The sequence below is a fragment of the Delphinapterus leucas genome, chromosome 16 (assembly GCF_059928025.1).
Source record: "Delphinapterus leucas isolate spDelLeu-1000000601 "Yukka" chromosome 16, BTC_Dleu_Yukka2, whole genome shotgun sequence".
In the NCBI taxonomy this organism is placed as follows: Eukaryota; Metazoa; Chordata; class Mammalia; order Artiodactyla; family Monodontidae; genus Delphinapterus; species Delphinapterus leucas.
Genome location: NC_143144.1, coordinates 22,787,810 through 22,931,988, shown reverse-complemented (window position 1 = coordinate 22,931,988; position 144,179 = coordinate 22,787,810).

Below are 144,179 nucleotides of genomic sequence, written 5' to 3'. Positions count from 1 at the left end.
CTACCCAGGTACGTGGGGAGTTCTTGCTTTTTGGGAGGTCTGAGGTCTTCTGCCAGCGTTCAGTGGGTGTTCTGTAGGAGTTGTTCCACGTGTAGATGTATCTGTGGGGAGGAAGGTGATCTCCGCGTTTCACTCTTCCGCCATCTTCTCAAATCTCCTCTTTTTATTGTATCTGTATGAGATGATGAATGTTAGCTGAACCTACTGTGATAATTACTTCACAATATGTATAAATCAGACCATCATGCTGTATGCCTTAAACTTAAACAGTGATGTATGCCAATTATTTCTCAACAAAGCTGTAAAAAGAACTTACTAAAAAAAGGGGGGGCCTGGTAAAATAAGTTGTAATATATCAGTAAAAAGTAACTTTATTAAAGCATTAAAAAGAATGACAATAACAGCTAATTAAGTCTTTAAGTTCCAACTACTGCTCTCATTTAATCTTCATAAAAACTGTAGGTATTATTATTAGCTCCATTTACAGTGGAGAAAAATGAAACATAAAGAGGCTAAGTGGCTTCTGCCCACACTAAGTTCTTTGCTCTATTGCTTCGTGGCCATCTGTATCCCAATGTGAAAAGAAAATAAATTGATAAGTGAAAAGAACAGATTGTTGAAAGTTTTTAGTATAATACTTTTTGTGAAAAGAATCTATATCTTCTATATGTTCCTTTTATAACATATAATACCTATTTATGTTTTCTTTTGACATAAAATCTTTCAAATATATGAATATATGTGAATATACTAATAAAACATAATATGAATTTATAAGTGTACATGTATACATATGCCCCCACATAATGCATACATTCATAGAAAAATTTCTGGATAGATATACAAGAACTTAGTGGATGTTTTTGGGATTAGTATGGAGACAAAAAAAATTGCACTCTATACTCTTTAGTTTGGTGAATTATTTAAAAGTAATGAGTCACATATTGCTTTCATAATAAAAGTAAGTTTAAATTGAAAAATTTTAAAAATAGTGGATGTGGTAAATCTTTAACAATGTTACTGGAGTGGGGTAAAGAGGGACGTTTTCTTGTCATTTTATGCCTTTCTGAACTGTGAACTTTGGAAAATAAATGAGTACCTGTTACTTTTATAATAAAACATTTTAAATGAAAAAAACCTTAAAAATAGTGACCATATTTCTGTAACAAGTACTATGAAATATTATTTCTGTGACTAAGTTTAGGGTATAGTTGTTCATTATATTGACATATTAGAATAAATCTGCCTATGTTAAACTTTTACCAGAGATCTGCTGTCTTACTGTCTTAAAGGCTAGCTCTTTTCTAGCATCCATTGAATTCAAAAGTAACTCAGTGAAGATTTACCTTATTTTTATAAACAAGGTTGTTTCCGATTGAAGTCTTAGTAATGAAACCTTTCACAGCAAATGACATTCAGTAAATGCAGAAGTTGACAGCAATTTTATTAGATGCTGCTAGTCAATTGAGCACAATTTTCTTGCGGGAAAATGGTATCCCGCTTCTTAAACTCCAGAGCGTTTATCAAAAACAAATGTCAGTTTGAAACTGCATTGTTTATTGAGAGACGATGTTCTAGTGTCGTGACAGTATTTTAATATTATCCTTAGTTATGGAATGTACTTGGAATTAGGTTGGATGATAAATGCTGCAACAGGCATGAGTGAAATTAAAGTATAACTTATTTGGGATTATGTGTTTCAGGTGAAGCTCTGAAAGTATCAGCTGAGAGATTTGCAGATGATCCCTGTTATCTCCCAAAAAGGGAGGCTGTGGTTCAAGCTGCCCGTGCCTTGTTGGCTGCAGTTACCAGACTCCTTATCCTCGCAGATATGATTGATGTCATGTGTCTCTTGCAGCATGTGTCAGCTGTAAGTAAAAGATGGCTTAGTTTACCTTGGCATTGTTCTCACTTATAATTCCATTTTCTGAACCTGGCATCAATCCGAGCGCATCCTGGCCTCACTCACGTTTCTTAATGTCACCCATCAGAAGATGACTGGATCGGGTTGTGAAACTAATGCATACTTGACAAGAATGAAGCCAGAAGTTAGTCTTAAAGCCAGTGGGAGGTTGAAAAACAGAAGATGACTTACTGATAAGGAAATGGCTAGGAGAAAGTTCTAGGCTTTTGACCATTTAAATGATTATGCCCTATATAAATATATAGTAACAATTATATAGATAATATAGAAAACAAATATGTAAATAAAAATAATTTGAGAACGAGAAACTTAAAACCTTAAGGCATGTGGAAGCTTATCCTAGTTTGTAAATGAAAACTACTTTGCCAGCTCCTCTTTTTTTTTTTTTTTTTTTTTTTGCAGTGCACGGGCCTCTCACTGTTGTGGCCTCTCCTGTTGTGGAGCACAGGCTCCAGACGCGCAGGCTCAGCGGCCATGGCTCACGGGCCCAGCCGCTCCGCGGCATGTGGGATCTTCCCGGACCGGGGCACAAACCCGTGTCCCCCGCATCGGCAGGCAGACTCTCAACCACTGCGCCACCAGGGAAGCCCTGCCAGCTCCTCTTGATCTAAGATAAACAGTGCATGTTTGCAGGTAGTCTGTAGTAATCCATTATGAAAATGTATAAATGGATTTAATAAGAGTAAAGAACATATTTTAACTAGGAGAGACTACAAAGGCAGCAAGATATCTTGCTTGCTTTATTTTGTTAGACAAAACCATTTAGCAGAAGCTTAGTAGAAGGGGAATTTTATTTCAGCCTTTTTCACTTTCTTAATTTATTTAGTTTGACCAAGTCATTAATAGTGTCTAGATGAAAAGGTTGCAAAGAACCCTTTGGAGTCGCTGCTGTTTCTCCTACTTTAAATAGGACCCTTGCTCTTCTGTTCATTAATACATCTGCATTTTCATAAAGGCGCTTGGTGACTGTAGTATCACTACGTTATTAGGCAAATGATGGCCTTGTCTGATTGACCTTGTCAAAATCATTTTCTCTAATTGCTAAGCTAAACCTTTTTTTTTTTAATCTTTCTCTTACTTACTAATGTTTGTTTTAACCCTAAAGTAGAGTGACCTTTCCTTTATACTTTCAGATTCCTTTTCTTTTGATAGTTTTATTACTGCAAAAAGGCAATTTGGCACCTTTTTGTTGTTGTAGCTGTTGTTTAAGTAGCTTTTCAGGAAAGGGATTAGTTTTCATCACTAGCAACTATCTACCAATAGATTTGTATGTGAGATATTTGAACAATGTTTTTTGTTACTTGGCTACTGGTTTGTTGGATACCTTAAACAAATCCCTGAAAATTTCTGAGCTTCATTTTTTATATGTGAATATAGACACTAATAAATGCTATAACCAGAAGTGAGCATGAAAGATTAAATGCCAGGTAATTCCTAGTTCCAATGACCCAGTATTTCCTGTTTTAACTCTAGATTTGTTGGGATAGGCAGAATGAAAGGCTTTGGTAAGGTGAAAATTACTGCCTTTAAAATCAATTAGGAGGTGGTAAATTGCGATAGTTTTTTATTGTTTCATCCTTATAAAAATTTATATTTGAATTGTATTATTCAACTCAATTCTTTCAAGGTTTCACATAGAATGAAGGCAAATTGAAAAATATTTTTGGAGATTAAGATTAGAATTATTTAGCCCAATATTCCCCTAAAAGTATTCTGCAGAACCTGTCTTATAAATATGCAACATGAAAAAAAGTTTTTATTATGGTCAATGCTGCACACTGAAATTCCCTTTGAATGTTTTTGATGCACATTAGCATTAAAGTTGGTGAGAAATATTGAAGGAAAGAAACTTGTTTAACTTTGCTTAACCCAGAGTTTCCCAAATTTCTTGACCCCAGAACTCTTCTATAATATATTAATCCTGGAACATTCTCAGACCATACATTGGAATATAGTGACTTAGAATATTTTTAATGTTTATGGTTCTATTAAATTTCTACTTAGAATGAAAAAATCGTAGTGGATAAGCTTCAGTGCCCTTCTACTCTAGTATCTTACTGAAGTAGATAGACTCTCCTACAATATGCGATACACACAACTGTCTAACAATATATGTGATCACTTACTGTGATAGCAAGACAGTGAAGCAGATATTGGATAATTCTAATTGCTGAAGACATTTTTCTCAAACTGAGCTTAAAGCTGCATCCCTGCTATTTCCATTCACTGTTTCTAGTTTACTTTCTGGAGAAACACAGAATCAAGGCAATAGGAAAATGCATTTTTCAAGTAACTGATGGTTACTCTTAGGACTTACATATGCCTTCTCTTATTTAAGCTAAAAATTTCTTGACCTTTGAACGTTCCTTATATGACAGTTTCAGACTACTCTCGATACTCTAGAATTTCCATGTCTTGTATGATCGTTTCAGTCTTTTTTTTTAACATCTATATTGGAGTATAATTGCTTTACAATGGTGTATTAGTTTCTGCTTTATAATGAAGTGAATCAGCTATACATATACATATGTTCCCATATCTCTTCCCTCTTGCGTCTCCCTCCCATCCTCCCTATCCCATCTCTCTAGGTGGTCACAAAGCACCAAGCTGATCTCCCTGTGCTATGCGGCTGCTTCCCACTAGCTATCTATTTTACATTTGGTAGTGTATATATATGTCCATGCCACTCTCTTACTTTGTCCCAGCTTACCCTTCCCCCTCCCCGTGTCCTCAAGTCCATTCTCTACGTCTGCATCTTTATTCCTGTCCTGCCCCTAGGTTCTTCAGAACCATTTTTCTTTTTTTTTTAGATTCCATGTATATATGTTAGCATACGGTATTTATTTTTCTCTTTCTGACTTACTTCACTCTGTATGACAGTCTCTAGGTCCATCCACCTCACTACAAATAACTCAATTTCGTTTCTTTTTATGGCTGAGTAATATTCCATTGTATATGTGTGCCACATCTTCTTTATGCATTCATCAGTCGATGGACACTTAGGTTGCTTCCATGTCCTGGCTGTTGTAAAGAGAGCTGCAGTGAACATTGTGGTACATGACTCTTTTTGAATTATGGTTTTCTCAGGGTATATGCCCAGTAGTGGGAATGCTGGGTTGTATGGCAGTTCTATTTTTAGTTTTTTAAGGACCCTCCGTACTGTTCTCCATAGTGGCTGTATCAAATTACATTCCCACCAACAATGCAAGAGGGTTCCCTTTTCTCCACACCCTTACCAGCATTTATTGTTTGTAGATTTTTTGATGATGGCCATTCTGACTGGTGTGAGATGATATCTCATTGTAGTTTTGATCTGCATTTTTCTAATGATTAGTGATGTTGAGCATCCTTTCTTGTGTTTGTTGGCAATCTGTATATCTTCTTTGGAGAAATGTCTATTTAGGTATTCTGCCCATTTTTGGATTGGGTTGTTTGTTTTTTTTGTTATTGAGCTGCATGAGCTGCTTGTAAATTTTGGAGATTAATCCTTTGTCAGTTGCTTCATTTGCAAATATTTTCTCCCATTCTGAGGGTTGTCTTTTCATCTTGTTTATATTTTCCTTTGCTGTGCAAAAGCTTTTAAGTTTTTTGATGTACTTTAACACTGTAAGCAGATTTGTTTTATGGTTAAAGTTTGAAAACTTCAGTGTCTGGACTCCCTGGGTGTCTGCTTGTGCTGCTGTCATTTTATTATGCTCATGGTGTCTTGTCTTCTCATGTGAATGGCTATCTTTGTATACTAAATGTTACCTCTTCTGGAACTTATATCAGGAAATTCTGCACTGTTTGTTAGCTTTTTGATGTTTTTAACATGAAGTATTTTATATTTCATCAAATTTTGTTAGTTTTCTTCAGCAGAGGGTTGAATTGTGACTTACTAATTTGCTAATATAAGAAACAAAAATCCCCCAAATCATCTCTGTAAATCCTTTCCTATGCATATTCTAGATAGGTAACTGCCATAAAATGTTGAAATCAAAACATCTTGAAATAAAAACAAATGCTTTCATGTGAACATTCCATATTATACTTGGACAGTTACCTCCCTGATTTAATGTCCAGTATTATCTTACCTATTATGATAGCCTTGTCATACTGTTGGTTCTTACTGATTTTGTGAGCAATTAAAACCTCCAAGTATCTGAACTCAGACTACTTTTATTCTAGATCTTCCTCCTGTGATACTAGTTTTATCTTTTTATATGTAAAGGTTGATGTTATATTTATATTCAATGCATTTTATCTTCTTAGTTGTCTTTTTGTTATATCCATCCAGATCTTTTTTTTTTTTTTTTTGCTGTATGCGGGCCTCTCACTGTTGTGGCCTCTCCCACTGCGGAGCACAGGCTCCGGACGCACAGGCTCAGCGGCCATGGCTCACGGGCCCAGCCGCTCCGTGGCATGTGGGATCTTCCCGGACCGGGGCACGAACCCGTGTCCCCTACATCGGCAGGCAGACTCTCAACCCCTGCTCCACCAGGGAAGCCCCATCCAGATCTTTTTGATGTTTGATTTGTTTTCCCCTCCCAAATTGGTGTCATTTTCAGATTTCTTTAACAATTTATTCATTAAAAATTGTTTAATGCTATAGCTTTCTTTTAGATAGCATCAATCAAATATTAACATGTTTTGAATAAAGTCGTTGAAATGAGCTTCAAACTCGCTTCATTTGAATGAATAAACCATGTTTCTTTATTTTATTCTCTAGTACTTTCTCAAAGGCCTTTCTGAAATCAAGATGTATTATCTGTGGCACCACAGATTTACCAGTCTCGTAGCCCCAATTTTAAGGGAAATGACGTTAGTTTGGCATGACTTACTTTTAATAACCCCATAAGAGCTCTAAGTGACCATTGCTTGCTTGCTTTTATTCCTTTTCTATTTTTTTTTGACCTTCATTTTTCAATTACTCACATCCTACTTACTTATGCTTATAAACCACTCATCTGCTAGCATCTCCTTGCCCTTAAGATCTAGATATAATTGGTTTGAACCCTCATTCCACGTCCTGTAAAGTACAATGTTCTCCCAAGATTTCTGCAAATTTTCTTAGGCTCATATTCTCATGGTCATCTCTGGCTCCAAGCTGTTGCTTCCACAGAATTACTTTAGGTTATGGATGGTCTTTCTACTGTTATTCTATGGTATGTTAATTAATACTTGGAAGATGACCCTTTTCCCCTTTAACACACACATACACATACAAATACTCCCGCACAAGGCATGTTCATGTATATGGCAAATCTATTAGAAACTTGGAAGGTGGAAGGGAGGGGGTTCTGTAGTGTAACAATATATTCTAAGTGGTTTCAATTTGTATATTAGAAATCTTCAAAATCCGTTGAAGCAACTTCCTCTCATTGTCCTTCTACCTCCTTTCTCCCTACCTACTCTCCTTTGTTTTCCCTCACACCCCTAAGGAGTAAGATACTCTGTCAAGCCACCGTTGACTTGGCTTCTGCTCATTTGTGTCCTCAGATATCACTATGTCTCTGAAATTACATCTGAAGGTATTTTCCTCAATATAAACTGTTTCTTTCCTAAGAACTCTGTAGTAAACTCTCTCTCTCTCTCTCTCTCTCTCTCTCTCTCTCTCTCTCACACTCACACACACACACACACACACACATACACACATATACACACACACACACACACCATCCTATTGTAAAATAATCTATGTTTTTTGCGGGGAGGGCATCAACTTTGAAGATATAGATTTCTTCTTCTGGACACACATTCTTCTTTCAAAAGCAGTGGCCTAATTTTTTATTTCTTTTCCTAGTTTTGAATATGATGGACAAAGACCTGCCTCTCCTCCAGTCTTATTATTTTATGCAAGCTTCTGCTCATTTTGGGCTTTCTCCCCCTAGTAACACTCACAAAAATCCCTGCTACATTTTTTTGGGTATTTATTCTTTATTACACAGTGTCAAAGAATTCCTCTGCTATCACAATGTTTTCTTAAGTGGCCTTACTCTTTTCTTCCTTATTATAATTTTTTTCTAAATAACAAAATTCTTCGTCCCTATTGAGGTATATTTCCTTTTATAAGTCAGGTAAATGAGATATTACTGTACTTTTGATTGATAGTCCGTACCTATATATTTCCTGATTCCTTATCTTTATTAAATTATTCTCTTTCCACTGAGACTATCCCAGAGATGCAATTATGATCAAACATTTATGAAGATGTAGACTGAGACCACCAACTCATGCAAACATGATTCACTGAGTAGCTCTCCATAGGATAAGTACTGCCAACCAATACAGAGTTAATATATAATTAAATATATCAAGGATTCCTGACTTGGCAATTTTAAATGTGTCTAGTTCCTTAAGGAAGTACATGTTTTCTTCTGGGGGGAAATAAGTCCAAATCAAAGGTAAGAGAGGACAGAGAAAAAAAGCGATGATATTTCAGTATGTAATTAATTGTAGAAACTTGGAAAGGCAGTTTGGCTTTATTACCACCACTGTTCATAATTTTCTATGGGAATTTAAGTTTAAAAATTTCTCTCTGGTACTGTTCAAGTTTTTTTTTTTAACATTTTTGTACTATTTATACATCTCGAGATTCCACATCCTATTTTATTGGCGTATAAATTTTATAAGGGTCGGTTTTCTTTGAGAGAATGTTGGCTTGCATATCTCTTGCTTTCTTTGGGGGTCAGGGCAAGATGGAGAGCAAAGATGGCTTTTGGCAGCAGGGAGACCTTGCTCGAATCCTGGTTCTGTTGTTGATTAGCTGGGCGACTTTGGGAAAATTAAAAATCTGTAAGCCTTAGTTTCTTCTTCTGAGCTATATGGATAATAAAACCTACTCTGAATACTTAGGGGCCTTGTGAAGATTAAATCACATAATATATAAAATACCTGGTAAGAACTGGTGCAAATTTTCTTTCACCTTCCTTCCTTTCCTTGTCCTACCTTTTTCCACTATGGTACCTTGCTCCCATTTTTCGACTCCTGCAGTGCAATATTATCCTTATTCCTAAAAATGAAGGGAAATAAATTTGACTCCTGAGTTGAACTAACTTCTCTGGCTTTTTCCGTTATCATACCATAGCCTGTTTTATTTTTTTTTAAATGGGAATATTTGTCCCTTTGGATTAAAAAATAGACCGATGTCATTATAGGAAATGGCACCTCTATTTAATAACTTTTTATGTCAAATACATATTTAATATTTGATACAAGCATTGCTAATTCTGAATATGAAGAATATTCATAACATTGACAGAAAATCACACATTACAATAATGGTAACTGAGACTTTTTGATGCCACCTTCTATTGTTAAAATGCAGATATGTACCAGCAAAAGGGTTTCTAAATCTTATTTTTAAAAATATCAGCAGTTTATAAGGAGAGAAATTACTATATAGTTAAATTGCTGTTAGAAGCCAAGTATATTCTACAGGAGATTCTTGGCAAAATATGTAGAGAGCTTTTAACGTTTAAAGAAAAAACCAAGTCACAGGAGTGGTATTAGATGGAATAGGAGAAATAAGAAATGGAGACAAATAGGACACAAATTGTTGGATTTGTGCTGAATTTCATACTGAAAACTTTAGAGACAAAGGAAATTTAAGCCATGTAAAAAAATTTAACTTTTAAAAAGGACTTGCATCATTCCAGGTAGCTCGAGTTTCATTAATTAGTCCATTCAGCAGACAGTTATTTTTTGTGTGCTTACTGTGTGCCAGTCACCATAATATGTGCTGGAGAGTCAGATTTAGAAAATAAACTACCATGGTCCTGTTCTCCTGGAATTATTGTGGAGGCATGATGGCAGTTATATCAAGGGAGTGTTTTGAATGAATAATGCAAGGCTAAGTTTGGAGAGTGAGTTAACTAGACAAAGAAAGTGGTGCGGGCAGAGAGCATTTTACCTGGAGGGAATAGTACATGCTTAAAGACCAGTAGTAGTTCTAAATGGCTGGGATGAAGGATGATTTTGTGGGAGGAACAAGAGTTGAAGCTGCAGAGGTAGGCATAGACCTACTTGTGACAGGCCTATGTGCTAAGTTAAAAAGTTTGAACTTTAGTCTGAAAGCTAAGGGGAAACTATTAAAGATTTTAAGCAGGGAAATGATACAAGCAGATTTGAATTTTAGGACTATTATTCTGGTAGCAGTGGGCAAGGGGGCCAGAGTGGAGGCAGAGATGCTAGTGATGAGGTGATGTAGTCATCTGGTTGTGAAATGATGGTGTGGGGTGGGGAATGAATGATAAAAATGAGGGAGGAACAGTCTGCAATTTGGAAAGTGATTGGAATCTGTTCAGAGGGAAAGGGAGGCATCAAGCAACCTTCGAGGAATCTAGTTGGGCTTTGAGGACATTGCTTTGCTGTTTACATAGAGGAGAAGCAGTTTATAGATTTTATACATGTTGGATTTGAGGCATGTATGAGAGAGACTAGACATTGAAAGGTACATTTGGAGCGAATAAGATTGGAAAGCCTCAAGAAGTAAGCATTAGGAGAAGCAATTGGTTTGTATGAGGTCACCTGGGGAAGGTTTCTAGAGTGAACTTAAACCTTTGTTCACAAATCTTTGAGACCTTGTGGTTTGGTGGAATGCTCACTGAATGATGAATCAGGTTTGTGTTCAGTCTTGCCTCAGTAGGGATATTTGGGATACCTTCTCACTGGAGTCCCTGCCCCTGGGGGTTGGTTCATAGTCCAGCACTCTAGCCTTTCTGAGGGGGCTCCCCAGAAAACTGGCTTTGTCTTGCCAGTCTTGGAGTTCTGATGGATCCACCAAAGTCTAGCCACCTGGTAGGGGGAAATGGAGGGGGTGGCTTAGACTGGTAAAACACCACAGCTCCCTGCCCCCTCTGGCTCAGCACAGAGTAAGTAGACAAAAACTGCAGCTGCCTGTTTCTCCATAGGGAGTGAGAGTTGGTAGAAGTCCAGCTGTTTGGTGGGAGGTCTTCTCTTGCATAAAGCCAGTCCACAAAGTCTAGGAAAGGTGCCTGCTTTGTCGAATATGTAGACAGCAACACAGAGAGCTAAGGAAAATGAAGAATCAGGCAAAGATGTTCCAAACAAAGGAATGAGATGAATCTCCAGAAACTGACCCTAATGAAACAGAGTTACATGATTTACCTGACAGTGAATTCAAAATAACAGTCATAAAGATGCTCACTGAGGCCAAGAGAACAATGCATGAACAAAGTGAGAATTTCAACAAAGAGATAAAAAATATAATAAGTACGAAACAGAAATCATGGAGCTAAAGAACACAACAATTGAACTGAAAAATTCAACAGCAGACTAGATCAAGCAGAAGAAAGGATCAGTGAACTTGAAGATAGGTCACTGGAAATAGTTTAGTCAGAGGAGCAAAAAGAAACAAATGAAGAGTGAAGATAGCTAAAGGATTTATTGAATACCATTAAACATTATGGGAGTATCAGCAGGAGAAAAGAGAGATAGAAAAAGGACCAGGCAGCTTATTCAAAGAAATAATGGCTGGTAATACCCTAAATCTGGGGAAAGAAATGGCAATCCAGATCTAAGTAGCCCAAAAGATACTGGAAAACATGTACCCAAAGAGATCTGTGCTGGACGCATTATACAGTAGTAGCCATTATCTGTAGTTTTGCTTTCCTTGGTTTCAGTTACCCATGGTCAACTGTGGTCCAAAAATATTAAATGGAAAATTCCAGAGATAAACAATTCATAAGTTTTAAATTGTATGCTGTTCTGTGTAGTGTGATGAAATCTCATGCCATCCTGCTCTGTCCTGTCTGGGACATGAATCATCTCTTTGTCTAGTGTATCCATGCTTTTTATGCTACCTGCCTGTTAGTATAAGAAAAAACAGTATGTATGTGGTTTGGTACTATGCATAGTTTCAGGTATCCCTGGGGGGTCTTGGAATGTATCCCTGCAATAAGGGCAGACTACTGTAATCAAATTGTCAAAAGTCAAAGACAAAAAGGGAGTGAAAAACAACAAACAAGAGAAAATCAACTTGTCACATACAAGGCAACCCCTATAAGGCTATCAGTGGATTTTTCAGCAGAAACTTTGCAGGCCAGAGGCAGTGCTGAAAGAAAAAAACTGCCATCTAAGAATACTATACCCAGCAAAACTTATCTTCAAAAATGGAGCAATAAAGAATTTCCAAGGTTGTCAGGGTGGTACTGGGAGGTGAGGGGGAGTACATGACAGGCGGCATCAGCCAGGGAGGCTTGGGAAGCTATGGTGTGGTCGCTGTGAGCCAAATAGAGCCATGGCAATTGCCATCCAGTCCCAGCTCCCTTGTGTAGTCCTGGCTGGTGGCTCAGCCCAGTGGGCCTCTTGGCACCACAGCCTGTGGAGCTCGAGAACATCATAGTGAACATGGTACTACTCAAGGCCAGGGAAGGTGGTTTTTTGTTTTTTTGTTTTTTTTTACTAAAAAAAGAGTTTACCATACAAAAGCTGATGGAGTTCATCACCACTAGACCTGGCCTACAAGAATAGCTAAAGGGAGTACTTCAAGTTGAAATGAAAAGATTTGAAATAGCAACACTACAGCATAAGGAAGTATGAAAACTCTGGTAATGGTAAATATATAGACAAATACAGAATACTGTATTACTGTAATGGTGGTAGGTAAATCACTTTTCATTCTCGTATAAAAGTTAAGAGAAAAAATATTTAAAATAGCTATGATTAAAAAATATGGTAAAATTATACAACATGAATAGATGTAAAATTTGAGAACAATAACATAAAGTGTGTGTGTGTGTGTGTGAGAGAGAGAGAAGTAAAAGTGCAGTTTTTGTATGCAACTGAACTTAAGTTGTTATCTGCTTAAAACAGACTGTTATATTTTATGTAAACCCCAAAGTAACCACAAAAAATACAGTAGAAGTTACACACACACACACACACACACACACACACACACAAAGAAATCAAAGTGTTTCAATATAAAAAACCCAGCAAAACATAAAGGAAGATAGCAAGAGAGGAAAAGACAGAAAAAAGAACTAAGAGATTAACAAAAGCAACTGTTGAAGTGGCAATAGTAAATCCTTCTCTATCAATAATTACTCTAAATGTAAGTGGATTAAACTCCTCAATCAAAGGACACAAAGTGGCTGACTGGATTAAAAAAAACAAGACCCAACTGTATGCTGTGCAAAAGAAACTTACTTTAGATTTAAGGATACATACAGGCTGCATGTAAAGGGATGGAAAAAGATATTCCATGCAAATGGTAACCAAAAGGGAGCAGGAGCTATATTTAGACAAAAGGAAGTTTAAGTCAAAAACTATCAAAAGAGACAAAGAAGGACATTATATAATGGTGAAAGTGTAAATTCACCAGGAAGATATAACAATTATAAATATATATGCATCCAACATTAGAGAACCTAAATGTATTAAGCAAACATTGACAGACTGAAGGGAGAAATAGATAGCAATACAATAGGTAGGAGTCTTCAATACCTCACTTTGAAAAATGGATAGAACATCTAGACAGAAGATCAATAGGGAAACAGAAGACCTGAACAATAATATAAACCAAATGGATCTAACAGACATATATGGAACATTTCACCCAACAGTAGCAGAAGGCACATTCTTCTCAAATGCACACGGCTCTTTCTCCAGGATAGATAACATGTTAGGTCACAAAAAAAGTCTTAACAAATCTAAGAAGATTACAATAATATCAAGGATCTTTTCTACCACAATGGAATGAAACTAGAAATTGACAGAGAAGGAAAACTGGAAAATTTACAAATATGTGGAAATTATATGACACACTTTTGAACCATTAGGTGAAAGTTGGAATCAGAAAGGAAATTAGGAAATTCCTTGAAACAAATGAAAATGAATATATACCAGAACTTATGGGATGCAGCAAAACTAGTGCTAAGAAGGAAGTTCACAGAGATAAATCCCTACATTAACACATTATTGACCAGAGACCTATTAATACATCTTTTGTTACCTGAACGTTATTGACCGGAGACATATCAATACGTTTTTAGAGAGTGATGCAATTAACATCACCATGCAAGTTGTTAGAGCTTAAAATTGATCAGGGGTTCATTATACAACTTAGGATTGTCATTATCATTCACATTTTGCTCTGTTAGGTTTTTGTTCCCACCTTGTATATATTATAAATGCAAGTTTATTACTGTAAAATTTTAAAAAATGACTCCATGAAATTTTGAGTGAAGAAGAATTTTTTGGTGAATTTTTTGCAGATACTTTCTCTGATTGTCCAGGTGACATATATACTAGTGTCTCTGAAGATTATAGTTCTTCAGAATATAGTTCTGATTCAGATGATATGAATATTAGACCAAGAAAAAGACAAAAAACCTTAGTGACTGATTCTGATACAGAAAGTGAAAATGAAACTCACAGTGCTAGAGAATGCTCCTTTGCTTCTACAGAAGAGTGGCTTGAAGACAACATTTCATGAAAATTTGAAGTCTTTACAGGTGTGTCAGGTGTAACTGTCGAATGTAATAACCCGCAAAGTGTTAGTGAAATAACAGAATTAATTTTTGGTAATGACTTTTTCGAGTTGGTCGCTTCTCAAACAAACTTGTATTACTAACAGAATGAAAAATCATATAAAAAGTATGATAAGGCTTTAAAATGGACTGATGTAACCAATAATGACATGAAGAAGTTTCTTGGATTAATAATTTTGATGGGACAAATAAGAAAGTCACACTGGAAAGAATATTGGTCGACTGATCCCTTACTTGAAACACCTATCTTTCCAAAGATTATGACAAGAAGAAGGTTTGAACAAATAATGACATTTGTTCACTTTAATGATAACTCAGAAACTCCACTTCCTGCAGACAGAATTTCAAAAGTTAAACCTCTTTTGGATTATTTTCTACCAAAATTTCAATCAATCTATATACCCAAATGAGAGCTATTACTTGATGAGGCAATGATAAAGTGGGGAGGACAACTCAGATTCAAAACCTATAACCCTGGAAAACTTACAAAATATGGAATTTTGGTCAGGATGGTTAGCAAAAGTGAAACTGGATATATATGCAACCTTGAGATTTACATGGGTGTAGGAAAGAAACTGCAAGAAACTATTATTGGTCGTACAACCTTATCTTGGTTCATGGTACCATCTTTACCAAGACAATTATTACAACAGTGTGTCCACATCTGAAATATTGTTGAAAAATAAAGCCAGAGTTTGTGGGACTATAAGAGGGAATTGTGGTCTACCAAACCAATTAAAGGAGAAATCTAAAAATCTACAGAGGGGAGAAGTGGCGTTCTTATGGAAGGGAGAAATGATTCTTCTTCTCTGGAAAGGCAAGAGGCTAGTCTGCATGCTGACAACTATTCATGATGCCTCCCCCCATAGCATCTACAGGAAAGGAAGATAGGAGGACTGTCCATCAGATAACTAAAGCCCACTTGTATATTAGAGTATAATAAATATATGAAAGGAGTTGATTGATCTGATCAATATCTGGAAAACTTCAATATCCTCCAGAAAACTCGAAAATGGTTTATTCAGTGCTTTAAAATTTATTGTAGCCTAAATGCACAGAATAAAATGACTTACAAGCAATTTTTGTTAGCAATACCTAGAGAATGGGTAACTGACCATTCTGGTGAATGTAGTGGCAGTCCTGCACCTGGTCCTTCTTGTGTTGTTTCTAAAAGAGCCCTGTGCAAAGATCCACCTTGTCGACTATCAGGTAAAATAAAAGAACATATTCTAGAGGAAATAATAACCACAAGGCTAAAAAGACAAGTGCAGCCAGAAAGTGTAGAGTCTGCTCTTCCAGGGTGAAGCACAGTGAAACACGGTATGTTTGTAATAGATGTTCTATTCCCCTGCACAGAGGTGCCTGCTATACTGCCTGTCACACTCTAATGAAATATTAGAATCCTTTAGCAAGACATGTACAAAGCTTCAAAGAAATACAGTAAGTGCAAAATAAGTTGTTGATATTTACTCAAACGTGGGTGTTTCAGTATTCACTTACATAACAAATTGCCAGCCAGAGGCGTTCGTTTCTGCAAGAATCCCCCAGTCAATAGTGTGTTAAAAAGAAGAAAGATCTCAAGCAAGAACTTAACTTTATACCTCAAAGAGCTAAAAAAGAAGAACTAAGCTCAGTTAGAAGAACGAAGAAGAAAGGAAATCACAAACATTAGAGCAGAAATAAATGAAATAGAAATTAGGAAAATGAGAAAAAAACCCAACAGAACCAAGAGTTGGTTTTTTAAAAAGAAACAAAATAGACAAACCTTAGCTAGACTAACTAAGAACAGAAGAGAGAAGACTCAAATAAAATCAGAAATGAAAGATGGGACATTACAACTGAGGCCACAGAAATAAAGAACGATCATAAAAACTGCTATGGGGCTTCCCTGGTGGCACAGTGGTTGAGAGTCCGCCTGCCGGTTCAGGGGACACGGGTTCGTGCCCCGGTCCGGGAAGATCCCACATGCCGCGGAGCGGCTAGGCCCGTGAGCCATGGCCGCTGAGCCTGTGCGTCCGGAGCCTGTGCTCCGCAACGGGAGAGGCCACAACAGTGAGAGGCCCGCGTACCGCAAAACAAAACAAGACAAAACAAAACAACTATGAATAATTATACACCAATGAACAATACCTAGAAGAAATGTATAAATTCCTAGAAACATACAACTTACCACCAAGACTAAATCATGAAGGAATAGAAAGTCTGAACAGACCTATAACAAGAAGGGAGATTGAATAAATAATCAAAACCTCCTAACAAAGAAAAACCCAGGACCAGATGGCTTCACTAGTGAATTCTGCTGAACATTTAAAGAAGAATTAATGTCAGTGTTTCTCAAACTCTTCCAAATGACTGAAGCAGAGGGAACACTCTCAAACTCATTTTAGGAGGCCAGATAAGAATACTACAAGAAAAGAAATTACAGGCTAATATCCCTAATGAATATAGATGCAAAAATATTCAAAAAAATACTAACACACTGAATTCAGTAGCATATTAAAGGATGATACACTGTGACCGAGTGGGCTTTACCTGGTATACAAGAATGGTTTAACATATGAAAATCAATCAATGTGATACAGCACATGAACAGAATAAAGGGTAAAAATCACATGATCATTTCAATAGATGCAGAAAAAAAGTTTGAAAAAAATTCAACATCATTTTTTTTTAAACATCTTTATTGGTGTATAATTGCTTTACAATGGTGTGTTAGTTTCTGCTTTATAACAAAGTGAATCAGTTATACATATACATATGTTCCCATATCTCTTCCCTCTTGTGTCTCCCTCCCTCCCACCCTCCCTATCCCACCCCTCCAGGCGGTCACAAAGCACCGAGCCGATATCCCTGTGCCATGCGGCTGCTTCCCACTAGCTATCTACCTTATGTTGAAAATTCTCAACAAACTAGGGATAGAAGGAAAGCACCTCAACATAATAAAGTCCATATATGACAAGCTCACAACTTACATCATACATAATGATGAAGAGCTGAAAACTTTTCCTCTAAGATCAGGAAAAAGACAAGGATGCCCACTCTCACCACTTTTATTCAACATTGTATTGGAAGTCCTAGTCATAGCAACTAGGCAATAAAAAGAAATAAAAGGCATCCAGATTGGAAAGGAGGAAGAAAAACTGTCACTAGTTTCAGATAAGATATTATATACAAAAAAACCCCTTAAGACTCCACCAAAAAAACTGGTAGAACTAATAAACAAATTCAGTAAAGTTGTAGGATATATAATCAGGATATAGAAGTCAGTTGCATTTCTATACACTTATGATGAACTATCTGAAGAGGATATTAGGAAAACAATGCCATTTACAGTAGCACCAAAAAGAATAAAATACCTAGGAATAAATGTAACTAAGGAGGTGAAAGATTTGTAATACTGAAAACTATACAACATTGATGAAAGAAATTAAAGAAGACCCAAATGGAAAGACATCCCATGTTCGTGGATTGATAGACTTAATATTGTTAAAATGTCAATACCCAAAGTGATCTACAGATTCAAAGCAATTCCTATTAAAATCCCAGTGACATTTTTACAACAGAAATTGAAAAACAACTCTACAATTCATATGGAACCACATAAAAACCACAAATAGTCAACTCAATTCTGAGAAAGAAGAACAAAGCTGGAGACATCACACTACTCTATTTCAAAAATATTACAAAGCTGCAGTAAACAAAACAGTATGGTACTGGCCTAAAGAGAGACATGTAGATCAGTGGAACAGAATGGAGGGCCCAGAAGTAAATCCATGTGTATACAGTCACTGATCTTCAATAAGGGTGCCAAGAACACACAAATGGGGAATTAGTGGGCACAAAGTTTCAGTTAAACTATGTGAATAAACTAGAGATCTCATATAGAACATTGTACCTGTAGACAACAACAATGTATTTTATACTTAAAAATTTAAGGAGCATGTATCTCATGTTAAGTATTCTGCCATAATAAAATAGAATTAATTAAATAAATAAAAATAAGTTTTGTAGTAATAGTGAAGAAAAAAATCTAAATAAGTGTATCTATTTCCCTCAAAAATCCCTTGCTCAGAGATGCTCAATAAATAATTATTGAATTACTCTTTTGTTCAGTCCTCATTCACTACTGAATGGAACTTTAAAATTTATAAAGCAGTAATCTGTAAAGCTAGATGATTTGCTTTTCTAGGGCAAGAGCTATTTCTCTTTTGTTTTCCTCCATTTCTTTCATGGCTGGCATGTTGCCAGGCCCATGTTAAAGATTTGTAGAATGGATGTGTTTCATTTTTCCTCAGCTGATTTCACAACAATCTTATAAAGCAGGCAGGCAAGGACAATTTCTCCCATTTTACAGGTAACACAATCAAGAATTGGAGTAGTAGTGACTTGTCCAAAGTTATGAAATTATTAAACGGCATAACAAGGACTCTAACCCAGACTTCAAGGCCAGTGTACTTTCAACTCCACAGGACTACTTCTAGTTTAGATTTCAAGCCCAATTTTGTTCTATGTTCTTAATTTAACTTTGGTTATCATTCCTTACAGTAAAAAATCATTTGAGATATATGTGTCCTTTAATTTTCAGCATTAGCTGTAAACTTCCTTTTCATGAGTGATATTATCATCTGGTAAGTTCATTTGGAAAATATGTATGAAAGTCAATGTATTGAGTTCAGAAAATGAAATAATTTTTTTTCTCAATATTACTTCATTTTGGTTGCTCTGTATTTGCCATATTTAAGTAGGGTGGATTAGCCATTTCTTATGCTTAAAACAATTTCTTTTTACTCTAAACATTAATATTTATAGAGCGTTAATATTTAGTCTTTGCTCATTACTTCCGTCTGCTTTAGTTTCCAGAATCTTTTGGCACTATTTCACTCTGACATTTTAGGGACACTAAGATCACACTTGGTGATTCAGTGCTTTCAATCAGGTACTTATAGGATACTCTTTTGTATATATAATGCTGTGAGTATGGAATTTTTTTTTATGTTATATGTAACATCTAGTACCTTGTACAAATGCATAAAATATTAAATAAGGAAAAATGACAACTGTTGAGCTGGCTATTCTTTTGGAGCAATGATACTCAATATTCTTTCATTATGGGAATTAGTAGGCTGCTGGAGCTGTGGAATTATTTGATTGTATTGATCTGACTACAAGAGGAAGCCAGGGCATTGGCCGTGAGTGCCAGGGAAACTTTACTTGCCAGAGCCCTGGCTGCATTTTTTCCTGCTGCTTCAGCTGGTTTCTTCTCGTCCTCTTTCTCAAATTACTCCATGAATCTACATAATTTTCATGAACTCATTGAATGTGTAGTTTGTATAGAACACTGGCTTAGATTTATTTCAAAACATGTTGTCAGGAAAAGGAGGAAAATGTATTTGGGAAGAGGGAATGCTGAGTCAAACTAGATATTTCCTTTTCTGCCTTACTCATGCTTCTCTTTTCTGCAAAGCAGATTTTCAGTTATTTTAATGGGAGATGAGCAGTCATGGTCTCTGTTGTATTATTTTGTGGATTACTATTATTACTATTTTGGGGACTTCCCTGGTGGTGCAGGGGTTAAGAAACCGCCTGCCAATGCAGGGGACACAGGTTCGAGCCCTAGTCTGGGAAGATCCCACATGTCATGAAGCAGCTAAGCCCGTGTGCCACAACTACTGAGCCTGTGCTCTAGAGCCTGCGAGCCACAGCTACTGAGCCTGCGTGCCACAACTACTGAAGCCCCCGTGCTCCGCAACAAGAGAAGCCACCGCAATGAGAAGCCCGCGCACCGCAACGAAGAGTAGCCCCCGCTCACCGCAACGAAGAGTAGCCCCCGCTCACCGCAACTAGAGAAAGCCCGAGTGCAGCAACAAAGACCCAATGCAGCCAAAAATAAACAAACAAACAAACAAAAAAACTCTGGGTGTGTTTACATTGCTTACTTTTATGGTATACAAGACTTACTGTTTGGGCTTAGAGATACTGTTTGCATCTTCTTATTCTCGTCTGTTGTGTGTGAAATTTGGTAAGGTAGTCAAATAGGACAGAATTTGGATTTCTTTCTCAGTACAGAGACCGTTTTAATATTAAGTTTTGACATTTTTAGAACATACCTAGGTTTGTTTTGGATTCAAATTTATTCATTGGGCTTTTCTTTTAAAGTTTGAATTTGGTTTGCAAGGAGTTAAAAATATTAACACAGGATAAACTCAATGTTTAACAAATTATTTTGGGGTTTTGGTTCATTTAAAATTCCCACTAAAAACTTTGAACAGGTAAAATCCAGAAATATTAAAATCTCTTAGATTGTGCTTCCTTTCCCAGCTTCAACTGAGAGGTCATTTATTTTGAGAAACAGTCAATATAATGAGACTACAGTGCACTAAACTAATGTAGAAAATCTCAAGAGGTCTGTTTCAATTATCAAGCACAGTGGCCTATTGGAACAAAAAATTTTCAAATCAAGGCAACATTAAATCTCTTTAAGTAAAATATAAATCTCACCTTAACCTTTGTCTTATTTTTGTCTTCTGTACTTCAGCTGTACCTGCAAGGTAAAATTATTGCTTTTACTCTGTAACATCTTTAAGTGTATATGTGAGCAGATGGGAATGGGATGTGTTTGATAGGGATCTAGCTTAAAGTTATATTATAGATTTTGTATTACCTCTTCTTGACAATTATTTGTTGTTTTAAGTGAAAAAATGTACTTAAATGAATGAATCATCATAGTTTGAGTACTTGGAACTATTTAGTATCAATAAATGGAGGATGTAAGTCCTGATAATGAAAGTTCAAGCTTAAATCTCCACATTATGCAAACTCTGATGTTTAATGAAAACATCTTGTGGGGATGTATCATTATTGGATTTTCCCCCTTTTTTCTTTGGCCATGGAAATATTACCTGGAAATATTGGTTTTCATGTTTCTTATTTTGAAGCCTTGAAAATATGTTTACCCTAAAATTCCTATTTGGAGTTATATAAAATTCACAGAGATAAATGTGAAGAAGAAATAGTTAAGAAATAGAGCTTATATTTCTTAGGGAAGAGAAGATGCAGGGGATGATGAATGCTTTAGAATTAAATAGATTGATTGGTAAAATAGCTTATGTTAATTTATATATAAAATTACTTAAATTGTTTAGAATCTCAGATCTGGTATTAGTTTGATTTGAACATAGTGCGAAGGGACCAAGAAGTGGGCAAGGCACGGAAATGATCATACAACATGATAAATAGTTTATATAAAGGTCATTAAAATTATGTTAAAAGAAAGTTGTTTACTATGCTACAAAAGGGGGAAAATGAACAGACTTTGGCTGTTTAAACTGATGGGTAGAACCAGTTCCCATTTAAGGCTCTGAAAACTCCTTTGAGGCCCACCTCAAATTCCCTCATGTCTTCCATATAACCTGAGTCTCTCTGTCAGTATCAATGTTTTTTTTTTTTAATATTTCACCATGTTACTTTTTGTTTTTGGTCATGCCTTGCGTCATTAAGGATCTTAGTTCCCCGACCAGGGATCAAACCCGTGCCCTCTGCATTGGAAGTGTGGCGTCTTAACCACTGGACGGCCAGGGAAGTCCCACCACATGTTACTTTCATCTCCTTTTTTGCACTCCTTTTACTACTTTGCCTTTTGTTAAAGTTAATGGTAGAGTAGAAAAAGCATAAACATTATAGTAAAAATCCAGTTCCATTTTGAAATGTATAGACATATCGAATCACTATGTTGTAAACCAGGAACTAACATAGGTCAGTTATACTTCAAAAACAAACAACTAAACAACCAAAAAAAAAAAACGCGTAGAAAGAGGGATCAGATTTGTGATTACCAGAGGCGGGGTGCGGTGGGAGAGGGAATTGGACAAAGGTAGTCAAAAGGTACAAACTTCCAGTTATAAGGTAAATAAGTACTAGAAATCTGATGTACAACATGATAAATATGTTTAACAATGTTGCATGTTATATTTGAAAGTTAAGAGTAAATTCAAAGTGTTCTCATCACAAGGAAATAATATTTTTTATATTTCTTTAAAAAGAAATATAAAATACTTTCTTACAAAAGTATATGAGATAATGGATGTTCACTAAACTTATTGTGATAATCATTTTGTGATGTATGTAAATCAAGTCATTATGCTGCACACCTTAGGTTATACAGTGCTATATGTCAATTATATCAATAAAACTGGAAAAAAAGGAACATTTGGCCTAATATAAGGCTTTGTGGTTCTCAGGAGAACCTGGACAAAGCCAGATTAGGAGAAAAGGCTGGGTGAAAGAAAAATTAATGAATGTATCTTTTTATGAATTAAAATTATGTATTATTGAAAAAAAATGGTTCAAGCTTTCTGAGTCTCAGTTTACTTGTAGAATGGGAAGACAAATAGGAACTCCAGTGGTTCTTGGAATTAACTTGGATTAACTTGGAAATTAACTTGGATTATAAATTAACTTGGATTAACTTGGAAAGGATAAAGTACCTGGCACTGAGCAGGCACTCAGTAAATGTCAGTATCTTTCCCATTTCTGAGTTTCACGTCTAATTTCCCTGGTAGTCTATAAGTTACTTTAGGGCAGGAAGTATGTTTTATATTCATAGTGCCTTGTACATAGTAGGCTCTAAAAGATTGTTTGTTGAATTTAATTTATTGTCCTGCTGTGAAAGTTTAGCACTATTATTTCCTGTTTCTTTTTCCTCTGTCACCTTGGATTGAGATAAACATGTTGCTTTCATGAAATTGAGGATTTAATTCAGTAGAATGCCATTATAATATGACTTATTCCATGGAGTTTGAAATAGTAAGGGTCAAATCATTTCCCTGGAAACTTAATTATGTTCTATAAAATCTTATTAGCCTGTCTCGTAGCATCATAGTCACAGTGGAATTCTGCTGTGTTTAAGATGGTGAAGTCTCTGTCTGTAGAATTCTATCTAATGGCACACATTGAGAATATGGGAAATAAATGACATAAAGAAAGAGCAGATGCAAATGTCTTGCAAATATTACTTGACATTTTCAATCACTAATCCTCTAAAGTATGTTCTAGTTTACTAAAATAAACCAAGAATTCAATTTCTTGTGAGCTCCTTTTGCTTAATTATTAGTAGCAGAACAATATTCTGTGATACACTGCAATTTGTCTTCTTTGTGTTTATCTAGTATCTGACTTAAAAATGAATGGAGCATTCTGATTCAGCAGAACTGATTTCATTAACTCATGTCCATTATAGAGCAGAAATGAATAAATGTTTGCTGAACATGCTACATATGCTTCGATCATCAAGACATTTGTTCTCCTTTCTTCTCAAAATATAAGATCTGAGAGATCTTCCTGGCTGAAGTTTGCTGGGTGCCTATTCTGCATAAATGTTTCTATAGAGGCAAGTGGCTACCTTTACATAAATGTGTTTCCATGATTGGGATGTGAGACCTCTTTTTAATACTTTCTCATTATGATTTGAAATTATACATTCATTGCAATTTTTTTCTTTAGGAGTGGTAGCAGTTTATCCTAAGACATGAAGAGTTAAAGAAAAAATTTTTTTAATGCAGTATGTTCTTTTGTTAGAATGAGGACTAAACAGGCTTCTCATTCATGCAATAATGTTGCTTGTACTTAGCACATAGTTTCTAATTCTGTATAATTGTGCCTAACTATTTAATTCAAAGGCAGTTAGCTAGCCTCTGTTACCTCTGTATTATGAATGGGAGAAACTGAGGCTCAGTATTGACTATTTGTCTGTGTTACTGGTTAGGAATTTGAGAAAAATATGCTGCTATCCTAATGATTTACTTTTGTTTTCGATTTCAGTTTCAGAGGACATTTGAGTCTCTTAAAAATGTTTCCAACAAATCTGACCTCCAGAAAACCTACCAGAAGCTTGGGAAGGAGCTGGAAAATCTGGACTATTTAGCCTTCAAACGTCAGCAGGTAGGATTTAGAGCTCTCCTTGGTGGACGATACGAACACTTTAGTCTTCTCGCCTTCCTGCCTGTCAGAGGCTCAGGTGGGTCTGGGGAGACTTATCTTCTAATATTTAGGGCAGAAATAAGTTGTGCTGTGTGGTGCTGACCTGCCGTGTTCACACGGCTTCCTGCGGCATTCAACGTTGTCCTTGCTTTTATATGTGCACTTTGGGGGTTTCCACGAGTGTCCTTATACCTCTTTTAAAGAAAACTCCTGCTGGTTTGTGAAGGTTCAACTACCCTTTGACTAAGGATGCCTTAGTGGCATAAAGGGAACCTCTATGTAACTTGAACAGGTGGCTTTTATATTTGACAGGGGGATACGTGAGGAGAAAAACCACCTCAAGACCAAGAAAAGGATGTGGATGTACATACAAGCTTAAAGAAAGGAGTCATAAATATGCCAAATAGTTTTTTTTTTTAGTTTAGCTTTAGTTTTCTTGTTTGATCTCTGAAGATTAGTAAAAATTTGCTAAATGTGTAAGGTTAAAGGGAAATATGCTTTCCAAGTGCACGTCTTTTAGCCTCTTTATAGACCACAAGATAAATCCAGAGCCAAAATAGACTTTTATAGGGTTGCTTTTAGAGTTCATATTTTATAATATTAATAATCATTAAGTTCTGTGTGTTTGCAAGATACTGCCATAGTAGGTAGCTACTTTTCCCAAACTGGATCTTTTCCAGTTTCTTCATATCCACTAGGTGTCAGGATCATCAAGCTTTTACTGGGGCTGAATGTTTATTCCGATCAGAACAACCAGTTAGATGTTTAAATTAGGTTGCATGAAATTCGGGAATGTGCTCAATGATGGATAGCATCTAGAAAAATGACTAAGTGGCTGACTCCCATGGCCAGCCACCGAGTCCATTACTTAAGACTGTTTTCTGTTAGTGTGGCAAAGGGTGTAACTCTCTTGACGTTGCCTAATTTACAAATTTTGGATCTTTTGGAAGGGGGATTTCAAAGCAGTACTTCCTTTATTTAGTTAAACCTCATGAAGTCAACATGGTGTGGTCTAGAAATAGTGACTTGAAAAGAGAATTGTGTTCTAGGCTTGGCTTTATAATAGACATTACGTGGGCATTTAACCTTCTCATGATCTTATTTTCCTAGGAGTTATATTTGTTTTGTAGAGTGTTCTGGGGCAAATGCAATATCTTTGCACGTACTTTAATTTATATGAAAAAAGACACAATATCCATTTGTTTTATTTATTGATTTTATATTAGTGAAGGCCTAGGAATTAGCACATGTAACAGAAGCAATCACGGTTACTGAGAGCTACTACAGTAAACTCCCAAATGATGCTGCTTAAAATTCACACTGTGAGTCACTGCTCTGGCCTATGTAGTTTTTAGTACAGTTTTGTTTCCAAGAGCCATATTTATACCACTGGGGGGTATTTGAGTTGGCAGGCAGTAGTCAGCGTGCTCTTCTCTTATCCTTTCTCATTAGCACATTTTCAGTGATTAGATTCTTACATTAGCTAATTGGGAATTTGGAAAAATGTGAATGCTTCAAGGGCAAAAGGGCATAACTCTGGGAGAATGGCATTGACGACAGACAGGTAAATTGCATGTGTATGTGAGAGAAAGATGGGCATGTCGTTATTTATATATGTATACGTATGTTTATGTGTATATAAATCTTATATTCTATTTATTAAATGACAACTGTCTGCCACATAGTGTGATTAGAACATTTATGGATTAGATCATTAGATAATTGTGACGATATAATAAGGTTGGTTTTATGAGCACCATTTTACAGATGAGGAAACTGTTAAGAGAGTTAAGTAACTTGCCTGAAGTCACTAGGCAAGTAAACCTGAGCTTCAAATAGGTATCAGTGACTCCAAACCTGGGGTTTCTCCAATATCCCTGCAGGGAGCCAGGCTGGGGGGATAGTAAAGTGAGGAGTTCTAGGCATGCAGTATGAAGACAATTTTAGGATAGGACAGACATGGGGCTTAAAGAGACATTTGAAAATGGGCATCTGATGAGAAGCAGAGCCAGGGGCAGCTCTCTCCTCCTCTCTTTCTCTCATGCAAATTGTTCAGTATAGACAAAAACACAAAAGAATTTTTGAAAGAGTATCTTCAGACAGCTAAGAAAATGTATAAAACTTTATGTTTACAATCTTTGAGTGTTATGTCTAGGAACCCTAGTTCTAGTGAAATTTATTCACACAAGGCAATTTTTTTAAACTCAAAAGGACAAATTCTTGTGAAACAGACTTACCTGCATACATAGAATACTGTCAACCCTTTGTTTTACTTGATTCTGCTTTTCCCTATATCTAGTGATCATTTTTTCTACATGGAAAAGATGGAAGGGGAATTAGAGTGAAATGGTCAGAAAAAGGATGGTAGAGTAGAAAGAAAGTCAGGGACCAAAGAGCGGTAAAAAAGAGGGAAAGGGACTTATAGGGATAAGATAAGAGGGATAAAGTGAGGGAAATTAAGCTATATTTGGTTTTATACTACATGCATTTAGTAAGTTAAAGCGTTTATTTTTGAAGAATTAAAAATTCTTAAAATAGAGAAAGGGAAAAAAAGAGATAATTACAAGAAGACATAGTGTGAATGAGGGAGGTGTCAGAGAAGAGAAAGACAAACTTTGTTTCCCATTAGCTTCCAAATGTAGCAAAGCTTCCTAGAAATTTGTAATATTAACCAAGTTCTTCTGTACCAAAGCCACAGAGGAATTGTTGTGTTTCCTAGATGGGCAGGGTTTAAAGAGTCAGAACATTACCTTTTCTCTGACTTGGTGGGATTTGTCTTTTATATCCTATCCTACCCTCTGTAAAGTCCCCCAAACCTATAAACACACATTAGTAAGTTTCCCCTACCTGAAAAGATTTAGGTCTCTGTAAAATTGCCATTCAGCAAGAAAGCTTCTGCCTTATAAGGCAGGATGCTTTGTACCAGAGAATTAGTCATGCTTTGTTCCCTGGTCCAACCATATTTATCATTTCTCTTTGTGACAGAACGTAAGCTCTGTAAGGACAGGGCCTTTTCTGTCACCTTCAATGCTGTATGCTCTGCAGTGCTCATAGCTGGATCTGACCCATGGCTAATACTCAATAAATACTTGTTGGTGCTGTTATTGCTATGAACAAGGAAGCATGCCAAAAGTTTTAGCCTCAGATTATAGGCAATTAATTGATGTGTTTAACTGTACTTTTTAAATATAATTTAAAAAAGTATTTTAGTTATTGATTTTTGGCTGCGTTGGGTCTTTGTTGCTGTGCGTGGGCTTTCTCTAGTTGCGGCGAGCGGGGGCTACTCTTCATTGTGGTGCGCGGGCTTCTCATTGCGGTGGCTTCTCTTGTTGAGGAGCACGGGCTGTAGGCACATGGGCTTCAGTAGTTGCGGCTCGTGGGCTCTAGAGCGCAGGCTCAGTAGTTGTGGCGCACGGGCTTAGTTGCTGCGCGGCATGTGGGATCTTCCCAGACCAGGGCTTGAACCTGTGTCTCCTGCATTGACAGGGGGATTCTTAATCACTGCGCCACTAGGGGAGCCCTACTGCACTTTTAAAATTCAGAAGGGTATTAACCCTGAGGCTTCCTGGATGCCAAACGTTGACAGATTGCTCCTTGCCTTATGTATTATTTAGGTTTTCTCCTAACATATTTCATTTTACATCTATTTCTTTAAACAAACACAAAACATCAATATTACCTTAGCTATGAATTAGGGATGCCCAATAAACTGACTATAATTATTTTCTTGGACTCTTTCATTAGATTTTATTTTCTGCCCCTTTCTATGACATTTTAAACATCATTTTGAGAGATTTCTTTCCCTAGGCCACATATATCCCTGGAATACTTTGCTCTATTCTTTTACTTTTTTTAAGGGTTGGTGGTGCCTAGCCTCGCCTTTCCTCCCCTCCCCTCCCCTCCCCTCCCCTCCCCTCCCCTCCCTTCCCTTTCCCTTCCCTTTCCTTCCCTTCCCTTTTTCTGCTCCTGCTTCTTTCCTGTTTGTTTGTCTTTTAAAGACTGAGTGCTTACACTTCAACTATTCCTTGGGCTATATTTTAGGTTGGGGTACAAGCGTTTCTCCATTTTCCTAATGTCAAAAAGACTAATGTTAAAAATAGCTTTGGTTGGAAAAGGTGAGAGAAGGCTGTGATAGATGAGGTGGTGGGATTCTCAGGATGAAGCCGTCTGAAGTAAATGGATGACAAAGCCATATTACCAAGAATCTGGAGACTTATTCAGTTTTTACTACATCTGAAAATGCAGTCTTAGAGTTTATTTGTTTAGACTGTTTGGTTTTTGTCCTCCAGGTTGATGATACATAGGAATGGTAATAGCAAGCTGCAGCTATTATATAGAGCCCAGGTTTATGTATTAATTTGAGAGTCTATAAATCAAGAGATTTCCTTGGAGCTTTGTTTTTCTGGAATAAAATAAAATAGAGTTTGATATTCTAGACTCTAATTTTATTCCTTTCTTCTATTCTTATAATGCTATTATAAGTATTAAGAAGTGTAAAAAGTAATAGCATTATAAGACACAGCCTGTTTTCAGAAACTTTTAAAGTCCTTTGGTATGAATTAAATTTGACATTATTGAGTTGAACATTATGTAGACTGAAGCACATTTACACACTGATGTGAAAATATGTAAAATTAAAATATCATACCTCAGATATACATCCATGTTTCAGTGTGTCACAATCCCTGATCTCCCTCTTGTCTCCCTGATCATGGCATGCTATTCTTGCCTTCTGAACTTTTCACAAGGTTCATAAACTTGATATTTAGGATATCTAGCCCTTTTCTATTTACCTATTTAACTACTAATCTTTCTTTAAAGCTAAACTGAAGTCTAGCCTCCCTCATGATACTTTATCCTATGGCTTCCAATCAGTATGTAAGCTCTTCCTTCTTTGCCCTTCTTAGCTTTTATCCATGTCATACAATTTAGAATCTGACTGATTACACACTTATTGAAGATCCATGTAGTGCAGGTTAGAGTGTGGGCTTTGCAGTCAATCAAATCTTGTTAGATTATTTGTACTGCTTTAGGCACTGCAGCTTTTTGTTTTAAAATGTTTGGAAAATAATACCTAACTTATAACCTGTTTTGAGAAAACAATATATAAAGTGTAAAGTACATATATGCTTTAAATCCTTTAAAATACATAAAGGAATCAGTATATAAAGGACTTACCATAGTGCCTAGCATGTGGTTAGTATAAGCTGTAGTTATTATAATGTTGTTTTTGTATTATTCTCATCTCTCTTCATCCTAGATGGTTGGTAAGTTCCATAAGAATACGCTGTCTGTTTTGTATACTTTTGTACTTCACGTAGGGTCCAGCACTGTTATGAACATAGAGGGTAGGATTATTTTGGACATTTGTAACATATGGTATTAAGGTCCTGAGTACTTTGCTGTGGCAAACTATAACATAAGGTAGGGTGTTAGACCCAGTGTTCTGGCTAAACCCCAACTCATGTAATAATTACATCATGTGTGCCTAAACTTCCTTTGTGGTTCCAGGTGATATCATTCAGCATAATATTGTTCTCTCTTTAGTGATGATGTTCAGGAGTGAACACTGCCTTTTTCTTTTTCTGAGCTGAGTTAACCCCTTAAGACAGCTCTAAAACCTGAAGGGCATATAATACCTTACAGAATAGGAATTGAATTTAAAATGACCCCTTATCAATGAAGAAAAATAGAAATAAATCAGATGAATTTTATTTAGTAAGAATGACTACAGGTTAACACCTTGCATTGAGAAATAAAATTCTAGGTGGATAATGACTGACCACATAGAAAAGAATCCTAAGCTTCCTCGGAAACTCAAGAACTCTGAGGGACACAATACAGCAATGTAGGACTCCTGTGAAATCAACGCTTAGCAAAACAAAATGGATGATTGTTAGGCTTTGCTGTTTTTGTGCTATACATAGAGTAGAGAAGTTGATGATTTCAAGTAATAGTCTTTAACCACGTAAAGACTTATAGCAAGACTTTATAACATTTTTTATAAAAATGTTATGGATCATCTAGGATAAAGGGATATACAGTGATATTGCACTGGGAGTTGTTTACCTGTAAGGACAGTGTAAGGGAGAACTAACTTCCCATTTACGTTAACAATAAACTAGAAGTTGTAAGTATATTTTACTTAAGACCTTTAAAAATAAAGTACATATGCATCTGGGATTATTTAGCTGCAGTCTAAAGAAGAGTATAATTGGGGGCTGAATGAGTGTTATGGTAAGGTGCTAAACTCCTAGAATGATAGTTCTATAAGAATAGATTCACTTCAGTGGCCTTTGTTAGAGGAAATATGTTAATGGCTCAATTGGGAGAAGAGCCTTCCCTTCCTTATTCTGTAATTAATCCAACTCTGTTGAAAGAGTTCTGATTGAATTATTCCTTTTAAGAGTAAGTAAACCAAAGACTGCTGCATTAAAATATTCATGTCTATCTTAGACGGTATTCTGTTTCTTATTTGCCCAGTCAAGTAAAATGATTATTTATGCCATTTATAAAACTGTTTCTGAAGATCCCAAAGCATTTCAGACATTGTTTAAAAATTACACAGATTTAAAAAATGCTGGATTATAATACAGTGTGCTACAATAAGTTTCAAGCCAACCCAAATGTGCTTTATTCTGTCCACTGCATGTGCAATTCCATTTTTATTCAACTGCATACAATTGTTTGTCTCGCAGGAAAAAGAAAGAGATGGCATTACATTTATTCTTCAGTTTTCTGATACAGACAGAGAGAAGAAGGTTGGATACATCATTCAAGGTCATTCCGAGTCAGTAGCAGATTCAGAATTAATATCCACATTTCCTAATTTCTAGCTTATTGCAGTAGCCATTCAGCCATTTTTACTCCTTCATAAACTACAGATCTTTATAGGGTGATTTCTTTTTCTGTAGTTATAGTCCGAAGTTAAAAAACCTTATGGATTTTTATATAAGAACCTCATCCTTTATTTAAAAACAAATAATCAAAATGATGCATATTATATACTTGTTCTCCTTCTAAAGTTTGATTTCCACATTGGATATAGTTAATAGTCATGACAAGTAAGTGTATTCTATTAAATTAGTAAAGTAAAAACATTGCAGAGAAATCTTTTAAGTTCTAAGGTTTGTTATTTTATTTCCATCTGTTGTCTCAAGGGTTTCGTTTATTGGTGGCAATTAGGTAGAAAGCTGTTGAATCAAGCACATACCAGCTGATTTTCATGCACCAGAAAAGATTTATTAATTTTTTTACAAGGTTGTTTGCTATATGATAGTTTATCTTATGGAGAGCTTATAGCTACTTTGTAGTGGGGTATGCTCATTGAAATAGTTAATTCTTTGTCATGGCTTGTTTTCAAAACTTACAATGCTGATAGGAATTTTAGAAGTGGTAAAAAACTTTAGTGTTTGCATCAATGTGGCAGTTATTTGTGCATGTCTTATATTGACATACGAGTTCATAAGATTGTCATTAAAAGTTGGTATTGATGAGAAATTAAAGTTCTAAAAGAGTTAACCCTGAAAATGATATCTTCGCTAGTCTGTTTTATAGCTTGAAAATGACCTTTGTGTACAAATCAGATAACTTTTTACCACTAGGATTATGACCTCTGGTGGTTTAAGATGAAAACTAAAGAAGATCTAGAAGAATCCATGAAACTTAAACTAAGGAGCCTTTAGAATTCATCTAACTCAACTGTTTTAGATGTGAAGAAAAATGAGACCCAAGGAGATTAGCTGTCTTCTGTTAAGCTATACACTTTGCTAGTGGTAGAGCTGGGATGATAACAGGAGGTGATATTTTCTTTGGTTCTTTTCTGAGTCGTTTAGCATAAGTCAGCCAGTTGTATACTGATTCTTTGGTATCTCTGGTTTGTATTCTGAATGTAACTATAGATGCTTATAACATCCATATATATGTATAAGCTGTATTAGACACTGAGAGATGACTATAAATGGAGATCATTCAGTAGTGCCATTTTTTAAAATGAAAAGACAATGCAATAATATTACAACATTTTAGAAGAGGTAGAAATTATATGCATCACCTGGTTCAACCACTTCAATACATGGATACACAAATAATACAGAAAACATCATTATGTTCTTTTCTATTGTATAGGAATTTTCGTTTCTTCGGCAATTTCTAGATCCTGTGCCCTCTAAACCAGTGCTTCCTAAACTTTAATATGCATACAAATAACAAGGGGAATTTTGTTAAAATACAAATTTTGATTCAATAGATTTAAATTGAGACTGGAGAGTCAAACAAGTTCCTCAGTGATGCTGATGTTGATGGTCCATGGATCATACTTCAAGTATCAAAGGAGTTTTAATAATAAATTGCAGGAGAGCATTATTTCCAGTTGTGTCTCGAGAGCCTAATATAGTCCCTGGAACATAGTAAGTACTTAATAAATATTTTGGATTTGAATTATGATCCAGTAGTAAGGTTTGTGTCTATGTTTGGACATAGAAGATATTGCTAGCCTACAATAATATCCTTTATCACAAATTTTATATTGTTTATGTTGATGTTTCACTGTCATGTGAAAAGACATGTTATGCACGTACGTATTGTGTTTTTATAGATTACATATTTCAGTAGTTGTAGAAGTTGTCCTTTGTATATTTTTGCTACAAGTGAAAGACTGAATATGAGAGCAACTGAGTCTGAGGTACAGGAGGCTGAAGAAGAGTGAGAGTGTATCAATAGTATTTTAACACTGCAGTGTTCATTGTGACTTGGCCAAACTGACCATGGGACCAGCTGGTATTGACTCAGCAGCATTTGTTCCAGAAAAGCAAGTTTGGTCACATACTTACTATACAACTGATGAAAATTAAAGTCTTAAACACATTCTTATTAAATTTGTGTATCCAAGTTTTGTGTCTCTACCTGTGTGTACAATCAGAAAGCATCACAATGATTGTTACGGTGTCCTTGTCAGGCGAAAAGATTACTGCTACGGCTACAGCTCTCCATGTTAATAGTAGTGCTGGGAACATGCCTAGAGTGCTACTGGCTAAAATTCAAAGGAAGTGTTGATGCTGCTTAGATGAGGCCAACAGTTCTGCTGACAGCAGAGATTTAAACATGAACCCACCAATCATGTAGCCTTTTGTAGATGTTAAGCTGTTTGTTTGTAAGGGGTTGATTGCCTGCGGCTAGTTTAATATGTAATGAGAAATTCAGTTTTTCCTTTATTTTTTAAAAGCGTACTCAATTTTTGCTCTCTAAAATACCATATTTGGATAGTTTCAAGTTGCTATTTAGGAGGAAGCTAGTCAGCTTTTATATTATTTCTCATGCTCCAAATGTGACAGCAGTAGAAGCACATGCTGAAATACATCTAGGTGAGGGGAAGTATCACCAGAAGACGGGGCAGCATTGCTGGCTTGCTCCACATTTTGCTCAGTGATTTAAAAGGCTATGTACCTATATAGGTTTTCTTCCATGCACTCTGGTTTCAAATGACAAAAAAAAAAATTAACCTAGTTAATATTCTTCAAAGTCATATTACATTTTAGATGGGATATCTTTGAATTTTTGCAATGTAAATAGCTTTTCTTCTATGGGCAGCTGACACTTATATTCATTGATCAAGTTAACCATATTTTGCTTATTAATATTTTTAGTATCACCTACGGGATTTTAGCAAGATGCCACAATCAACCTATAATTTACATTGTATTCTTCCCTTAACTGTATTTTTATGAATCTAATTTTTTCTCTGTTGTAGCGTACAGCATTAATACATGCTAATATTCTCTATATAAATGCTGCTTTTATTATTATAGCATTTGGTTGCGCCATAGCTAAGTATTTATCACCTACTCTATTATAAAATCTTTGTTCCAAAGGAGCTGTATGAGCCTATTAGATATATACACAATTAAGTAGGTAATGATCTGTGGCTGCATCCATACAGCATCAACAGCTGACCTGGGTTGGTTTTCCAAGTATGATGCTGGTTGATAGATTAGGGTATTAAACTGTTTTCATTATTTTGAGGACCTTTTTTGTGCTCTGAATTTAACTTACGTATTTTGTTGTAACCTTACTTTTTGCTTAGTGAAGAAATTATAGTATTTCCTCATTATGATTTAGATATTGGTGTTTATCTCTGTTGTGCTAAGCTCTCCACCCAAACACTGGGAGTTACTGAAGCCTCTCTTGGTACTTTCATTGGTGCAGAATGAATGGTCTACCAAATGTTTCATTGCAGGTAGTTATACATTTATGTCTTCATCTTAAATTTATATTTGTAAAATTAAAGTTAATTGAGTTTAGGTCATTTCCCTGGCTTCAGTGTTAGAGTCATTAAGAATAGTTAGGATACTTTTGACAATTTTGATAATCATCATCTGTGAATTTAGAGAAATGAAATGTGATAAATTACTTTGGAAAATCTCCAAGCTTTGGGGCTTTTTTGTCAGTTTTTGAGTCTAAGTTCAAAGCTCCTTTTTTCAGGATTAAGGCACCACTTCTCACTTTGGATCAGAGCAGCAAGTCCTGGGGGTGTGATACTGTATCATGGGAATAAAGAAAATTTTTGGCAAGCAGCAGTGTGCATTTATTCAGAAAAAGTGGATAGAAGCTTTTAGCTTGCCTCTTGCTCACTCTAATAAAAACATGTCTGTATTATATAGTAAGAGTAGACACACTTAAGTTCAAAATGACAACTGGGAAATGATGTTTACTTTACTTAGGACATGGGAAACATTAAATCTAAAGACCAAGCTGAAGTAAATGAACTAAGTATACCTGCACTTTGTTTTGAACTTAGAAGAAATTATCTTTTGGAATATCTTTGAAATCTATCAGGAAACATTTTTTCTTGAAAACAGGGAGTACATGACTCCTGGCTTAAGATACTTAAGGTATTTGACCTTTTTTTAATGCTAAAATAATGGGCTAGAATTGGATCCCTGAAAGAGAAAATAAAAGTATACCAGCAGTAGGGTGTTTATGAAGGGAAGGAAGCAAATTAGATTCTGTATTAAGTAATGTATGATAAGTTAGCACTTGTGAACATGTGGTGCTCATCAGAGACTTGTATCAAAGGCTGTACATTTTCTTGTGCTCCAAACATCTGGTTCTGCAGATATAGAGAATATCTTGATAAATTTGTTACTCTGTAGTTTCAAGAGGGTTTGGAATGGTTTATTTCTTACCCTTGATGTAAGAACCATTGGTGCACATTGCTGCTATAGAAAATTAGTAAGTTCTTAATGTCACTAGGATATAAATATGAAAAAAATTGAAGATGAGAATTTTCCAGAATGTTTGTATAAGTGGAATAGATGTTATCATTCTACATTTTTAAGGTATTTCTGCATCTGGTTCTGTATGAGACCTGAGGTCAATGAATACAATCTAAGATCTTAGAGTAGACTAAAAAAACTTTTGGTGATACTGAAGAGCATGGGTAATTATGAGTATTTTTAGGATAGGTAATGAGAGTGATAACATTATTTTTATGAAATTTGGCATTAAAACATTTATTTTGAAGACTAATAAATTGAAAAGAGCATTAACACTCTAGAATAATAAAAAATAGTTAAGATTGACATAATGCATGTTGAAGGTGAAATGATTAGTCTCTACGAGTCCTCTGAAAATAATGTGTGTATCAGAGGTATTATAGACACCAGGAATAATATATAGCTTATTATGAATAATGAAAATTATCATCCACATTTCTTATTTGCTACATCTGATTGTGAACTGTATTCCAAAATTGATGGAATTAGGACGGTGCTAAGAATTCATTTCATTGCATCATGTATAAGCAATTAAAATTTTTTTCATAACAGATAACCATGTTCTCAAAACAATAACTCATTTCATATCTAGCCACTTAAATGAATATTCTCCTTAACTCAACCATACTCTAAAAATCGGCTTTACAAAAGGTTCTCTTAGGCCAGGGCTGGAATAAACAACAGGAGGTAAGAACTTCCTGCTGAAAAGGAAACTCAAAATTATTATGCAGTGATTTGGGAAGCTTGGATTTTTTTTTAAAAAGCAAATGCATTAAATAATGAGATAATATATTAAATCATATAAAAACCTGGAACTTGGCTTCAATTAAGGCAGAAAATACTATTTTTAAAAATTTATCTTCCTCCTAAGCACTAACACAAGTCATATATTCATGAATAAAAGCCCCACCAGTGTGTGAGGCTAGTCTGTTGAAAATAAATAGACATATATGAGTCTGTCACCTAGCAAGATAAAAGCTGTGTTCTTTATGCATGGAAACCATTTTCTACTAGAAAGAGTTGTAAAAAAATAATAGAATTATAAAGAGAGTTTATGGAAAGAGGATAGACTCTTCCAAGCCTTATGTAAACATTTTCTGATGTAAGAAACATACTATGCAACATTTTACTTTAATAAAAAAAAATAGGTGATAATTATTCACAAAATAACAGGGGACTTCTAGTGCACATAACTGTCCATTTATAGATTATTGACAGAAAGGTTGGAATGTTAGGAGAGACTGCCTATTTGACACTCTATAGGAATAAAGATTTCCCATCTCTGAAGCTGTGGGAATGTCTACTACCCAGGTTAGTTTTTTAGCTTACCTAATCTTACAATTACCATGTGATGGGAATGTTATTATAAGGTTATGACCTGTGCCTCGTAATGATGGTTGAAAACAGGTCATATTTCACTAATTTCCCAGGCCTGTTGGTCCTAGTCCCTACCCCCTCCATCCTTTCCCAATTCCTTATGAAAAAGACTAAAATGGAACTCCTAATGCTTAATGTGCAGGCAGTGGGATTGTCTGGAGGGAGTTCAGAAGACACACTGTTTAACAAGGAGAGGTGTGGATGAGCACCTTGTAGCCATAAGGGGAACCAGTGGTCTAGAGGGCACATGGTAACTGATAAAGGAATATTAAGAAGGGAGATTGATATGGAAGTGTTAGAGTTCAAGGTAATATGGAATTGGGGGTACTTTCTTGGAAGCAAAATGCAAGATTGTGTGGCTTAATTTTACTTTGAGAAATTAATTATGTACTTTTTTCTATTTTCACTCCTGGACTACCCATACTGGAGGGACGTTTCAAATAAGGGCTACATCATAAAAATTTGCAAATTCTTGATATCTTTAAAGGAGAGGCAAGTAGTCATAAACAGGTTGTCTTTTCACCTCTTTCCTGCCACCCTAGGAAACACCCCCCAAGCTGGGGAGAAGGAGGAGAAGTGGACGGGAGTAGGACAAGCCCAGGCATCGTTTTTGTTCCTGTCTCCTACCACTATCTGCACTACTCTCCCATTTCACCATGTGGGAGACATGAAATAACAGATTCCACTGAAGTTTGGGACATCTGAGATGACCAGTGAATCACAGAGCTAACCTGAGAGTAGACAGGTTTCTGGAGATCTTAGGGCAGAGTGAGTGTTTTCTGCCATGTTGTCAGCCAGAAGTTTTTTTCAATTCTGAATTAGTGTGGAAGGACATCAGATAATTTCCTTGGGACCAGAGTGTGGAGCAGGGTTCATCTAAGAGAGGGAGTCAGGGAGCTTGGTCACATGGAGGCAACAAGGGAAGCAGATAGAAGAAGGATGGGTGAGGGAGGGCGTAGCTGACCTCAGGTTATCACCAGTGCCACAGGATGCAGGGGGAACTGAGAGAGCTACAAAGTGTCCAGTTCCCATATCAGTGAGTGCTGTCAGGTGCTGAAGAGCAGGTGGGCAGAGTTGCATCAGGAACAGGAGGCCTGTGAAGGACCAGGGCAGATCCAGATAGATGGCTGTCTTCCCAACTGTCCTGTGTTGGCAGCTGAATGAACCCTTCTGTGGCTTAGACTCATCCCCAGGGAGGAGAAATCAGGAGAAAAATCTGAGAGAGCAATTTAACCTGAATGTGATTGAATTATAAAACTCAACAGACTGAGAAATCACTGAAATGGGCTGAGTTTACTTGAAAGGGATTAAATGAAATTTCTGCCCTAAGCAAAACAGGGCTTGGAGTAAAACAAAATTAATTTTATTATAGAAAAATTTGTCAATTATACTTCAATAAAGCTGAAAAAAACCCCAAAGTTACATTTTTGCACCTTCATGTTCATGTCTGTGAAAGTTGTATTTGCTATAAAGTTCCAAATCCAGAACTGAATGAGGGAACATTATTATGTTTGGAAATACAGCGGGGATTTAGATGGGGGTAAGTGTGTGTGTGTGTGTGTGTGTGTGTGTGTGTGTCTGTGTCTGTGTCTGTGTGTAGCACTAGAGGTGTTATCATTTACTTTGGTTTTGTATTCCACTTCAGCCATAGCCAGCTGGGAGATGAGATATCAATTCAGATAAAATATAATATGTCGAGTTAAATTTGAATTTTACACAAATGACAGTTTTCTAGTATGTCCTGAATATTGCATGGGACCTACTTATCTCCTAAAAAAGTATTCATTATTTGCTGGAAATTGAAATTTGACTGCAAGTGTTTGCTGAATCTGGCAACCCTACTCTTTGGTGTACTTAGCCAGTGAAGGAATAAAACTATCCTGCACATTACTCCATCAGTCTGTGACGTTTGACAACAGATGGTGCTGCACAACAGGTATTAATATTACATTTCATCGAAGAGGCAATTCTTGGTTCATCTTGATGGGTTGGGCTGGCTCTCTGAGACACCCAAATCAGGCCAAATGAAATGGAAAAGTTTAAGAAAATTGCAAGAAAGTAACCTATTTAGTAACTTTTTCTAGAACACACAAACAGTAAGTGGCAGAATCAGGTTTTCCAGGTCTAAATGGCCTTCACAATACAAATTCAACTTTTAAAGAACTTCTTACGAACATACTTATTGTATAAAGAAAAGTACTCTTAAAATCTGGGTGGTTAGGTAGCTGCTGCTGTCTTTTCTAATGTACTCTTCTTTTATGGCCAAGCCTATAAAAGGAACCTTAGAAATCTTTTCCAGGGATCATGCCTTTGAAATTAGTTGAATTATTTTAAAGAAATCATGGGATGCTACTTCTTTTTAACTTAGCGTTTTATTCAAAGGATGTTTCTGAAATTAAACCAGTGGGAGTTTAGCCAAAATAGTGCAGTGACACAATGTTGTCATCTAGAGGAATGTTGTACTGAGTTAAATAGCTCTAATTATTAGCATCTTTAAAATCATAAAGCAATTACAAAAACAACTCACTTCTCTACTTCAGTGAAATACAGTTTGATTTTGTGAAGCATTTCACCTAGCTTGGATAGTTGGCTTTCAGTAACTGTTTTAAGATCCCAATGTCACAAACCTCCTTTCTTTACACTTAGTTTCCTCTTGTGTCCCAGAATAATCCAGTGTTCTGGATCTATTTCCTTCAGTTCTCTGAGGACCTTGCTCCACTAAGAATGCCTGTTTTCTCTTTAGTTTCAACTTTCTTACTCATTTTTCCTCCCTAGCATATTAACCTGTTAAAGTTTGGTCCAAACAGCAACTATATTGGCAACCTTCATTCAAAGCAGTATCCTCTCCAGTAACAGTCCTATCTCCTATTCCTCAGAGCAAAGTTTCTGAAAGATTTTAGTTGAGCTCACCTGCTTACTAACTACATCAGTTCTTGGACAGAAGTGAGGGAATTGAATATTTCCTGTAGCTAATTATTATTAACTGGTGTTGTCTTATTAAGTATCAGATAACATAAAAATCCCCAAATTGACCATGAAAATAAAAACAGGTAATATAAATATAGGTTTTTTTCAAATAGGTGTGAAGCCTATAAAATCTAACTCAATATAAAGCTGTGTTATAAATATTCCCTTCATGATTTTTTTTTTCATGGATTGGCCTAGGTGAGGCTTCAGAAAATAGGAGACCAAAGAAGTGTGGTCTGGAAGGCCCTTCTTTTCTCAGTAAAGCTACCTTCAGAAAGCACAAGCATTTTTATTTCTTCAAGGATCTTCAAACTGCATTCAGATTTAGGGCAATATGTTATTAACATTTTTGTGTATTCCCTGGACAAGGTATATAATACCTTTTTTTAACCTCCAATTTATCTTTTACTTCACAGTAATCTGGTTTCTGCCCTTTAATTGCACCAACACTGTTCTTATTATGATCACGGATCCAACTGACATTTTTCAGACCTTTTAACTTAACTTCTATAAGGGGCTTAACACTAACTGGCCTTCCTTCCTATAAATCTTAATTTTCTTTCTTTCTTTCAAAATTTCTTCCTATTTGTCAGATCCTTTCTGGGTAAATGTTGATGTTTCCCAGAACATGAATACTTTTCCTTTTCCTTCCTCCTCATTTTTCATTTTTTCTGTACCCTCTGTATACCCTATAAAGTCATCTCATGTATACCCATAGACTAAATACCTGCCTCTAATCTGATGATTAGATGATTCCCATATCTTCATTTCTACCCCAAATATTTCTCTACAATCCAGACTTTATCTGGTTACTTAATGGACTTTTCCAGCTCAACATATCAAAAACTGACTATTATCTCATCTTGCCCTCCTTCCCTGTGCCTTCTTTCCACTTGTATTTCCTACTTTAGCAAATACCTGCTAATTGATTTTCTTGCGTTCAGTTTCACCCCTTTCTAATTCAGCTTATATATTGTTGCTAGAAATATTATTTAAAAATGCAAATCTGAGCATGTCCTCATGTAAAATCCTTCTGCGGTTCTCCATTGCCTTTAGAATAAAATCGAAATTTTATAAGGCATTTAAGACCCATCATCTTCCAATAAGAGCCTTGTTTTCAGCCATATCGGAATATTTATTGCTCTTCGAATATATCACATTTCCTCTGGCTTCATGCCTTTGCATATGCCATTACGTCTGCATGATTATTTTCTTCCCAGAGTCTCCTGGCCTGGCTCTTACTTATACTTCAAGTTGCAGATTTGACTGCTCCTAATTTGGAGTAGATGCCACTTTACGCTGTCTTGAAAGCATTCCATGCATACTTTTATCACATCACTTGTCATAGTGTACTTTGTTTATTTTTCTGTCTCCTTTCACTATATAATAAGCTCCTTGAAGTCACAGAGAAAATTCTTTTCTCTCTATTCCCCAACACCTAGAACAGTGCCAGGGACAAAGTTGGTTTTAACATTTTAATGTCTAGTTGTCAAGTGCACAAGTAATTGCATAGATCTGTATGTATCTCATTCTCTCTTTGTTTTTTCTTTGTGGGGGGGTGGGAAGCCTTCATAATCTTCTGAGGCTATTTAATTCAGTTTGGTGTATTGTGTTATCATTTCCTTTTGCTTCACTGTTGTTTTGGGGGGATATTTTCATCAACTGAATTGTTTTGGTTCTTAGTTCCGTTTTCTTGTTGCCTTAGTCTTTTATGCTTGTAGATTGCTTGAGCCTCTGCATTCTGTGATGGTTTGGGATGGTTTTCAAGATTCTTAGTTCAAGCTCTTCTGTCAAGGTTGTAAAGTATAGATTATTTCCTGGATGACTTTTTTTCAGAATGAGTGGTGGGGGAAGGATTATTAATCCTTCAGTTTTAAAAATATTCTTTTGTGTGGCAGGATCCTGAATTTTCCTTTTTAATTTTTTTGTGTTCACTGTGCAGTTTTCAGAGTGTGTCTCTCCATTTCTTTTTACCCTCTTCTCCCCCAAGGCCTTTCTAAGACTGCCTCCTAGAGTCTGGGACACTGCTCCTTCCCTCTAGCTGGCTCTGATCTACCAGGACTTTTTTTCAGTAGTTTTGCAATTAGGGTGGAATTTCTCTTGATCTTTTAGATCAATTGTAAATATCACAGCTGGATTCTCTCTTCAATTTTCAGTGCAGTTTTCTTCCCTAGACTGTCCTTGATATCCAGGAAGTCTTGTATCAGGATTGTGAGGGATGCAAGCTGGGATTTGGTGTTAATTTTCTATTTACAAGTAATTTGAAATTTAGGTTGTTCTCTCTTTTTTAGTTTTGTTGAAGAGAATAGGTTTTGCGTATAGACATACCTTATTATATCGTGCTTTGCTTTATTGCTCTTCTCTGATGTTGAGTTTTTTACAGATTGGAGGTTTGTGGCAAGCTTGCATCAAGCAAGTCTATCAGTGCTATTTTTCCAATAGCATTTGCTCGCTTCATGTTTATCACATTTTGGTAATTCTCACAATATTTCAGACCATTTCATCATTATTATATTTGTTATGATGGCGTGTGATCGGTGATCTTTGATGTTACTACTAGGACTCAAAGACTCAGATGATGGTTAGCAGTTTTTAGCAATAAAGTATTTTAAAATTAAGGTATATACATTGCTTTTTTAGACATAATGCTATTGCACACTTAATAGACTACAATAGAGCACAAACATAACTTTTATATGAACTGGGAAACCAAAAAATTTGTGACTTGCTTTATTGCGGTATTAATTTTATTTCAGTGGTCTGGAAATGAACCTACAATACCTGTGAGGTATGCCTGTAGTTTTATTTGCTTTTTAATTATTTTTTTGGAGAGTATGCTGGGAGATTTGGACTTAATGTGGCTGCCATTACATTAGCTATTCATATTTTGATCATAAATGTTTAAAAGGATTGAAAAACAATGTTCCCATTTATCTCCTAGTAATATAATTTATTTTTTTTTTGAAAAAAATAATTTGAGACATTCTTCAATAAGTGTTGTGACATTTCTGTTTGAATACATAAATTGTCCAACAGCATCAAGTTATAAAACAAATGTGGTGCTTACCATTAAGAAAGGTAGAGAAAAGGTAAGAATTACCACCAGTTTCATTCTTGGACAAATTCAGATTAGGACATAGGTGATAGAAAGCAAATTAGGGTCTTCAGAATTTATGATCAGTGGAAAAATACATGAGAATAAAATTACATCAGGATTGGTGCTTTTATGCTAAAGATATCTGTGATGAGTTTTTTCTTCAAGAAGAGTAGCTAAGTACTAGGTACAATAGCGAGAGCTAAGCAGTTTTAAAACAATTCGGCATTTCATTTTCATGATATTGATTTTGTCTGGATACTTATCTAAGCCCCTGAGGTGAGCCAAGGTGCTCTCTTGGCCTCTTTCCATGCTTAAATGTTTGGTTCTTGTCAAAAGAGCAAAAATCAAGTGCCACATAAGCTTCTAGTGAATAAATGCTCAGATGCAAAATGACAAGTTGCAACTTAGGTTGAGGACTAATGGTTCATTTTTCACAACCAAAAAGACTAATTTGCTCATATGGATGGCAATTGCAGAGGTAGCTTTGTGAGGAGTGGGAGAAATTATTCACTTATAATCAGCCTTGGACCTTAAAAAATGTATTTTAGTAATTAAAAACGTATTTCACTTTGAATTGCATTTGAATAATTTACTGCAAGTGAAAGCTAAATCTCAGGTATATAAAAAAGACTCCCAGGGCAATCTGTAACGGATGTACTAACAGAGATATGAAGATAATTGTTTTATAAAGTGAATTTAGTTTGGTTTGCTGCCTATGTACTACTTGCTGTAGTGATACATGTTAGGGAAAAAGAATCAAATACAGTAAGAAATCAGCTGATTCAAGGAATCTCTGGCCCATACAGCCTTTTATTTTTTTAAATATCTATCTATCTATCTATCTATTTGGCTGCATCGGGTCTTAGTTGCGGCATGTGGGATCTTCATTGTGGCATGCAGGCTCTTCTTTGTGGTGCGTGGGCTTCTCTTGAGTTGTGGTGTGCAGCATCCAGAGCACGCAGGCTCAGTAGTTGTGGCATGCGGGCTCTCTAGTTGTGGCACACGGGCTCAGTTGCCCCATGGCATGTGGGATCTGAGTTCCCTGACCAGGGATCAAACCCGCATCCCTGCATTGGAAGGTGGATTCTTAACCACTGGACCACCAGGGAAGTCCCCCATACAGCCTTTTAGAGAGCTATTTATTTGTTTTCAATGTCTTCATTTCTTGTTTTTAAAAGTTAATATACCCTTATTTTTCTGAATACCATTCTTGTACCCCTGTACTATTTTATCCACATTTTTACTTATTTATTTCCTGTCTTTCTCTTCCTCTCCTCCCAGCACATTGTATGACCCCATACTGTCTCTTGTTGCCTGGGAACCACCAATTTAGAAACTTGACAAAGATCTGTATTTCTAATTTACCAACCTCTGCCTCCCTCACAGACATACTCAGATGCACTAATCCCCGCTAAACTGTTGATGTGAGCAGGATGCCCTCCTCTGTCTGTCCCAAGCCTGGGATTCTTAGAGGTACCCTCCTGTCTGTCTTCAGAGTTTAGAGCCCCCTCATTCACAGAGCTCTAATAGCAGCAAGTCTGAACACTCACCTCTCTTACCAAAAGACATGCTGTGATAGCTAGGATGACCAGAACTGAAGCTGGGGGTCATCACTACCTTGGCTAGGGATATGGGATTGCTAGTCTCTGCTCTTCTCTCAGGAATAGGACTCAGGATTCTGCTCCTCCCACATTAATGAGGTTGCCTGCTGGACTCTTTATCAGTTATGTGCACAGCTCTTCCCACTAGCTGTAGTTATGTTCCCAGAGATCTGGGTTACAACTCCAGCTCTTCTGAGTGCATCCTCTTTTCCTCCATGGGTAACCACCCAGTGTGTGAGGTGGTTCATGTTTAGACCTTAAACACAAGTGGCCCACTTTCCCTGAAAGTAGTCCTTGAATGACTGGAGATTTTACCTGCCTTTCTCCCTTTATCACCTAACTTTGGTGGAGGTAGCCACCTTTATGTTTCAGTGACTATTGACTTGGGCAGCTTGGCCAGAAGCCAAGAGAAGACACACAAATTCACTCTTCCACGGGTTTCTTGGTCTAGAGGCTGGCTGCCTCTCAGCTAGCAAAGGCTTAATGAAAGCACAGCAGGTGGTGCTGGGATGGTCAGGAAACTGTACAGCCAGTGGAGGAGAGAGTTTTGCTGAGGAAGCTGTCTTACTGTCAAACCATAATCATCATGCTTAGGATGGTCAGTTTTATTTAGCTCTTAACTGAACTACACACAGAAAACTGACACTTCCTGCAGGCTTCCTTGTTGCTGCTCTTTTTTCCACCATCCATGTGCTAGAGCAGCGATTCAGAGCTTAGTGCAGTCGGAAGCATCTTGATTCCTCTGAAGCCTTATCCAGAATGAGGTGCGCTGCCTGGGACATTGGTAGGGGCCTATATCATGACTGGGGGCTCCAGGTAATCAACTTGGAGGATAGGTTTTAGTAAGTGCTTTTTAAATTTGGCATCAACATTATTGGAAATTTGTATTCTTTTTTGCCAAACTAAGGTTGGGGAACTTAAATGGAAGAAAGTAGAAAAAATGACTAAAGGGTGAGAAAACATGAGTCACTGGAAAGAAATTGAATTTACTTAACCTTCAGAAGGGAAGGGTGAGAAGGGGCTCCATAATTCTTCATGCGTAAAAAAGGAATTTGTCTTTCTTATTGTGGAAAATGGCTATTATCTACTTCTATGAATGCAGAGCAAAATGAGAAGGTAAAGCTCTGTTATCCAGGTGTATATATGCTTGGATGCAGTTAGCAATTGTCTAGCAGCTTTCACTATCTCAGTTTGTGCTAATCACTTTACTTATTATTTTCTTAATCCTTGTTCTAACTACAGTAATATTATTATTTTCCTCATCTTACAAATGAGAAAATTGAGGCTCATAGAAGTTAAACTTGGGGGTTACAAGGACCTACAAAATATGTGAGGGAAGCAGAAACTGAACACATATACAAATACTAGCTGTTAAAATAAGTCACAGATAAGAAATCAAGCAACAATACAGAAATTAGGAATAGATAGTAAAGCAAGAGTAGTGGTTAAGTGTTTAGCTGACTCTCAGGAACTAGAAGGTCCACTGGAATTAAGGCTTAGGGAAGGGCAGGGGCTCATGAACCCACATGGTAAAGCAAGGGAGTGAAGATCCGTATCCAGATAAGCAGTGTGACATCCACCTCAGATATGAGGTGACATCTGCAAAAAGACTTTGCTTATGGACACAAACTTCAGCTTTATCCAGAGAACTTATGTATATTTCTGGTTAAAGGAGACCCTTGTTCCCAGGGCTTGGGAGGTCCCACAGAGAGAACAGGTGAATGAATTTGGAGTAGACTGCTTCTGATAGCCCATGCAGTTGTGTGGGTGCCACATAAGTTGACACCTTGGACTTCACAGCTTTGGCTGTGACTTGCCTTTTGAAATTCCCTTAGGTTTGAGTTGCTTTTTAGCAGCTTTATTATATAACAGGCTTCTAATTTGGGATTTTTAAAATGCAGAAGGTATGGCATTACTGATATACCTGCAGGGGAAAATACTAGTCTTGGTGAAAGAAAAGAAAATCAACAAAGAAGTGTTTCTTATCAAATGATGACAGCTGGCCTTCAAAGGAAGACACTTCTAGTTGCTTTATTTGAAAGAGAGCTTTTCTGAGTGGATTCAGATGAAAGCTGGGCCTTTTCTGTAGATTGTGTGCTTGGCTGGGTCTGTCATTAGCCTCTGCTTCTAACTGGAAATGCTGCAGTGAAGACACATACTACTGTTCTAAGGGGATATTAACACCTGTTGCTAGTAGAAAATGAAAAGCCAATGATGAGAAAATGAAATAGGGATTAATTTCTATCACAACCAGGTCTAGCTTCCACTGTACTTCTGCCACTTGACTTGGGTGCTCTTGCCATGACTTACATGAGTCAACACAGTCACTAGAGAGTTTTAATTTTGTAGGCCAGCTTGCCATCTGAGTCTCAATTTCAAATGAGCTTCATATAACAAATGTGACATTGTTTCTGGGTATTTCATAAAACATGGGAAAGATATGCATTTTGGATGTAATGAATACAATCCTATGGTCATTACCTTGGCCCAGGGCCCCTCTTTTTCACTACAGCTACCTTTTGTTTCTTTGCTTCAGTATTTTCCTTGTGAAAATTGAGTGAACATATATACAGGTATAAAAGTGGAACAAAGGAGGACCTGATCAATCTCATTTAGGGAAAAGGTCATGAAGGGTTTTACAGAAGGTGGCTCTTCAGTCACATTTTGAAAGGTGGATGGGACAGTACAGGCAGAGAAGGGGGAAAACATAATTCTAATATATACCGATTAATATAAGTGCAAAAACACAGAGATATGAAATAGAAGGGCAGGTCTAGGAACTATAAGTAGTTTAGTATGACTGGAATGTAGGCTGTAAATCAAACCTCCCTCAAAAATGTATGCGTTTCCTGGTGAGTGAATCTGTTGTAGGAGGGGGGACCCCTTCCGAGGCTTGAGAGTGGGCTGTTGTCTAACACTCGGAAGTGAATTGTCCGAGGAGACACACATGCTGACAAAGCAAAAGACCTCATTGGGAAGGGGCACCCAGACGGAGAGCAGCAGGGTAAGGGAACCCAGGAGAACTGCTCTGCCACATGGCTCACAGTCTCAGGTTTTATGGTAATGGGGTTAGTTTCTGGGTTGTCTCTGGCCAGTCATCTTGCTTGGCCCATAGTCTGACTCAGGGTCTTTCCTGGTGGCACGAGCATCTCTCAGCCAAGATGGATTCCAGCGAAAAGGGCTCTGGGAGGTTGGTTGTCTCCTCCTTCTTTTGTCCCCTCCTGAATTCTCCTGGTTAGTTTTTGGCAACAGCACCATGTTCCTTATCGGGATCTCCTGCTGTGAGACAACTCAGGCAAGCGGGCCTGGCCAAGGTGGGTCAACAGTTCCCTAACAAATCCATGAAGTGTACCTTTCACACATCTGCCAAGGTGCCTAACAACCAGTAAATATCCAATCATTGAATTGTTAAATGGTGATTTTGGAAAAATATTCTAATTATAAGGATATAGTTTTTGTGGTGGAATTTGATTCAAGAGGGACACAGATTTGCTACTTTGTCTTAACAAAGAGTTTGCAGGAGACAAAAGAACAGTGGTTTTCATTATTGGTCTATTTATCTGACATTGACTGTCATTTTATACTTGTAGCAAACATTCTCATTCTCTTTGTAGAAAGACCCTAGAATAGTGTCTGGTCCTTAATCAGCACATAATAAATATTTTGACTAAATAATATATCTTCGTCCTCAAGGAGACAAAAGCATACAAAATTGAGGCCAAGATTTACATTGCTTCCTCTTCCTTTGGGAAGATGAAGGCATGGATGCAAAAACTACTCGTTTTTCCTTTTCCTTTGCTTCTCTTCTTGTTTTAAGCCCCAGTTCCCTCTTTTTCCTATTATTCTCAACAAGACGGATTTGCTACTCTGGTTAGAGGAATCCAATTTTTTTTCAGTTGTTGCAGAGTTAAATAGCATTAAATTTTCATGTAATAGAATTTTCAAATGGGAAATTTGTGGTTGGGGAGGAATTACTAAATCCACAGTTAAAACTATAGACTACAGTCTAGCACCATTGCTCCAGCAGAAGTTTAAGCCATTGAAATGCAGATTTAGCTTCATAATGGATGCTTGCTGTGTGAGTTTAGTATACTCTTAGTATGTTCTGATCTTCTAAGAGGAATAAAAACTTTTTGCTTACGCAGTGGTTTTCAGCCAGGGGCAGTTTTGCCCTCCAGTGGACATTTAGCAGTGTTTAGACACATTTTTGGTTGTTTCACTGTGGTGAGAGGAGGGGGAGGGGTGTGACTGGCATCTAGTGGGTAGAGGGTGCTGGAAACATCCTGCAATGTGAAGGTAGCCCCCCAAAACAAAGAATTATCTGGTCTAAAATGTCAATAGTGCTGGAGTTGAGAAATCCTGTTTTAAAGTAACAGATATTTGGTTTGGTCTATTACCAGACTATTGAATGGTACTTCTCCTACATCCAGGAAGGACCATATGATGAGGCCAGTTAGGTAATAGCTATACTCTTATTGCTCTGTGTGTGTTTGCTAGATAACACAGTTCTAGTATGTTGGGTAAGGCAGTTTGTGTACCTAGACAAGCTCCAAGTGATCTTTCAGGTACCTAATGTGCTTTGTGTCTTTAAAAAATCAACTAAACTATGTATTTACCTGAAAGACTGGAGTGACTTTGAAAAACTGATTTAAAAAAGGTTCTTAAACATATGTATTTTCCTCAGAGAGTGAATGCAGGAGCTTCACAAAGGATTAAATTGATTTGAACTTTAGGGGGACTAAAATGTCCTTCATGAGAAATCCTTGAATTTCCATTTTTTAAATTTCACATATTTTGAGGGATGTTAGGATGTAGAAAGAAACTTAAAAGTAAGGAGAAAAATCAGGAAATCAGAATGATTTTAGGATATAATGAATAGCACTATGCATCTTTTTTTAATACCTTCTGCTCTCGTAATTTTTTTATACAGTGCTCTTTAAAGGTTTAAGGGACCAGAAAAGATTTCTTAGTAAGAGTTTTCAGCTCATGAAATGTTCAGAACCAATTAGTATTTGTCCCAGGCACACTTTTCCAACCTTTCCTTTTTTCCCAGCTACCTCTGACAGTAGATGGAAGATACAACCATCAGCCTCAGAGCAGTGTGATTAAGCTTCCTTATATCAACACAAGTTTTCCTCAAAGGAAATGAAAAGAAATAAGAAAAATGGGTTGTTTTAATTAAGGTGTCAATTACCTTTGTGACAAAGAAACCCCCTCATTTCAGTGGGGTGCTCACAATAGATGTTGTTTCCTGGCTTGTCGAACAATCCAATGTGTGTTCCTGCTTGCTGGACAACTTTCCTCCACCTGGTGATTCAGGGATGCAGGAATAAATTCAGCTTATTCCATGTTGTGGCCACTGTACTATCTGCTTCTAAACAGTAGAAGCGGAAAGCAAGGGGGCCTGAGCTGCATCTCAGCCACAATTCTGAGTTATGGCAGGGCAGAATGTGCCATGTAAAATTTGTTCAATTTCTGATAGACTTATTTCTTAACTCTCTTTGGCTCAATATATATAGTTATATATCTGTGATGGTGGTACACATATTTAAAACAATTCTTTAATTTAAAAAATTATATTTCCTACTCTGTTAAGAAAGGTGGAGTTTTATAGCTATAAAATTTATTGAGTCCATAATCCGTGTCAGTTTTCTATGTATTTTTTGCATGTACTAACATGAGTTCTACGTGTATTAACTTATTTGATTATCAAAATATTTTAATGAGGTAGGTAAAAATATTACTCAATTTTAGAACAAATCACGGCCCAGAAAGGTTAAGAAACTTAATGTCATGTGGTTATGCACGGTACAACCCAGTGAAGCAACTACAGAGCTCATGTTTTTAAAGACATTTCCATAAAATGTTAAATAAAAAGGTTATTTAAAATGTTCAGTAAATGGGAATCAGATGATTATTTTAGTTGTAGGGGCTGTATGAAATGATGCATAGGGAATATATAACAAAGGAATTTTAAAAAGCAATATTTAGATGGTATGAAATTCTAATAGAAAACAAAGTCTAAAAGTAGGGAAAATTATGAAGGACTGAGATCCTCTAAACTTGAACAGGGCTGATATCATGGTATCTCATATACATTATGGTTGTTGGGCATGGGAAAAGGATGGGAGAGTCTGTCAATGTTTGGTTTACCAAGATAGTAATGTATAGTCAAAAACTTAATTAAGCATGATCAGAGTGCAGACTTTTAGCGATTAAGGTAGCTTTCTCTCTGAAATTTTTAAATGTGATTGTTATGAGATTTGACTCCAGTTCAACATTTTTCTTTTTGTTCAGTATGCCTTTTGCTTTCCAATCTGCTCCCTCATAATTCTACATTTAAATGAGGGAGCACCCACTCATTATTATTTTTTATTGTGGATTTTCACTATAATATGACTAAGATCATTTAAAGCAGTGTAGATTAAAGTCAGATCTTTAAGTTATGGTAAGAAACCAGTAGGAAAGTGATAGAAATCTGGGAAGACAAGAAACTATTGTGATACTTCAGAAACAATTTTATGTGTATATACTGGCTACTGACAGACAATATTTAGATTGTCAAACATTGGTTTACATCTCTAAGTTTGTGATATTTCTCTACCTTCCTTTCCCCTTAAGCTAATTTTCTCCCTCTGTAGAGATAGACAAACTCACATTTTACTCTTGCAATCTTCTTTGGAATTGTTCACACATGAATGTACTGCCAAATTTGAAATTCCTCTTAGTGAGAAAAATATATCCTAGTTTTTGGCTTTGCATATCTGATTATCCTAAAAGCAATGGCAACACCAAAACTTTTCCAGAATGAAACAATTATAATTAAGTAGTAAGAGGAGAAAACAATTGGTTATACTATAATATTTACACTTCACCATTATATTTGATTAGTTGGCTAAGAATATAAAGCTATTGCTGGGTTAATTGCCCCCGAAAACTTTTGTTGTGTTGTTTTCTAACTCTAGTTTGTTGTTCTGTGACACAACTTTGGGCATATTTAGATGCTTACATTTTAAAAAGGAATCTGGGCATATTTCCCCTAAGAGATACCATTAATAACGCATCCTGTATAATTAGAAAAAACAGCATTGCACAGATGAGAAGAAAAAATGTGTTATGGCAGAAACAAATTGTGATGCATATTAGGATGCCTTTAGATCCAAGAAACGTTTGATAATTGAGTGCAATTAACTTCAGAATATCTCAGTTCTTCTTAGGACACATATACAAAATTTTAGATGCAAACTGAAATGATAATGTGAAAAGTAACCTGACAGACAACAAACCTGTAGAAATTCTATAGAGAAAAAACCATACAGGTGAAAATAATATCTAAATTGAAACAAAAATATGACTTTAGGAGGAGAGTTGCTCTCAGGTGACAGGGTAAATGGCAGTCTTTTGATACAGGGAAAAAATAACTAAATGCTTTATATTCATGTGGTTATTATTAATTTCTGTGTATGTGCAGTAGAGAGGCTGTTTTTCATCTCCAAATAAAAAGAACATTCCACAGTCTCCTATATGTTTTATTTTCCTGTTGTTTATTTTCCTGATGGGCAGTAGTTTTCTCCCCAGGGTGCTGAGTTGACCTCCAGGGTGACTTATAACCAAAGCTGGGAACAAGGGCATACAGTAGTATCAAGGATAATTGTTTTATGGTAAATCTTTCCCTGAAAGCTATCAAGCCTTTCTGAAATACGCTGTTTACTTAAAACCTCTATTATTTATTTGTTTGTTTGTTTTGGATTTTCACATTTTTAACAACAGGCATCATAATTTGATGTATAAGCTAAGTAGATCCTGGTCTTACAGATAGCTGTGTTTTAGGAAAGAAACTTTACTAGGAAAACTGATTGTAGTCTCATTCTTTCCCCCTCTTTTACTTTTCTTTTCCATCTACAATCTGAAGTACAAACGGTTAAATACTCGGGGAGGACAACCTTGAAACCATCATTCTATTGCATGAGAGTATTTTAGCTGACACTCGTGTTGAGTAATTAAAGTTGAAAAGTTGTTATGTTTTTAGGCTGGAGAATGAGAGTAATATAGCTACTTAAAAATTCTATATAAAAAAGGATTCCTTTCTAAATAGAATGCAACCTTTTAAAAATATCAAAAGTTTCCTTTTTTAATAAATTTATTTATTTACTTATTTATTTTTGGCTATGTTGGGCCTTCATTGCTGTGCGAGGGCTTTCTCTAGTTGCAGCGAGTGGGGGCTATGCTTCGTTGCAGTGTGCAGGCTTCTCGTTGCGCTGGCTTCTCTTGTTGCGGAGCAGGGCTCTAGGTGCACAGGCTTCAGTAGTTGTGGTGCATGGGCTCAGTAGTTTTGGTGTGCAGGCTGAGTAGTTGTGGCGCACGGGCTTAGTTGCTCCATGGCATGTGGGATCTTCCTGGACCAGGGCTCGAACCTGTGTCCCCTACACTGGCAGGCGGATTCTTAACCACTGCGCCACCAGAGAAGTCCCTAAAATATCAAAAGTTTCTGTTAATAATGATCCCACATACATAAGGCATTATTATTTAAAATGATGCAAAATGTCATTGGATCTTTCTAGCTTGAAACTAAGTGCTTCCATGGCACCTGACAGAAGTGACGCTAACTCTCAATTACCCACCTATGGTTATGAGAGACAGCAGAAATGAAGGCAATTGCATTCACAAAACATTAGAAATCTTTTAAGCATTTATTACAGTTTCTTCCCCATCAAACATTTTCCCCTTGAAGCTTCTAAGAAGGAGCAATCCTGAATGATCTGTACTTAAAAAAAATTTCTTACCTACACTTTTGATAGGTATTATGGAAATGGTTTACATAGAGGGCTCTAGGTAAAAGGCGAACAGAATAAAAGTCCAGAGAGATACACATCCTGAATAATCATTCCCTGGAGTTCTCTCTTGGGGACAAAGTGCCCTTCCTTTTCTTCATAGGATCATTTCAAACCCTTTTGTGTTAAAAGGCCTGCAAATTGCTAAAAGGCACTTACTATAAAGAGGGCTACATAGACACCTTCTTGTCTTTTAGCCTTATTGAACTGTATAGTCAGTGAATGTACAAAGTACCCTGGAAGGTTGGCTGGGAAGTTCAAAGAGGTCTGAGATCAGCCCTACTTTCAAGAAACATACAGTCTGTCTGCTGCTCCTATAAAACAATAGCAGTAGCAGCAGCAGCAGCAACCACAACAACAGCACAAATTACGTGAGTAAACAGTATGTGACAAGGGCCTTAGGAGTGATATAAACAGCAACTTTTGTTTTCAGAGTCGCAGGAGAGGTAATTACTGGAGACTAAAGGGATCAAGGAACTTTTTATTTAGGAGTTAACTTGTTTTGTTCTCTGGACGTAGAACAACATGAAGAATTTAAATGGGTAAAGAAGATGGGGGAAGGAAAGGCTCCTCTAGTGAGGAAAAGCTACGGATGGGAATAAAGAAAGAAAGATGATTTAAGTGCAACAATGAGTACATCAGTTTATGGGATGATATATATAGAAGACAAGAGATATAAAATGGGAAAATCAGTGGGAGCCAGATTATAGAATGTTTTAAATGACAAGGTAGAGCTTCGTTTTTAGATAATAGAAAGCACTGGAAGGATTTTGAGTGGGAAAGTGGCATATGTAACACAGTGTTTCAGAAAGATGCATTTGATGGTGATAAGGAGGATGAACTGAAGTGGAGGGGATTAGAGGAAGCTTGTTTCAGAGATAGACCTGTGGAATCATAGAAGCATAAGTGAGGAGCATGAGCAAGGGGCAGAAGGTTGTAGAAAGGGAGGGTAGGACTGGAGAAGGCTTCATGTTGGAGACGTTTTCACAATTGGGCTGAGTCAAAGTATGAGTAACAAGATTTGAGACATTTTCAAGATTTATATGCCACATGTACTATTATTTTATCAATTTGTAATTTTATTTATTTATTTTTAAAAATTTTTATTTATTTATTATTTATTTTTGGCTGCGTTGGGTCTTTGTTGCTGCGCGCGGGCTTTCTCTAGTTGCGGTGAGTGGGGGCTACTCTTCGTTGTGGTGCACGGGCTTCTCATTGCGGTGGCTTCTCTTTGTTGCTGAGCATGGGCTCTAGGCACGTGGGCTTTAGTAGTTGTGGCATATGAGCTCAGTAGTTGTGGCTCAAGGGCTTAGTTGCTCTGCAGCATGTGGGATCTTCCCAGACCAGGGCTCGAATCCATGTCCCCTGCATTGGTAGGCGGATTCTTAACCACTGCACCACCAGGGAAGTCCCTATCTATTTGTATGTTTAAAAAGCATTGTTAGAGAAAGATTTATTGCTTCAAATGCTTATATTAGAAAAAAATACAGTATCAGCAATTAATGCTATATTACTATAGATCCTTAAGACATTAAAATTTGAGAGGTTATTATAAACAGATTTATGAGAATAAAGCCATATTTTGCTATATGAGTTTCATTCTAGCCACAATAGATTGGTCCAGGGATGCATACCAGATACCAGATCCAAGCTGAGCCAATCAGAGTCCTGCCCTGAGATTTTGTATGAGACTAACATTTCTGCTTCATTCTAAATTCTCTTGAAGAGGAATATGCAAATTTGTGGTGCCATTCTTCTTCCATTCCTGTTTAATGATGTGCCCTTAAGTAATATGAAAAATACTTATGAATTCAGATCACTGTGAGTGTGTTTAACATAAGTAAGCATTTGGGAGTGTGTGTTAGTTGACTGAGGATATCGATTACCTGAACATTGAATGGTTACAGCACTTCCTACTGAAAAAGTAGAGCTGGAGAAGGCATCTGTCAATGAGTGTTCAGTGCAGGAAATAGTAACCACTCTAGGTATTATATATTCAGTAGGAATCAAGGGAATAGAGAGATGTAGGTGGTTACAAAACCTGCAGGAATGGCTGGGACAGTGGAAGTCAGAGGGGCTATTTCTGAAACTGAGATTCAGAGCTGAGATCCAGAGGTCATGAAGCTGCTACCACCAACTACTATGTTACAACAGCTTCCTTTCACACCCACAAAATTGGCGTCTGGAAGTATAATGAGGCACCTGGTTGCTGCAAACATGACCCACCAACTTTCCTTGCCAGTACCAACACAGTGAGAAGATGGCTTCTATCTCTCTTCTTGCTTTCTGAATCTCAAGAATGCACCTCATTGGCAGATCCTGTTTGCATATAGGATATTCTAGCTGACTGGTAATGGGGAAGTGTAGATTTTAGCTTTGTTGCTTCTGTGATAAAGGAGGGCAAGGAGCTGTGTGCATCCCTATCTTGTGATAGGGATGAAAGAGGGTGGCAGTGGATACCAAGTCCCAAAAGAACATATTCATCACAGGGTTCAGCAGTAGCAGTGGTCGAAATAGCCTAGGTATGTTTGATGCAATCTCCAAATCTGTAACAGAGCAGTGCTGACCTCACTGCTTTTTGCTCTTGTTCCCCCAGGGATGTAGTACATTGAGCCTGAATTGAATCTGAGCTTCTCTTGATTTATCAAGGAAGTCATGCAATTATTACACTATTCTTTGTAAAGCTGTGATTGAAAACAGAGTAACTTCTTTTCTGGAGGCTGGTCAGTGGCATAGATGACCTCAGTGTGGCCACCCAGTCTTCTTCTGTGAACTCATATTTCTTATGTGAGAAAATAAAGGTTAGCCAAAGCTTCTCTTTCTAGGACTAGCCATATCCTAACTCGTCATGTTGATTGTCTTGCTGGATGTTTAAAGGAGTATGTGTGATGTTTTAAAACAGAATATTCAATGATATGAGTACAGATTAATGGTATCTTGTTGAGGTGTACTGACTAGGCAAGACTTGCACCGAATAGAGCCCAAAGAAGAATAGAGAATGGGAAACAAATCATTTAATGATTTCTTACTCTGCTGAAATTTTGCAGTAACCTTCAGTGCCTCTTTTGTGTTCACTCTGTGTAAGCTTTTTTGCTTCTTTATTTAATCCTTTTAGGTGATTTAGAAAACTGTAAATAATGAGGCTGTCCTAATTATGGCCATATAATTAAATGCCAAATTGAAAAAATGTAACTTGTATACCACATTGACAACTTTCCATTTTTCTTTACCCCATTATTGTTATCCCATTTTTTTCATAGACTACATGATAAGTAGGTCAGGAATAGTGGGTTTGGGGAGCATCAGTGATAGGAACATAAGGCAGATACTTAGGATGTCCTTCTAAGATCTTGGAATACAATTTTTATGGTCAGTGGTTCTCCAAATGTCCTGCTCTGAAAACTCGCTGAAAAAGAGAAATAACCTAATATATCAATGTTCTTGCAATATCCTCTTGGGATATTTCCCTCTATAGTATGTTCATTCTACCCTACCAAGCCAAATGTTCAGAAAAGTGCTTGTTCCTAGACTATAGCTTGAGAATTGCTGTTCTAGGAAGAACTTGCCTTTTTCCCCAGCAACTTTTAGTGAGACAGAATGCCTGATAATTTTAAGTATGTAAGTGGTGTAAATTCTATAAATTCAGCACATTTAATCTAAATTTCTCACTGATCTTGCTTTTAATGCCAGCTTCACACACCACCAACTCACAAATCATATGACATACAATAGGCCTGGATGTTCACATGAGAGGACGTTATTACCTTAGTAGTTTATTGTATAGCATTGGGGGATTTTGAGTTGTCTTTTCTCAGAGATCTTCTAACCTGGACACAATATACTTTCATTTCTTTTTGTTCTATTTTTTGGTTAGTATCTTCTACTATGATTAATATCATCTCCATAATTAAATTTGTATTGAAAACTAAATGGCCTTTTATTTTTTTAAAAAAGCTTTTTTTGTACTCCCTGTAATCAAAAAGGATGCCAAAAGAAGTCTCAAGACCCTCAGCAGCAAAAATAAATACATGAAAAAATCTTAAAACACATTACCATCCTAGAAAGAAAAGTAATAAAAATGAAAAAGTAAGTAATCTTTCTGATTTATGTTTTTTCCCTTTGCAATAATAATCTATAAGTCTTGAAAACTTCTCAAGTAGTTTCCGTTAATTGTAGTGAATCCTTTTTTGAGATAGATAGATAGAAATGGAGATTATCAACTACCAAAAATGTCTTGGGCAAATTTAAGCAATGTGTATATCACATTTGACATACTACTAGTATTAGTCAATTACAACACTGTTTTTGTTTTTTTTTTTCTTCCATGGACTATGTCCTGGGAATAACATCAGCTCATTTGAGTTCAGGTTCAACCAGTGGCCCTATGTCCAGAAGTTAAAGTTTAAGCTTACCTCTAATTCATCAGTCAGAATAAAACAAAGTTATGGGGAAGTACTGCCTGCATTCTTTGCCCTTCTCCTAGGCAGTGTTAAGTATATAAACAAATGTTGAATACCTATTTAAAGAATATTGGTATGAAGGAAGGGGCACTCATATGCCTTAATCTTGTTGCTGGGGCAAGATGAAGGAATTATGAAAATGCAAAGAAGGAGAAAGAATTTATGAGAAATGGTAAGAAAGTGAGGATAGGTAAAGAGAGTCATAAAAATGAAAGTTGATGTACAGTATTTCTGGAGAGAGAAGGAATATGTGAGACCTTTGACTTTGGATCATGCTTGGTTGGAATGCAGAGTCATCAGATTCAAAGATGGGGGTATGTGAAGTAGGGTTAAATCTTTGTAAAGCAAAGGAAAAGTTAAGGCATTTTATCTTTGCCAACAGATGAAAAGATAATCTTAAGGCATATGTCAAAGGAGTAATTTACTTACATAGTAATTTTAAAAAGTGATGAAGACATTTTGCTTTTGCTCCACGAACATGAGACATATACAGTTTATGATCTGAGGTAGTGAAAATAGTTTTCAGGACATGTCACAGCCAGTCATGAATTCTAAATCATATTCATTTCCAATAGAAGCGTTACTATGCAGGAGATAAAATAGAGAAGACTTATAAAACATTCATCAAAGAAAAAATGCAGTGCCTTAGCTTAAAAAGATGAAAACAGCCTATTTGAGAGAGAAGCTCAAATTAATTTTCGTGTGTTCACTTTTCTGCAAAAGCTGCTAATGGTGGCTGACCACATGGGTAGAAATGAGACATTGATATTATCCTATCCCCGACCCCTCCACCAATGCAAAGCCTGATATTCAAACACAATGCGAATGCATCAATCTTGAATCTGCATCCTCTTACCAGTTCCTCATTACATGGGATGTTCCACCGTAGACCATTATAATTTCCTCCCGATTCATACTAATTGTGGGAAAGGACTCTATTATTTGGGTGAAAATAATGAGCATACTACAGGAAAGATAGTGAGTTTCTAGTGGTAGCACTACTGTAGATATATATTGAATATTCAATATGTGGTTGAAATAGACATGGTGCTCAATTTATGTATTTAACAGTGGTACCCCCTTTTCACAAATTTGTTCTGTTTTAGGCATCACCTTCTTAAAACTGTTGTTTGATGCTGTTGCCATGGTGTGTACTTTCTTTTACCACCAACTTCTAGGGAGTTGAAGAAAAAGTTTTGTTAGAGGAAATAAAATGAGAGAGAATCTATGTTCTTGGGGATGGAGAAGGACCCTGGTCTGTGAGTGTAAATGGTGGTGGCTGTTCCCAGAAGCCTGAATTCCTAGGTGAAGCTCTGGACACATTTTCCCTTAGAAATGTTTCCCTGGAAATGTTTTCTCTTATACCTTAGGATATAGCATAAGCAGTCCCACACTTCTGAACAGATAAGCATGATGGCTGATGCTGCTTCTGCAATTCCTACTGGAGTTTGCATAGGAGCTTTTACCACCAAGGAGTCATAACCCTCTAACGATCCTCTTCCATCAGTGGACCCCTTTCCTCTACTCCTACTCTGTTAAGAGTCATTACTATTAGAACCTTCTTTTTCACTTCTAGAAATTGCACATAGGAACCCTAATTCCTATAGCCAGAAAAGAGCTTGCTTCTGCCCTAGAATCCCTCATGTGGTGTAAAATAATCCTAAAAGCACTATAGGTATTTTGCACTAGCTGTGCTGCCTACTGGCCATAGACCTTGGGCAAGCTTCCTTCATTCTGGTCTTGTAATATGAAGTGACTGGAGTACAGGGATTCTTACATGGCTCCCAGTTCTACCGTTGTGATTCTTGACGGTATGGATGCTCTGCTGAAGTTGATGCAGCTGATTAATCAGGGCCTCCAAGAAGCAGATGCCAACTGCATGCAAGAGATTTATTAGAGGATAGAGCTTTGATGGTAAATGGGGAGGGAGCCTAGGGAGGCTGGGAGAGCTATTACTTTTGGAATTTATATATCAGCCACTTTATATACATTATTGCATGTAATTCTCACAGTTACTCTATGTGATGAGGCAGTAGCAGAATAATGGTCCCCCAAAGATATCCACGTCCTAATCCCTGTAACCTGTAAATGTTACGTTATATGGCAAAGGAGAAATTAAGGTTATGGATGCAATTACGGTTGTTAGTCAGTTGACCTTAAGATATGGAGATTATTCTGGGTTATCTGGGTGGGCCCAATGTAATCAAAAAGATCCTTAGAAAAGGAAAAGGGAGGCAGAAGAGAGAGAAGCAGAGATCGTATTGTTTTAAGCCACCAACTTCGTGGTAAGTTATTATAGCAGCAATATAAAACTAATATAGATAAGTGGTTTTATTCTAAATTTATAAATAAGAGAACTGAGAGCCCAGTTAAGTAACATTCTCATGATCACAGGGCTAAAGGCAGAGGATTCAAATCGAGATGTTTATTCCCAAAGCCTACACTCTATTTGGTATGTTGCCTTAAATTGTTACCTGGAATCCCTCAGATACCCTTGGCAGGTCCCTGGCTCAGGACTTTCTTGCCTGTCTTAGTAGGCCACGGTAGTGTCTTTTCCTATCTGGGTGCCTTTATTGATTGCTCAAAGTATCTTCAGTTCTTACTGACCACATCTTGGCTCTAGCAGAGGAGTACTTTCCATGCCTTTCTATTCAGAGCCTTGGAAATGTCCCCAGCTATGGAGTTCTTGAAACCCTAGTGCTGCTGAAAGTCAGGAAAAAGGAATCGTGTCTCAGGCATTTCTTATATTGGCAGCCCTTCCTTTTTATCCATTGCAAATCCCATTTTTCCACCTATTTCCATTCTCTCAAACTGCCTTGCCCTGGATGCTTACTTTTTGCTCCCCTTAGAAAACATGAACTGAGTAGAAAATAACCCAGGATTGCACATTCTTTTCTTTCTTTCTTCTTCTTTTTTTTCTCTTTCTAAGCCTACAGTTGGCTCACTATGTATTTTCAGGGCATGAGAAACAGAATGCCCAGTCCAGTAGTCACTCTTGTTACCTTCCTCTTAACATCTTTTATTTACTTTATGGGTTAAAAACGTTTTTCTGAGCTATACTATGAATTTAACAATTCTTTATAAGATTGTTATCATTGGAAACATGTATTATAAATTACACCTAACAGATAGGACAGAAGTTTGAAAAACAATTTGATCATAAATTGGAGCCTGATGGTATTTATAGTCTATTAGTGAATTAGACTGCATAGCGATTGCTGACTACGCTGTTGACTTTCATACACAGAAAGCATATTCCATTTTAACCCTAAAGAGTGGTTTTGGCCTTATCTCTTAAGCAAAAAATGGGATGGCTCAAATAAATCAGTTTAATTCTATTTGTTTTATGAGCTGTGCATCAGTTGAAGCGCAAGTTTAATGACTTATTTCACATGTTTTCCCGTAAGTCTTTCTTGGAAACTCAAGACATCCAGAGTTATGATGAGTTACCAGAAAAGGGGAGGACAAGGTTCATTATTCCAGAAACATTACTACCCATAGGAGTGCACAACAGCTGAGGATTTAACTATTTGGATTGTTACTTTGTATTAAATGAGTTAACATATGCTTCAGGTTTTGTCACAAATGAAAAATTTTATCCTCAGTGAGATTTAAGACCCTCGTTTTTTTTCTGTTGGAACTTTATTTTATTTTTAAAAAATTTTTGTTGGCCTATAGTTGATTTACAATGTTGTGTTAGTTTCTGCTGTACAGCAAAGTGAATCAGTTATACATATACATATATCCGCTTTTTTAAAGATTCTTTTCCCATGTAGGTCATTACAGAATATTGAGTAGAGTTCCCTGTGCTATACAGTAGGTCCTTATTAGTTACCTATTTTATATATAGTAGTGTGTATATGTCAATCCCAATTTCCCAGTTTATCCCTCTCCCCACCCCCTGCTTTCCCCCCGGTAACTATAAGTTTGTTTTCTACATCTGTGACTCTATTTCTGTCTTGTAAATAAGTTCATTTGCATCATTTTTTTAGATTCCACATATAAGCAATATCATATGATATTTGTCTTTCTCTATCTGACTTCACTCAGTATGACAATCTCAAGATAAGACCCTCTTAATTCTTGATGCATTTTATTTTTTTTATTATTACACTTACTACTTTCGTTATTTTTCTAAAACCTGAAAATTGTTTAGGATCGAATTCTGAGTTTCTGTTTTTGATCAATAGGGTCAATTAATTATGGAATATGTGTAAGAAATTATGCATGGCTTGACTTTTTAATATAAACTTTTAATTTTAGAATAGTTTTAGGTTTACAGAAAAGTTGCAAAAGATAGTACAGAGAGTTCTTCTATGCCTCTTGTAACATCGTACATTATGATATATCTGGCACAAATGAGAAGCCAACATTCATATGTTATTACTAACTAAACTCCATACTTCATTCATATTTCCTTAGTTTTTCCTTTACTGTCCCTTTCTGTTCTAGGATCCAATCCAGGTACTACATTACATTTAATCATTAGTATCCTTAGTCTCCTCTGCGTTGTGACAGTCTTTCAGACTTTCCTTGTTTTCCATGACCTTGACAGTTTTCAGGAGTACCAGGCAGATATTTTGTAGAATTTCCCTTACTTGGGATTTGTCTGATGTTTTTCTCATGGTTAGACTTAGGTTATGGGTTTTGGAGAGGAAGACCACAGAGGTGAAGAGATAAATTAGTTGAAAGTCTGTAAGGAAGGTGGTCTCTTTTCCCCCATTTGTTTATCATGGCTTGATTCTTATTTCTTCCATAATTCTAATCTTTCTCCCTTGTCAAGTACAATCTGATAGAGAAGATAAGGAATGCATATAAAAAACTGCCGTATTTCATTGTATTTAAGATGTCATCACTTGGAAGACATATTTTAATTTGAGAAATGTAAACATGTGAAAATGTGAAAAAAATCTGTGTTACAATTGATGTCATACAATATAATATGAAGTATAATCTGATTGTCCGAAGGACAGTTTCACAAATTCCTTCAGAAACACTTTTTACTAAGTGTATAGTGAAGAAATTCTTTCTTAAATTCTGTTTGCAGTAATTTAGGATAATCTTATCCTGTTTTACAAGACTGGAAATATCACCCCAAATTTAATAACTTCAAAATTCCTTATATGTGTAGTAGAGTAAACTTTTTAGATTTGGGGGTTATTCTTATTTTGTAATTATATAAATTGTGTTTTGTACATAGTAGGTTGGTTATATTTTATTTAAGGGATTACAGTGGTACAAAAGGTTTTGCCTTTTCAGTGCAAATTGTGTACGGATCTCTGTTAGTTATTCCATTTTCCTTAGTACCTTCCTACTTTCTTTTGTTTGACTCATTTTCTTGTACACTGATTCCATTTGTAGAGATTCATAGAATCATAAAATATTAGAGTTGAACATCTTTAGAAATGATCTAATTTATTCTTCAATAAGGCACATAAGAGACTTGGCACAGGTTATCAGCTAGCAAGAACAGGGTGAGATTGGAAGGCAAGACTTTTGAACGTGAGGCCAATATTCTTCCCACTATACAACAATGCTTCATTTTTATTTGACTTGAAATTTTCACTGTGAATCAGCATTTCATTGCTTTGAAATAGAGTTTTTTTCATGTGGGGAAAACTAGATTGCTGTAGTTGTTCCTTTCTCTTTGACTTTGGCCTGAGCTTTCCAGTAGAGCCAGAGAAATTTACCCCTTGAAACTTGTTTTCAGCATTTTTATCATCATAGAGGAAACATAGTCTCCGTTGTGAATTGAATTCACTTATATATGTATTGCTTAAATAGCCAAGAGAATTCCGATCCATCTCTTGTCTATTGAAGCCTTCAATACATTTTTTAATCTCTTGGATCAAGTCTAAAAATATTATTACAATAAAAATTGTACCTTAAAATTAAAGGAGAGGCAGACTGAAAGTGTTTGAAACAGTCTTGAGAGAATTCACTCATCTTTAACATAGTGATTTTGCCTGATAAATAGAAACATTTCTTTCTTTGAAGATTTCATATGATGTTATCACATATGCAATGTATACTTTATTTATATCGTTCACATGCACAGGAATTTTTATTCTGTATGTATGTGGTTTCTGAGAAATAAAAAAAAGTAAATAAAAATAACAGTGTTTGTTGTTTTAGAGTAAACGTATGACTGTGATGGTTTCTATCCACAGTCCCATGAAACAGTATCATGTTGTTCTAGGACTGATCACTCTTGCACTTAGGAAATTGGACCTAAAATATTCAAATTCCAAATTAACAAAGTGGAACTTCACATAATACTGTTTACAAGCTTGTTTTGTCATGGTGCATTCATCACAACAAGGCCTTGGAATCTTGCAGATTTTTTTCCTTCCACTCCTGTCTGCACATTTTTGCTTACAGCAAACTGTTCTGAATTCTTTAATGAAGTCTTGCTCTGAAGTAGTTCCCTTATTTTCTTTTCTTTTCCAAATGGATGCATCACTTGGTTTGGCAGAATTGGAATATGGAAAGTGAAGTTTGTTTTCCATGCTGGAAATACGTTGCAGTGTCCTTGTCGATCTAGATCTGACTAATATTTTACCATGAGTTTGCAACAACAGTCCTTGCAAGGACAAAAGCAGAAGATAAACCTGGGAAAGTTTCCCACAAACCGTGTACAATATTCTTTCAGGAAATAACGTGGTGGAGTCGATCATTTGATGCTCGTGAGTGTTTATTTTCTAATGCATAGCCGAGGATTTTTATGTGTCTAATGAATAGAATTCTTTATACAACCCTTGTTTCTTCAGGCCTCACCAGAGTGTAATAGAGTCACCATCATCATGATCACGATGAACATCATCATCATCATCATCACAATGTCTTTGACTATTTCGGCATTGTGGGACTTTCACATGTTTTTCACATGTATTTCTGAGTTTAACACTCACCAAACAGTCACTATTTTCTCTCTGGCTGGTAACTGGCTACATGGGCCCAGTTCCCAGGCTGATGAGCAGTGGAAGTAGCTGGCCTAGTGCCCAGACTGTAGTGCTCCTGTATTACTGGCTGCCTCCCTTTTGATCTGGTAACACAGTAGAAGATACTGGTTCTCTACTGAGTGTCAAAGAAACACTCTGACAGCCACATGCTGAAGTGTGGCCAACACTCTCCCCACTGCTTGTGCCAAGTTGTGTTCATGGTTCCTTGTAGAAATTTCACTGATGTGGTTACATTATTTTTTTATTTGCCATTTTGTTGCAGTCTTTCTCTCCCACCGCCAGGCTTTAGATGAGTCTGAGGGCAATCTTAATAGCACATGACTGTGCTATTTCAGAATCACTCTTCAACTGCAGCGTATTATCTGTGCCTCAGACTTGTGTACCTGACTTTTTTTCTTCAAGGTGAGTTCCATTAAACAAATTAAATCCTCCCCTCCTCCTGGACGTGTCTGAATTTCTGTGGCCCGCACCAGGACGATTAAAGACCTTTGCAGCCTTAAGCACGCTTTTATTTGGAGGCCGCAGTCACCTCATAGCAAATATGTTAAATGTACTCACGATCCAACACTAAATATAGTTTTTGATATAGGAAAATTTGGAAAATTAAAAGAAAAATTTATTGGAGTATAGTTGATTTACCATGTTATATTAGTTTCAGGTGTATAGCAAAGTGAATCAGTTATACATATACATATATCCACTCTTTTTTAGATCTCTTTCCCATATAGGCCTTTACAGAGTACTGAGTAGAGTTCCCTGTGCTATACAGTAGGTTCTTATTTGTTATCTATTTTATATATAGTAGTGTGTATATGTCAATCCCAATCTCCTAATTTATCCCTCCCCCCTTTCCCCCCTGGTAGCCATAAGCTTGTTTTCTACATCTGTGACTCTATTTCTATTTTGTACATAAGTTCATTTATACCATTTTTTTAGATTGCACATATAAGCAAAATCATATAATATTTGTCCTTCTCTGTCTGACTTACTTCACTCAGTATGACAATCTTTAGGTCCATCCACGTTGCTGCAGGAAAATTTTTTTATAAATACACCTTGAAATTACATTCTTATGAATAAATAATTTACGTGTGCTGTGATTTCTTTGCCGTCATTATGTACCTTTTGGAATTCTTTTGTCATAAGATCATCTAGTGTACAAACTTTTTGTATATAATTAATTATTTATAATGCTACAATTTAAAGTGAATTGAGTGACCATAATAAAATTGTGGACAATTTTGCTTTTTATATTTTGATATTGATATAAGTTTTTCATAGACTCTGGGAAAGATTCTAAGTCCCCAAAACTCTGTCCATAGTGCCTAGTAGATTAACACCACCCTGGAATTCATAGCTGCTTTGGATACTTTAAATTGAAGTATTGCATCGAGAGTCTTCTCTTCCCTCCTTTCCTTCCATTCTAAGTACTTACTGAGCCCTACCTGTGTGTTTGCAACATCATAACATGGATCATTGTGCATGGCTCACTCGTTTGGATATTGTAGTATAAAAGTAAAAGTGATGAAAAATTTAGACCTTTATATAGCAGCACTGAATTAGTAAAATGGTAAAAGGTAGAGCAGGGAAGAGTATAGATTTCCTATAGTTTTCTTACTCCTGTAAGGCATGGCACAGTAAGTCTCAGATATGAGATTATGTAGGGGTCAGAACAGAAGAAGCAGCAATAAAACATCAAATTCCATTTGAAAAGCAAGGGCAGAGTTGAAGAGCAATATAGAGGCCAATTATTGGCTGTCAGGAAGTGTGAAACCAAGAACTCAGTGGATTGGATACCAAAAGCAGAATCTAGGAGACGAGCAGAACTGCGTCACATGTCTCTTTGCGAGATGTATTTTCTCTTTTATGAATTGTCTGTTTTTGACCTTTGCTTATTTGTCTTTTGAGATTTCAGTGTTTTTCTTATCTGTTTGATTTCTTTGTATAGTCAACATGTTAAACTAGATCTGTCATATTTACTGCAAAAACTTTTTCTCAGAATTACTTTTTACTTTGGATATTTAATGCCACATATTTCTATTCCTTTACATTTTTTCTATAGTTTCTAAGCCTAGAAAGTCCATTCCCTCTATATTGATAATAAATCGCCATTTTTCTCCAAGTTTTATGGGTTCAATCTGTAACTCTTTAACTCATATAAAATTTTTTTTAGTATATAACATAAACAAGTGTTCAAATTAATTTTTTTCTCTGAATGTATAATCTGTTATTAGAAAACCACTGAATTGGGTTGTTTTTAAAATTATGAGTTAAATTCTCTTTCTGTTTTAAACTAGCTATCCTGTTTTATTAATCTACTTTTATGTCAGTTTTTCTTTGTTTTATTATTACGGTTTTAGGATGCATAATGTCTTTTTTTAAAAAAAGACTTATCTTACCTGCTTAATTTTTCAGTTGAATTATTTTGCCAAGTTCTGAACAAATTTATGTTTGTATTCTGATTGGAATTGCATAAACCTATAAATGACAGAATTCCTCATCTTTACTTTGTCTTCACGCCCAGGATCAGTTTTTCCATGTAAGGGCATTTATTCACATATATATATATATTTTTTTTTTCGGTACGCAGGCCTCTCACTGTTGTGGCCTCTCCCGTTGCGGAGCACAGGGTCCGGATGCGCAGGCTCAGTGGCCATGGCTCACGGGCCCAGCCGCTCTGCGTCATGTGGGATCTTCCCGGACCGGGGCACAAACCCGTGTCCTCTGCATCGGCAGGCGGACTCTCAACCACTGCGCCACCAGGGAAGCCCCACATATTCTTTAAAAAATTTTTTTTTTGTGGCAGACAACTCTCTGCCACCAATTACAAGTCTGTAAATATTTTTAAAGCAGAGGTAACAAGAAGCACTGAGCTATAGTAAATTCTTACTCAGGTATTCCTATAGCTAAATGCTTAGCTCTTTTATAGTTCTAACTATACAGAGTTGCACTTTCTGTGAAATTAAGTGGCTCATTCTAATAGCATTTTAGTTGAACTTCTTTTAGTTTGTATAATTAATAATGATCTTTCATTTATTCACTGAACAGCTAATGTTGTTTGTGCTACACTCTTCTAGGCTCTGGGGATACAAGAAGTGAATGAAACAGGAAGAGCTTCTGGTCTTGTGGTGATTTTATCAGAGTTAGGGAGACAGATAATGAGCAAATAAACTAATACTTATATACCAGTCAGTGATAAGTGCTATGAGGATGAATAAGGCCAGGCAAGAAGAGGAGATGATGATTGAGGGGTGTTATTTGATACAGGTTGGTCAGGGAAGACCTTTTTGTAAAGGTGACCTTTGAGAGACAACTGGGGAGGGAAGGGGCCATGCAGATGTGAGGGGTAATGGTAAGGAATGTTCTAAACAGAGGGGATGGGCAGAGCAAAGGTGGAGGCTATTCTTTGAAGGAGAAAAGGGCAAGGGAAAAAGTGGTAGGTGTTGGAGAAATATAATTAAAGACAAAATCTTCTCCCAACCCTAGGGACTCTCTCCATAAAGACAGTAGAGGGAAAAGTTTTATTATTGATTGTGTATTAAACCAGAATGTGGTATGCATCATAGGCAATCTGCTAGGGGATTGCAAAGACAGAAGGAAATCTTACCTTTTTATAGAGCCTAGCAGATGCAACCCATTACATACGTGTTTCCAAGACAAACAACTAGTCCTCAAGGAAAAGGACTTAGCACCATTTGTCACATATAGTTCATCCTAGATTCACCTGGTAATTGGGGTGACCATCTGTGTTAGGTAATTGGCTTTATGCAGAGGGAAAACAAACTTCTCATATCTTAATGACAGGAGGTAGATTTGCAGCTTGGAGCAAGGATGCCCACCTATGTTAGGCTCCAGTCCTCTTGCAGGAACTGGCAGATGGGGTGCCTATCTCCTTTTTTTAAGCTGAAGTATAGTTGATTTACAATATTATATTAATTTCAGGTGTACAAATAGTGATTCAAAATTTTTATAGATTATACTCCATTTAAAGTTATAAAATATTGACTACAGAAACATACTTATAGATATGGTGCTATCTCCCTTGAAGTTTACATTTCAAAGAGTTAGCTCCTGGGTCCGTAAGAAAGATGTTCCTGGGCCATAAAGCTCAAAAGAGGTCTTATAATTACATGTTTTCTAAAGAAAATGCTCTAAGTAGAGGGGGATAGGGTGGGATCTCTTCCCTCATTTTCAACAGGAAGAATTAGGCCTCTTATTTTTAGTTTTTATTTGTCCTTGCATAGGCAGTGTGTCAGAGAGGGAATCAAATGATATGAAAATGGTCAGAACTTTAGATTTTTCTTTGATCGAGATGGGGGCCCTGGGGAGTTCTAAGCAGAGGAATGAGATGTTCCTTCAGGATTTTAGAAGGAAACCCTTTCTCCTTCATGGAGAATTGAAGAGGCTGACCTAGGAGAGTTCTGGTGGAGGTCTCAGTCCTTGAGGGTGCTACAGGGGGGATTTGGGGGTGGGGGTGGGCAGGAGAGGAGAGAGCACTTTGCTTATGGATGGATTTTAGGGGGCACAGTGGAAGGGTTTAGAGGTTAGGAGGGGTGGAGGCTTCAGTTGGATGAGTAAATGTACAGAGCTCACAAATGACAGATACCATTTAAAATCTAGGCATCTCTCTTCACATACACCTTCTCTACCATTCTGTATTGTAAGGTGTTTGAGGACAGAGACTATATCTAATGTTCACTGAATGAAAGATTAACCTGCAAACTACGTTTCATTATCATCTGAGGGAATAAATAGATCAGTGTGTCAACTGGTTTGCCCCCTTTTCCTTTTCTCTCTCAGATATTTATTGAGCATCTGCCATGTACCAGATACTAGGATAAAATGAATGAGAAGCTTTTCGGCCCTCAGGAAGTTCACTGTCAACTTGGGGAGATGAATGAATGTATGGACAGTTTCAGTGCAAGGTGATAAATTCTGTGATGGCTATTATGTGCACTGACTTGCTCAGATAAAATTTATATGCAATTCCATAATTGTATCTCAAATATAAAAGTTCTACTGGTGATGTTATTATTATACAAAGAATGTCTACTTATACACAGGGTACTTTTGGCTTTGCCTTAAAATACTGGTATTGCTTTAGGAACTAAAAAGACTTCTTTCCTCCCTGCCTTCCTTTCTTTCCTGTGTGAGGCTTACTGTCTGACTCTGCTATAGACAAAACTCTTTTAAGTTGGACTTAATTTTAGATGCTTAGTGATGTTATAAAAGAATTGCACTGTCAGGATCTGATGCTAAGGCAGGTAAGGCCTGTGTACTTCCTTCATTCAGCAGATGTTGAAGAGAGCCTGCAGTGTGCCAGCGACTGTTCTGTGAGACGCAGCAGTGAATAAAACTAAAAAAATTCCTGCCTTCATGTAATGTACACACTAGTCATAATTTTGGCAGCTTTGCCTCACCTATGTTGAGAAACAGAAGTTTTTCTCTTTTAAGGCAAAGGTAGTGGAAGTGGTGCTGGTAGCGGTGGTGGTTATAAATGCCCCACCATAACCCAGTTGCCAAGTGCCTCATAAGCAGGAATGACCTCTTTACCTTGAGCCAACGGTGCTCGCCTCTTTCTTCTTAATTCATTTACTGGGCCTCAAGCTTATTGTTTATTGACATTTTGAAATCTGTCCTTAAGAATAAAATGTGAAAGAATGAATGGAGGTATGCTGAGTTTATATATGTTGTAGAGCAGAATGAAAGTGGGTTTTACTTCAGAGCTCTTGCCAGAAAAAAGCAGTAATTACATCTGAAATTACAATAGAAATTGAGTTTAAAACTTAAGAGAAAAAAGACCTCATGTCTTAACACTAATTACAAACAAAAGTTAAGTAAGGAAAGAAAAAGAGAGAAGTCCTTTAAAAAGCTAAAAACATTTGAATATTTAACAAAGAGAAACGCTTTATTGGTTGTCTGTAGAACAATGGAGCATATTCCTATAGCAATACATCAGAACGATAGGCATAATGTCACACTGCTCTGGAAGTAATCTGTATACCTGTCTACTCCTTTGTTATTGTTAAGATTGCTTTCTAATTTGACAGGTATTCAGGAGATAGAAGATTCAGGCAATGTGAGTTTAGATAGAAAATGGTAATACTTTCAAAAAATATTTGTAGGGGCAGCTACAAGGCTCTGCCAAGTACTAACTGCATGAATTTGGTAAGCCATGACCTTTTTCTGCCTCAGGTTCCTTATCAGGTTTCCTAATGAAGGAGTCAATCAGGTGCTTTTTCAGATCCCTTATAGATTTCAGCTTTAAATTTCCATGACTTGCTCTGGGTTTTGGTATGAATATAGTTGGGCTGTTGGGGATACATATATTAGGAACAATTTTTTTATTAGGTTGGACTTATACATAAACACACACACAGACAAAAACACATAGATATATAGTACCCTCTAAGTTTTTATGGTTAATATGTTAAACTCAGGAAATAACAGGGAATGCTTTCCACACTTAAAATAGATTTAATTTGGACACTGTTAAAATGTGTACATATCTTGTGATAACTTCCTGTTTTCCTGAAGGAAAAATAACCCTGTTATTTATTAAGCATCTCTGCTATATGTACTGTTTGTGGTGTTCTTAATATGTGCTAGAAACTGTGATAGGTATATATGGACCTCATTTTATTTAATACTAATGACAACTTTATAAGGTAGATGCTATTGTTGCCAACTTCCAAATGAGGAAATTGAGATGGAGAGTTGAGGTAACTTACTCAAGTCTTCTCAGCTTTTAAGTAACAAACACTTAGGATTCAGATTTAGGTCTGACTCATTCCAGAGCTGTGGCTCTTTTATTCTTTTAGATTCTAGGGACATATTAAAATAGAGTCAAAAGCCTGTCTTGAAGGAGTTTCAGATTAATAGGGGAGATAAGAAAGAGTAATATATGGTTCAAGAGAAAAATGTCCCTGAAATGTCAAAATTATAGAAGTGTGCTGAGGAGGTTGTTCTCAGGCTAGGCAGAAAGCTCAGAGGTGAGAAAGAATGTGTTGGAGAGGGAGGTACTAGAAATGCAGGCAGCTCTGACTGCCTAATAATTAGTGGATGTAAAAGTCTGAACTTTGGGAAAATTTTTTTGGAACTCCTCCATTTTTCAGAGAGGTAGTATGGCTAGGAGTAATTCAGATATGTCCACTCCAAGATCTTGTGGGAAGCAATGTCTAAGGAGTATATAATGATGATGCAGACAGAAACTTTCCACTGTTTATTCATCTGTTCATTTATTTGTTCATTCATTCAATACTTATTCATTACATATTCATCCAATAACTACATATTTCAATATATATTCAATTCACTGAATACTTACTACAAGTGTTTAATGTGTTTGATACAGACAATACAATAAAATATAAGATTTATTTCCTGCCCTCATCATAGTTTAATGGGGAAGGCAGAAAAATAAGCAATTATTATACAATCTGATAATTGCAACAACAGCTGAATAACTAAAACAAGAGCAGCAATTGTGTTTCCATTTACTGAACAGATCCAAGGAACCTCACACTGTGTTTAGCTGCTTATATACATTGTGTTATTTCATCTTGACAATGGCTTTGTAAGGCAGGTGTTGCTATCCTCACTTTACACACAGAAGCTGACACTCCAAGAGGACGAGTGACCTGCCAAGGTCATAGAAACACTGAATGTAAACAGGGTATAGTGGAAGCACATAAGAATGGCACCTAACTAGCAAGAAGTCCTCCCAGAGTTATTGATGTACTTCCTGGGATCTAAGAACAAGGACTAGTTGTCTCTGTTATAGAGAAAAAATGGACGGTACAGGTGAAGTTAGAAGAGGAGGGGGATGGAATTGGAGCAGTGTTGACCTGGAGGCAGAAAAAAAAAAAAATCGACTCATTTAAGAACCTACATGCAAGTGATTCAGTGTGGCTGGAGATGAGGGGCACACAGATCAGCAAAAGCTGAGCCTCGAGAAGAGTGGGTAACTACTCATGAAGAATCTTGTATGCCATGTGAAGGTGGGGAGTTGTGAGAGGCCTCAAATTACCCAACACCCTGGAATCCTCCTTGATTTGGATTTGAGGGTGGGTTGTTCTCTCACTTTTTATTTATTGTGATCAGTCTGACTAAAGGCTTATCCATTTTATTGTTCTTCCTCAGAGTACCAACTTTTGGTTTCATTCATTTTCTCTTAACTTTTTCTGTTTTCTTTTAAAAATTTATTTCTGATCTAATCTTTTAAATTTCCATTCTTCTGCTTATTTTGGCTTTAATTTGCTCTTTTTCTTTCTTTTTTTATTGAGGTGGACTTTTCTCATTTTCTAATATAGGTATTTAGTGCTATAAATTACCCTCTAAACACTGCTTAATTATACCTGCTAATTTTCATATGCTATGTTTTCATTTCTATTCAGTTCAAAATATTATAGTACGCTTTTTGATTTCTTCCTTGATTTATGGGTTATTTAGAAGTGTGATATTTAGTTTCCAAATATTTGGGTTTTTTAAAAAATAGTTCTTTCTGGTTTTACCAAGGTCGATAATCCATGAACTGAGTTGTAAAGAATGCAAAGGAATTAGCTAAAAGGAAGGGTCTCTTCCAAGCATAAGCACACATATCACAAACACTCACATAGATATGAAGGTGGAAAGAAAACAGTTCTTTTTGTAATTAATTTCTGATTTAATTTATTGGGGTCAGAGAAGATACTCTGTATTATTTGATATCTGTTAAGTTTATTTAAACATTTTTTATGGTCCAGAATATGATCTATATTGAAAAATATTCCAGTGCACTTAAAAGAAATGTGTATTCTGCTGTTCAGTGCAGTATTCTGCAAATGCCAATTAGTATGTCGATATTCAAGTCTTCTATATTCTTACTGATTTTCAGTCTACTTGTTATACTGTTATTGAGAGAGTGGTGTTAAATAATCGATAATCATTGTGGATTTTTCTCTTTATCCTATCAGGTCTATTAATTTTGCTTCATGTATTTTGAGCTCAGTTACAAGGGCATAAACGTTCAGGACTGTTATTTCCTCTTGATGAATTGACCCCTTTATCATTAATGAAATGACATTCATTCATTATTTCTTATAATATTTTTTCCTCTGAGATCAACTTTGTCTGATATTAATATAGTCACTTCACCTTTTTTTTGATTATTGTTAGCATGGCATATCTTTTCCTAGCCTTTTACCTTTAACCTGTTTATATTAATAGTAGGTTTCTTATACATAACAAATATTTTGATTTTGATTCAATCTGAAAAGCTCTTCATTTTAATTTAATAAATATAAAGAATATTTATATTTAATGTAATGATGGATAGAATTGGCTTTAAATGTACCATCTTGTTATTTGTTTTCTATTTATCCCATCTGCTTTTTGTTCCTTTTTCCCTCTCTTTCTTCCTTCTTTGTGGTTAATTGACTTATTTTCAATATATATTTTATCTCCTTTTTGGCTTATTAGTTATGAATTTTTTTTGTATTATAGCAGTTGCTTTAGATATATATATATATATATAGTATATATCTTTATCACAGTTTATTTACCTTTACTTCATGTTAGAACCTTACAACTCTATACTTCATTTCTCCCAACCTTTGTGCTATTGCTGGTAACACATTATACATTTGTTATAAATGTCACAATGCACTGTAATTGGCTTTTCTTTTTGCTTTAAGCAGTCAATTTTGTAGTCATTTAAAAATTGGGAAAAAATATTTATACTTCCTACATATTTACCATTTCTGGTTCTTTTTATTCCTTTATTTAGATCCCATTTTCCATCTTCTATTATTTTCCTTCTTCGTGAAGGACTCCCTTTAAGCATTTTTATTGACAAAGGTCCACTGGTGATGAATTCTTTCAGCTTTTGTATGTCTGAAAACATCTTTGTTTTGCTTTTCTCTTCAACACCTTGAAGATGTTACTCCAGTGTCTTCTTTAACTTCAGATAGCTTTCCCTCCACTTCAGCCACTTACCCCCAGGACCACACCTTGAAGTTTGTCATTTATGTGTTTTGGAAAAGTATTTATTGAGCATCCTTTTGCTGGGCACTTTCCTATATTCTGGGGATATACAACAATAAACAAAATATACAAGGTCATTGTTCTCATGAAACTTACATTCAGAAAAAAAAAAATGAATGAAACAATAAACGTTAGTATAACAAGGGCTGCCAAAGGTGAAACACAGCATACTATGGTCTTGAGTGATGGGAGATTGGGAGATTCGGATCACTCAGGGTACCTTCTTAAGATATAACTTCTACAATGAGGACTAAAATAATGAATAGGAGTTAGTAAAGTGAAGTGGGTGAGGAGGGGGAAAGCAGGGTATATGGTGGAGAAGAACCAGCTTGTTTGAAGGCCCAGAGGCAAAAGCAAACACAGTGTATTCATGAGTGAGGAAGGGGGTTGGGGTGGGGGAGAGAGAGGGAGAGAGAGAGAGAGAGAGAAAGGGTAGGGGAGAAAGTGGGAGAGGAAGTGGAGAAATAAGGGGGCAGATCGGATAGATCAGGCTGTCAGGGCATCAGGGAATGCTAAGAATTTTAGACTTTTTTTTTTTTTTTTAAGACTTTTAAAAAAAGTGTAACCAGAAGGCATTACAGGGTTTTAAGCAGGAGAGTGACATGATAAGATTTTCATTTTAAAAAGATCTCTGGCTGTGGAGAGTAAATTTGGTGTGGAGTAAACAGAGATGGAGAGGCAGGGTAGATAATATTGAGAGACTAATTAGGAAGCCACTAATTAGTGTTGGTCCAGGAAAAAGATCATGGTGACTTGGGCTTCAAACAATGGTTGGATTATAGCGCTCTCTAGGGTCAGAAACTAAGGGAATTTAGGTTGGATGCGTGGGTTGGGGAAAATCCTAGAGTCCAGATGGTGCCCGGGTGTCTAATTAAGTGACTAGTGTTTACCGTTTACTAGGGTAGGAACACTGGAGGAGGAACATGGTTGGGGAAAAGATTTAGTTTGGGATTATGGAACTGAATTGTGTGGGACAGGGGTCCCCAACCCCCGGGCCATGGACCGGTACTGGTCTGCGGCCTGTTAGGAACCGGGCCGCACAGCAGGAGGTGAGCGCCCAGCGAGCGAGCGAAGCTTCATCTGCCACCCGCCATCGCTCCCCGTCGCTCGCATTACCTCCTGAGCCATCCCCCCCGCTCTGTCCGTGGAAAAATTGTCTTCCACGAAACTGGTCCCTGGTGCCAAAAAGGTTGGGGACCGCTGGTGTAGGAGACAGTGTTTCTATCTCTGGCAAGGCTCCTGTTTGATTAACTCCTTTTCAAATCATGTGGGTTCACTTTCATTCTTATTTTTCTAGAGAAAAGTAACACTCTTAACCCTGTCTCTTAAAAAAAAGATCTGTTAATCTTAATTGAATGGTTATTTAATATGGAAGGAATACATATTAGCCAGGAGGGTCCCAGTTGGGGGCTATTTCATATTCTCAGTATGCCAGTTATTTTGTATCTTCTGCCATTTGCTGCACAGTAGTGTCCATATCTTAAGTGGTTAAAAGCATGGAATCTGAAGCCAGATGGCCTGGGTTGAATTCCATCTCTGCCACACAAGTTGTGAAACCTCAGTTTGCTTATCTGTAAAATGAGAATAACACAGGTACTGGGATTGTTATTAGAGCTAAATAAGTTATTTATCATAAAGCATTGAGAAGGGCTTGTGAAGCACAACCAGGAGAAGTGGTTTGCACACTGATACTTGATGCTAAGTGATAACAAGTTTGAAGTCACAGATTCTGAAAAGTCCAAAGGGAACCTTTTTTAAAAGCAAAGTTTACAGTACCCAGGGAATAAGGCTGCACAGATAACTACCATCCTTCTTCATTTCAGGATAGGGATGTACTTACTTCAAATGCTGACATCAGAAGGAAGACGAGGTGTATTTCATTATTTGTTGACCTAAAGTGATATTGAAAGCTAAAATAAAAGAAGCTGCAAGGGATTCCTCTGCACTCTATCTACGATAATTTGAGAAGGGTAACTGGCAGGAGAGTAAGGCAACTGCCTTCCTTTAATGGCTGAATTCACCCCTCATGCTGTTTAATCCATTTTGCTGGCTAAGGAGCTGTCTGAAGTTTCAGTTATAAATTAACTTAGAGGAGTTAAGTAAGAACCGTAAATTCATCTACTATATTTGTTGAAGATAATATCTTTAGCTGCCTTTAGACTTGGGATACGAGAATATTTTCTTGCCCACTCTAAGAATTGTTTTCATCCTAGACTAAAAGTGTGAGTAGGGTGTGTGTGTATGTGCGCGTGTGTATGCGCGCGTGTGCAGGTATGTACGATGCATGCTTATTCGATGCATGTGACCAGTTTCTCACAGTCCGTAATTACATGTAATGTGATGTCCTTTTATCCTCCACCAGAACACAAACTACATTAAAGGATGTTTTTCACCTGCTTGCTGCTGTCTAGTGCTCAGTATGTCTAGCACATATCAAAGGCTTAATAAATATTTTTGATTAAATGAATGACTTGAATATCCATGAAAAAGGAGATCAAAACCATTTTCTGGTATCTCCTTACATCTCCCTTACACGTGAAAATTAAAAAAAAATTTGATAGGCTATCATTAAATATATAAATTCCCTCTACCATTAAATTTAGAATTGTCCTCTGGAGTAGCAATTCTTAATCATAACAAGATCCCATATTTGCATTAAGGTAGAAGAGATCTGAGAGGTCATCTAATTAATACAATCCTCACCATTTACACCTGTGAAAATAAAGACTATGAGAGTTGGAATGATGCTGTCTTGATTACATGTCTGGTAAATTTATATTCCAAGACTACAGCCCAGGTCTTCATATTACTAGTCCAGTACTTTTGGGGAAAACAACTGTGCTCCTTGAGTTGCACTGGGTAATTGTGAATTGTGTAATTATGTGGCTAAAGCAGTAGATTAAGGACATTGCATTGTTTGTCATATTTGTAATGTTTCAGAATAGGAGGACTATGGAGCTGGGAGCCAAGTAGCATTGCAATCTGAGAATGAAATATGAAGGATTTGGACAAGGGATTTGCCAGTGTAAACCAAGAGAAAGTAATATGCTCCCCTCATTTAAAATAAATTTCATGTAGAAATATCAGTGGAACACTTTCCTTTGTCGTTTAACTCTTGGTGATTCTCTTAGTTGATGACTCTGGCTTCTAGGCAGTGAGAGAAAGGGAGGTGGGGGGAGAGAGCGAGAGAGAGCGAGAGAGAGCGAGAGAGAGCGAGAGAGAGAGAGAGAGAGAGAGAGATCGTTTTTTCTTATACAGTTTTGTTTTTTCTTTTTAAGTGCTATACAAAAAACAAATGCTTCCAAAATTGCTAGGCTTACTTACGTTGAGAGGACATGTATAATTGTTTTTCTCAGGAGAATAGTCTTCTAGATTATTCTCTTACCAGTTTGAAGATGGGGGATTCTGGATTGGGTAGAGTAACAAGGGCCTTGACATGGGGGAAAAAACCCTGCGAACCTGGATGTTTTTAATACTTTACTTTTTCCTTTTTGTTCCTTTCAGTATCAACTTGGGGAGACATTTTAAAAAAATTGAAGTATAGTTAATTTACATTTTTTCAGGTGTACAGCGAAGTGATTCAGTTATATATATATATATATGTATATATATTCTCTTTCAGATTCTTTTCCATTATAAATTATTGTAAGATATTGAATGTAGTTCTCTGTGCTGTACAGTAGATCCTTGTTGTTTATTTTATATATAATAGTATGTATCTGTTAATCCCAAATTCCCAATTTATCTCTCCCCCCCTTTCCCCTTTGGTAACCATAAGTTTGTTTTCTATGTCTGTGAGTCTATTTCCATTTTTTTTTTTTAGATTCCACATATAAGTGATATCATATAATGCTTTTCTTTGTCTGATTTACTTTACTTAGTATGGTAATCTCTAGGTCCATCCATGTTGCTGCAAGTGGCATTATTTCATTATTTTTAACGGCTGAGTAATATTCCATTGTGTATAACCTCTACCACATCTTCTTTATCCATTCTTCTGTCGATGGACATTTAGGTTGCTTCCATGTCTTGGCTGTTGTATTGAGATAGTGCTGCTATGAACATTGGGGTGCATGTATCTTTTCAAATTAGAGTTTTCTCCAGATGTATGCCCCGGAGAGGGATTGCTGGATTGTATGGTATAACTCTATTTTTAGTTTTTTAGGGAACCTCCATTTGTTCTCCATAGTGGATGCACCAATTTATATTCCCACCAACAGCGAAGGAGCATTCCCTTTTCTCCACACCCTCTCCAGCATTTATTGTTTGTAGACTTTTTGATGATGGCCATTCTGACACGTGTGAGGTGGTACCTTATTGTACTTTTGATTTGCATTTCTCTAATAATTAGTGATATTGAGCATCTTTTCATGTGTCTTTTGGCCATCTGTATGTCTTCTTTTGGAGAAATGTCTATTTAGGTGTTCTGTATACTTTTTCTTAATGTTGCCTTTGATTTCTGTTTCTAGCAAGTGCAAATAGAAATGAATAATGATCAGATTGTTTTGGAAGGTTGATGAGTTCTACTAGCCAATAATGAGTTCTACTTAGCAGACTACATACAACACAAATAAATGCCTGCTATTTCTTACATTGAGGAATGATTAATCTGTTCACATTCTCCTCAAAATTATTAAGAAAATAGAACTCCTGGGATTAAAACATCTTTATACAGGGATTATCACTTATTGGTTAATAACATCACACTACAACTATTGTAGTCAAATTTTAATATCAGTTATTCCTATTGAAGCTATTTTACCTTTATAATAAACATTTTAAAATACATCAAAATATGGAAAAAAGATGGATACAAACCAGATCGTTTTATTTTTAATCTATTTTAATGAAAGTAAATGAGAGAAGTTTGAGGGCTTATTTTGATACTTTGGGGGCTTTTATCTGTAAGGAGGGGCTAAAGTTTTAATTAGTAACCTAATAAATACTTGAAAAATACAGGGCTTCCCTGGTGGAGCAATGGTTGAGAGTCCGCCTGCCGATGCAGGGGACATGGGTTTGTGCCCCGGTCCGGGAAGATCCCAGATGCCGCGGAGCGGCTGGGCCCGTGAGCCATGGCCGCTGAGCCTGCGCGTCCAGAGCCTGTGCTCCGCAACGGGAGAGGCCACAACAGTGAGAGGCCCGCATACCGCAAAAAAAACACAAAAAAACAAAGAAAATGCCACTTCATAGGGTTAATGTGTGATGACCATATCCCAAGAAGGATAAAAACAAATATAATCAAGTTCTGGAAGGAGTATGTTTTTTGAAATTTGCAGGAATAAAGAAAGTGTTGCCAATTATTCTGTTTTGACTGAAACTACTTTGGTAATTAATCCATTTCCCCAGATATTTGTCCATTTATTATGCTATATTACAATGTTAATATTTCTCTTTACAACTGCAATTATTATAGTTGTGCTCTGGGTAAAACCTATTAAAATATGTTCTTAATTAATTTGCATGTATATAGTTCTATTTCTAAGGCCCATTAAAAATGATTTGTTCATTTATACATTTTCAACTCATTAATAGTATATAAATGATTTCCCTTTTATTGTTTATTAGTTAGTAGAAAAATATTTTAGATAGTAAAAGTACCCCACAATTATAAAGGCAAACTTATGGAATTAGGTAAGCACATTTACCATAATAATCTAGGGTGCCAATTGTTAGTTTCTGAACTGCCTCATTTATGTGTTCTGGAGTTGAGAGATTTGATATCTTTATTCATATAAATACTGTTGGTGAATGATTATGCTAATTGATTTCAGATTCTGATTTAGATATAATACTATTAGTGATTGGCTCCTGTTTTCCTCCCAGCCCTTGTTCTCAAAATGGTAGACTAAATTTCTAGGGGAAACCTGGAGGGAAGGGGGAGGTTTGGTGGGGAGACATTTTCTGTAGGAGCAAGGAGACGAAAGGTAGACCCTGAGCCCAGGCTCCTTGGAACGCGTTAAGAGGACTAGAGTATTAATGGAGGTTTTCTGTAATCATCACTACTTTTCTGCAAGTCTAGCCAACCCCAGGACTCAGAATCATCCTCATCTAGACCAAAACCTGGAGAGAACAGCGTTAACAGGTGGTACCAAACTGAAGCCAGAAATGGATGGATTTGAATCCCTCAGACCCCCCTCCCCTAACTCACTGACAAATTTTGCCCTGCTCCTTTTATTAATTTAGACATGAAGAGACCCTACACCTAACAAGGTTGAGTATTTTGAATCCTACTTATTTTGTTTATTTTATATAAAACAATGTATGAGAAAAATATCTAGGACCACTGTAAAAGTTGAAGGAAAAGTAACCTCTTGACAAAGCAATGGGATTTCTCAGCAGTATTATGAGTTTTTACAATTCTTACAAAACAAAGGGGTCAAAATTTCATGAATTTGTTTAAGTAAGGCAGGGATGCTATCCTATTATAGCAAACAATATGTTATATTTAATTACAACTTTGCCTTTTTTTAGTACTTCCTGCCTCTGGCATATTATTCCCTCTAGGAATATTCTGGAACATAGAAACTTATTTGGGGCTTGGACTCAGAGTGGATTTCTAGGGCAGTGAGATTGCCTCAGTCTTGCGGGTAGGGACTCCTAGAGGAACCATCTAGCTATAGTGTGTGCCTAGTCACTCCACTTTCATTTAGGCTTTTGCTGAAGTAAAATTAGTGGATCCTTTAGGCATTTTCCAAAAGATACCTGGTGCCTACATAGAGTCAGGTAGAATAGGACTCAGATATGACCATTAGTGACATATAATAATTTTCCTAAAGCTCATGAAATGAAACCACCTGGTTTCTGTCCATTTATCTTAGATAAATGAAAAATTAATTACCCTGCACTAAGTGAAATGATAAGAAATGAATGCTCTATTTCATAATCATGTTGACAGTCTCTTGATAACTGAGAGACTAGAAAAAAATGGAGTTTCCTATACATTGAAACTTTAAGCCTAGTGTATCATGAATGTGCTGACTGGTTAGCTAGTGAAATTGCGTCTTTGTTTCAAGATTTTCTTACAACTTTCTACTACTTATAACTTTCTACTCTTACAAAGTTACATTAATTCCAGCTTTAATTATATACATTCCCCCATATATAGTTCATGGGGGATTGTCAACAAAGAGTTGTATTTGGAAGTCAGAGGCTAATTTTCCTAAATAAATGTGTACACTTTTCTTATACCTAAAGGTGATTTTAGGGAGGCATCAGGAACCTTGCTAGCTCAAGTGTGGTCTGTTGACCAACAACATTGACATCACCTGGGAGCTTGTTAGAACTGCAAAGCCTCAGGCTCCATCCCAGACCTAGTGAATCAGAAACTCTGGAAATATGGTGCAGCAATCTTTGCTTTAACAAGGCCTCCAGGTGATTCTCATGCACGCTAAAGTGTGAGAATCTCTGCTTTGGGGCTCAGGTATCTTTTTTGGCTCTCTTCCCCTGCAAACACAGCCATTCTTGCCAGGAGTATTGCTGCTGTGACTTGGGATCTGTGAACTTGAATCTTAAGTTGGGAAGTATATATGATCAGTATTCTTTTTCCTTACATTTACGTGTGTCCATTACAATTCCCCAGTGTTGGGAGGGTTTGGAATGATAAAATACAGAGTTTTGCATTAGGTTGGGAATCCTGCAATGAGAAAAGAATATAAGAGAGAGCACTATGATGTGCCAGCTAATCACAGTGATTTTTTTTTCCAGGAGTAATTCATAGTTTACTCTGAGCATCATTTTACTCCTCAGTGAGAAATTTTGACTCTGCCCATGATTGCTTTTAGCTGATTGTACCACACAGGTGTTTTCTGATCCTGAAAAAATGGGGAAAATTCCAATAACTGTTAGAATGAGAACAACAAAAATCTTTCCTTTGGAGAAATAGAACAGTATTTCAGGTGTTCAGGTAGAGGGAAATCAGGGAAGAAGAAAAGATGGTAAAGAAAGCAATTTGGTGAAAGTTTTTTCTTCTATGGCAAAAATGACAGTAGTCCACACACTCTTGGGTCATTAATACCCAAATTATAAAACAAAAAACCCTGTTTTATAATTTGGGAATTGTTTTTTCCTATTCATTGCCTCCAGAGTGGCCGTTTCCTTATGCATCAATTAGATTACAAAGGAATTTATCATTATAGTCCAAAGCAGGATTCTTTCCAATTCCTAAAATCTACTTTTCCTTTTTAAAAGGAGTTTTCTTCTTTGAAAAAGATTCCTCACTTCCCTGAATTCCCGCCAGTAAGCCAGATGAATTGTTGGAATAAATGCTTACTCTCCTCTTTTAGTCTCCCTCCCCCCAAAACTAGCTATTTAGTGCTGCCTCTTAAATGAATTTTGAAATATTACATAGTATTGTTTCCATTGCAGACAGTTTCAAAATACAGGATATTATTACTTATAATAATCTAGATTTCCCACTATGGTTTTTTTTTTTCCTTCAGAGATAGTTCCATGCCTATTCCATCTAAGAAAAAGCAAGTTTTAGACAACACTTATAATTTAAGGGAACAAACAAGTACTTAAACAAATTTCCAAATAGGTTCAACCACTCTTTCAATTTATCACTTTCTTGACACATTCTTAGTGAGATAAGACAAAAGTATTTCACCTAACTTAGAGTTGCTGCAGGTGGCTATTGCCAGAACAAACGTTTCTAAGTGGTCTTTTCTGTGGCCTTGACAGCTCAGTGAAATAACAGAGGCTTGACAGACTTCAGCTGATATTAGAAAACAATATAACCAATATATCCTATGGGTGGAACACATTAAATTCCCATCATGCTATCTTTGGCAGCTGTTCATGGGCTTGTTAAAAATTCCTTGGCATTTCTTTTAAACACAATAACTAATAACTCTTCTCTTTAGACCAACATTATTTTTCCTTTTCTTACTTGTTTTAATGGCCAAACTTACAGCACAGTGATTTTTAATTTCCCTACTTGGTCAGTATATTCCTCAGAGATGTTTTTCAATTTATGAAGTAAGAAAAGTGATTTTTACGAAACATACATGTGGTACTTAAACATTAATAAATAGAAAAAAATTTACATCTTAATGCTAATCAATGAGTAGACAGACCCAGGAAACTTTAGTACTATTAGATTATGTTTTTCAAACTGGTCTAGATCAAGCCAAGCTAGAATATTCTGTTTTATAAGTAGAGAAATCCCACAGTTGAGTCTACCATGTTAACTCACTTATTTAGGTTGAATAAGCTTCTCCAGTTAAATTGACTCCCTTGCTCGCATGGTCTTCTCATTTTCAGTCCATCTTTCATGTTGCCACATGGTTATCATCCAAACATACTGCTTCATTTCTCTGTTTTGAAAGTGTTTTTGGTTCCCCATTGCCAGCAGCATAAAGTCATTATAATCTTGTTATCATAGAATGTAAACTTCTTCACAAGTTAGTCCTAATGTTCCAACATCATTTTCTGCTTCTTCTACTCATTTCTTCTGTGTTCTAGACACATGGGAGTTCTTACTGGCCTCTGAACATACCATATCCTGGAACATTCATGAGTTTGTTTCATGATTTATGACCTTCTAGTAAACTCTCTTCCTTAGGGCCTGCAATGCCTTGTGATTAACACAGGGTGACCCTAGTTCTCAAGTAAGCCAGGGTCTCTGGTCTTCAAGGCTCTTCCAGAAACAGGGTGGGAGAATGTATAGTGTGTACAAATCTCCTGAATAAAGTATTTTTATTTAGAAATCATGTTTTCTGTGCTTTGTATAAATGAATAGGCAACAGCTTCCCCCTCAGAACAGAATATGAGGTAAGGAAGTTGTGATTGGAAAGCCCCTGGGCTGATAATTTTCACTCTGCTAAGAGCAATAAAAGTGGTCATAGACCTCTGTCTGTCCCTCTTCATCTCAGAAGAGTGACTCATGGTCTCAGTGGCCCAGCTGTGGGTAGCAGATGACCTCTCTGCTCATTACAGAGTGAGTGAAACCAGCTCCAAGGCTTTACCCCACTTGGGCACTTTAAGAATCTCACCTTCAGATGGAGGGCAGAGGCAGAGCAGATAATATATGGATATTGCTTGCTGTCATATTTGATAGAAAGTTCAGGAAGTCTAAGTCCTTAGTAACTAGACTCTGCTTCTGCAGTTTTCTTCTCACCAAAAAGCATCATAGAACAACGTTGGCAAAAGAGAAGAAGCAATCCAGTTTTGCAGAACCAAGCATACATTACATCTATTCCCTTCGTATGAAATTAATAATTCCCTATTTTCTGCCTGATCATCCATTGTCTTTGTTTTTTTTTTTTGTTTTTTTTTTTTGCGGTACGCCGGCCTCTCACTGTCGTGGCCTTTCCTGTTGCGGAGCACAGGCTCCGGACGTGCAGGCTCAGCGGCCATGGCTCACGGGCCCAGCTGCTCCGCGGCATGTGGGATCTTCCTGGATCGGGGCATGAACCTGTGTCCCCTGCATCGGCAGGCGGACTCCCAACCACTGCGCCACCAGGGAAGCCCCCATTGTCTTTGAAGTTTCCTGATTCTCTACACTCTACCCCCTGCTACCAGGGAGAGCACCTCTCTACTAAACTATGCTCCAGCAGCTCTTTTGTGTATACTTCTATTTCAGACGTTTCATATTATATTTGCCATTGTTACTCATTCACACATGTCCTTCACTAACCTGTGTTTCATCTACCTTGGTATCTCTGGCATCTAGTATGGTGCTTGGCCTATGGTAAGTAAGTAAGTAATAAATGTTAAGTGAATGAAGGATATGGCACAAATGAACAAAAATAAGTTGTCATCTTTGAATTCTGCTGTGTTGTTAAATTTCCCCTATTGCATTTCACAAGTAAAACAAAGTAACTTTTATTTCATGTACTTTATTTCAATTTCATACTTATTGAGCGCCTTAGAAGTTACTATGCTAAGTGCTTTAAGAAACACACAGATATCTAAGTCCCCAATTAATTCTGGAAGCATTTCTAATACATACTTTTTAAAAGTAATAGTAGGAACTAAATAAATTTGAGTGGAATGTAATGTTTCTTGAATATTTTCACAAGGATTGGGCAAGGTGGCAGGGAAATCATTTATTTATTGAACAAACATTTATTGGGCACCAACTATGGGCTGAGCTTGGTATTGGTTAACGAAGATCAACAACACCGTCAAACACAGTCTCTGTTCATGGAACTTATAATTTAGTGTGTGAGAGCAATTAAATAAATACAGAAATAATTGTTTAGAGAGTTGTGTTAAGTGGTATGAAGAAAATTGTCAAATATAATAATTATATTTTTTCAGTTTTGGAAAGAAACAGTATTTAGAAATTGGTTGCCTCAAAATATAAAGAAAGGTATTTGGAAATTTCTTCCGGGAACCTTGAAATCTTAGCAAATGCTGTATAATCAGAACCTTGCAGTTATCTTTAAAGATATTAATAAATAAAGTGTTGTTATAGGAACAGTTTTAATAATGGGAATGAATTAACTTACTTTCTATTGAAATTTTTATTCATGATATTTGTAGAAGCAAAAATAATATGTATGTATTTAGAAACTCATATGAACATCAAGAGAATAGCCATACATTCCCAGCAGATTAGCTGTTTCCCCGTCATATCTTTCATTTCATCTTTAATAGTTGTTTTCTTATAATGACAAGAGCACTGAATTGGAAGCTTGTAGAAGAATTTTATTATCTTTTAAAGCCTGTTGTTGAAAGGAATTGGGACTGAATGCTTGTTGATAAATGTTAACAGTAATACGAAGTGTCTAGAAGAAGGCATCCATTTGTTTATTCATCTAAACATTCTCATCAGTCACACCTGAGAGAAAATGGGTGAAGATGGGAGAAAGTAACAGAATACTCATTAGAGCCATTTGCCCTAAATTTCATAGACCTGCTAATATTTTGGGTACTTACTAATTTTACTAACTGAAACAGCATTAATGCTGTCTTAATAAGAAGACCCAGAAAGATCTATGTCTGAAATTTAGAAAATATTTCAGAGGGAAGATGGTATGTGCATTCTCTGTTAGTTATTATTTTTAGGCACTTCCATTTATGATTACAGTAGTAGTTTGTATGAGCTCAGTGTTGCCAACCTTCATTCATTCAGCAAACATTGATCAACGATTATGTGCCAAGTTCTGTCCTTGGCACTGTATGTATGTATCTATTCTGTGAATCTGAGAAAATAATATACACTATCATCAATCATCATAGTAATGTTAATTTTGTCTAATGTACTGCCATTGTGTTGGCTCTTTTCTTTATATGGTGTGTTTGGTTGGGAGAAGTTTGTGATAAGACAATAAAATGGATATTCAGGTTCTTATTCTGAATTTGGTTTAAAACTAAAGAAGCCTTTAATGTGTATTATTTCTGAATTAGATAAATCTCTGTCTTGGGAATACAATCCATACTGGCTTTTGCTTTCCTCTGGGTTAGCTCTGTTCTTAGGCTGACTTTCTTCATAATAGCAAAGAGGGTTCTTAGCAACTCCAGGCTTACTTTATTCTTGTTTTTTTTCAGCTGATGATTAACCTCTTTCCCCATGTCAGTTTCCCCAAACACTCCGATTGGCTCTGCCTGGGCCATGTAAAACCTTGGACCAAGATGTTCTGATTGGTCAACATAGATCTTGTGCCCATTCCTGAGAAGAGAAAAATAAGCTGAAAATATTAACAGCCTTTATAGAATCACATGAAGTGAGGGAAGGTCAGTGTGCTAGTGGGAAAAAAAGGTGCTGTTTCTTGAAGAAGGACTAAAAGATGCTGGCAGACAAAAATAACAGATGTCTACTACAAATAAATGTAAAACTTAATCGTTTTTGGGATCTGAAGAAACTTCCTAAATATATTAAAAGTAATCTAGAATGGTATATCACTTTGCAAAATAAATTTGACCAAATCAGGAAGTTCTAAAGTATGTTAGAAATCACCTCTATTCAAAAGATCAGGGCTTCCCTGGTGGCGCAGTGGTTGAGAGTCCGTCTGCCAATGCAGGGGACACGGGTTCGTGCCCGGTCCGGGAAGATCCCACATGCCGCGGAGCGGCTAGGCCTGTGAGCCATGGCCGCTGAGCCTGCGCGTCCGGAGCCTGTGCTTCGCAACCAGAGAGGCCACAACAGTGAGAGGCCTGCATAACGCAAAAAAAAAAAAAAAAAGAATAAAAGATCAAATACCTTTTCTTCTTTGTTGAATGACTAGGCATTTTAGAAAGAGCACTCCTCAATTTCTCTTTGATAGATGCATTTTTGGGTAACTTTAAACTTTGATATAATTTCAAAATTACAAAAATGTTGTAGGAATAGTACAAGGAACATTTATAGTATTACCTATATACATTTTACCAAGATTTATTAATTATTTACATTGTGTATCATTTACTTTATTATTCTCTTTCTTTTTTTGAACTTTTGGAGAGTCAGTTGGAGACACTTTGATCCTTCACCCTTAAAAACTTCATTGTATATTTTCTAAGAACAAGGGCATTGTCCCAAATAACCTCAATATAGTTACCAAAATCAGGAAATTTAACACTGATAAAATACTCTTACCTAATTTAGAGTCCATACATATTCAAATTTTGTCATTTGTCCCTAAATTGTGACTATTTTTCACAGTGCAGGACCAATCCAGGGTCATGCATTACATTGACTTTTCTTGTTTCTTTAGTCTCCTTTAATCTGGAAGAGTCTCTCAAGCTTTCTTTGTGTTTCTTGACCTTGTTTTTTTTTTTTTGAGTATAGGCCAGTTATTTGAAAGAATATCCTTCAATTTGGGTTTGGCTCATGTTTTCATGATTAGATTTAGACTATACATTTTTGACAGAAATAGCACAAAAATGATGTTGTGTCCTTTTCAGTGTGCACACGATGTTGTTTATCCCAATATTAGTGATATTACACACATACACTTACATCTATGTTTCTTTATTTACATAAAAATCTATGAGTTTATTCTGATGTTACCAATACCAATACATTAATTTGTTCAGCATACACCTTTCCTTTTTTCTTGAGTTTGTATGACATGCAGAGTACCTTATTAGTTACTCTGGAAATTTACAAAGAATATGAGGAAATATCTGTATCAGAAAAGTCTTATTAATATGACTGACTTCTTTCATTTGGTGATGAAAAACATAATTTATGAAGATTTGTAAGTAGTCTAAGAAGAAATCAATATTCAGTTTATTAAAGAAACCTAGAGAAGATTTCTTTAATTTTTATATAAGCTGAGTACTTAATGTACCTAAAACACAAAGCCCATGAGGTATAAAGAGGTGTACATGGTCTTCATGTGATTTGGGAAAGGTGTGTTTGTGGTTAGTCTTCTGAAACTGATATATTATTGTACTAGAGGCACGTTTATTCTTCAAGTGCAACTATGAGGATGTTAGAGCAGATGAGGTTAGTCTACAAAAAAACCCACTGAAATACTAGGTTGTAGAAAGAATTTAACTACATGGGCTATCCATGAAATTATAATTATAGGGAAAAATCTCCAAGGCTGAATTTGTACTGGAATGTTTTCTAGTTTATACTGACGTTCCTCGCTGTTAAATGTAACCTTCTGCAACCTGCAAAGCAGCAGCGATGTTCAAATTTTTTAGTTCTTTTACTTTAGTATTAATGAAAGGCCTTGTCTTTTGTGTCAATACATATAATAATAATCTATGCTCCATGGATTTTATTGATGACTTTTTTTTTTTTTTTTTTTTTTTTTTGCGGTAAGCGGGCCTCTCACTGTTGTGGCCTCTCCCGTTGCGGAGCACAGGCTCCAGACGCGCAAGCTCAGCGGCCATGGCTCACGGGCCCAGCCGATCTGCGGCATATGGGATCTTCCCGGACCGGGGCACGAACCCGCGTCCCCTGCATCGGCAAGCGGTCTCGCAACCACTGCGCCACCAGGGAAGCCCTATTGATGACTTTTGATTCAGATGGTTAAGAGGAATTCACCTTCTTCCTTTTCTACTTCCTAGACTTTCTTTACTGAACAGGAGCTGTCAGGCAATGTTCTAAAATTATAAGATAAAGGTAATGTTATTTCATTATGAAGCAGAGACATTTACATGTACACTGTATCTGTGGCACACTTCATTATTTTATAGTAAATGAATTGAAATTACTTTTCTTAAAAACAACAGCAAAAACTTTTAACTATTGATAGAAGACAATCCTTACTTCAACTTAGACTCATTAGCCCCTGAACTATAGGCATTATAGTATATTAGTGATAAGAAGGGGAGAGTCAACAATTTTATTAATTCGTTTAATGTCTTATAACAAAACTCTGTTTTCTGAGAAAATAAAGATAATAATAGCTAACTCATGAAGTACCTATTGCATACCAGAAAACATTCTTAGTGTTATACATATCAGCGCATTTAGTCCTCCTAAAACTCCTATATGAGGTAGATACTAATATTACAATTTTCAGATGTAGCACAGAGAGCTTTAACTACTTTACAAAGTCACACAGCTAGAAAAGGCAGAGCTGGGACTTGAACCCAGGGAATCTGCCTTGTGAGTCCATTGTATTAACAAATTACCTCTATTCAGTTACCAATTAGATGAATTTATTCCTGCAAAGTTTTTGTACTATGTTATAATTTAAAATAATGTATAATTGAGATGTTTTAAAGATACTATTTTAATAATAATAATTAGAAAATTTATACCATTGTGCATAATCTTTACAACAACCATTTGTTAATTCTTCTTAAATTTGTTTTAGGGGATTGAATGTACAAACTACACAAATAGATTTAAATGCACTTTCGCTAATAAGAATAAAATGCTGCTAGTTTGTTAGTTGATAATGGCTTTTAATGTATCCTGTTTAACCCTGAAGGAACACTAGTACATTAGATATGTGCGTAATTAAAGGAAGGGAATTTTATGAATATAGCTACTGTACTGTTATTTTTGTAAAAGAATGAAATTTGAATCATAACTCTGGAGTATCTCAGTTGGCACATATGTTCCCTGGCAAATGAAAGATTAAACTTACATTGGTTTCTAAATTTCTGAAGACCATTGTTTTGCTGATATTCATTTACATTCTTCCCTGAATATGAAAAAGTGCTTTAATTTATTTGCAATTGATGCCAAATTACTCTATAGGCATGTATAGAGGAATGAAAAGAAATCTTCTTTTGGTTTGAAGGCAAGGGTGATGCATATTTCGGTACTATCCTATCTAATTAGATAACTCATTTAAGATTTATTCTGTTAAATGTCTTCATAGTTCCATTTCATGTGAACGGAGACACAGTGTAGTGTAGTAGAACAAGTATTAGATTAGTCCTAGTTCCCAGCCATTAGACATGGAATTTTAAATAAAGTCATTTAACATCTGAGTCTCAGCTTCCTCGTTTGTAAAATGGGACTACTAATGTCCTCCCCCCAACCTCACCTAGTTGTGAGGACTGACTGAAACATTGTATGGAAAATTATTTTTAAGCATTTTCTGACATGTTAAATGTACAGTCATTGTCTTCATTAATGAAGGTAGAGAGCCATAAAATTTAGTTTAGCTTTATTAGACATTACAGTTGACCCTTCAAGAAGTGGGAGTGGTGGAATGGGGGGTCAGAGGGAAGAGGGGGATTGGGGCCCCTACCCTTCGTGCAGACATAGAGCTATTCAGTGGGTGGTAGATATCGATGGTTCTACATCAGTGGATTCAATCAACCTCAATGGTCTAGTACTATAGTACACATTTATTGAAAAAAAAAATCCACGTATAAGTGGATCCTAGAAGTTTGAACCTGTATTGTTCAAGGGCCAACTATATTTTTAAAATAATTGAACTATATGTATAAATAATTTATCATAGTATAATTTATATACCATAAATTCACCCATTTAATGCATATAATTATATTATTTTAGTGAATTTACAGAGTTGGGCAACTATTACCACAATCCAATTTGTGGAACATTTTCATCACTCCCAAAAGATCTTCTATACCCATTTGTAATTATTCCCTGTACCCACCTCTAGCCCCATGCAGCCACCAGTCTACCTTCTGTTTTATGGATTTGCCTTTTCTGGACATTTCAAATAAATGGAATCATATAATATGTGGTCTTCCTGTCTGGCTTCTTTCACTGAACAAACTGCATTTGAGGTCCTTCCATTTTGTAGCATGTATTAATACTTTATTCTTTTTTATTGCAGAGTAATATTTGTTGTATGGATATATCACATTATATATTCTTTATCCATTCTTTATCCAGTTGATGGACATTTGGGTTGTTTCTACCTTTTGAACATTGTGAATATGTTTTTATGATCATTGTGTACAAGTTTTTGTGTGGACGTACAATTTCATACTGAACTATACTTATGCTGACATTTGGATGGAAATTTGGTTTTATTCACTACATGTAAGACTTCAAGTGGAGAGATTAAATATAAAAAATTTAACATATTTTCCTCATAGTTATACGGTAAATGGGCTGTCCTCATTAAGGTATTTTTTCTCTTATATACAGATGAAACATCATCTTTATAATATATAACCTTATCGTATCTGTTAGAGTTATTTCCTTTCTCTTGTTTTATTGCATTAAAAAACACTGACTTTCTAAAGGGGTCTTGTAGGGTGGGTCCGCTATGAAAACTCAGACCCTGATTTAATACCTTCCCTTTCCTCAGGCTTTTGCTTCATTTAGATTTTCATTAGGTATTTTGGTTTTAGTATTGATAATCCCTGGCTTTTGTACTATCCCCGGCATGCTTATGATATCACTGTCTTAACATGTGATGACTACTAGTAATTGGTATTTTTGTTTTATTTTTTTATATTTTAAATTTTTGTTTTGGCCTGGGAATCGTCTATGTGAAAATTTTATATCTGAAATAAACATAACACTTAGTAGTCCAGAGTCGTGTTATTAGATAAGCTCTCACAGTTTAAGATGTTAATAAAGACTTTTTAGTTGACAGTTTCTTAATTTAGTTGTAAACTTCTCTGTAATTTAATTATGAATTTTCCAAGTGGTTGAAATTTAGCCTGTGTGGTTTATTATGAATGAAAAGCCCAATAAAATTATATCCTAATAATATCCTATAGGGTATTATATTCCATATTGTTAACACCACTTTGGTAAATAATAGGGTGGTATAACTGCCTATACCAATTGCACACATACACTGAAATCCACTTGTTTGTGTGTTTAACTTTGGGGTTATTTAAAAAAATTGAATGGTATATTATTTATTAGCCCTTAAAGGTTTTTACTCTTGCAAATAATCCTTTGTTTGGTAACCAGATAAAATGGTATGATCTCAGTATCATCTTTCCCCTAAAGGGTTTATTCCATAGATGTTAGGATATGCTGTTTATAGGGTGACAGGATTTGATATATGGAACCACTTTTCTGTGAATTTTTCATTTTGTTATTCTCATAATCAACACAAGATGTCACAATAAATATATCTATAAGCTTATTTCTGATTTCTTAGTTATTTCTTAGTTATTATTTCTTTGTGATTTCACAAATTGTGAAATTTGTTAAGTTCATACCTTCGCGTGGTACAGAACATTTGTGAGTGATAAAATAGATTGTTAGGTATGGGAACAAATAGTTAAAAATGATAAGCACTCACAACAGAATTAAAATTCTTATTGACATCTCGAAAGTTTTTGGTATATGTATTTAAGAGTTTATTTGATTTAGAGGATTTTAATCAGGATATCAATTCTACTTTTTCTGACTTTGTAGTACATGCAATGAACACTTGATCAAAGGCACTAAAGTAAGTGTTAATATGAGATTCAGATGTCTGAAACAATCTCTGTTACCATGATGCTTATAGTTATTTGGGAGGTATGACAATTATCAGAAACATTAGACAAACTTTGGTAGGGGCCCTAGTGGAGGAAGAGATCTTCTATAGTTGACAGGGTCAGGGAAGCCACCACAGCATGTTAGTTGGTCCTTGAAGATCAGGTATAATTTTAACAAGGAGTGATGGAAGGTGTTCCAGCTGGATGAAACCTTAGAGAAGTTGTAAAAGTGGAAAAGGATAAAATATTCAGTATATTTGGATCAAAGGATAGGAAATGGTGGGAAGAGTCAGAGCGTGGAGGACCTTCAATGCCTTAGCCAAGAACTGCAAATTTTATTTGATTATGAATAAAATGATTTAAGATTTTAATCAGTCTAGGGAGTTGAATGTATGAAGAAAAATACTGATAACATTCTATGAAAGTAATAATAATGTTTTAAAATTTGACCATAAGTGGTATTTGTTACTCTTTAATAATTCAGTTACCTTGCTTTCTCATACTTATAATAAAACACAATAAAATTATATAGCTGGGAGGATAATTTTATCAAGATGATGATTATAATACCATATTAATGACAGTAGCTATAAAATTTTAAGTCAATGCTGGAAGTATCTCATTTAACATTTTATTTTTGATGTTCTCTTGAATAGTCTCATATCAAATAAATTACACATTTAAACATATAACCCTATTTCTCTAGATTCAAACTGAGCTTGAACTTTGTGTCTTCTTAGATACAATATTTTATTTCATTTTTGAATAACTGATGTTTACAAGTTAATGTTGGTATTTATCTTTAGATAATTTTCTGATTTTTAAAGTCACAGTAATACTCTAAAAAATTCACTTACTTGGGACTTCCCTGGTGACGCAGTGGTTAAGAATCCGCCTGCCAATGCAGGGGACATAGGTTCGAGCCCTGGTCTGGGAAGATCCCACATGCCATGGAGCAACTAAGTCCGTGCGCCACAACTACTGAGCCTGTGCTCTAGAGTCCATGAGCCACAACCCCTGAGCCTGTGTGCCACAACTACTGAAGCTCACGTGCCTAGAGCCCATGCTCCGCAACGAAGAGTAGCCCCCGCTCGACACAACTAGAGAAAGCCTGTGTGCAGCAATGAAGACCCAATGCAGCCAAAAATAAGTAAATAAACTAATTAAAAAAAATTTCTTCCTTCCCTCCCTTTCTCTCTTCCTCTTTTTCTCTCTCTGCATATATATATGCAGTTTGAGATATTGGAAAGATCACCGAAATGGAAACTAAGACTTGTGGCCCTGCCATTAGACTAGATATAGCCTGAAAGCCTCTCTTGCCTTGTTTGTAAAATGGAGAAATAATTTGATATACATATTGTTGGGGGGTTAAGTTAGTTAATGGATTTAATGTAAATGTTAAAAAATCTTAGCAATTATTGCTAATGTAACTTTATCATTTAGAATCTATGTTGTAATCTGAAAATATTTCCTGTTATTCAGATTCCCAAACTTGTTCCATCATGGCTCTGTCTAGTTCTATTTGCAGTCTTCCGATATAGATATCACTGTGATATGTTAACCTAACTTTAAGGGGAAGTACTGGATCTAAATTTTCTACCACTTTCCTGCCTGCTGCTATCAACACCATAGTGTTGATATTTTGTATTAACACTGTGAAAGGATTTATGAGAATAGTTAGTTCTGTGTTGCTTATATTAGAGCTGGTTATCTCAATTTTTACTTAGTGGGAGGTATGTCCCCTGCCATCATATGGCTCCCAGTCCACAGCTTTAAATTATGTGAAGGAGAAAATGATTATAAATGGCTCCTTCCTGTGGTGTCCCTTATACTTCCTCTCCTAACAAACAGTCTTTTAGATTTTTTCACCAGTTTCTCCTTGTGTTGCAGTCTAGGAGAGATGTCCCATCTGGTGATCAGCTTGCAAAGAGATTCCTTTAAGAATCATTGGCCTATGGTTAAGAGTTAGATTTATTTTTAGAGAAGAAACTTTAATTGGTTATATTTTTACTGAATGAATTTTTTAGATGTGAGAGAAACTGCTATGATTTTGTTTCATTTTAAGGGAAAGATACTAATAAAATATATATTTGGGAAAATATTGCACCTAAGTATCATTTAAGATAAATATGGGGATATCTATATGGGTAAAAATCAGAATTAAAATATAATGCTTCCAACTTTCCTTTTTATTGGTGGTGAATAACTGACATAGTGTATCATGTTTTCGACATGTTGGGCACATAAGCCACATTTTATAGAATTTTTGATTTATATTCTTATGCGAGCTTTTCAGTTTATCAGTTCTTTGCCTTTATGTGCCTGCTGAGCCTGAAAGGCACTTTTGAGCTATGCAGTAATAAAAAAAATGCCAAAGAAACCTTGGCCCAGGGGATAGGCTTTCTCTAGAAATAACTTTAATAACTGTAGTTACTGTAAACAATTTTTTATGGATACTTGATGCTCCCTCCCTATATTTTTATTTAAGTTAGTAATCAGAATCCTGTTTGACCAGTATCCTAGAGGTGAGAATCATCATTCTAATACAGATATTATAATGTGACAGCTGGCTGAGTCATAGTGGTTCAAAATGCCCTTAGCCAGTATTGTGCAGGAATATTGTAAGGTTTTGGAGAATTACTCTTTCCTTACCAAAAGGTAACTCTGTGTAGGTACTGTGTAGGGCTAAGTTTCCTAAGGCATAGTTCAAAGCATTCATGCCTCTCACAGACATCCATGCTATTTTTCATTTTATGAAAGATTTTCTGTATTTTACAACACTGGTGTGAGCTGCTGTTTTCTAGCAATGCCCACCTTCCATGCTGATTTAGTTAATAGACTTCCTGTTGCAGGTCAGAACTTCAGATGACTTAAAGGAGCATAGTTAGGTAAGGTAGAGGATTGGAATGAGGTCTGAGCAAGTGCTTAACTTTTATGAGAATTTTATACTTTTTTAACAGACTTGAATGAATAAAAAGAAATTTATGGTTTGCTTTGAGATTAACATTATGTGGAGCTCATGTTAATGCTGTGACTGGATTTCTTAAGTTATTTACTATCAGTCAGGTGATTTGTAAGTAACAGACATTATTTCCTACCTTTATCATCCTCAGTGTTTTAGTCATAAGTAAATGAAAACTCTCATATTCCATTTATACACTCCATTGTTACATTTCTCAAAACATATATTAAGACTACTGGGATTAAATTATGTCTTTTTTTTTCTCTTTTTCCTACAGTATTTTGAGAAGAATTCTCTCCCTTTTGCTCACTTTCCTCAGGGATATTTTGTCACAGTCTGTTTTTGCTGGTGTTTAATGAAGTCCTTTGACACAGTTCAAACAAGTATTGAAGTTAAATCTTAAGGTAAAAGAATGTGAGGAAGGGCCATTTTGCCATCTGAAGAGAGGGGAGGAAGGATGGCATGTTGAAATGGCAGAAAGAGATGGACATGTAAGGGAATGTGGAACCTGAGGCCTGTGTGTGATGTAAGGGCTGTATAAGGAAATATTTCTGCTCAGAAGAATTTCCAAGAATTGAGAACAGGGCTGAACATAAGTAAATAAAATGAAATTCAATGTCTGGATATAAAAAGTAAGAACTCATGCTTTAGTTCAGGGTCTCCAAATAAGTCGTATATTTTTAGAAGCATCTTCCCTACAGTGCATGGCAATTTAGATATTCATGATCAGGGTTAACATTGTAGCCAATTGATAAGTAATTTTTTTAACTTTGGAAGTTAGTATAACATTACCATGTACGTATATTGTATATTATAGTTTCTGAGTGCCTTTTTCTGCATTTCATCTTTAAATCTTCAAAACAGTATGGAAACATAGCAGGTTAGATTATATTATTTCCATTTTGTATATGATTTGAATATCCCCTTACTACCCTGGGTGCATCTAGGAAGCCACATGGGTATTAAAGCTCTGCTGCAAGGGCTTGTAGACTCCACTTGCATAGCTGTGAGACTTCTGCTGTTCTCCAGTACTCCTCAAGTTATCTTTGAGGTTCTGCAGGGTGTGTCCCCACCAGTCATTATGCTATCACACCTGCTGCCAGACCTTCTGTGGGCATGTGGTTCTTGGGCAGAGCTGTCTTGCCCTGGTGGTGGTGCTGCCTGGAGCTCAGGGTTTAGAAGAGTGGAGTGGGGAAAAGGGGAGAATGGTTGAGGAATTGGAGAGTTGTCCAGTAAGTTATTCCTTCTTCATTTAAACTAGTGTTTCTAACTACATACACACATATGAATTTTTATAGTCAAAGGGTAATACTGCGAGCTTTAGCCTATGAAAGTTTGTGAAGAAGGCCAGAAAGCACTACTGTAACCAATATCTGATGACTGAAAGGTTCTCTGTAAAGGTCTCTATAAAGATTTGAGACATGTGAAAAATGATATTTGGTTCAAGTGGTCATTTGGGTCTAAATTCCCCCATTATGTTTTTGTAGTTTTTGAAAGAAAACTTCTAAGGTTTAAAAAATTAAAAAGTCTTGTTCTTGCATAAGTGAATTCTGGACAGATGGAGAGAAGTCCCTTCTTGTCCACCGTGAGACAGTGGGCAGATGGTTGGAACCACAGGAGGCCTGGGATACTGTCATTCTATACTGAGGTCATTAGAGTTACATAAAGTTAGCCATCTCATGCTCTGTGTAGCATTTCACATTCGAAGAAACAAAGTGGCATCCAAAATAATTGAAAGTAAATTTAAATCTTTACTACTTTGTCTTATCAGACAGCCAAAGGCGAATAACTGCATACAACAAAGTAAAGCTTTCTTAAATATTTTTCTCATTCTCTCATTTTCAAGGTCTCCCACATGGAGCAGCTATAGAATTTTTCTCTTTTCTTACAGTGGTATAAGCTCCCAGAAAGCTCTTTCTCTAACCCAAGTTGTACAAGCGCCCTATATTTCTTCCCTTTCCCTTCTGGCTCAGTTTTGTTAAATAGATGAAACCAGCCTCAGAGACCTATTTTATTTTTCCTTCTCTCCCAGTACTTTGAGCCTGTGTAATGGGTGGGGGCCTGAGAATTCGTTACACAAACAGTAATCTGTTCTCTTAGAGGATCTAGAAGGTTATAAATATATAACTCAATATTTTTCTTTTATTCCAAGAGCAATAAAAACCAGATCTTTGAAAATATTGTTGCATATATTGTGTGAATGAAGAATGAAGATAGTTGTTTATTAGCTCACATATGTTTTTTAAGATGTTTTGGAGAAATCACCAAAACATCTTAATACAAAGGATAACTGTATTTCTCTTAGGCAATGAAAAAAATCCCTTGGAATTGTAAATTCTATCAGTGATGTTTTCCTACGTGAAGTTGGCTAATAAAAAGTAAAGAGCCACATTTGCAGTCCACCCCAGTAATATATAGCTAAACTTTTCTTCACCTTAATTTTTCTTTCGACCAACTTTTAATTGTGCTAATTTGTATTTTATGTATCCCTATAAGCCACTCTATAGCTTTTCTGGTACAGGGTGATGTATAAATATATAAATAATGATGAGGACAGCAATGTCTCTTAACAAGTGTAGAATTATCTTAATTCTGTAGAATTTAATGGTGCAAAGAGTAAGGAATCAGTTAGTGGTTCTTAATATTAGAGCATTAATCCTGACTCAGAAATAAATCAGGACAGCTGTTCTGGCATTGGGTGGAACATAAATTCCAGTAACCTGGAGGAAACAGTTAAAAAAAACCTATAGATTATTTTTACCTCCATATTGCTTCTGTCTCTGATTTTAATGAACAGCACTGTTCAGTGTTAGAAGTGGTTTATTTTTGCTTTATTTGATATATTCAATGCTTTGCATGCTGCCACCATTTAGTAGAACTCAGTGCATATCTACTGGCTGATTATATATTTGAATTTATTGTTAACTAGTCATTGAATTTCAAGATGTACCTGCCATAGCTCTAGTTAGGGTAGTGAGGTTAAGTGGAGTGTAAACTTCTTAAAATTTAAGGATGATATTCTAGTTTTGATTCTGATTTTATACTAGCTTTTGAGTTGGTTTTTGGTGCCTAATATATGATGAGTTAGTACTTGTTATGAGACCTCTCATCATGTAGTGGTGAGAATATGAATTTGCAATTAAGTAAACGAGTTCAAATCCCAGCTCTGTTCCTTATCAGTATGAACTAATCTCTCTTAGCTTTAGTCTCCTCAGCCATAAAATGGATGTAATAATAATTTCTTTCCAGGACTGTTGTGAGCATAATGCATGTAAAGCTAGGGTATGTCCTGAATGAATTGGCTGTCTCTATCTTCCTGTTGAATAAATAGGGGAAGAAATGAATTAAAACATTATACTTCCTGTTTAGAAACATATTTTAAACTAATTATCCAGTATATTAAAAATTAAGGACAGTTAATTTTTAATAAGATAAATTAAATTTATTAAGAAATATGTTAAGACTAAGTAAGGAATACAATTTCAAGACTTATGTGAAAAGTTCATGCTTTGCCATTACACTGCAGTGTCTTCTTACGGAGGCATATACATGTAAATGTATAATAGAGTAAAAAACAAATGGGTCCAGGTTTAGCAGGTGATAAGAACTAATGTTACCAGGGAGTTCATGGCTAAACCTTGGAGATTAATAATAGTTCTTATAAGCTAAGGTTTTCTAAAATAATTTCTATAACATACCTTCATTAGTTGATTTTTAGTTTACTCTTGTTTTAATTCTTATTATTTTATGTATGTATTTATCATACATTGCTTTACATCTTTTAGAAAATAGGATAAATTGATAAAAATAGGTAGGAAAATTGATAAAAAATGCAATTTCATTAAATATTTTAAGTGCACTGTGTAAGCACTGTGACTAACAGGATTCAGTGCCTCGGGTTCTGTGTTGGCAGGAATCCTTTGATTATGGAAATTATTGCACTCCTTTTAGTAGACGTTGCAAGAATTAACTAGACAAAGCATTCTGGAAAACTGGAGAGACTTGGATGGCTGAAGAAAACCTCCATTCCTAACTATGTTTAGTTTAAACTAATTAAAAAGTTGGTATAAAAGAAACTAATATTGGTTTCTGATGAACTGTCAGTGGAGCAGCTTCTGTGTACAAAGGCTTTTTAATGACCTATTTGTCATTGGATGTGGTTTAAGTGAACTAATGTAATAATTTTAAGTATTAAAGTAGTTACCAAAGAACTTCCAATGAATGTGTGAATGTGATGGATAAGCTCACAGCTGGATAGCAATATTTTTCAAATTGATCCTACTAGAAAGGAAAAAAAAAAGAAAGAAAACAAGGCAGTAAGGCAATGATTGATTAACAGGGCTTCACATGTCAAGAAGGGCTAGAGATTCTGTTTCTGAGTGAGTGTTTTCAATTTTAGAAAGCACCCAGTGCTTGCAGTTTTTCCTTTGAAAGTGGTTATATGGAAATAGAGTGAATCTGCAGAATTTCCATATGTTCTGTATGCAATTTCCATATGTTCTGCACGCAATTTCCATAGGCAGAGAGTGCATGGATAACAGAAGTTAAACGTATTATTTTTTATATGAAAGGTAGCAGAGAGGAGGGTGGTGGTATGCTGAGGGGGTGGTGTATTTAGCTTAAGCTTTGAGTTAGATCTTCTAATTAACCTCTTACAATTTTTAGAGCTACATAAAGTAGATGTTGACCTTGCTTTACTGGAAAGAATTATAATACACAGAGGAAGGGAAACAAATCTCAAGAGATTATTAAAGTTTTTTTACCAGAAGGCTGTGAAACAAAGTGTCTAGTTCTTCATATGGAGCACAAAATAGAGTCCTTCGGATTAGAGTATAAGGGACAGTTAACACATAATGGAAAGGTCTTAAGAAGCAGGAGATTGAATTTCTAGACCACGTTCTGCCACTAAATTGCTTTGTGACCCTAGGCAAGTCTGGGTTTTAGTCTCCTTACAGATTGTCTAGCTTTGAAACCTAAAAATTATGTGAAATTTTTTCATTTTATTATGCAAATGTTTCCCCTTGAATTTTCAGTGTTTTTGTGACCAGGAAATAGAAATATTTGTCTGTATACTTAAAATACTATGGAGGCTTCCAATTCGTATCTGTGAAATATTCTGAAACAGAATGGGGGAATTGATTGCTTCATGAAATTGTGAGTTCTGGGAGGTACTCAAGGAGAGGAGAGACACTCATCAGAACCATGGTACAGTAGTCTCCCTCTACCCATGGTTTTGCTTTTGGCCATTTCAGTTACCCATGATAAATTTTGGTCTGAAAATATTAAATGGAAAACTGCAGAAATAAACAATTCATAAGTTTTAAATTGCATGGTGATCTGAGTACTGTGATTAAATTGTGCACCCTTCCACTCTGTCCCACTTGGGACGTGAATCATCCCTTTGTCCAGTGTATCCACGCTGTATTGACTACCCGGCCTCTAGTCACTTTGTGGCGATCTTGGTTATCAGATTGACTGTTGCAATATTGCAGAGCTGTGTTCAAGTAGCCTTTATTTTGCTTAATAATGACCACAAAGCACAAGAGTAGTGATGCTAGCAATTTATATATGCCAAAGAGAGGCCGTAGCATACTTCCTTTAAGTGAAAAGATGAAAGTTTTCAACTTAATAAAGAGAGGAAAAAAAATCTGAGGTTGCTAAGATCTCCCATAACTTTTATTACAGTATATTGTTATAATTGTTTTACTTTATTATTAGTTACTGTCATTAATCTATTACTGTGCCTAATTTATAAATTAAACTTTATCATAGGTGTGTATGTATAGGAAAAAACAGTATATGTAGGTTTCGGTACTATCTGCGGTTTCAGGCATCTGAATCGCGGGTTCTAGAGTGCAGGCTCAGTAGTTGTGGCGCATGGGCTTAGTTGCTCCATGGCATGTGGGATCTTCCTCGACCAGGGCTCAAACCTGTGTCCCCTGCATTGGCAGGAGGATTCTTAACCACTGCGCCACCAGGGAAGCCTGAATAGTAATATCTTGTGAAAAGTTTCTACTTGACTTTCTTTTTCATTCCTATTTCAGAGGTTACAGTAAGTTCTCTTTTTTTCTGATATTGTACCTTGGAGTTTCTTAGACTTGAGAACTTTATCTGATCCATTTTGAATAAAAATATAATCTTCCCGAAATTGGTTCCTAAGACCTCTCAGATTCCTACTGTTTCATCTTTAGCACAATACAAAAAAAAACATTGCCTTGTATAGAAGTCAGGTTAATTTGATAATAGGCATATTGTCTCTCTTATTATAGTGTTCTGTTTGCTCTGCAGATTAATTCTATGCTCCACTTAGGATTTCTACCCCTGTTCTCTAAAGTCTTGGATTTCTTATTTTGATCAAGTGGTTTGTATTAAGTTTGGACCTGTCACATACTGACCCTGTTTAAAGAGAAAAAGTGACTGAGAGCCTTTAAAATCTGAATTTGTTCCTGCTTTGCCTTTGGGAAAAGAAACATGTTGCTGTTCATCATGTTCATGTGATGATTTCTAAAGATACATATTTTCACTTCTTTTCTCCCACCACTTTTTCCCACATGCTATATTCTTATTTGTATTTACTCATATTAATAATATCTTTCTGTGAAGCCTTACAATTTTTAAATACTTTCATGAGGATCATAGCATATAATTTATCAATGGCTGCCCTGTGAATTAGGCAAGCAGGCTGTATCACCTTCATTTTTCAGAGGTTGAAACTGAGGCCTAAGGGTCTGTTTTTTTTTTGTGGTACGCGGGCCTCTCACTGTTGTGGCCTCTCCCGTTGCGGGGCACAGGCTCTGGACGTGCAGGCTCAGCGGCCATGGCTCACGGGCCCAGCCGCTCCGCGGCACGTGGGATCCTCCCGGACCGGGGCAAGAACCCGTGTTCCCTGCATCGGCAGGCGGACTCTCAACCACTGCGCCACTAGGGAAGCCCCTAGGCTTAAGGGTTTTAAATGACTTATCCAAGCTTGAAACTGGAGCCAAAATACAGGTATTCTGACTCCTAGTTTTATGTTCTCTTTGCTATACACTGTGGCCTTTGAATGATTTAAAAAAAAAATAGAACAGAATTATGCTAATAGTGAATTTTTATGTGCTTATGTATGTAGTGAGTGTTTCTTACAAAACATCAAAATTTATATTTGTAAGTCCTAGACATACGTTTTTAGCTCCTTTTTAAATGGTTGGTGCATAGTTTGGTGCATAAATACAGCAAAGAAGCTCTGTATTTGTCATTGTGGGCAAATGACAATAGAATTTGATGAATGGCAACAGAAATGCATCAGGTGCCCGTTTTCTGACATGAATCTCATAATTGCTCAGTTGCCCATTCACAGTCCAAAATGCCCCCCAAGAAGTTGCCCTTTTATTCTACCTATTATGACAGCAACTAAATAAATTTTCTTTGGAAAGTATTAAGATGAGAAATTCAAGTTTATCATATGAAATTACTTTAACTATAGCATCTCCCTCTAGACATGCTGAACTGAAAAGACCTGGGAGGCTTCAACTAGTCCCAACTCTTAACCTATTGTGACAAACTTCCCTCTTGCCGGCTTCTCATTATCTCCTTCTTAATAGATACCTTCTTTCCTCTTTCTACTGGCTGCTGTGCACACATTTTACTTTCTAGTTCATAAGTTTTCTTTCAGCAGCAATCTCAGAGGTTGAATCTTTTTATATCCATTTTAAAATCTGAACATGTTACATCTGCTGGGGCTTATATAAAGTTCAGCAGGGTCCATGTTGTTTATGTACCAAACAGAAATCCAAATTAAAGTATATTAGACTGGTTAGGATATGTCCTTCCCCAGAGGAAGAGGCCTCTTTTTATCTGCACATTGGATCACAAACATGCCTCTTTCATTTTAAATGTAAGTCAGAGATTCTTGAATTTATACCACTGGCTTTGTACAGATTCAAAAGGCATCATACCTATGGGCTCTAACATGGGCTAACATCATAACTTATGGGCTCTGAGCTTTGACATATATTGAATTTCCCTTATCAAGGCCGTAATATCTCTGAAGGACCCAAGCAGGCTAGTCAGGAATGGCTTTTCCTGCAAACAGCTGAGATCGTTGTCTGTAACTAAACTGCTTTCCCAAGTGTTCCCTGAAGAAGGTTTCCAAGATTTTTCACTATGTTAGTCTCTGATCAATAGCTTTTTAGTTTATCTCTCCACTCTATACAAAAAGAGAGGTACTTGGCTTACCAGTTCCTTTTGTTTGCTTCCTAACTTAATATCTAATCACAGCATAATGTAAAGCAGAATGTGTGACCAGTGGGTCAATTAAAGAAGCAAGTGCCACTTTTAAAATTGTCTACTAAGTCTCTTAAAGGTAGATCTTCCCACTGAGATGTTAGGTTTTGCTTTCCTGACAAAAGGCACAGATGTGTCTAGTGCTCACTGCTTTCTCCTCCATCTCTACATTCTTCCTTGAATGTGGTAGTGATGCCTGTAGCTATAGCAGCCATCTTGTGACCTTGAGGCTATTAGCCCTTGATGCTTAACTGTGGGCAGTCATTTTTATAAATTTGATTTCAGGAAAATAAACTACCATTTGTTTCAAGTTCTGTTAGCCAAAATCATTTCTAATTAACATATGGTTGTCATTGACCACTCTCAGTGAGACAGAGGAGTATTTTTTTCATTAAGACAGGGTTTCTCAACCTCAGAGTTATTGACATTTAGTGTTGGATAATTTTTTATTTTGATGACTGTGCTGTGCATTGTAGAGACATCCCTGGTCTCTATTCATTAGATGACAATAGCAACCTTACATACCCTTCAAGGTTCAACTGATGGATAATCAGCTTTTGTTTGTTTGCAAAAGTCTTTATCTCTCCTTTACTTCTGAAAGGCAACTTTGCCAGGTAAAATATTCATGGTTGGCAGTTTTTTTCTTTCAGCACTTTGAATATATCATCCTACTTTTTCCTGGCCTGCAAGATTTCTGCTGAGAAATCTGCTGATAGCCTTTTGGGGGTTCCTTATATGTAATTATTTTTTTCTCTTGCTGCTTTTAAAATTCTCCCTTTGTCTTTGATTTTAGACAGTTTTATTATGATGTGTCTTAGAGAAGATCATTTTAGGCTAAAATTTTGGGTTTACTTATTAGCTTCATGAACTTGTATATCCAAATCTCAGATTTGGGAAGTTCTCAGCCATTATTTCTTTAAATAAGCTTTTTGTTCCTTTCTCCCTTTCTTCTCCTTCTGAGACTCCAATAGTATATAAATTGTTTCTTTTAATGATATCTCATAATTCATGTAGGCTTTCTTAACTTTTTACAATTCTTTTTTTGTTTTTGCTCCTCTGACTGGATGATTTCAAATTAACTGTATTCTAGGTCACTCATTCTTTCTTCTGCTTGATTGAATCTGCTGTTGAAGATCCCTATTAAATTCTTTTTTATTTTTCAACTCTAGGATTTCTGTTTGTGTGTGTGTGTGTTTTAATGGTTTCTATTTGTTTGTTGAACTTTTCATTTTGTTCATGCATTGTTTTCCTAATTTCATATAGTTTTCTATCTTTGTTTTCTTGTAGTTCACTCAGTTTCTTTAAGAGGAGTCTTCTGAATTTTTTGGCCGACAGTTCATAGATCTTTATTTCTTTACGGACAGTCATTGGAGTTTTATTAGGTTCTTTGGTGGTGTCATGTTTCTTGATTTTTTTCATGATCCTTGTGGCCTTGCATTATCGTCTGCGCATTTGAGGAAGTAGGCACCACTCCAAGTATTTATAGACTGGTTTTGGCAGGCAGAGCCTTCACCAGTCAGCCCATCCAGACATTCTGCTTGAGCTGTATGGTTGTCTGTGGGTGAGCTTGCTGCTGGGGTCCTTGGGTGGAGGTCTTGTGTCTGGGTCAGCAGTTGGGTAGGCCTTGTGCTTGGGTACTTGGAGATCAGCCTATTACCTGGATCTGCTGGGGTGGGCCTGGTGTTTGAGTCTGTAGTGATGGGCCTGGGACCTGGATCTTCGTGGGCAGATAGGAATCTTGCATTCACGTGGGCTAACCAGACACTCGGGAACACTGGGGTGGGCCTGGCCAGTGGTTCCACTGGGCCAGTTTATCACTGGTATGGGATGGCAGCCTGGATTTTCAGGAGTCATCCTGGAGATTGGGATCATGGGGTCTGGTCTGGCACTAGGCCAGGCCTGGAGCCTGGGGCTTTGGGGCTCAGCCTATAATCCGTAACCTTGAGCTCAGCCTGGAGATTGAGTCTGTGTGGGCAGTTCTGATACTGGGATGGTCCATGAGTGCTAGTCTTGAGGCTGGGGTCATGGGGACTGGCCTGGTATTGAGGTGGCCTATATAATAGCCTGTGGGAGCCAGTCTAGATTCTAGGTCTATGAGTGCTGGCCTGGTGCTGATGTGGGTTGAAAGCTTAAGCCTGTGGTAGCCTGGGTTCTTGGAGCTGGAACCTCAGGAACTACTTGGGGTTGTGGGAACTGGCTGGCGCTGGGATACGCTGGAAGCCTGGTTTTGCAGGAGCCCATCAGGAACCTGGTGTCATAGGAGCTTCTCAGGGCTGCATGAACTACCTAGTGCTGTGGTGAGCTGGGAGCTTGGTGCCGTGGAAGCTGGCCGGCACCATGGTGGACTGGGGGCTTGGGTTCAGTGGAGTCCACTGGGAGCCTGGTGCTACAGGAGCTGGGGCTATGGGAGCTGGCTGGTGCTAAGCTGTGCTGGGAACCTGGGTTTGTGGGAGCCTGCTAAGAGCCTTCTTGGGCCATAGGACCCCCCTAGAGCTGTAGGAGTTGGCCCAGTGCTGGAGTGTGCAGGTGCTAGGGTCCATGGTGGAGTTTGGCACTCACTTCACTCTCCTTCTCTCACAGGGAGGGTATCTCTTTCCAGGTTGGACCACCTGGACTTGAGAGGAGGGTGATGGGAGCAGTGTGAATCTATCTTTCCTACCATCCTTAACATGTGTTTTCTTATTTCTGTGCTTCACTCAGTCACTGTAACCTCTCACCTAGAATCCTTAGCTCTTGTGAAGTTATTTTCACTCACAGATTGATTCAATAAATTCAGACTGATGACTTTGGGAGAGGATGGGCACTAGAAATTCCTAAGTGGCCATTTTGCTGACATCACTCCTTGCTTCAGCTGGGTTTTACTTAGCGCAAAAAGGTGGCAACATTATTCAGAAGGATATGGAACATATAAGGGACTTTATCATCTCAAGAGAACACAGTATAATGGGTTCTGAACTTGGGTTGGGTATAGGAAGATAGGATAAGATTAAGGGATGCATAGATCAGAGATATCTAGTGCTAAAGGACAATCTAGGAACTTTGGGTTTCCTGTGGTGACAGAGAATTTGACGGAATTATTTTTGATGGTCTCCAAAGTTATAAGGCTGTGAATGTTGTGGGGATGGAGCATGTAGAGCTTTGGGGCTATAACTCCTGCAGGTGATGGTGTGGAGGCTGTGAGAGGACAGAGTGACTTGGAGAATAAGAATGTGTGGGGCGCCCTCCTCACTATAAATTATATACACATAGTGTTGAACTAATACAGGATGTAAACAGTATAACATACGTAAAGGAGAATGGGATAAAGATGAAATAAGGAACATTTTAAAAAGGTTTGTTAATCACAGTAGCTTTGAGCTATCATTACATGTTATCTCAAGGCACTCTTTGTACTCAAGGTGACCTTTACCATTAATGATGCTGTATTGAAAATCCATATTTTGTAATATTAAAAATTTTTTTTGCCTGAGTTCTTGTCAGGTCTGACTTAAATCATGGATGAAGAACTCACCATAGGGGCAGAGGTGACAGCTTCATCATTTCTTTGTGCTTATATTGTTAGTATAATTGTCAATCCAGTGTTTCTTTGCAAGAATGTTATTTTCATTTTTCTATTTTGTAGGCTTAGTTTAGATAAAACTAGATAATATAATCTGTAAATTAGCTGTGGCTATACATACTATGGTACTTTGCAATGTGCTGTAAAGCTAGGAGAGGAGTGAGGGCTTCACCATCAACTTCTCCCACTTCCTTCTACATATCTCATGGCTGTCTTGTTTACAGTTGACATACAGACAGGGGAGGGGCCATTGTAATCTCTGTTAAATATCAGTAAAGCTTAATTTCTTTTTATTTTTTGATAAAATAGACATTCTGAAATTTTCTTCTCACATCCTAGTGGCATGCCCTATTTTGGTGATCATTGATAAGCTTGTGCTTGTTGTTATTAAAAAGGAAACGGGAATAAATAAATCAATGTTAGTCTTAAGATATCATTTGGAAAATAACTGGATATTAATATGGAATTTGATTAATTAATTAAATTGGTAAGCTTATTGGTCTAGAATTTGCATGGTCTTGGATAATCATTTGCACATAGATACAGGAAGCACTTCATTCCTTTTCAAATGAGAGGTTGATGCCCTAGATTGTTGTTGGCAGAGGTCTCATGGAAAGCTCACACTGTCACCCTAATTTAACATTTGCTTTATTATAAAACCAGCAATTAAAGAGGACCCACCCATTGTTCTCAATATTTGAGTGCGGTTTTGAAGAAAAATTATTTTTCGGTGTACATACTTTTCCTAGCCTAATTTTGTAAGATTTTTTCACTCATTCATATGCTTACTTTTGCTTGTATGCAGTTGCATTCCCTAGATGTATTGTTCTGTTTCATAAATAATATAGTTGGTGAATATTAATTAGATTGCAGAATAAATCTGTTGCTGAAGGAGCCTTTTGGCTTTCTACCACCTTGAAAACCTTTAAATGTATATCAATGAAAATTTCTAGTATCTCCTTTCTTTGTCATGTTGTTTATTCTCTTTAAGATATAAAAAATGTAAATGAATAATTCAGACTTCAAACATACAAATGGGGAATTCAGCCTAGATACTGGCAGCATTTATCCTTGCAATTTTGAAGGTACTTATCACTTTAGTTGCTAGGTGCTCAGAAAAAGGATGTTAAAAAATAATAGACTCAGCAATAAATATTCCTTAATTTAAGCTCTGCTGCAACCATCTAGGGTTATTTTGGAGAGTGTGAAATGGTGTGTGTGCATTGGGTCCATTTATCTCCCAGGCCCATTGGCTGATCCAGTTGGGTAGATCCATGTCCTTTTTCTTCTTTGGTTTATACTATGCATTTGTTAGCTCCTAAGCAGGTATACGTGCTCAGAAAGCAAGCCTTTTGTAATGCTCCTAATAACAGTGAAATTTGTTTTAGAAAGGCGACCCTCCTGCTGATTGTTATTGTAACAAGATTGGAGGATAGTCAGGATTGGGGCCAAGAATGGGGATAGGGTAGGTTACTAGTCAAAAGATTTCATTGGAAATGCCAAGAGCTGCTTAATTTACTTTCCAAAGAGAAGTTCAGGTTTCTTCATTATAGGCTCATTATAGTAGCCTCACTGGTGGGCCCCTGAGACTCATTTTTCCAATAGGAATGCCTTCCCGTACACTCCCGTCTTTGACACTCTTGGTAAATTCCTGTAGAAATTATTTATCTTATTCATTCATTCATTCTCACATTCATTTATTCATTTAACAAATATTCATTGAGTTCCATGCATTATACATTATGCTGGAAATATTTTTACAAATATTTCCGTACATAACATTTACAATACTCCTCCCCCCAAACATTACGTTATGCTATCTCTTTAAAGCCACATCTTCCCCACCTTTACCACCTGACAACCACTGATTTGTTTTGCCTTTTCCAGAATGTCATATAAATGAATGGAATCATATACTGTTTAGCCTCTGGAATCTGGCTTCTTTCACTTAGCATAAAGCACTTGAGATTCATCCATTTGTTGCATGTATTAGTCAATAGTTTGTTCCTCTTTATTGCTGAGTAGTATTTCATAGTATGGATGTACCACTGTTTATCCATTCTTCTTTGAGGGACCTGTGGTTTGTTTGTAGCTTTTAGTGATTATGAATGAAGTTGATATAAATATTTACATATAGGGGTTTTTTTTTTGGTATGAGCAGAGGTTTTTATTTCACTTAGGTAAACACCTAGGAGTAGGATTGCTGGATTTTATATTAAGTGTATGTTTAGCTTTATGAGAAACTGGCAAACCATTTTTCTTAGTAGCTGTACCATTTAGTCTCTTACCAGCAACTACGAGAATTCTGGTTGCTCTGCATCTTTATCAGCACTAGGTGTTACTTGTTCTATTTTAGCCATTCTAACAGGTATATAGTGGTGTTAAGATGTTTCTCAGTCATCTTGGGTAACTTTGTTGTTGGTGGTAGGGTTTTTATAACATAAACAAATGTTTTTTCTTACTTTTTGTTAATCATTAACACAGAGATCTTTGTGCCTGTAATTGTAAAACTTAAGTGTAATGCTTGTATTACCGGTGACTGCTTTAGTCTGTTTATCAAGGAAAACTCATAGTGCAATGAGGAAGTTTAACTATTGCTATAGATTAGGACTGAACTTTTGTGACTTCACACTAAATGAAAGCAACATGGGCCCCACTTAACTACAATTTTAATTCAGTTTCTCACCCCTCTGGTCTCTCCTGCTCATTGCTCCCCGTGATCCAGCATTTCTACAGTGCTGCTTTCCTCATACCATCATTTGTTCATAACCCCTCCCTGACCCTCACAACCCTGATATAGTCTAGTGCTTATGTACAGAGACTCTGGCATTAGCTAGACATACTTTTATTCTCAGCTCTGACACATGCTGGTTGAGTGATCTTGACAAATTAATTTTTTAAACTTTAGTTTCTCATTTTGAAAATGGGTAATGACATGACCTGCACAAAGCATTTTGCACCAAGTGGTCAGGGCTCAATCCACGTCAGCAATTTGTATTTGAACACCATCTGCCACAGGACTTTTATTTGGCCAGCCCCTCTGCCACAATCATCACTGCAAATCTTCTAACATAAGGAAGTCAATCTACTGAGTGCCTTGACATCTTTGCTTGGTTCTTTTTAAAATTTTTTTAAAGTGTTTATTGAATTTGTTACAGTATTGCTTCTGTTCTATGTCTTGGCTTCTTGGCTGCAAGGCACGTGGGATCCTATCTCCCCAACCAGGGATTGAACCCGCACCTCCTGCACTGGAAGGGGAAGTCTTAACCACTGGACCACCAGGGAAGTCTCCCTTTACATGGTTCTTGCTTGCAGAAGTTGCTGTTTAGGTGTGATTAAACCATGTCTGAGTATGGGTGGTCAATAAGTGGGTGAGTCATAAGGAGTTGCTTTGCCTGGGAGCTCTAGGCTGAGGCTGGAGGGGAGCAGTTAGCGAAGCCTCTGGGAGTTACCCTGGCACAGCCATTATAGCATGCCGTTTGTCTCTTATACTGGCATTCCTGGCCTGGTGAAGAGGGGCACAGACAGGGCTGAAGAACCTGTTTTCATGAGTGTAGTGTTGGTGGTTAGTTGAAATAAGTTGCCACAGAGTGGGGAAAAGAAGGCTCCATCACACTCACACTCGTCAGTGTGATTTTGGCTCAGGAGGACTCCAGGGAGTGCAGGGCACTGTGACCCCCTTGGGGGCAGGCAGCTCTTGGAGGTCACCTCTCCACGGTCTGTCCTGAGGGCACCAGTAGTAAGGACAGCCATGTGGCTTTATTCTGTCCCAGAGAGGGGTTCCCAAGTGGAAGTCAGGAATGAATGATATTGAGACTCTTTGAGGATTTACAGACATTCTTAAGGAAGGAGGCCTGGCATTAGGTTGTGGGGCTAAGAAATTCACGTTATTTCTATTAATAATCTTTCATCCATGTCCACAATATTAGCAAGGCCTGAAAACCTCAGACTAGACCTAGAAGTCTCTCCACATAATCTGTCCGGGTACTGCCCTTTAAGGAGGTCTAAGCCTTACCTCTTCCAAATGAAGTCCAGTCTTTTGTTTTTGTTTGTCTATGCTTTTAAAGTGTATATATGTCTTAGCTCAATAACTAGATTGTAAAAACCAGGAGACCTTATACTTGTTTGTCTTGCCATGCCTGTTTGCTCTGTTTACCCTCTTCCTGCCTTTCATAATGAACAGAAAAAAATGTCATTTGAATTGAAGTTTTACTCTAGGATTTGGGGGTCCTAATTTCTGAAAATTCTCTCTTTGCAGTAAGATGCTAAATAAACATGATTATTTAAAAATAATGCTATTATTATGAGCAGATGTAAACTTTTATATAATAGAAGGGAATAAACAACAAGGTCCTACTGTATAGCACAAGGAGCTGTATTCAATATCCTGTGATAAACCATAATGGAAAAGAATATGAAAAAGAACATATATATATATACATAAGAGTGAATCACTTTTCTGTATAGCATTAATTAACACAGCATTGTGCATCAACTGTACTTCAGTAAAATAAATTTAAAAAAAATAGTGCTGAAGGCTATGCACCATTTAGTTTCTATTGACACCAAAAAAGAGAACATCACACATAACAAAATCTACTAAATGTTTTTCTTCCTTTTCTAAGTGAAGTATTATACTCATTATAATATTTTATTGTATTTATAAAGCCATTTATTTAAACCACAGCCTATGCAATATTGTTTAACAACTTGATACATTCATGCCAGTTGAAAATCTGGAGAAATAGCAGCCGCCTGTGAATTGTACTGGTTGTGCTGCAATTAAATGGAAGCCTTCTTTTTTTTTTTTTTTTTTTTTTTACATCTTTATTGGAATATAATTGCTTTACAATGGTGTGTTAGTTTCTGCTTTATAACTAAGTGAATCAGTTATACATATACATATGTTCCCATATCTCTTCCCTCTTGCGTCTCCCACCCTCCCTATCCCACCCATCTGGGTGGTCACAAAGCACCGAGCTGATCTCCCTGTGCTATGCGGCTGCTTCCCACTAGCTATTTTATGTTGGTAGTGTATATATGTCCATGCCACTCTCTCTCTTTGTCACAGCTTCTTGCCTCCTTTATCAAAGATAAGGTGACCATATGTGTGTGGATTTATCTCTGGGCTTTCTATCATGTTCCATTGATCTATATTTCTGTTTTTGTGCCAGTACCATACTGTCTTCATTACTGTAGCTTTGTAGTATAGTCTGAAGTCTGGGAGCCTGATTCCTCCAGCTCCGTTTTTCTTTCTCAGGATTGATTTGGCTATTTGGGGTCTTTTGTGTTTCCATACAAATTGTGAAATTTTTTGTTCTAGTTCTCTGAAAAATGCCAGTGGTAGTTGGATGAGGATTGCATTGAATCTGTAGATTGCTTTGGGTAGTATAGTCATTTTCACAACGCTGATTCTTCCAATCCAAGAACATGGTATATCTCTCCATTTATTTGTATCATCTTTAATTTCTTTCATCAGTGTCTTATACTTCTCTGCATACAGGTCTTTTGTCTCCTTAGGTAGGTTTATTCCTAGATATTTTATTCTTTTTGTTGCAATGGTAAATGGGACTGCTTTCTTAATTTCACTTTCAGGTTTGTCATCATTAGTGTATAGGAATGCAAGAGATTTCTGTGCATTAATTTTGTATCCTGCTACTTTACCAAATTCATTGATTAGCTCTAGTAGTTTTCTGGTAGCATCTTTAGGATCTCTAAGTGTAGTATCATGTCATCTGTAAACACTGACAGGTTTACTTCTTCTTTTCTGATTTGGATTCCTTTTATTTCGTTTTCTTCTCTGATTGCTGTGGCTAAAACTTCCAAAACTATGTTGAATAATAGTGGTGAGAGTGGGCAACCTTGTCTTGTTCCTGATCTTAGTGGAAATGGTTTCAGTTTTTCACCATTGAGGATGATGTTGGCTGTGGGTGTGTCATATATGGCCTTTACTATGTTGAGCAAAGTTCCCTCTATGCCTACTTTCTAGAGGGTTTTTATCATAAATGGGTGTTGAATTTTGTCAAAAGCTTTCTCTGCATCTATTGAGATGATCATATGGTTTTTCTCCTTCAATTTGTTAATATGGTGTATCACGGTGATTGATTTGCGTATATTGAAGAATCCTTGCATTCCTGAGATAAGCTCCACTTGATCATGGTGTATGATCCTTTTTATGTGCTGTTGACTCTGCTAGTATTTTGTTGAGGATTTTTGCATCTATGTTCATCAGTGATATTGGCCTGTAGTTTTCTTTCTTTGTGACATCTTTGTCTGGTTGTGGTATCAGGGTGATGGTGGCCTCGTAGAATGAGTTTGGGAGTGATCCTGCCTCTGCTATATTCTGGAAGAGTTTGAGAAGGATAGGTGTTAGCTCTTCTCTAAATGTTTGATAGAATTGGCCTGTGAAGCCATCTGATCCTGGGCTTTTGTTTGTTGGAAGATTTTTAATCACAGTTTCAATTTCAGTGCTTGTGATTGGTCTGTTTATATTTTCTATTTTTTCCTGGTTCAGTCTCGGAGAGTTGTGTATTTCTAAGAATTTGTCCATTTCTTCCAGGTTGTCCATTTTATTGGCATAGAGTTGCTTATAGTAATCTCTCATGATCCTTTGTATTTCTGCAGTGTCAGTTGTTACTTCTCCTTTTTCCTTTCGAATTCTATTGATTAGAGTCTTCTCCCTTTCTTTCTTGATGAGTCTGGCTAATGGTATATCAATTTTGTTTATCTTCTCTAAGAACCAGCTTTAGTTTTATTGATCTTTGCTATCGGTTCCTTCATTTATTTTTCATTTATTTCTGATCTGATCTTTATGATTTCTTTCCTTCTGCTAACTTTGGGGTTTTTTTTGTTCTTCTTTCTCTAATTGCTTTAGGTGCAAGGTTAGGTTGTTTATTCGAGATGTTTCCTGTTTCTTAAGGTAGGATTGCATTGCTATAAACTTTCCTCTTAGAAATGCTTTTGCTGCATCCCATAGGTTTTGGGTCGTCGTTTTTTCATTGTCATTTGTTTCTAGGTATTTTTTCATTTCCTCTTTGATTTCTTCAGTGGTCACTTGGTTATTAAGTAGTGTATTGTTTAGCTTCCATGTGTTTGTATTTTTTACAGATTTTTTCCTGTAATTGATATCTAGTCTCATAGCATTGTGGTTGGAAAAGATACTTGATACGATTTCAATTGTCTTAAATTTACCAGGGCTTGATTTGTGACTCAAGATATGATCTATCCTGGAAAATGTTCCATGAGCACTTGAGAAGAATGTGTATTCTGTTGTTTTTGGATGGAATGTCCTATAAATATCAATTAAGTCCATGTTGTTTAATGTATCATTTAAAGCTTGTGTTTTGGGCTTCCCTGGTGGTGCAGTGGTTGAGAATCTGCCTGCTAATGCAGGGGACATGGGTCCGAGCCCTGGTCTGGGATGATCCCACATGCTGCGGAGCAACTAGGCCCGTGAGCCACAACTACTGAGCCTGCACATCTGGAACCTGTGCTCTGCAACAAGAGAGGCCGCGATAGTGAGAGGCCCGCGCACCGCGATGAAGAGTGGCCCCCCACTTGCCACAGCTAGAGATAGCCCTTGCACAGAAACGAAGACCCAACACAGCAAAAATAAATAAATTAATAAACTCCTACCCCAACATCTTCTAAAAAATTCACAAAACCTTGTGTTTCATTATTTATTTTCATTTTTGATGATCTGTCCATTGGTGAAAGTGGGGTGTTAAAGTCACCTACTGTGATTGTGTTACTCTCGATTTCCCCTTTTATGGCTGTATTTGCCTTATGTATTGAGGTGCTCCTATGATGGGTGCATAAATATTTACAATTATTATATCTTCTTCTTGAATCGATCCCTTGATCATTATGTAGTGTCCTTCTTTGTCTCTTGTAATGGTCTTTATTTTAAAGTCTATTTTTTCTGATATGAGTATTGCTACTCCAGCTTTCTTTTGATTTCCATTTGCATGGAATATCTTTTTCCATCCCCTCACTTTCAGTCTATATGTGTCCCTAGGTCTGAAGTGGGTCTCTTGCAGACAGCATATATATGGGTCTTATTTTTGTATCCATTCAGCCAGTCTGTGTATTTTGGTTGGAGCATTTAATCCATTTACATTTAAGGTAATTGTCAATATGTTCCTGTTACCATTTTCTTAATTGTCTTGGGTTTGTTATTGTAGGTCTTTTCCTTCTCTTGTGTTTCCTGCCCAGAGAAGTTCCTTTAGTGTTTGTTGTAAACCTGGTTTGGTGGTGCTGAATTCTCTTAGCTTTTGCTTGTCTGTAAAGTTTTAATTTCTCCATCAAATCTGAATGAGATCCTTGCTGGGTAGAGTAATCTTGGTTGTAGGTTTTTCTCCTTCATCACTTTAAATATGTCCTGCCACTCCCTTCTGGCTTGCAGAGTTTCTGCTGAAAGATTCGCTGTTAACCTTATGGGGATTCCCTTGTGTGTTATTTGTTGTTTTCCCCTGCTGCTTTTAATATTTTTTCTTTATGTTTTGATAGTTTGATTAATATGTTTCTTGGTGTGTTTCTCTTTGGGTTTATCCTGTTTGGGACTCTCTGTGCTTCCTGGACTTGATTAACTATTTCCTTTCCCATATTAGGGAAGTTTTCAACTATAATCTCTTCAAATATTTTCTCAGTCCTTTTCTTTTTCTCTTCTTCTTCTGGGACCCCTATAATTCAAATGTTGGTGCGTTTAATGTTGTCCCAGAGGGCTCTGAGACTGTCCTCAATTCTTTTCATTCTTTTTTCTTTATTCTGCTCTGCAGTTGTTATTTCCACTATTTTATCTTCTAGGTCACTTATCTGTTCTTCTGCCTCAGTTATTCTGGTATTGATCCCTTCTAGAGAATTTTTAGTTCATTTATTGTGTTGTTCATCATTGTTTGTTTGCTCTTTAGTCCTTCTAGGTTCTTGTTAAACATTTCTTGTATTTTCTCTATTCTATTTCCAAGATTTTGGATCATCTTTACTATCATTATTCTGAATTCTTTTTCAGGTAGACTGCCTATTTCCTCTTCATTTGTTAGGACTGGTGGGTTTTTGCCTTGCTCCTTCACCTGCTGTGTGTTTTTCTGTCTTCTCATTTTGCTTAGCTTACTATGTTTGGGATCTCCTTTTTGCAGGCTGCAGGTTCGTAGTTCCCGTTGTTTTTGGTGTCTGTCCCCATTGGGTAAGGTTGTTTCAGTGGGTTGTGTAGGCTTCCTGGTGGAGGGGACTAGTGCCTGTGTTCTGGTGGATGAGGCTGGATCTTGTCTGTGTGGTGGGCAGGTCCACACCTGGTGGTGTGTTTTGGGGTGTCTGTGGCCTGATTATGATTTTAGGCAGCCTCTCTTCTAATGGATGGGGTTATTTTCCTGTATTGCTAGTTGTTTGGCCTAGGGAGTCCAGCACTGTAGCTTGCTGGTCGTTGAGTGAAGCTGCGTCTTGGCGTTGAGATGGAGATGTCTGGGAGATTTTCGCCGTTTGATATTACTTGGAGCCGGGACGTCTGTTGTGGACCAGTGTCCTGAACTTGGCTCTCCCACCTCAGAGGCACAGCCGTGACACCTGGCTGGATCACCAAGAGCCTTTCATCCACACGGCTCAGAATAAAAGGGAGAAAATGTAGAAAGAAAGAAAGAAAGAAGATAAAATAAAATAACGTTATTAAAATGAAAAATAAAAAAATTATTATTAAAAAAATTTTAAAAAGTAAAAAAAAGAAACAAACAAGAAACCGGAGAGACAGAACCCTAGGACAAATGGTAAAAGCAAAGCTATACAGACAAAATCACACATAGAAGCATACACATACACAGTCACAAAAAGAGAAAAAGGGAAAAAATATATATGTATCTTTGTTCCCAAAGTCCACCTCCTCAATTTGGGATGATTTGTTGTCTATTCAGCTATTCCACAGATGCAGGCTACATCAAATTGATTGTGGAGATTTAATCCTCTGCTCCTGAGGCTGCTGGGAGAAATTTTCCCTTTCTCTTCTTTGTGCGCACAGCTCCCGGGGTTCAGCTTTGGATGTGGCCCCGCCTCTGCGTGTAGGTCGCCTGAGGGCGTCTATTCTTCGCTCAGACAGGACAGGGTTAAAGGAGCAACTGATTCGGGGGCTCTGGCTCACTCTGGCAGCGGGGGACGGAGGGGTACGGTTGTGGGGCGAGCCTGCGGTGGCAGAGGCCAGGAAGCTTCAGTGTTCTTTAACTCCATTATCCTACTCAGTAAGCAAACAAAATAATATGGGTATGAAACTTCCATGTCCTTTTGGAGTCTTCCTTATTCAGTTTTCTAATCTTCATGTTTCTGAGCTACTACTATTATCATCTGACCTGTGTACAGTTTCTTAAAATGCAGAGGAAAAAAAGTACAATTCCCTGAAAATCATTCAAACTACATCTAGCATAAAACCAGCACACAAAATATATAAGCTGTCAGTGATAAATACCATGTATATCAAACTATAATTATCATAAAAATACAGCAAGAAATCTTAACATCTCAATGTAAGTGTAAATCTAATGAGACAACAACAGAGTTTCTTGGAGGAAAAAGCTGTATTGACCCATTGTTAACTTTTGATCCCAGCTTATTATCTGAGTCAGCCAGGAGGTTTTCAGTAACATCAGCTTTTGTAGCCTCAGTCCTGCTGGATCATCAGAGGCTCATGAATGTTGGAACTTATAGAGAGAAGGAGGCACTAATGTACATGATTGGTTGTTTTCTCTTTCTTTAATTCCACTAGTACTTGAAGAAAAAGGAAATGAATGTACTACAAATCTTTTCTTTTGAAAGCAGTGTTACACTTTTCATTACAGTACCATTTTGGTAAAGTTAAGTATGCATAGACTCCTCTTCCTGATTTCCACCATTTAAAACTTAAACCTTTCCCTTCCTTCCCACATTTATGTTAACTTATATACTGACTGTGGATCATATGGTATCTTCAGAGAAGCTGGTATGTAGGGATAGCACATAAAGATACATAAAGAATGTAGAGGCATTCATGTGCTGTAGCTTAGAGCTAAATTAAATTAAAGGTAGGAAAAAAAACCTTTCAGGGGTGTGAGCATATTGCTTATTGAGTGTTTGGGAGTTATTGAAATAGAGTTCCAGAGTTAAGACTGTGGGAACATTCTCACTGAGAGTGAGAAGTCTCCTCCGGCTCATGGAGTATGAAATGATGTGAAATATATATATTTTTTAATTCGAAAAGGAAATGAAATAGATCCAGGTTAAGAAGATAAACTGAACTTGAGTAGATTTCAAGAAGTGTAGCATGGTTCCATCTGATTCTATTCTGCATCTATAGAACAGGAAAGTTTTTTTAGTTAGCATTTCTCAAAAAATGAATTGCGTTTCCATGGAAATGCAGTTCATCCTCCCTAAATTTTACCATTAGAGCCACCTTGGGTTCTTGTTAAAATTTTGGATCAACACTTACTGTATAGGAGTAGGACATCTTAGAGAAATATATGCCTACAGTTTACAGAAAGTGGTTTTATCTTTTTCTTTTCAAGTACTGGAGCTGTTATAAGGAACATGATTTCCCAATTCACCTTCCTTTAGTGAGTCCTCGGGTTTGCCATTTATATTTCCAAACTCAACCCCACTATGGCTTAGTTTTTACTTTCAACGCTATTTTATCCTAGGGAAAAAGAAGAGTAGATATATGCCCTTTGGTTTTATTTTATTTATTTTTTAAAATTTGTTTTATTGAAGTATAGTTGATATACAATGTTGGGTTAATTTCTACTGTACAGCAACATGATTACATTATACATATATATTTATACATTCTTTTTCATATTCTTTTCCATTTGGGTTTATCACAGGATACTGAATATAATTCCCTGTACTATACAGTACAACCTTGTTGTTTATCCATTCTATATATAATAGTTTGCATCTACTAATTCCAAACTCCCAATCCATCCCTCCCCGACCCATGGTGGTTTTATTTTATAAAGCATCAAACGTATGAAGTAGAAAATCATTCTGCTTTGGGACAGAGATTTTCTGGGAAATTTAATCCTCTATTATTCAAGGTAACTCAACTAGAACACTTTGGGCCAAAGTGTTTGTGGCAGGCAGCCTCCTTAGTTGCGGCTCACCGGCTCCTTAGTTGAGGCATGTGGGTTCCTTAGTTGTGGCATGTGGGTTCCTTAGTTGCAGCAGGTGGGATCCTTAGTTGTGACATGCGAACTCTTAGTTGCGGCATGCATGTGGGATCTAGTTCCCTGACCAGGGATCAAACCCAGGCCCCCTGCATTGGGAGCGTGGAGTCTTAACCACTGAGCCACCAGGGAAGTCCCATGCAACTTGCTTTTAGTGATAAATTCCAGATGTTCTCAACTTCTTCAAAAATACTATCTTTTGTATTCTAAAGCATGTGGAATAAGTTGGCTTCGGTGAGGTTATGTTTGGCTAGAAAAGATGCCATATCTCATATCGAGGATATTAACAGATATGTATTCATCTTACTCTGATACTAAGTAAGGAAAAGATGTTCAGATGGTCACATCATTTGAGTAACTGAGTGATAGAATTGCTTTCTGGGTCGTGCTGTTCTAATTCTGAATTAGCCCTTCCTGTTCTTATTTTTTTCCCACTATAGACAAGAATTCTATGTTGTTTATTACTATAGCATGGATAGACAAACACTGGAGATAAAATAAAATTAACATGCTTCTAAATAAGTCCTAAGTGAATTGTTTTATATTTGTGATAGTTCCCTGTGGCTTGTGCCTGGGGCTTCCCACTGCACATTAAATGATGTTGGGAAATGGGAGCATGATGGTTTATTCATTTTCTTCATCCTGTATTTCACAAGCTTAGACTATGGCAGTTGAAGTAAGATAATCATTTTGTGCCAGAAGAAAGGTAAAAGAAGAAAAACAGTTTGTCAACAGGAGCTTAAATTTAACATTAGAAACCTGGAAAATATGGAAAAAAGGTGACATCTGAGCAACACTACTCCAATAGGATAATCTGATAGCTTTTCCACTACTGATATATTTTAAAAAATGTCACGTTTGTCAGTACAGGCTTAAAAGTAATTTTGAGTATATCTTGGAAAAAATAAGCCCGATAAATTTTCCTTTCACATTATTTTTATTGCCTGATTTGTGAGATAGTCTCTCAGTATTTCCAGGTGAAGGTGGTTTTAGCAAGCATGAATTCCACTATTTTGTCCACAGGGTTAGTGGAGAGGGATATTTAATTCCGATCTTAGCTTTGGTGCTGAAAGGTTTTAACAAACACACTTTCTCTGATTGCTTTTCCTACTTATCTGCATTCTATTTCTCTCTGTCAGGATGAAATATTAATTTAACCCAGGCATTGTCTGTAGAAGGTTTAAGGAGTGATCTGTGTATTTAAATTTTCTTGTTAATGTGGTAGTGAATTAGGACCAATTTTTGGATAAAATAGAACTGTATACAAGTCAGTTCCTCTTTATTTTCATTAAGAATGGGACTGGGATGGCAGCAGCACGTCTGTGAAATCTGTAGTGGTAGCTCTCTGTTCTCTAGAAGGCCTCCCATGACACTGAGTGTTCATGACACTGCAGGGAATATTCAACCTGCTGTTAGGTTACTACCAATTCTTCTTGACTGAGTTGATATGACAGTAATATTTATTGAGCTTATCTTTCAATATGTGAGGCATTATGCCAAGAGTATATAATGTATAAACTGATTAATTCTCACAAAAACTCCATGGGTTAAATATTATCGTTATCGCCATTTCACAGATGCAGATACATGGAGACTGAATTCAAATCTAAGCTGTTGAACTAGAGAGCCCATGTGTTTAACAACTGCTCCATGCTGGCTCCTGTAGCATGGCTGGGAAAACTAGTTGCTGGATGTTCAGAAATGTGAATTTTGGGAAAGAAACAGGAGAGTGATGTGGTAGTGAAATGGTTGCCCCCAATATGAGTTTTGTCTTCGAATAACAGAATCCTGATAGATTCATGACCAGTAGCAAAAGGAGCTAAATTTCCCAGTGTCCCTTATAGCTGTAATTCTGCTTTTTAAAAAATTAATTAATTTATATTTTGGCTATGTTGGGTCTTTGTTTCTGTGTGAGGGCTTTCTCTAGTTGTGGCAAGCGGGGGCCACTCTTCATCACGGTGCGCGGGCCTCTCACTATCGCGGCCTCTCTTGTTGTGGAGCACAGGCTCCAGAGGCGCAGGCTCAGTAGTTGTGGCTCACAGGCCTAATTGCTCCGTGGCATGTGGGATCTTCCCAGACCAGGGCTCGAACCTGTGTTCCCTGCATTTGCAGGCAGATTCTCAACCACTGCGCCGCCAGGGAAGCCCTGTAATTGTGCTTTGAGGTATGATTAAGCTTAATGAGATGTAAGTAAAACTTTTATTGGGCAGCTTCTGAAAACTTTCCTAAAAGTTAGCCTGTTTGTAGCCTTTGCCTCTGTTCTGCTACTTGGAATATGGACATCATGATTGGAACTCTAGCTGTCCTGTGGTACTATGAGGACAAGGTGGTGAAATGAAAAACTTGAAGGAGCCTGGGTTTCTGAGTACTTTATGGAGTGGAACAACCATATCAGCTCTGGACCACCTTACCTTCAGACTCTTATATGAGAGCAAAGTAAACTTCTGTCTAGTTTACCGCACTGTAATTTTGGGTGTCTTTAATTTTGAGGTAACTGATTGCTTATTTCATGCCCTCTTGACAATGTGGATTGTAAGTAGCTTACCATTTGTGCATAGTAGGCACTCCAGAAATATTTGATGATTTGAGTCTATTTTTAAAATTTCTTCTCATTTTAATATTCAGAATCATCTGTTGAGTTATTTTGTAAGAGCAGAACAATTTGTAGATTGTATCCTGCATGCAAAACCATGCTGTAAATATAAAGCATTGGACAATAACAGAACTTGAGTTTTTTTTTCCTTTAAATTAATAATTAAGGTCAAATTTTAGATAGAAAATAACTTACAACTTTAAAAGGAAAACTTTGCCAAATGCACTTTAAGTATGTTATTGTTTACTGTCATTAAACGTTACGTTTATGGTGTGGGATCAATGGTTAAATCAATTAGAAAGAGTGATTTCTATAAAAAGCAGGTTTATCTGTAATGTTACTAGTCAGAATTCTGATATTTGACATTATATTAAATTTATTATTATTATGGTGAAAATGTACATGTATCAATGTATGTATATATAAGAGCTCTAAACATTAAAATCCTAAAATGTCTTATTAATCATTAAAAAAAAGAAAATTTATGTTCCCTTAAACACATGTATGAGACTTTTTTCTGAAATGCCTATTTTAAAATTGTAGTATTATAATTTTATAAAAGGTCCATTTTTGTTCAACTATAAGCATGGAATTTTCTCCCCATGCCAGAAACCAAGGGAAAAAAATGACAGTGTCTTGGACAAGGGCCATGTCAGTGTAAGAGGGGTTGGACAGCTTTGCGATCTTTGTAGCACACAGAGATACACCTGACTGATGGATTTGATATGGAGGTGGGGAGGTGAAACAGAAGGAGTCATCAAATATGACACACATATTCAACCTGAGCAACTGAGTAGATGGAGGTGATGCTTATTGAGATGGAGGGACTTGAAGAGGAACAACTGATGGGAACATACCATATAGCACAGGGAACTCTACTTAATGCACTGTAGTGTCCTAAATGAAGGAGATATACGTATATGTATGGCTGATTCATTTTGCTGTACAGTAGAAGCTAACACCCTTCCTCTGAGGCATGAGGTAGAGGAAAAGGAAGTTCCAGCAGTTCCATGTTGCATATATTGAGTCAAGATGTCTGTGAGAAGACATCCAAAATAGATGCCAAGTTGTATAAATGAGTTTGCATTTCAGCGGAGATGTTGGCATTGCAGATACAAAATTTGGAGTTGTCATCTTAGAGATGATATTTATTTATTTATTTAATATCATAAAATGTTATTATTATAAACTACAAAACTATTATCTCATGGTTCTTTAGATGAGAAGTCCAGCACAAATTTCACTAGGCTAAAACCATGTGTTAGCAAACTTATGTTTCTTTCTAGAGGCTCCAGAGGTCAATACATTTCCTTGGCTTTTTGAGTTTCTACTGGCCCCCAGCATTCTTTGATTCATTCCCTTCTGTCATCTTCAAAGCCGGCAGTGATGTGTCTCCTTGACCATTCTTTCATAGTCATATTTCCCTCTGAGTTTCTTCTTCTGCTTCTCTCTGACGTATTTAAGGACCCTTGTGATTAATTGGGCCCACTCAGAAGATCCAGAACAACCCTCTCATTTCAATTGTTCTTTTTTTTAAATTAATTTTTATTGGAGTATAGTTGCTTTACAATGTTGTGTTAGCTTCTACTGTACAGCAAAATGAATCAGCCATACATATACGTATATCTCCTTCATTTAGGACACTACAGTGCATTAAGTAGAGTTCCCTGTGCTATATGGTATGTTCCCATCAGTTGTCTATTTTATACATAGTATCAATAGTGTATATGTGTCAATAGAGATGAAAAGTCATGAGAATATTTGAGATCATCTAGGAAGAAAGTATAGAGCAAGGTAAGAACAGGGCTCTGAAACTAGCCTGGTGAATATGGTAATAAATTTATGTGTTATGATCAAAAGATTATGATGTGTGTTGGAATCTGGTGTGGATTTCTCTTTCTCTGGGTGCCACTGGTCTGCTTGTTGCTCTTGACCCATGCCATCTGCTCTAGGATGGCACTTACTCATGTTGAGTCCTGACTGGGGAGCTGGGCAGTTAAAGTCATATGTAGGAATGAAGAATGGAATCAAATAAATGCTTTCATTAAAGAACTGTTGATGTGAGAATTCTAAGGGCTCCTTCTAGAAATGCATAGAATTCAATGTGTAAAGAATTTAGAATATTTCTTTCTGGATCCTTAGTATCTCTTTAATCTGTCTTCTCTAGGATGCTTTGAGACAAGAATAAAAATTAATTCTAGAATAACAATACTTTGCAACCATAAACATGGGGGTTGGTTATTTAATGATTGGTGCTCATGTTCTGTCTCTAAAATTGGCTATATTTGAGCTTTCACAGTTTCACAGCACTCTCATACTATTATATATTGAAGTGCCATTAGTGTTGGGCCACAAAGAATTTTCCTAATAAAGGAATTCAAGACTCTTACAAGTTTTAACAGGACCGAAAGGCAGGTGGTGTGTGTGTATGTGTGTGTGTGTGTGTGTGTGTGTGAGGTCAGGGGGTGGGGAACAGAGAGAGGGAGGGAGGGAGGAATATTTGGAGAAGAAGCTGTTGCTAAGTAAGTTAAGGACAAAAATTGAAAAAAATAAAGACAGCATCTGTTTTTACATTTAAAATTATTAATTTAGGATTTGATTAATTAAAAATATCAGAAATTTCTCCTTCCAATCTGAATGCTACTCTTTCAATTCACTGAGCAAGAGACTGCCTTTTTATTCCCCTCAAATCCTGTAATATGCCTAGATTTACTGTAGAAAGTGCCTAAGACATTTTTATGGCTTGCACTGAGGCTATAATCAGTGCATAGCTTAGTGTCTTACACATATTTATTCATTTCACTAAAATTTATTGAATACCTACCAGGCACACTTATTAATTTCACTAGCATTTATTGAACTCCTACCGTGTCCACCATAACTGAATCTACTCATATGCTCCCTTTGTGGACCCAGCATGAAATTTAGTTTTATGAGTCTGTGAGTGGGCAACTTTCCGAAAATCAATATGTTGTGCACTATTTTTTGCTACCAGAAAAAATTAAGTATTTAAAACGTAGCCTTGCCTCCAAGCCAATTGTTATCTCTGTTGAAGTATTGCTGACATTAGAGTGCTTTGCATGCTGTTTTCTGATTCCTAGAGGAGTCAGCTAACAATAATAACAACTCTCCATTCCTCTCTTCCTTCCCCCATCGGTTCTGCACATATTCAATGAATACTTGGCTTTGCTCTCAGAGTTGCCTTCTTCCAATTTCCTCCTCAAAATTTCTTTAACTTTCCATGTTTTTCATCCTAAAAGAGGCTGTGAGACTCCCACTAGATTAACTTGGCTCAGAAGATTACTGAGCTTCAAAAGTTTGGCTTTAGGAGAATCTCTAGAGTCTAATTCTGAAGACTTAGTATCCATGAAAAATGAAAACCTCACATTTCCTTCAAGGGCTGTGTATAGCCAGGGTTTTACAAAGTTTACAACATGCTATCACACTTAATTCTGAGAACAATGTTTGCCAAGTTTGCCCTGCTGAAACGTATATACTTCCTTCTACCTCTTTTCCTTAAATGTAGGCTATTTTCAGGGAATTAAACAGAAACCAGTTCATAGATCTTCTTGCTTAGAATTTTGAACGTTCAAATTGTTAAGGGCAGTAGACACCATCTTGGCAAGGAATTCTCACTAGCATCAATGGTTAGGCCTTCCTTAGGGAGCTCCATTAACTTCCTTAAGTTAATTGCAAAATTTTGTGTGTGTTCATTTAGTCGATAAATATTTATTGAGCACCTGCTATGTGCTAGGCAATTTCTTAGGCTCTCAGGATATACCAGTGAACTGAACAAAATTTCTAGCTCTCATGTAGCTTGTATTTTTACAGGTGTAAACAGAAAGTAAACATAATTCATCAGTAAATTTTATATTGTGTTAGAGTGTTGGGGGTCCCCACGACCACTCCTGGGTTCAGTGATATGCTGGGAGGACTCACAGCACTCAGCATATAATCATACTCACAGCTAAGGTTTGTTATAGTAAAAGGGTGCAGAGCAAGATCAGCACAGGGAAAAGGCACAAGGGACAAGTCTGGGAGAGACCAGGCACACACGTCCAGAGTCTTCTTTTAATGGAGTTACATGGATGCACTTAATTCTCCCAGCAAGTTGTGACCACATGAATGAAATGTTGTCTACCAGTGAAGCTCATTAGGTACTCAGTTCCCAGGGTTTTTACTGGTGGCTGGTCATGTAGGCATCCTCTGCCTGGCACATATCAAATAATTGTACACTCTTTGAAGGAAAACAGGTATTCAGCATAAACCATATCGTCTACATGAACAGTTTAGAGTTAGTGAGCCACTCTTATCAGTTCCAGGAATGTGAGAATCCTTCTGAAATCCAAGTTCCTAGGGACTAGCCAAGGGCCAACCTTATGAGCAAGGCTTTCCAAGGAGAGCAGTGAAGCCTGCTCTATTAATTCTTTTGTACATAGATAGATTATGATAAGTGCTCTGGGGGAAAATTTTAGAGCAAAAGGCAAGGACCAGTAGTGCTGGAAAGGGATGTGGGTTCCAATTTTAAATAAGGTGATCAGAGTAAGCCTCACTGGGAAGGTGATACTTGAACATCTTAGAGGTTAAGAAAAGGTCCTAGGCAGAGAAAACAGCCAGTGCAATTACTCTAAGGTGAGAGCTTGCTTGTCACATTTGAGAAAGAGCAAGAAAGCCACTGTAGCTGGATCAGCGTTAACATGGAGATGAACTCAGAGAGTTAAGTTTGGGTGAGAGGACTGGTGGCCAGATTGTATTGGCCTTTGTAGAACATTGACATTGTAGGGTTTATGTATGTGTGCACTTCACTAAGGAAAGACCCAATAATTTTCATTTATTTAGATTCTATGAAGCCCCAATGTTTAATAACTGCAGATCTAGGCTAAATTCCTCATTTTACAGTTGGAGAACCAAGTGCTAAGTGATGACAAGTGTCTTGTTTAAAATCACATGGTCATCAGTAAGAGAATGGAGGATAGGAAGTAGAATGTAAATCTCTCCCTCAAGTTCCAGAAAATCCTAGTGACTTATTCAATTGCACTTTACTAAAGTTAGCGTAATTAATAACAAATGAACATCAATCTGCCTCAGGGTAGTTGAGACAGAATGTATTCGGTTATTTCTTTCTGTTTAGAATAGAGAGTGATTGGAGTGTCCAATCTCTGGGTAAGTGGGAGGTAAAACAAATATTAAACACCTAATAGGGGAGTTTCCCCTTCTTACAGAATGTATGATAACTCAATTAAATGCACTTATCCCTTCGCCCATAAAAATCTTATTTTCATTGCTTGTAAGGTCCTCCCTGTTTTGTCCCCATTATTACTATATTTTAATAAAGAAAAGGCTTATTAATCTGCCTCCTATTTTTAAAGGATTTAACTGCAGTTTTCCACAAGGGCTATAGAAATAAAATAAAGCTAACTTCTCTCATTCGCGACTCTGTAAGTCACACGAAGAAGGCACAGTTGAAAGGTGTGTGAAATGCAGCTAAAGAGCATCTAGTGAACATAGATCCAGAAAGCAACATGTTTGACCTTAAAACCCAAGATGATATAAGCTTCTTATGAAGTCAACAGATAATTACTAATTTTTTCTTTCAAAATGAAATCAGACTGAAAAGAAGATTGGCAGTTTTTCAAACATTTACTGCTTTTAAACAAAAGAGAAATGAATGTTGGGTGCACATAGGTCTGTGGTGTACGTTTGCTAATAAAGATATGATTTTGGTGACAGCTGTGGAAGGCAATTTAATAATGCCTTTTTGTTGTTGTTCTGATAATCAAAACAAAAAGTAAAAAAGACTCTAGAATTTTAAAGGTTAGGTTCAGAGCTATTTAATTATTACGTGTATTTGGAAGTATAGGCATTTAAAAATACTTTTTATTTTCAAGGAGGAAAATCATTAACTACATCCTCTGAATATGAGGAGGTAAGACATGACATATGTTATTTCACAGATAAAAAAATTCTCTGTTCGTTAAGCAATATTTCTATATTACAATCTTTTGGGATATTGCTGTTAAATACTTTATGCTATATATATTGTCTCAACCAGTGCTGCAACTAGTGGCTCTGTAACAGGTAGATGGCATCAAACCTGTATAAGCATAAAATGTCTATTACTATTAAAGAGATAAGTTTGATATGACACACAAGATATAAGATCTTGAAGACTTTCCGTCATAGTTTTGATTCCTTTTATGTATTTGTAACCATGCAAGGCTTTGCTTTTGTTGATGGTGGTGGGATAAACTTGGCTAGACTTAACTACTAGAATCATTCTGTTTGTACTAAAGCTCTAGACAAAAATTTTAATCACTTTTATTATGTCTTTTATGCTCTATATCACATATGATTTATAATCTATATCACATATGCTTATTATGAAAATTTAAACCCATAGAAAAGTAAGAAGGCAGAAAATCACTCCCAGTTCTGCTTTCCAGAAATAACTGTTCTCAACATGTGAACATCTTTTCAAACATCTCTCAGTGTGTCTTTATTGAGCAAAATATAGCTAGATATAATTTTAGGAAAATGGGATCACAGTATACATGGCATTTTAAATACCAAGTATTAATTTACTTAAGTTAAATGAAAGAAAAGAGATTGAAGTAAAATTGGAGGAATTGTTGACCTCACTCAGAAAAATATTTCTTTACTGCAGTAATATAGAGCATAAAATATCCCATTATTGTTAGGAAAAGTATAAACTATTTTAAGTGTTTGGAATCAACACTATTTTTTAAACTTTATATTTCTTATTTTCAAGTAAAACGTTACTCATTTGGAGTCTATTTCAGTTGTTCTCTAGTCCACTGTTGCCATGGTAATCGCAGGAACAAGGCATGGTTGGGAGTGATGTAGAGGCCTGTAGAGCACACAGTGAGCATATATCCAGAAAGTAGTGTAACCATTAGTGGTTTTCTATGAAAGATAAAAAAATATTGTAATACAAATATACTTTTTATCAGATACCCCCATCTTCTAATTTCTGATGTATTATTCTCTATACATGTCTTAATTTATATTTTCCTTTTGTTCTGTAGCCATAATTATCAGTTATTGAATCCATTTAAAAAGTTCATCAAAGTTATTCATTTCATTTAAAAATTAATTCTGACCAATCACCAACCCTTTTACTATTATTTCTTTATTGTAAGTTCTTTGTTTTGATTCTGCTCTTGGATGCTGGATTTTGTGGCTCAGGAATTTTTTAAGGAAGTACTCAGAAGTGTTTTGTTCACAAAGTTTTATATATTTAAGATTGTTGATTTAATTGATAGTTGATGGACACCTTGACTGAACGTAAAATTATTACATTTCCTCCCCTAATGTACTTTAGATATTATTTGTGGTCACTTCTTTAATAGAATTGGTGGAGGTAAATTTATTGCTAAGTTGCCAGTCAATTTGCTGAATAACCAGTTTGCCAAATTTGGCAATATTATCAATTTTAAAATTATCAAATTGTATTATTTTGGGGTGGGGAGAGAGTGGGGAGTTTAGTTTTGATGTGAAGTTTGAATGGATGTTAGACAATGAAGTCAGAGTGTCGAGTGGCAGTAGGGAAATGAGTCTGGAGTTCAGTAGAGAGGTTGGGCTGAAGATACACATTTGGAGTTGACAGTATAAAGATGGCAGTTAAGGACATTGAATTGGATGAGAGTTAGTATAGATGGAGAAGAGGAAAGGTGTTAGCACTGTACCTTACTTGCACTCCAGCAGTTAGAGCTCAGAAAAATGAGAAGGAATACCAAAGATAACAGAGAAGGAGCTGCCATTAAACTGGGAAGAAAACATACTTAATTTTTTAAATTAATTGTTATTGGAGTATAGTTGCTTTACAATGTTGTGTTAGTAGAAAACACGCTTTAAATATCAAGGAGAAAGTGACTGAATGTGTCAGATGCTGCTGAATAAGATAAAGACTGGAAATTATACATTGCAATAGGCCATGTAGAAGTTATTTGGGTCCCTGATAAGATCAATGTAGCAGGAAAACTACCAATAAGTTTAATTAGAGAAGAAAAGTGAAAATGAAAAATATAATATTATATATAATAATAGACAATATTTTTAAAATGTTGAAATAAAGTTAGACGCAAGTCCAGCAATAAATTTGAACATTGGAAATTTTATTTGTTTGCCATAGTGTTTTCCTTTGTCAATAATTTTATAAACAAAAACAAAACAAGGAGAGGACCTTCAAGATGGCAGAGGAGTAAGACGTGGAAATCACCTTCCTCCCCACAAATACATCAAAAATACGTCTACATGTCGGACAACTCCTACAGAACACCTACTGAATGCTGGCAGATGACCTCAGACTTGCCAAAAGGTAAGAAACTTCCCACGTACCTTGCTGTGCGGCTGACAGGGTCTTGGTGCTCTGGCAGGGTGTCATGCCTGAGCCTCCGAGGTGGAAGAGCCGAGTTCAGGACACTGGACTACAGGAGACCTCTTGGCCCCACATAACATCAATTGGTGAGAGCTCTCCCAGAGATCTCCGACTCAACGCTAAGACCCAGCTCCACTCAACAACCAGCAAGCTCCAGTGCTGGACACCCCATGCCAAACACTAGCAAGACAGGAACACAACCCCACCCATTAGCAGAGAGGCTGCCTAAAATCACACTAAGTACACAGACACCCCAAAACACACCATCAGATGCAGTCCTGCCCACCAGAAAGACAATTTCCAGCTTTTTCCACCAGAACACAGGCACCAGTCCCCTCCATCAGGAAGCCTACACAACCCACTGAACCAACCTTACCCAATGGGGGCAGACACCAGAAACAGAAACAGAAACGATGGGAACTACCAACCTGCAGCCTGCAAAAAGGAAACCCAAATGCAGTAAGTTAAGCAAAATGAGAAGATAGAGAAATACACAGCAGATGAAGGAGCAAGGTAAAAACGCACCAGACCAAACAAATGAAGAGGAAATAGACAGTTTACCTGAAAAATAATTCAGAGTAACGATAGTAAAGATGATCCAAAATCTTGGAAATAGAATGGAGAAAATACAAGAAATGTTTAACAAGGACCTAGAAGAACAAAAGAGCAAACAAACAATGATGAACAACACAATAAATGAAATTAAAAATTCTCTAGAAGGAATCAATAGCAGAATAACTGAGGCAGAAGAACGCATAAGTGATCTAGAAGATAAAATAGTGGAAATAACTACTGCAGAGCAGAATAAAGAAAAAAGAATGAAAAGAATTGAGGAAAGTCTCAGAGCCCTCTGGGACAACATTAAACGCACCAACATTTGAATTATAGGGGTCCCAGAAGAAGAAGAGAAAAAGAAAGGGACTGAAAAAATATTTGAAGAGATTATAGTTGAAAACTTCCCTAATATGGGAAAGGAAAAAGTCAATCAAGTCCAGGAAGCACAGAGAGTCCCATACAGGATAAATCCAAGGAGAAACATGCCAAGACACATATTAATCAAACTATCAAAAAATAAATACAAAGAAAAAATATTAAAAGCAGCAAGGGAAAAGCAACAAATAACATACAAGGGAATCCCCATAAGGTTAACATCGGCTCTTTCAGCAGAAATTCTGTAAGCCAGAAGGGAGTGGCAGGACATATTTAGAGTGATAAAAGGGAAAAACCTACAACTAAGATTACTCTACCCAGCAAGGATCTCATTCAGATTCAATAAGAAATTAAAACCTTTACAGACAAGCAAAAGCTGAGAGAGTTCAGCACCACCAAACCAGCTTTACAACAAATGCTGAAGGAACTTCTCTGGGCAGGAAACACAAGAGGAGGAAAAGATCTGCAATAACAAACCCAAAACAATTAAGAAAATGGTAACAGGAACATACATATCAATAACTACCTTAAGTGTAAATGGATTAAATGCTCCAAAAAAAAGACATAGACTGGCTGAATGGATACAAAAACAAGACCTGTATATATGCTGTTTACAACAGACCCACTTCAGACCTAGGGACACATACAGACTGAAAGTGAGGGGATGGAAAAGGATATGCCATGCAAATGGAAATCAAAAGAAAGCTGGAGTAGCAATTCTCATATCAGAAAAAATAGACTTTAAAATAAAGACTATTACAAGAGACAAAGAAGGACACTACTTAGTGATCAAGGAGTCAATCCAAGAAAAACATATAACAATTGTAAATATTTATGCACCCATCACAGGAGCACCTCAATACATAAGGCAAATGCTAACAGCCATAAAAGGGGAAATCGACAGTAACACAATCATAGTGGGGGACTTTAACACCCCACTTTCACCAATGGACAGATCATGCAAAATGAAAATAAATAAGGAAACACAAGCTTTAAATGATACATTAAAAAAGATGAACTTAATATTTATAGGACATTCCATCCAAAAACAACAGAATACACTTTCTTCTCAAGTGCTCATGGAATATTCTCCATAATAGATCATATCTTGGGTCACAAATCAAGCCTTGGCACATTTGAGAAAAAGAAATCATATCAACTATCTTTTCTGACCACAACACTATAAGACTAGCTATCAATTGCAGGAAAATCTGTAAAAACTACAAACACATGGAGGCTAAAGAATACACTACTGAATAACCAAGAGATCACTGAAGAAATCAAAGAGGAAATCAAAAAATACCTAGAAACAAATGACAATGAAAACACAATGACCCAAAACCTATGGGATGCAGCAAAAGCAGTTCTAAGAGGGAAGTTTATAGTAATACAATCCTATATCAAGAAACAAGAAACATCTCAAATAAACAACCTAAAGGAATTAGAGAAAGAAGAAGAAGAACAACAAAAAAACACCCAAAGGTAGCACAAGGAAGGAATCATAAAGATCAGATCAGAAATAAATGAAAAAGAAATGAAGGAAACAGTAGCAAAGATCAATAAAACTAAAAATTGATTCTTTAAGAAAATAAACAAAATTGAAAAACCCTTAACCAGACTCATCAAGAAAAAAAGGGAGAAGACTCAAATCAACAGAATTAGAAATGAAAAAGGAAAAGTAACAACTGACATTGCAGAAATAAAAAGGAGCTTGGGAGATTACTATAAGCAACTATATGCCAATAAAATGGACATCCTGGAAGAAATGGACACATTCTTAGAAAAGCACAACCTTCTGAGACTGACCCAGGAAGAAATATAAAATTTAAACAGACCATTCACAAGCACTGAAATTGAAACTGTAATTAAAAATCTTAAAACAAACAAAAGCCCAGGACCAGATGGCTTCACAGGCGAGTTTTGTCAAACATTTAGAGAAGAGCTAACACCTATCCTTCTCAAACTCTTCCAAAATATTGCAGAGGGAGGAACACTGCCAAACTCATTCTACGAGGCCACCATCACCCTGATACCAAAATCAGAGAAAGATGTCACAAGGAAAGAAAACTACAGGCCAATATCACTGATGAACATAGATGCAAAAATCCTCAACAAAATACTAGCAAACAGGATCCAACAGCACATTAAAAGGATCACACACCATGATCAAATGGGGTTTATCCCAGGAATTCACGGATTCTTCAATATATGCATATCAATCAGTGTGATACACCATATTAACAAATTGAAGGATAAAAACCATATGATAATCTCAGTAGATGCAGAAAAACCTTTCAGCTAAATTCAACACCGATTTATGATAAAAAACTCTCCAGAAAGTAGACATAGAGGGAGCTTACCTCAACATAATAAAGGCCATATATGACAAAGCCACAGACAACATCGTTCTCAATGGTGAAAAACTGAAAGCATTTCCACTAAGATCAGCAACAAGACAAGGATGCCCACTCTCACCACTGTTTCAACATAGCTTTGGAAGTTTTAGCCATGGCAATCAGAGAAGAAAAACAAAAAAAGGAATCCAAATCAGAAAACAAGAAGTAAAACTGTCACTGTTTGCAGATGACATGATACTATACATAGAGAATCCTAAAGATGCTACCAGAAAAGTACTAGAGGTAATCAATGAATTTTAAAGTAGCAGAATACAAAATTAATGCACAGGAATCTCTTGCATTCTTATACACTAACAACGAATAATCTGAAAGAGAAATTAAGGAAAAGTTCCCATTTGCCATTGCAACAAAAAGAATAAAATTCCTAGGAATAAACCTACCTAAGGAGACAAAAGACCTGTATGCAGAAAACTATAAGACACTGATGAAAGAAATTAAAGATGATAGAAACAAATGGAGAGATATACCATGTTCTTGGGTTGGAAGAATCATCATTGTGAAAATGACTATACTACTGAGAGCAATCCCTATCAAACTACCAAGCACATTTTTCACAGAACTAGAACAAAAATTTTCAAAATTTGTATGGAAACACAAAAGACCCCAAATAGCCAAATCAATCTTGAGGAAGAAAAACAGAGCTGGAGGAATCAAGCTCCCTAACTTCAGACTATACTACAAGGCAACAGTAATCAAGACTGTATAGTACTGGCACAAAACAGAAATATAGATCAATGGAATGGGATAGAAAGCCCAGAGGTAAGCCCACACACATGTGGTCACCTTATTTTTGATAGAGGAGTCAAGAATATACAATGTTTAAAAGACAGCCTCTTCAATAAGTGGTGCTGGGAAAACTGGACAGCTACATATAAAAGAATGAAATTAGAATACTCCCTAACACCATACACAAAAATAAACTCAAAATGGATTAAAGACCTAAATGTAAGGCCAGACACTATAAAACTCTTAGAGGAAAACATAGGCAGAACACTCCATGACATAAATCACAGCAAGATCTTTTTTGACCCACCTCCTAGAAAAATGGAAATAAAAATAAACAAATGGGACCTAATGAAACTTAAAAGCTTTTGCACAGCAAAGGAAAGCATAAACAAGACCAAAAGACAACCCTCAGAATGGGAGAAAATATTTGCAAAGGAAGCAACTGACAAAGGATTAATCTCCAATTTTTACAAGCAGCTCATGCAGCTCAATATCACAAAAACAAACAACCCAATCCAAAAATGGGTAGAAGACCTAAATAGACATTTCTCCAAAGAAAATTTACAGATTGCTGACAAACACATGAAAGAATGCTCAACAAAGTGCAAATCAAAACTACGAGGTATCACCTCACCCCAGTCAGAATGGTCATCATCAAAAAATCTACAAACAATAAATGCTGGAGAGGGTGTGGAGAAAAGGGAACCGTCTTACACTGTTGTTGGGAATGTAAATTGATACAGCCACTATGGAGAACAATATGGAGTTTCCTTAAAAACCGAAAAATAGAATTACCATACGACCCAGCAATCCCACTACTGGGCATATACCCTGAGAAAACCATAATTCAAAAAGAGTCATGTACCAAAATGTTCATTGCAGCTCTATTTACAATAGCCAGGACATGTAAGCAACCTAAGTGTCCATCAACAGATGAATGGATAAAGAAGATGTGGCACATATATTCAATGGAATATTACTCACCCATAAAAAGAAACGAAATTGAGTTATTTGTAGTGAGGTGGATGGACCTAGAGACTGTCGTACAGAGTGAGCTAAGTCAGAAAGAGAGGAACAAATACCATATGCTAACACATATATATGGCATTAAAACAAAAATGTTTCTGAAGAAGCTAGGGGCAGGACAGGAATACAGACGCAGACGTAGAGAATAGACTTGAGGATACCAGGAGGGGGAAGGGTAAGCTGGGGCGAAGTGAGAGAGTTGCATTGACATATATACACTACCAAATGTAAAATAGATAGCTAGTGGGAAGCAGCTGCATAGCACAGGGAGATTAGCTCAGTGCTTTGTGTCCACCTAGAGGGGTGGGATAGGGAGGGTGGGAGGGAGACGCAAGAGGGAGGGTGTATGGGGATATATGTATATGTATAGCTGATTCACTTTGTTAAACAGCAGCAACTAACAGAACAATATCAATCAGTTATACTCCAATAAAGATACTAAAAACAAAGAAAGAAAAACAAAGATATTAAAAACAAAGAAAGCGCTATGCATTTGTATATACAGATGAGCAAGAAAAAGGAGTAAGAACATACATGCAAAACAATTTTCTGTTCATGGATGTTGGTTACCTGAGAAAAATAAGACTAGAGCAGTTTGGTGGAAATTATTAATATTTTCTTTATTCTTGTATCATTTGATGTTACCATGAACTTTTATTATTTTCAAAGTTAAAATTTTATAATAAAAAATGAAGTATATAGTAAATTTTATGTAATAAAAACGAAGTATCCATGGTGGCAATATGTGATCCATGAGGGATTCTTTCTCCCCTCCTGAGCCCATGGCTTTAACAGTACATAATAGTTGTGGGCCCACAACTTTCCTTTGGAGCCCAGTCTTGACCTCAAAATCTTTCTTGAAATGGTGTTCTAAATAGATAGTCATACACAATTGACTGCAGTTAGTCTTGAACTGAAACTTGTTTCCCAGCCCTGCTGTAGATGATCTCTATAGTTCCTTTGTAGTTTTTGCTTTCTAATTATTCACCATAATTATCAAGTAACTGTACTGTGGCAGAAATTGCACGAATGGGAACTATCCTTGGAGGAACTCATGGTCTGTGATTCTATGTGCACCTTCTTTTTGGTTTTCTATTACTTGTCCTAGCCCTTAAGAATGTGTGTTTTTCCCCAAGTTCTGTCTGACATTCTCTTTTGCTAGCTCCACACACACACTCTTCGTAGGTTACTCCATCCACCATCTCTATGCCTGGATTCTTAATTAGGACCTGTATTCCAGACCTCTTTAAGTTTGGCATCCTTGTATCCAATCCAACATGCCTACTATGGAGCTTATTATCTTTCCTCCCTATTGTTACCCTCCTGTTTTATATCCTGCCCAGGTTCTATTTTGGACCCTGTTGTTCAAGCCAAGCCACTTTACCCCAACTAGCATGTCTGATTGATGCATAGGTCTGTTGACTTTACTGCCTATATGCTTTTATTATCATTCTTTTCTGCATATCCATTGCTACTATTTTAGTTCAGACTTTCTCCATGTCTTTCCTATAGTTTTGTCACACTCTCCTGTCTTAGGTCTCGTATATTCCACTCATCTACTTTGTCAGAAAAATGATTTTTTTCTAGGATTAATTATATAATATCAATCTTTTTCTTGAAATTATACAATGACTGGTGCCTTCACTAGTGTCACATGACTGATAATATTCACATGCCTAATATACTGCGGTGAGTATACCCCAATTTTAACAAAACTCCAGAGTATATTTTTAGGAAGTACAGGCTTCAATAATTTATAACTGCCATGGTTATTGATAGTTTAGCAGTGGTGATTTGCTAACAAACATGACTTAGAGTAGATAGGCTATAGATTATGTGCAGTTACTGGCAAACTAGCTAAAATTCCATTTTTTACTCTTGTACTCAATAAACTATATTGGAATGAACATGAGGGTAATATTGTAAGGTAATCTTGAACAGGTTCTTATTTATGTTTAAAAAATAAATCGTTTGCAAATTGCAGTACTTTGGCTTTCATTATTAACAAATTACTTGTGAAATACTTCATAAATGGCCACTTATCACCATGGTTGGTAAAACCTGAATTTTAGAACAAAGTCCAGATTCTTTGTCATAATATAGTAGACCTTTCACAGTTTAAGTCATGTATTTATCCATCTATCTATCCATATGTTCATTCATTTGTCAAATAGTTAGTGAGCATTCACTATTTGCTAGGGAATTATTTGCTAGGGCCTAGAGCTACACCAGAAAGCAAAACCCAGGTTTTGCTGTCACAGAATCAATGACCATAGCACTTCAGACTTCAAAGCCCTTTCTTTGACATGTGCTTGTCCAGCCTCCTCTTCTCCTCTCACAATTTCCAGCCAAATTGACTGTTTACAATTCCCTGATACATTGAGCTATTTCTTTTGTTGGTGTATTCTCCTCCCACTGCCTAGAATGCTCTTCCTCATTTTGTCAACCTGGTCAAAACTCAGTTCAGTTGTTTCTTCTCTAGTCCCTTTTTCTGAATGGGGGCTCCAGTGAAAACCACAAGACCTTTAATAATTTTCCTCAAATATAATTTAAATCTTTTGTTCAAAAGCCTTTTAGGCATAACTCTTAGAAAAATCAGCTCCTAAAATCCAAGTTAAGACATGACATGGGATGGGGATGTAGTATGTTGGTGGTGGGTAGTGTGTGTGTGTGTCTTACTCATGTGTGACAGGATTGATGGATTCAGTGACCCAGTGAGGTAGAAAGAATATTGGGATGGGGATGCTAGGGGAAATGAGTTAGAAAAATAGGAGGTTTTATGAAACGTAAGCTTGAATATTCTATAAAATTTACTCTTCTAGAACACATTGTTCCTTAAGACTATAGGATAGTTCAATGCTTTCCTTGCTTTGTTTATTCATGCAAGATTCTTTTTAAAAGTCTTTTGATGTTATTTTTCTCTTAGACACTTAGATATATGACTGAGAATGTGCTTTTCCAGGCATTTGATTTTTTAAAAATCAGTTTTATTGAGATATAATTTGCATACAATGAAATCTGCTCATTTTAATGGTTGAATGAGTTTTGAGACATGTAGCCACCCATGTAGCCACCACAACCAAAATACAAAATATTTCCCTCACTCCAGAAAGTTCCCTTATGCCTCTTTGCAGTCAACTCCTCCCCATTCCTGGCCACAGGAAACCACAGGTATGCTTTTGGTGACTATCAATTAGTTTTGTCAGGTATTTGATTTTTTTTTTCCACATAGTTACAAACTTTTATACTCTCGTGATGAGAACTTTTAAGATCACATCTTAAAGATTACCAACTTTTAAATATACAATACAGTATTGTTAAAGGTAGTCAAGGTGCTATGCATTCAATACCCAGAAACTGTTTACCTTTTTTTTTTTTTTTTACATTTTCATTAAAGCAAAATGTTTATTTTATTCTAGTGATTTTGAGTTGCTAAATATTATGGTGAAATGTTCTAATTTTTTTCTCCCCCCCCTCCACTTTTTCCCCTTGGTGTCCATTCGTTTGTTCTCTACATCTGTGTCTCAGTTTCTCCCCTGAAAACTGGTTCATCTGTACCATTTTTCTAGGTTCCACATACATGTGTTAATATATGATATTTGTTTTTCTCTTTCTGACTTACTTCACTCCATATGGCAGTCTCTAGATACATCCACATCTCTACAAATGACTCAAATTCGTTCCTTTTTATGGCTCAGTAATATTCCATTGTATATATGTACCACATCTTCTTTATTCATTCGTCTGTCGATGGGCATTTAGGCTGCTTCCATGACCTGGCTATTGTAAATAGTGCTGCAATGAACATTGGGGTGCATGTGTCTTTTTGAATTATGATTTTCTCAGGGTATATGCCCAGTAGTGGGATTGCTGGATCATATTGTAATTCTATTTTCCGTTTTTTAAGGAACCTCCATACTGTTCTCCATAGTGGCTGTATCAATTTACATTCCCACCAACAGTGCAAGAGGGTTCCCTTTTCTCCACACCCTCTCCAGCATTTGTTGTTTGTAGATTTTCTGATGATGCCCATTCTAACTGGTGTGAGGTGATACCTCATTGTAGTTTTGATTTGCATTTCTCTAATAATTAGTGATGTTGGGCAGCTTTTTATGTGCTCTTGGCCATCTGTATGTCTTCTTTGGAGAAATGTCTATTTAGGTCTTCTGCCCATTTTTGTATTGGGTTGTTTGTTTTTTTAATATTGAGCTGCATGAGCTGTTTATATATTGTGGAGATTAATCCTTTGTCCGTTGATTTGTTTGCAAATATTTTCTTCCATTCTGAGGGTTGTCTTTTCATCTTCTTTGTAGTTTCCTTTGCTTTGCAAAAGCTTTTAAGTTTCATTAGGTCCCATTTGTTTATTTTTGTTTTTATTTCCATTATTCTAGGAGGTGGATAAAAAAAGATCTTGCTGTGATTTATGTCAAAGAGAGTTCTTCCTATGTTTTCCTCTAAGAGTTTTATAGTGTCCAGTCTTACATTTAGGTCTAAAATCCATTTTGAGTTTATTTTTGTGTATGGTGTTGGGAGTGTTTTAATTTCATTCTTTTACATGTAGCTGTCCAGTTTTCCCAGCACCACTTATTGAAGAGACTGTCTTTTCTCCATTGTATATCTTTGCCTCCTTTGTCAAAGATTAGTTGACCATAGGTGTGTGGGTTTATCTCTATGCTTTCTGTCTTGTTCCATTGATCTATGTTTCTGTTTTTGTGCCAGTACCATATTGTCTTGATTACTGTAGTTTGTAGTATAGTATGAAGTCAGGGAGTCTGATTCCTTCAGCTCCGTTTTTTTCCCTCAAGAGTGCTTTGGCTATTTGGGGTCTTTTGTGTCTCCATACAAATTTTGAGATGATTTGTTCTATTTCCGTAAAAAATGCCATTGGTAATTTGGTAGGGATTGCATTGAATCTGTAGATTGCTTTGGGTAGTATAGTCATTTTCACAATATTGATTCTTCCAATCCAAGAACATGGTATATCTCTGCATCTGTTGGTATCATCTTTAATTTCTTTCATCAGTGTCTTATAGTTTTCTGCATACAGGTCTTTTGTTTCCCTAGGCAGGTTTATTCCTAGGTATGTTATTCTTTTTGTTGCAATGGTAAGTGGGAGTGTTTTCATAATTTCTCTTTCAGATTTTTCATCACCAGTGTATAGGAACGCAAGAGATTTCTGTGCATTAATTTTGTATACTGCAACTTTACCAAATTCATTGATTAGCTCTAGTAGTTTTCTGGTGGCATTTTTAGAATTCTCTATGTATAGTATCATGTCATCTGCAAACAGTGACAGTTTTACTTCTTCTTTTCCAATTTGTATTCCTTTTATTTATTTTTCTTCTCTGATTGCCGTGGCTAGGACTTCCAAAACTATGTTGAATAGTAGTGGTGAGAGTGGACATCCTTGTTGCATTCCTGATCTTAGCAGAAATGCTTACAGTTTTTCACCATTGAGAATGATGTTTGCTGTGGGTTTGTCATATATGGCCTTTATTATGTTCAGGTAGGTTCCCTCTATGCCCACTTTCTGGAGAGTTTTTATCATAAATGGGTGTTGAATTTTGTCAAAAGCTTTTTCTGCATCTATTGAGATGATCATATGGTTTTTATTCTTCAATTTGTTAATATGGTGTATCACGTTGATTGGTTTGCATATATTGTAGAATCCTTGCATCCCTGGGATAAATCTGACTTGATCATGGTATATGATCTTTTTAATGTGTTGTTGGATTCTGTTTGCTAGTATTTTGTTAAGGATTTTTACATCTATATTCATCAGTGATATTGGTCTGTAATTTTCTTTTTTTTGTAGTATCTTTGTCTGGTTTTGGTATCAGGGTGATGGTGGCCTCATAGAATGAGTTTGAGAGTGTTCCTTCTTCTGCAATGTTTTGGAAGAGTTTGAGAAGGATGGGTGTTAGCTCTTCTCTAAATGTTTGACAGAACTCACCTGTGAACCCATCTGGTCCTGGACTTTAGTTTGTTGGAAGATTTTTAATCACAGTTTCAATTTCATTACTTGTGATTGGTCTGTTCATATATTCTGTTTCTTCCTGGTTCAGTCTTGGAAGGTTACCTTTCTAAGAACTTGTCCATTTCTTCAAGGTTGTCCATTTTATTGGCATAGAGTTGCTTGTAGTAGTCTCTTAGGGTGCTTTGTATTTCTTCAGTGTCGTGACTTCTCCTTTTTCATTTGTAATTTTGTTGAATTGGGTCCTCTCCCTTTTTCTCTTGATGAGTCTGGCTAATGGCTTATCAATTTTGTTTATCTTCTCAAAGAACCAGCTTTTAGTTTTATTGACCTTTGCTATTGTTTTCTTTGTTTCTATGGCATTTATTTCTTTTCTGATCTTTATAATTTCTTTCCTTCTGCTTACTTTGGGTTTTGTTTCTTTTTCTTCCTCTAGTTACTTTAGGTGTAAAGTTAGATTGTTTACTTGGAATTTTTCTTGTTTCTTGAGGTAGGCTTTTATAGCGATAAACTTCCCTCTTAGAACTGCTTTTGCTGCATCCCATAGGTTTTGGATCGTCGTGTTTTCATTGTCATTTGTCTCTAGGTATTTTTTGATTTCCTCTTTGATTTCTTCAATGATCTCTTGGTTATTTAGTAGCATATTGTTTAGCCTCCATGTGTCTGTGTTTTTTACGTGGTTTTCCCTGTAATTCATTTCTAATCTCATAGTGTTGTGGTCAGAAAAGATGCTTGATATGACTTCAGTTTTCTTAAATTTACTGAGGCTTGATTTGTGACCCAAGGTGTGATCTATCCTGAAGAATGTTCCGTGTGCACTTGAGAAGAAAGTTTAATCTGCTGTTTTTGGATGGAATGTCCTATAAATATCAGTTAAGTCCATCTTGTTTAATGTATCATTTAAAGCTTGTGTTTCCTTATTTATTTTCATTTTGGATGATGTGTCCATTGGTGTGAGTGAGGTGTTAAAGTCCCCCACTATTATTGTGTTATTGTCGATTTCCTCTTTTATAGCTGTTAGCAGTTGCCTTATGTATTGAGGTGCTCCTATGTTGGGTGCATATATATTTATAATTGTCATATCTTCTTCTTGGATTGATCCCTTGATCATTATGTAGTGTCCTTCCTTGTCTCTTGTAACATTCTTTACTTTAAAGTCTATTTTTTCTGATATGAGTATAGCTACTCCAGCTTTCTTTTGATTTCCATTTGCATGGAATATCTTATTCCATCCCCTCACTTTCAGTCTGTATGTGTCCCTAGGTCTGAAGTGGATGTCTTGTAGACAGCATATATGTGGATCTTGTTTTTGTATCCATTCAGCAAGCCTGTGTCTTTTGGTTGGAGCATTTATTCCATTCACATTTAAGGTAATTATCAATACGTATGTTCCTATGACCATTT